Source organism: Pagrus major, chromosome 9 (assembly GCF_040436345.1).
Source record: "Pagrus major chromosome 9, Pma_NU_1.0".
In the NCBI taxonomy this organism is placed as follows: Eukaryota; Metazoa; Chordata; class Actinopteri; order Spariformes; family Sparidae; genus Pagrus; species Pagrus major.
This window is the reverse complement of record NC_133223.1, coordinates 14,819,703-14,963,881: the sequence shown is the minus strand read 5'-3', so window position 1 is coordinate 14,963,881 and position 144,179 is coordinate 14,819,703. Positions and strand designations below refer to the sequence as shown.

General features: G+C 41.3%; 1 protein-coding gene across 1 annotated transcript; it reads right to left on the bottom strand.

Moving 5' to 3' along the window:
• Positions 1 to 41,266: 41,266 nt before the first annotated feature.
• Positions 41,267 to 125,516, bottom strand: nalf1b (NALCN channel auxiliary factor 1b). Its single transcript, XM_073474029.1, has 3 exons — positions 124,785 to 125,516; positions 45,313 to 45,484; positions 41,267 to 41,568 (listed from the first exon to the last, which is right to left on the bottom strand). The coding sequence occupies exons 1-3, from the start codon at positions 125,514 to 125,516 to the stop codon at positions 41,267 to 41,269; spliced, it is 1,206 nt and encodes a 401-aa protein (XP_073330130.1).
• Positions 125,517 to 144,179: the final 18,663 nt, after the last annotated feature.

The following is a 144,179-nucleotide window of genomic DNA, read 5'->3' as shown; positions in this document are numbered from 1 at the left end:
AGTGCTCTTAATGGAATCAAAAGGGAAACTTAATGTTGGCTCGTAGCTACTCTTCACATAGTTCCTGTATAGCCTCTCAAAACACGAACACCACATAAAATGTAAATAAATCTATATTGTGTACTTAGAAATAACCACTTGGCCTTAATGGACGGTAAAACATAAAAATAAAATAAAAAAAGTGTGACAAGCATTCCATCACACAGCAATGAAAGACATGAGAGCTAAGCGATTAAAAAATTTATTGAATTATCAATATTAGCTTGACCGTCCCTTTCAGTTGGCACCTTGTACAGCCTAATAGATACCAGTGTGCGTGAAGAGGTAATCACTGCCAACCGAAAATGGTATAAATTGCAAGGTTCTGTGTGTAATGGATGACTATTGATGAAAAGAGTACTTGTAATGCAGTGACTCTGACAAGGATGAGTGCTGCCTGGCTAATTTATGAATGGACAAGCTTTCAGCCCTGAAATCAATGTGGAGTTAGCAAAACTGCCTGAACACTCTCCTCTACAGTAGGTGGGGGTTGCTGTCAATGCACAGAGACGTACATAATAATAATATATTAATATAACAGCTACTTATATACTTATCATATGTTTTCAAAGGAAAAAAACACGTACAAATAGTGATCAGTAAAACTAAGTATTTGAATTGAGTAATACAAACTTCAGATCAAGTCCTACAAATATACATGTTACACATTTACACACACAAGAAGCTTCCAATAAAAATGTGTTTTCAAAAGTGATTTAAAGGTGTCATACGTAAGAATTTTAGTCGAAAACTTTAGATTATAAAAATAATTTGAAGAAATGACAGCTTTTACATTATGATGTTGATGTATATCATATGATATCTACTGACGTTAGCATGCTAACCAGCTAACAACAGCCCGTTCCAGTTCCAACATTCCATAGCTGACGGTGTGAACACCAACATTCTCCTGGTTGCTCCGAGCTCCCAGTCTGGACCACTAGAGGCACGGCTAATTGAGCTAACAAGCTAATGGCCTCCACAATTAGCAACCGTTAGCGGTTGCTCTGGTGATATGTTCGTTTTGAGTAAGAATTCGACAGGTGGCCAGTTCTTACATATTGCACCTTTTTTACAAATCTGACTTTGTTATTAAATATAATCTTGGAAATCTGGGGTAATAAATACAATATTAAAGTTGATTCTTTACCAACCTGTTAGCCATCAAGACATTAAAAGAGGAGTAATATGAACTCTTTTCTTTTTTATTAGTTTGGCTGCTGCGGCCTCCTGAGAATCGTGCTTTGTCCAACTCTTTGGACTATAACCATTTCAATCACATACAGTTAGGTAATATTCCCACAAATCTTCCATACATTTACTTTTAAATCAGCATTTTTATGACTGAAAAAGCAGCTACCGGTTTATCCATCAGTCAAGATCATTACTTTCAGAAAAAAAACATTTTCAAGTTACTGTGCTGACAGATTGCTTTGGTAAGAGATGCATTCATTACTGCTGTTGTTACGTCATCAGATATTCTTATATGTGACCTGTTCCCAAATGAAATGCCAAAAGAAAGTAATGATCTGGCTCTGCCTGGCACAGACATGTTCTAACACCAGCGTGAGTTATGTTTCGTGTAGAAATGATCTCCCCTGAGTGCCAGCTTCTACTAGCTGGGTAAGAAAAAAGAAGAACTGTGGGTCTGTAGTATAGCCTACAGGTTTTCTGTGAGGTGAGGGCTCACTCCTAAATTCTGGATTTAGTCCCATGCAGTATGAGAAGATCGATACTGATGTTGACGCCTTACACACAAAATGTTCTAGCCACACAAACAAGGAAGAAACTATCCGGACATCCAGGATGTTTTCACACATTGGGCAAAATATCATGATGTAACATTGGTGTTCATTTAGCCAATGAAGACACCGCTGCTCCAGTCGAGAGGAAACGTCATGTTCATAAGCATTCAGAGATGGCACCAAAGCCCTGATCATTTTTCAGATATGTTCAATCCTGCCTCAAAGGAGTACCAAGACAGTGTCCTTGGGTCTGATAAGCCTTTATCTGGGTTTGCATTTTATTCTCTACCCTCTGGAAACACGACCACACCAACGCAGACTTGACCTTGCGGTGACTTTGTCAAAGGACTACTTTCCGACTGATCGAGGCCTTAGTCGGGTAATTCAGATATAGAAGAGCTGAACTGTCCATTATTCTGTGTGAAAAGGGGGCTGATGAGCAATCTTGTTCATCCTTGACCCTGTGTGTCCCACAGGCATGTCATGGGACAGAAATAATCCCTCCCGCTAGCCTTCCTTCTTGCACTCTCGGCATATTGTATACTGTGCATGGGTGAGAATTCAGGCTTTGTGTTTCTGGAAGGAAGAAAACCTGCACAGCGGCAGGATGAACTAAACAGTAAATGAGGGCTGCAGACACATATGGGGAAAACAGGGTGTGAACTCTGTATTAGCAGGCTGTATTGATGGAGGTTGTAATGCTAGCCCTTTAGCACAAAGCTACATATAACACGTGATATATGTACATCACTGACATGCAATGAAAACATCTTGCTATACTGTGTCCATACAGTGAATGTGAAGCCTATAAAAACTTGATCTCACATTGCCTGACGCAAAGCAACATCTGTTGGCTTATACATGAAGCTTGCTTTAAACTATGAGTTCGACCTTTTTTTTCTTCTTAAAAACGTGCCCAAATGCAAGTTGAGAGATTTATTAGTCCCTGCAATTATGTTGATGAAGCAATCCCATGCACATTTCCACTGTCAGATATAACGGTCCCTAGTGCTACTAGAAGTTAATTTGAGGATTCAGCAGTCTGAGTTAGTGATGTCAAACACAAGGGCGGATACTTAATTTCACTGTTGGGGGCGAAATAAACAGAAAAAATTCTCAAGAGCAACTCCTGAAGGGGGCACCAAAGGTGTTGCCAAAACTACTGTTGTATTAAGAAATGCTGATGACTACTATTAAACCCTACTGGGTAGTTTAAAAATAAATAACTTCAGGGTCGTACCAGCATGTTTAAATATTTCTAGTATTTCTAAGTACCAATATTGTGGCCACTTTGACAGACACGATTCAACTGTGAGGTAATGGACTGAACGAAATGCAGTCTGGTTATAACTGTAAATGTGTTTTGTTTTATTGAGTGCTGCTCCACGGACACTGATATCTAGCACTAGTGGGGGTGTAGGTTGGTATAGTGGACCAAACCACTGTGTGGCATAAGAAGGGGGGACCCAATCTTTAAAACTTAAAAACGCATTGTTTTTTGTCCGTAATTAAGTGTTTTCGATGCATTTTATTAATTAGAATTATACTAGTGCAGAAGCCATTCAGAACACGTTGTTCAGCACAGATTATCCAGTAATGTGAGGGGTTTACAGATCCAGTCTTAAGCCTCCTGAACTGGTCACAGACTCATCAGGATCATACCCGATAATATCAAACATGTTTGATATCTTCGATTTGAAATCTGGATGATTACATCCAAACTTTTTGAGCCAGACCACAACAACCAATAAGAGAGGTATTCTGGAGCAGCTGATGGTGCTGCCAACCTACTAAACATTGTAGCCTCTGAGGCTAACCTTAGCTAGCATACTACTGTTGACAGAAACTTAAACGCTCACCTCCAATTCTCGCTAAAGAACAGAAAACCTGCATTGACTGCCCCACTCATTCAGACTCCTTTAACCTTTTGCCTTTGTTTTTTCTGGAACTGCAAAGTTGTTGCACAACGCTATTTTCCATTTTGTTTACGTCTGCTTCTCCATGAGATCACATCAGAGGGATCACGTATGAGCCATGCTTCAGTCTGCAGAGCCAACAAGCCAGAGTGCTGAAGCCGCGCACAGAGTGCTGTTTGCTGTTTATTCAGAATTCATTAATATTTAACATGTGGCATGTTCAAACTGCACCAAATCTGACACTGCACCCCCTTGGGTCCTCAGTAACAAACCTGCCAACTGTGACGAAGATCAGATGAAGGATTCTTGAGCTATGTGGATAACATAAAGATTCCTTGCTTTATAGTTTACAATGATAGGTGAGGGGGACAAATCTCTGTTTTCCCATGAAGTGTGGGTCTAGGCCCCCTGTTCTCCCCTGTAACTTCTGCGTATGATCAAACAGGTACTTTTGGCTACCAGGATGAAGATACCGACTTGTTTTCGGCTAACTCAGTCTGCTGAGCTTCATATTAGCTTCGACTGAACTCAAAAATGGAATTCTGCACAGAACAAGAACCCAATTTTATATAGTTACATTAGGAAGGGATCTCTTCATGGCAATAAGATATAAGACACTGTCACTGTAGTCATACAACAAAATTTTGTTCGATAGCTCCCACAGACCAGCAGCAATGAAGAACAAAAAAGAAAGATAAGAAAACGAGCACAAGTTAAAAAACGATGAATAAACGAGAAGAATAAACAAAATAAATAAGCAGGATGAATAAAATGTGGTAGCATCCTCTTTTCACTGTATGTATTAAATATTAAAAAGCATAGATCAGATGGATGGTTTATTACATGTGTTTATCCAGTGTGAGTGTCATTTATCCAGCATAGACAGGATGAATGATTTTACAGAGGAGAGGAGAACATCAACTTTTTTGTAGCCTTGGCTGCATTTGATTAATATTACACCGAGATGCTGCTGCTGTGGTGAATTTGGATTTATTCACTGTGGTCTCAAAGGTAAACTTAAATATACTGCATTAAATCTGTTCTCATCTGCTTGCCTTCAATCTCACACTCATCCTTACATCATCACATTCTTCCTCCCAGGGGTTTTTCATCAGCACCCCTGGGACATTTTTTGTGTAATCATAAGCAAATTGCTGCTCGTTCTCAGGAATGATACATCGTTTTTACAGTAGGAGCCACATTGGCAGAGGTTTTGTTATAACGCAGTCAGACATGATTGCCATATACAACAGTCCAGTCATCAGGATAAAATGTTGGCCATTTACTTTCTGTATTCCACTGATGCACTCCTGTTTGTATGCACCATACGCCACATACCATATTGACATTTCTGCAAAACAGGACATGGAGGGGATGTTGGTGGAGTTTCAGGCGAGAAGGCTGCCAGGCCAGTGACCACAGCTTGAGATAGCATGTCAACATTTGTAAGCATGACACCAGTGGATATTTCTAAGGACAACTCAGGACACTTTCCAGCCGTGTTTGTGGCAACAAAAACAGGCATTTCAAGCCAAAACATGATCTTTTCCTAACCATAACCAAGTGGTTTTTGTGCCTAAACCTAACCAGAGGGACCATGACAACCTTCCAGAGTGTTTAAATCATTTGTGAGAGTATTACAAACCATTGTGCAGTCTTTTGGCATCTGATAACCCTTAAAACATATCTGTTACCCAAACTGTACTTCCTGAATCATAGTTATTTTCATGGTTTGGGTTGAAGTAACTATTTCGTTAAGATAAGGGAACAATCGTGGTTTATCTTTACAGGAGACACATTATGATCATTCTCTGGTATTCTTTTGTGTTACTACTAGAATAAGTTTGCATCCTTTAGTACACATCAGTTTTCTCATACTGTCCAGTGCTGCAGCACCGAATTCCCCCTCTACACTCTGTTTTAGTGCCTGTCTCTTTGAGCTCTCCCCTCCTTCTTTGATTGGTCAGCTCATACACTCCTGACCCAGCACTGCTAACAACAACAGAGCAGTTGTGCTAAATCAATTCTTATGTGGCTTATATGTTAACTAGCTGCTAGGCATAAATTATGCAAATGTGTGACATGGTGACACAGTGTGATGTCACAAAGTGACAGAATTAAAGGCGGGACTACAAACAAAGCGTTTCAGGAACAGATTTTTCAATTTTACTGAATTAAATAATTGTCTCCTGTACTGATCCAGAGAACAGAGCAAACACTACAGAATGAGGTCAAGAGTTTATATTCTTAGAGAAAATGTCAAGACCCTTGTGTACCGAACCAAAGGCAGTAGACAAAAAGACCACAGTCCCACTCGTTCTTGCTGTGAAGTGACATTTTAGCTCAGAAATCACTTGAGGTCCTTTGAAAATGTTTTGACAAATTGTTGAGACTTTGTGGCCCTGGGCACTTCTGAGTAACCATGATATTATCATCTATCTGGCTGGCCTGTGGTTGGCAATGTTGTTCATGACCTTAATATTGTAAATAATAAAAGCTGCTTATGAGAATGATGCAAGGAAATGAGGAATTTGAAAAACATATAATATCATATTACGGTGTATTAAAGGTTAACAGTGACAACAAAACAAAATATTACCTTTATTTTAATCCCATGATAAAGCAACACCATCTGATCCATGCTGGCGCAGAAAGCACATTTAAACCAATTTTTTGTGCATTAACTGAACTGAACTGAACTTTTGTATGTCTATTGTGTACCCAAGGATTCAGTTTCAGTGATGTTGATATTGGCTGCTGGGCTTTAAAAAACCAGTCGCTTAAAATGAGATATGACAAACTGGCCGATATGGAAAAATGCAGGCAGGCAGTCATGCTGATGGACACATACTGTAGCGCGCTAACAGGCATGCAAGAAGAAAGACTCACATGAAAAGTGACGTATCGACTTACATGACTGTGACACAGCATCCTGCAGTGTACAGAGGTAAGGACAACAAGACCCCACAGAGAACAAATACAAAAAGGCAACACAAAGCATTTTGGGGAGTCTTTCTTTCTGTTGACTTGTAGTTGAATGAAGCATTTCATTTGTCGATCTCAGTAACTTAGCAACTAACTGTGTGATAAAAAGAGGGAAATTACATCTTTTGTTTGTGTCACTGTGGTGGTATGCAGGCTTCGTATCAGGCATAGAAAATGATTTGACAGCTTGGACCATTAATAGCACATGTGTATGATTATGTCTGCCATTGATTTTAAAAATATAACTGTATAAAAAAAACAGTATTGGATATAAACCAAGTGTCCATAAACACTGCTATTGATATCGACTCATGCAGGGACACATTTAAGAGCTTTATTTGAGCAGCTGGGAGCATGTTTACAAAGGTAATACGTTAGCAAAAGTAGGTAAGTATGCTATCTGTCCAGGTCTGGCATAAAGGTGAGGACCCAAATGTAGACACAGGTTAAGAAACAAAAGGTGAGCTTCAAATAAAAAACTGAAATCCCAGGTGACAAAAACGGCCAGTAACAAAAAGACAGGCAAAAGAAAATCCAAGAAAACAAAAACAATACAAAACAGAGAACAAATCAGAAAGTGAGGTGGGACAAAAGCTGGAACACAGGACACGTGAGGAGCACAAACGAACCAACACCGGGGGAAAACAGACAAACTCTATAAATGAAACACAGGTGTACACAGAAAAAGGACAGGAAAAAGACAAAGACAGGAAGAGGAAAGTCACAACAAGACACATGAGGACGAATGCACAAAATCAAACTGGAAACTTCTAAACTGAAAACCAAAACCATGAGAGGTATCTGTGACATGATGAACAGAAAAATATTGATAACAATTGAATAATAATTCATCTTCACAACATTGTGTATAGTTTATATTTATAACTAAGGCGATCCTTAGTGATGCATTCCACTTTCACTGTGATGTATTTAACAACATGTAGAAACATTCTGGAGAGCGAAGGATTAAATAAAGTCATAACTACGAGCTATAGTAAACAACAGGAACAGGTAGTCTTACCACAGCTTTTGCCTCTCTGCCTGCCTCTATTTAAATCATTCTCTTTGTTAATTTGCTCTGTTTGATGCTACAAGTTACTCTCTGATGAGGTGCTTCTCAAACAATATATCTTATAAATCTCGTTGATGAGTTTGGATTTGATCTTTTGAAAATTTAATACACATTTTAACAAGGTGAACACTGGCAAACCGTTGTTGCCGTTGCTGTGAGACAGGAAATAACTCAAGGAGGTAAAGGAATGGTGAGATGCTTTCATTGAATAAATGTAGTGACTGAATCATTTGATTTGTTGCAAGACAAAATGACTTAAATTGGGAGAGACTTTGATGTATAATAAGTATTTTCATCAGGTGAATGAAGTGAAGATAATGTTTATGACTGCAGGGGATATGATAAAGTATTCGCCGTGTAGACCTAACAGAGAGATTTTACAATCAAGGGGTGTCTGCCCTGGACAACCTCTCTGTGGACTCCAGACATCGGTGGCCGGTGACTCTTCTTAGACCGTCAGGCTGATAAAATGATGAAGCTGGTGAATCTGTGAGAGTTGCTTCATGAACATGAATTAACATAGAGAGAATTCTATTAAGACAGCAGCAATGTCGGTGTGTTGCTGTGCTGTTGGATAGATGTGACTGGCTGATATCAATTGTCAGCTTCAGATAATGACGGCAGGAAATTATGAGTGAGCCTGTGAGAGAGCAGTGAATGGTGGTGGTATGAAAAATAAAAAGAAAGGCCTAAGCTTGCTAAAGTCTTCCTGACTGAATTTCCTCTAGAGCTTCGTCTTTCAGATCATTTTTGTTTCATTTAAATATGTGAAATGGGACTGACATGTCCATCATACTGAGAAATTCAGGTGGGGAAGAACAGACAAGAAGAAAAAAGTGAGAGGGAGCTAAAACCTCCAAAGAGACAGCAGAGCTGTAAAAGGGAAAGTGGGGCAAAAAAGGGATGATTGGTCAGTGACTCGACACTGACGTCTTCTATTTTTTACAAGACAGGATGGAAAAATGGACAGAGCGCTCTGGACAGACATAGAAATGGAGAAAGAGTCTTTCACACATGGCAAAAAGAGACTATTATTTTCAAACCTACTACTACTTCAAAATCCATTACTAAGCCCTCACATTTCCTGGAAATAAACTCCAAAGACTGTTTGAGGAGTTTGACATTTTGTCTCTTAAATGAATGCAGCAACAAATGCAAAGCGACTCTGAGGTCTCATAGACTCTCTAAAATAAAAGAACGTCGATCCACAATTTTTACGAGTAACTAAGGGACATTTTCTTTACCTCTGAAAATCAGATAGAAAAATCATCTGTGATTTAATATAGCAGAACAGAAGACAGTAGAACAGATATCACGGTACGACTGTGCTGTGTTACGTTTTTAGGTTATTCTAGTTGACAAAGAAGTCACTCAGAGATGGAGGGCAGGGCTCACCCCACAGGTCTCGGTGGTTTGATTTAGGAAAAATAGGGTAGTCTCAAAAGTCACAATACTTCACTACCCCTTCCATTCATGCTTTGTCTAGTGGCACCCTATGGGTTGCACAACATGGAAGATCTGGGTATTTTCATACCTGGGAAGTCAAGCTTCTTTGGCTTCAATATTTAAATGGCGCTTCACCTCCGACGCTGTGTCAAGATTTAATATAACATCCGTGACTACCACAGTGTGTGGCTTCCACTCCCACACAAAATCATGTCATGATGATAGATATGCGATAATATCATTATCATTAAGCTCTTGTCCATGATAATCGTGTTGTGAAAATCTAATAATAATAAGAACAAGAACAAGAACAAGAAGAACAAGAAGAAGAATGATGATGATGATGATGATAATATTAACAATATTAATAACAATAATAACAATAATAATAATAATAATAATAATAATAATAATAATAATAGTTTTATTTATATAGCACTTTTCAAAAATAAGTTACAAAGTGACGAAGCCAAAAGCCTCCACGCTGGAGTGCGGGCTGAAGTTGATGAAGCGTCCTGCTTTTACTGTAGATGCCTTACCTCGTAATTGTTGTTTGGTGGACAGGCCGGTTTGTTGGTAGTCAATCTCTTTTTTCTTTTCCACCTAGCACATATAAGTTTAACAGGAAACAGGAAACTTGACCGACGTTTATCCAGTTTCCAAGCTTGCTCAACTGTTATTGGAGCACAGAATGAAAATGAGCGGGACTTGGGAAGGTTCCAAGTGTGATCTCAAACCTTGTTTATACAGCTACTGAATTTGATGAATAAAACACAGCAGCTTGTAGCACCTCAGTAACAATAAATTATTATCTCTTCTTGTCAAGGATAGCGGCAGCACAAACAGCCTGACAAATATATAATCACTAACCTGAGCTGGATCAATACATCTGACTATAATGGATGGTAGGATAGTAAAGTGACTTAACACTTAGCAGTAAGTCCTCAGTGTTTCTAATTATAGCTGCCAACATATTGTCCTCCTCAGCAACAAACATTCAGTTGTCAGTAAATGCAAATACAGTCAAAGCTATTTGTTGGTGGTAATTACACCTCCTAATTCAAGATCTATAAATGTAGATTTGCCTGTTCAGGATAACCGGACATATTGATCGTGCTTGAGCTGCTCTGCTAAGTGTTAGATTCCTTCTGTTGGCCTTGTGGGAGTTGTAGTTGTTTTGTATTTGTAGTTGTTGTATTATTGTTAAAGCCTTGTTGAAAAGACAAGGCAGGGTTGTAAAATGTCACTATAGCAAGCTGTTGGTGTGAATGACAAGTGAGTTTGAAAAAAAATTGCAGCTTCACCAATAAATTCTTATAGGACCAATTTGTAAGAAAATAGATTTTTGTGTCTGATGAACAACTGGTGAAAAGTCAACTTTCTTAAAAGGGGACTTTTTACATATGCTGTTCCCTGCAGAGCTATTAAGAATGTGCACAACACAGAAGTAGTGTTTATGGCCACAATCATCATTTCTCCAAAATGTGTCATATCATATTCACATTGCATGTTTATGACCGCACAGTCATATTGGGATTGGAATGGGATGGTGGAGGAGTTACAAGCCTTCAACCGCAGTTGGAGACTGCATTTCAAAAATTTGAAACAACTGGATCTTTTATGGCATTTCAACATTTGTGAGCATTACACCACAGGATATTTTTAATGAGACCTCAGGACATTTCCAGCTGTGTTTCTGGTGATCAAAACAAGTATTTTAAGCCGAAATGATGTTTTCCTAACCTATACCAAGTGGATTTTGTGCCGAAACCTAACCAGACCATGGGCACATCATTGTCACAATATAAAATTGGATAGTGAAACCAAGGGAAATGTTATGTTTAACATATCAAAGCAGTTTGCAAAAGCATACTTTGCCAGCATTTATTCTGGTGATTAGGTTGATAGAACAATGCATGAGAATTTTCTGTGAACACTGTGACATGGCTTGAAATGTTGGGATCACACTGAAATCCATTATAACTTATGATTACTGTCACTGACAAGGAGCAGAGCACAAATGTTTACACCTCTCACACCTTCAGAGGATCAGTATTTGATAGTGAAAAGATAGCATTTCTTTGATTTATGAGTTCATTTTAATGTTTGAATGCAAGATTTCCAGATCAGCTGTCATATCGCCTAAAAGGAAACATATTGGCAGTGGCAGCTGTCTTATTCAGGGAGTGGGTGATGAGCTGCTTCAGGGATTGGAGGCTTTATGCAGAGCTGCCAGTGAGACCGACGGGTGACCTTTAGGCTGTTTCATCATGCTAACAGGATATCTCCACAGGGAAAAAGGTAGTGCATTAGAGTCATGGCTGCCATCATCAATTATGTGATGTGATAGAAAAGCTGATAATTGGGACAATCAATTGGGCAATTAATAATTTTGAGGTCACTAGATCCATGGATGTTGACACAGGATCTCAGCCCTCATTACAGTGTTAATATGATTTTCACATGTTCAAGTCACTGTTAAATAAATATCTACCAAACAAATAATGATATATTGTGTTTGAATTGCAATCACATTTTGAAAATCTGTGTTTTTGCATTGATTTGAATGAATAATTTAAATAAGCATACTGCATTTATTGTCACTACGGTATTACCACTATGGATAACTTAGAAATTATTGTGTGGGTTTAGTCTCTCTTATAAACTTTTCAGCTGATTCTGTAATGTATATGTCAGTTATAGTATACGCGGCCTGCGCATGTTACAGTACAATACATGACCAGTTTCTACTTGAAGAAACATATTTTTCAGAGATATGGTTTTGCTAACATTTAGATAGATCATCTGACGTATCATAGTTATTACAGTTTTTTTCTAGTTCTTTTCTGATAACTGTGGAACACCAGATAATTTAGTGGTGAGATGTTTTTGTCCACTTGCATACCCTTTGACTGAAGATTGCTATAGGTCCTATGTGAATATTTTCTATAATTAGGTTACATATGCCATAACGTAAGATATTGAATCTTTACTGGGGAAATTCACCTGTTACAGCAGCTCAAGAGTCAGAAGCAGAGGGGAAAAGGGATTGAATGATAAATAAAAATGAAACAAGACAAAGCAAGACAAAAAATAATTATATCAGAATCAGAATCAGAAATACTTTATTGATCCCCGAGGGATGAAAGAAACTGAAACAAGTCCAGTTGCCTACGAGACAGCACGTAGAATGATCTGGATGACTAAGAACCTTCATGAACATACGTATGTGACAACTATTTCTGTATTTACATATATTAATAGAATTGCTAGGAGAAATAGAGATGTAAGATATCTGCCTATTACCACACTTTAACTACAGTGTATATTATATTGACTAATATTGCAGCACTTTATTGTTGACAGTCGTTAACGATATAAATAAATAAGAAAAATGCTTCATAAATGCTACAAGAAACAGTAAAATATGCACCTTATATTGCATGGATGATTTGATTGAAAACTGGTGTATTGAGATATTTGGTAGTTAACAGTTTTAACAGTATATAAATGCTACAAACAACAGAGGAATATTGCACATAAAACATTTTGCAATACACAGTTTTATTATTAAAAATGTAGATGAATTATGGAGTTAAGGCTGTTAACAGGGTGTAATAAGTCCAGGGGCAAGTCTACTGACTCTGAGAGTGTGACACTCTGAGGGAGGAGAAATGATAATAACAGGTTTATATACAATCTATTAAACTATTACATACAGATATGATGAAGAAGGACAATTGCACAGGGAGAAATGCACTAATTATTTAAAATCACACATACTGTAGGTTACAAGGTAAATTTATGGTGTTTTTTAAAAAAAACACAAGGTTTTAAAGAACGAAACTATGTTTGAGTGTATATTAAAATCTATTTTGATATCTCACAACTTGTGTGGTGATAGGCTAAAAAAGTAGAGATATGCACAGAGACAGTTGAATTGCACCGGATAATCACAATGTGTAACTATGAGGGATATACTGTATGAATGTAGTCATGAATCAACCAATGGTGTGACATGAGCGAAAAACCTCTTAATGCATCTCTTTTTACAGGTAAACAAAGCTTCCTGAAAGGGAAATGACCATCTGGCTGCATACTTGACACCATAAAATATTTGGCTAATACTTCTATACATGACAGACAGATCATATAGACAACTGCCCTGAGAAAAAAATGTGTATTGTAAAGAAAATCGGAGCATACAAGGAGGTCTGACCTCACTTAGCACAGATGTATCGTATCATAGACATATCGTATCAGGTTGCTCATAATTAGCTGCTTGATCATGCATGACTCTGCCTGAGCATATAGTTTGTTTTAAGGTACCTGTACGGCACAGACATTTCATGAGAAACATTCAGATTAGATTTGTTTTGGGCAAAGTAAAGTCCTATGGAAGGCAAACATCTCCTACTATGCAGACTGAGGCACATTAAGTTGCTTTGAATGTTGCACCAGCTCCAAACAACATTAGGCTGATTTCATTTCCCATGTCTGCTTCAGACCATTTACGAGGAGGACAAACTCCTTATTGGATGAGTCAGACTTTAAGGTTAAAAGATGATAAATAAAACTTTGACTCTCTCATCTAGTTTATTCAATTATGACGAATACCGGCCGGTTAAATTGACATTGAATTAATTAGTGTCCAGAGGGGCATGCTCACACGCACATGCTCACAAAAATGGCTACATGCCAGCTATACACACTCTCTCTCTCTCTCTCACACACACACACACACACACTGAATCCTCATCTTAGTAAGGAATTCAGCTCATCAAAATAGTTAAAGGTGATTACTGATGTCACCTGCACCTCATTCCCTAATGATGACTGATGGGAGGGAAGGAAATGAGGAGGCAGGGATGAGCAAGTGCAATATTGTTGCATGTGTTCAGGATCATCTCTGGCTGCCTGTGGGATGTTGGCAGACGGCAATGACGGAGCTGAATTCTAACATGTTAATCTGAGAGCGAGACGGTCTCTACCAAAGGGAAATCAGCAATTAATTTAGGACTGAGCAAAACATGCACACACATCATGAACTCTGGTAATAACTAGCAGATGCTGGAATGTATAAAAACAGAGGGAACAGTTTCTAACACAAGTTGCACTTATGATAAGGCCAAAAGGGTTGTGTTCAGTGCATAAAAAAGGGCTTATAATGCTTTATCAACGAGCAATGACCATTAACTCTGTAGTTACAGCCAAGACCAGCCTTGAATGTCACTGGCATGAGGGCTGAGCCGAGGTATTTTGTTTTAATTAAACATTAATATGTGCTTTCCGCCTCAGGCATGAAAGATCTCATAAACCTGCAATTAACCTTGCGGCTCTTTATCTCCTCCGCCCCTTCCCTCTTGCATTTACGGATGTGGCTGACCGGAGGCTGTTTTTACAGTAGCACTGCAGGTTGGTAATTCAGGTAATCAAATCTATCAGCACTAATTGCTGTCTTGCCACCAGTGCCTCTCACTCGAGGTAGAATCAGTGCTCCACTTGAGGTGACGTCTTTATTTTTAATCTTTCTGCCTTCCCTTTGTACCTTTATGAGACAACATTTTTCCTTTCTGACCTATTCGACCTCACTTCCTTGATTTGATTTCACTGCTGCAAGTTTTCATTTTATTCCACTTTTCAATTGTCCTGCTCAGCTGCTCAGATGACTCCATTCTCCAGCCTCTATTTGAAGGACGCTTTAAAGGCCAGCTTCGACCAAAGTCTGAATACTTAGACATTTTCTGTATGGTTTTAGCACTATTGTAATCAAAATGTGATGATAATTGAATGATTTAGAGAAAAAAAACTCTCTTAATACCCACCAATGTATTGGTAAACCTTTTTTGAGACCATGCATGTTTACAGGCGCTTTAAGTGGCTCATAAAATGAATACTTTAGATCCTTGCAGCATTAAGTGACTCCAGTCTGATCACCAGTTTAATTTTTTTACACCTAAAATGAATATTCTTAAGAAAGATAGATAGATAGATAGATAGATAGATAGATAGATAGATGGATAGATAGATAGATAGATAGATAGATAGATAGATAGATAGATAGATAGATAGATAGATAGATAGATAGATAGATAGATAGATAGATAACTTTATTAATCCCCAAGGGGAAATTAGGTTACCATAGCAGCTGGTACATTCAAGTACAGATACAGTCAAAATACAAGGGCTAATCAATGATCTGTCTGAAAAGTGAATGAGCATATTTTTGTTTTCAACATATTTTAAAAACGCTACAGGTGATAAATATGTGAATGTGGTCCTGTCTACCACTTAAGACAAGATTTTGATTGCATTTCGACTGCCATTCAGTTTGGTAGGAGTTAGGGTTAGGGGTCACAGGAATAGTCATTTTAAAGTATGCTACACAACCTCTTTTGATCATTTTACATAAAAATGTTATTTGAATGTCTTAATTGATTATGAGCTAAGTTTGTCTGTAGGAAAAAGCTCCTCCTACTCATTATTGGAGTCAAAGGTTGGTTCAGTTCAGGTGCAGACGTGCTAGAAGCATGCTATTAGCTGTGCTCCTGGTGCAACCTTTCTTTTATTGTCTACTAGATTTTCTCATGTTCTTTTGAAAAGTTTAGTTAAGTTTTTTTTTGTTGTTTTTAATCTTATATAGCTTTCTTTCCACAAGCTCACCAAAACCAGCCTGAGCTGAACATGAATAAAACACACACTGTGTGAAGATTACTCCGGCCTCTGTGTGTCCTCCCTCCACCACTCTGCCAATTCTTCATGAAAGAAAAAACAAGAAAAGACATGGACAGCAAATGAGTAACAGGCAATGCCATTTTGTTAATTTAGTTAATTAATTTAGACTTTAGTTTGAAATAATTTTGAATGTAAAATTGCGTGCACATCAATCGAGGCAAATAAAGCAAATTGAACAAATAATATGAATGCGTATAAATGCTGCTTCAGTGGTTTTTCCTTCCTCTTGTGGAAAAAAGTGTTTTTTTAAATAGGTGGAATAATTATTGTTAACATTTAGTCAAATAGTAGTCAAGTAGCTGTCTATTTTGAAGTGTTCAGGTTTTCAAGGACATGAATATCGAGGTGTCCCAGGTGATGTGGACACCTGCCATGGAGACTGGAGCCCAGCCTTTGTCTGCTGTCCCACACAAGACAAAAGCCCGGCCTTGAGACCTCTCATCGGCCTCTATGATGGAAAACACTGATAGTACGACTGCGGTCTTTGATAAGGACTGAATAAGTGATAAAGTTTCTGCATGTGGGTGGAAAGTGCGTGACACAGGCGACGCTCAGCCTTGATGAGCAGTCGCCGCCCACGACAGCTTAAATGTCTGGAATCCCCTGTTGATGCACTGATCTGACAGGGCTTAACTGTTGGCTCAATACAGCAAGTTGAAGAAACAGGAGCATGTCCAGGAGGGCCCTGTGCCTTATATCCACAATCAAACACATCATATAGTGTATAAATTCATGTGTGTGCCCATACACACATAATGCAGATGTTGACAAAGAAAGAGAATGAGTGACTCAGAGACAGAAAAACAGTGAATGATTCACCATTATTTTCCAATAAAAGAATGAGACAGAGAAGGACAGAGCTGGAGAGGGTCAATTATCGTATCAAGCTAAAAAAAAAGTTCTCTCTCAGATTCTCAATATCTAAACTTACTCAAATAGATGACATCAGGTCAACCTGACCACAGCTCTTGGATTCATGATGTGCTTAGATTCACCTGACTGGAAACTGACCGCAGCTGGTATGATTAATACAAATGTAAATGTAAAGCTATTAAGGGGATTTATTTGTCGAGATCTTGTCAAGATAGAGATGCATAACAGAATAAAAGTTTATAACTCCTTCATGCTACACAAACATAGAACGTGTATACAGTGACTTCGGCTGTAAAGATGTTTATATATACATAAGCATGTATACACCCAGGAAATAATTCTCAAGTGCATTTTTGGAATTTACGTCTGGGTAAATATAAACAGCGGCACCAAGATGGTGATGATGATACAGTCAGCATCTTCATATTAAAAGTTTGACATCTGGGAAACACTTGAGCATCGAGCATCAGTGACGTACTGTAAACACAGAGTCCACCTCTCCCTGTCCTGCCGGAGTTGGCTCAGAACATGGACCGCCTGTTGAGTGCAACAGTTTGATCCAGGATGTTGTGTTGGAGACAGGTGTCTGTAAAAATTTGTCCATTTCAAAAAGTTGACTTTATTTAGATTAAATTATACTGTATATAAACTCTATACTTTATACTGTATGGTATCACAATCCAGGTGATTTAGGTATCTGAAATCTATAGCAGTGAAGCAATGAACTGAATATTTGCTGTGAATGAGAACAGGAGGAGTGTTGCCAAAACTGATATTAAGAAGGTCTGGGATGGCGGGCACTGCGCTTTGAGCACAGTAGGGGTCAAAGCAAATGCATCTGTGGCTATTTTTATACACCAAGCCGCTTAAGAGTATTTCATAACATCAGTTCATATTTTTACACCACTGATTCATCTGTTTTACTTCAGTCATCCTCCTTTCAAATTCAATTGGTTCAAAGGATGAGCTATGTTCTAGATTGAGGGGTCAAATGGTCATCTGCAAAAATGTTTCTCTCAGGTTTTTCCTTGATCATCTGCTCTTGTGAAGAAACATTTCAAAAATGCGCTTCGCAAATTATAAAGAGGAAATGCAGCCAATGTGTTCTTAGTCGTGTCTATGACCACTCAAAAATACTGTATCTTTGTATCAAGTCTGCACAGCTAAGTTTTGGCAAACAGTGCCTCTTACCCGTTCAGGAGAAACAGGCCAACATGAATATGCACCATCAGCCAGAACATTGAAAGGGCAAGGTGAAGTAAATAACATTGATTACCTCGTTACAGTGCAACATCCTGCTGGGAAACCTTTGGTTCTGGCTTTTATGTGGATGACACTTGACATGCACCATCCACAAAAACACTGCTGCCGACCAAGTACCCCCCATCATGACAATGGCAGGGGAGCACCACACCACAACAGCTGCTCAGTCAGTAATGGCCTGAGGAACGTGACAAAGAGCCAAAGGCGTCGAACTGGCCACCAAATTTCTCAGATCTCAGTCCAATCAACCATCTGTGGGTCTTACCGGGACAAGTTTTCTCGGACTGAGATCTGGGGAATTTTGAGGCAACATTGACGCCTTGAACTCTTTATCACGTTCCTTGGGCTGTTCCTGAGCTGTTTTGACAGTATGATAGGACGCATTGTCCTGCTGGGGCAGCAACTGCCATCAGGAGTGCTGTTGCCATGAGGGGTTGTACTCGGTATACAGCAGTGATTCAGTAGGGGAAGCCGATCAAGTGGCATCCACATGAATTCCAAGACCCAAGGTTTCCCAAGTTCCACTTCCTATTGTCAGTCATCTTTCTTACTACCTGTTGAAGGAAAGCATTCATAACTCTGGTTTACACACATCTCCTGAGGGAAATACTTATCTTATTCAATGTTAAACTTTCTTTTGCCACTACTTTACTTTACTTGAGCTTGGTGTAACTTTGTACCAGACAGGCAGCGTATTATTAAGTCAGTAGGTCAGCCACTCAAGCAACAAAACGCTGTTAAGGGGAGATTGATTGTCAGTGGATTATTGTTATTTCAGCAGAGATCTGAGTCAGGATTAATTAACCTTAAGTTAACCTTCATTTGAGAAAAAATTACCTAATTTGAGCGGTGACATTTAGTGTTAGCGAACTACACACTAAATCTTGAACACATGGTTATTATTATACCCACCATGATGAAATTCCTTCATGAACATTAACACAAGGTATTGTAACCAAAACCACCAATGTTTCCCTAACAACACCTTACAAAGGTCCTTGTTTATACCCAAGCCATGATTTTCATAATATCACTGTTAAAAGACTGAAGGCACTGACTGATGTAACTTGAGGACATCCAATCTTCTTTCTCTGTGAAAAAAGATTCTCAATGAAATGAGAAACTGATTCTCTCTGTTGTGTTTAGTGTCCATTGCTATTTGACAACAATCTTATCACCTAGTGGGGTTTAATACCCAGACTTAAGGCCTATTGGTGGCTAAATAAAAGACAGCTCACAAGCTTTTTGGCATTCTGAGCCTGTACTGAGGGGTCCTCTGCACTGCCGAGCTGATGAAAACACCAAATTAATCCCTGCACTGCCATTCTGGTCTTTCAGTCTGAAAGCCTCCAAAATCCTCTTTTACAATCACATCAGTTCATCCAGCAGAGCAGACTGCAGATTGAACAAGCAGAGGTTTGTAAAGTATCCAGTGTGAACCCAAATATTTGCTTTGTACAGAGGCTTTGTCAGCATTCTACTAGATTAAGTGATTTAATAGATTTTTAGGGGTTAATCTTCACTGTGTTTCATGGTCTGGAAGTTTGGGTGCATTCATTCACAATGCTGATCCTATATAACTCATTTTAATGGGTGTATAATACATGTATATTGTCTTGGTTCTAACACATGTATAAGGATCTTTGACTTTGACACATCATTCCTAAATGTCTCTCTTCACCCTTTAATACTCGTCAAACATTAGACACTGATCTTGCATTTGTTCCAGTCGTCTGGTGGGATGAGCTGATGTCATCACACTCTGGATTGAGTCTTAAAAGAAGTCTCATGAAACCGTGCCAATGCACCATAGAGTTATAAACTGTGAGGATAAAACGTTATAAACCGTATTTTGACTGCAAAGTCACCAGATTTTAAGCATGTTTTTATCAGATTTGATCAGTAATTCTATACGTGCGGTTTTTATGTCCCAGTGACCATTGAAAGGGAAATTATGGCTCTCGCTGCAGAGTGGCAAGACTTGCCTAAAAGTCATCGATCGTCTTTAAAGTGGATCAACTTTTCTAATTTTCGAGCAAGCCATTTCTTCATCATCACTTGCTGCTGTTCTCCACCAGACTTAGCTATCACAGAGAGATGCTGGGACTGGCTCTGCTACACTACGTCATGAATACACGACCTGCAAATAGCTCAGTATCTGAGTCAGATCAAACGGCTGTGGATGCTCCAGACTCTGCTGGAATTCAAAATTAATTCACCAGATTTACAAAGTGTAAAAGGGTTTATTGTGAGTGCTTAATACACTCTTGGTAACCCCTGCTAGGTTTGAATGAGATTTTAACTATTTCTAATGACTCTAAAATTAATTCAGTTTTGGGGCTTTGGTAATTGTCTCTTGTTAATTGTTGATATGGTTTTCTATCTGCAAAACCCTGAGAGTGATTAACTGCATGCACCCACGTCTGTTCTTTATACCACTGAAGCTAAAGTACTTTATGTTCACAGAGTGCAGTACTGTAGCTTTCAGTGGTGTGATTTGCAATGTTATTCTCCAGTCCTTCATCACACATCATTGATTTTTTTTTTCCTACTAACTTTGTTGGGGCCTGACATATATGTGCAGCATATCAACAGCAGCTGTGTCACATAAGTAATCAGCAGGCCTGCATGTAATCAATAAGAAATCATGTCTTGGCAGAGTCACATTGACACAGTGTAATGCATGTTGTCAAGGCAAGCCTAAATGTATCGATAAAAATAGTGTAAGCATATTGGTGGCCTCTCTCTGAAGACACCGTATTCGGTGTAATCTAATATCGCTCCTCTGATTACCGATGCAGTTGCTATCTGGTAATGCCAGTTACACAACAATGTCAAAACATCGTATCGGGGAAAACAATCCAACCATCTCTTGCCTGCCAAGGTGATGAATGGGCAGAAAAAAAACACAATCGAGCTGATTGAACCAAACATACAGGCTTTGTTTTTGCTCCCGACTTCAGTACGTTCTCTGTATTAGATTTACTTTGCATTAAGAAAACAGTAATCCTGCACTACCATCCCACGTGAGTTAAGGGACCAAAGCGCAGCAGAAAAACTGTTTACAGTTTCTGTCTTTGGGATGGCATTTATTTGTTTGTCCTTACAGCAGCAGTTAGTTTCAGTTAAAAATTATGTTGCTAGTAGCAACCACCTCTAGCAGTTTAACTGACATTGTAACATCTTCCATTTAGTCAAATCTGTGACCAAACAAATAACAAATATCTCTCATCCACCCTCTGAGAAATCCTTGACTGTTAGCTGTATGTACTCAGTTTATTTTAGCCGTTTGTAATTTGAGACATTAAACTAGTTTTTTTTTGTGATCATTTAGTTCTACCTGAGCTAGTTAGCCATTAACTAGCTCAACTGGATTTGGCAGCCTGACTTGAGAGTGACCATGGGTAGACAACGAACCGGGACTGACCACCGACTGAGGTTAGTTTGACAACAGGGGATACAGTATGGAGACGATTTACAGCGGCTCTGACCAATACTATTAGACTATCGCCACTTGCCGGTACAGAGTGGTATTAGAAAACAGGACTGGTTGGGGCTAGCAGGTTAGCATGCTATTTTCATTAGACATCTCTGCAACACAATACGTAGATATCTTTGACATAATGTCAACACTGTTGTTTAAACTAAAATTATGGCCATATCTTACAAATTGCTCCTGTAATGTAGATGTTAACTTGATTTATTAATCTAATGTATACACACGTTAATTCATCAATATTGTACTCCCTGTAAGTACTAAATGGTGTTCTTTCACTGTCAATAATTTCATTGTTCCTAGCCTAAGGGACAATATAATTAATTTGACAGTAGGTCTAAACTTTTATGAATCCATTTGGGTTATTATCCGATAATGCTTTCACCGTTTCATATTTGCTGAAGGCCACCTACTGTCCTCAGTTTTAATTGAAGGTGTGTTTTGCTCACTGCACAGCTGTGCACCTACATGGTGAAGGTAGAGGATGCATAAAAAAAAGCAAAAGGTAACAATACTGTAATCAAATGGAGCAAACTGGAAATATATATTTTACAATGTATCCGTCTCAGGGACAAGGGCGATCTACATCAGTGTTGTATCACAGCAGTAGTGCTTCATCCTCCTCTTATCAGGTAATCAGGGTTCAAATTATGTGGGAGATAAATCAAACATCTGTGGGGGACGCTAATACGCTACCAATGACCATATTTTTAATCATAAATAACGCATTTTTCAATACAATGAGTTTTATGTATGTTAATGATACAAATAGGAAACATGTTTTCCAAACTAATTGCGCTTCGCTGCCACACCTGATGTTTCTAAATGTGGTAAGTAAGACTATGTAATCAGGATACAAAAAAAACCCCCAAAAAACACAACTATATTCTGTGGTCTGTATATAAAGATGTAATTAGATTACTGATACATTTAGTAAAAAGGGGGAATGCTAACAGGATTACAATTTAAAAATAAAGAATGATCTGTAACCATGCACATGCACACACATGACAACACTTCACAAGTCAAGTGTGTACTCTTACAAAAGACACATTCATTATTAAGATTAAATAAAAGTAATCTCATTCATATTTCTTTTCTCTTTTTGTGTTTGGTATTAAGGTAATCCAAAAGTAAGTAAAAGTCAGCAAGTAACATTACCTTAATATTGTGATACTTGGATTGCACACTTTTTTAGTAAGTAATTAGTCACTGTATTAGAATACATTTTATTTTCAAAGTATCCCTCCCAACCCGGTGTGGGACCAACACACATACAAACAAATACAAACTGCAGCACAGCCCTGTCCTCATATGAACAGTACCTACTTGTCAAATTCTACTTTTGCGATGTTGTTCAAGCTCCATCATGCATGAAACTATCCAGAGTACCTTAAACTGTAGAAGGAAATGTCTTTGCTCTACACATTGTATCATATTCATCGTCATGCGCCCTCTTTCCTGCTCACCTTTCATAACTCAATTGAAGGTGAAGGTTCAACCTATGCTAATGAATTAATCAGGATCAGTCGTGCCACCCCTATGATTAGGTTAATATCCTGTCATCAACTGTGTGAAGTCTGAAAAGTGCGTACGTTTGTTGTGTATGCGTTCGGGGTTTAAGGGGGAGGATTATGCTGAAGGGATGACAGGACGGATAAAATGTAAACATCATCATTCTAAACGTTCATGACAGAGCAAGCGTTAGATTCATGACTGATTGTCTCATTTCCCATCATGATGGTTGCTTACACTCCTGGTGTGGTATGTTATTTACAGTATGTGATTCATTGTTAGAAGCGGTTCCCCTGAGGCCACAGATGCTGATTACTTCGGAGGCGGCCGTCCCTTAGGTGTGTTCCTGGGCAGACACAGTGTGTAGCCTACACAGTGGTAGAGCTGTGGCTTGTCTAATGAACACCAGGCATGCAGTCAAGCTCTCAGCTATTGGTCACACGTACGGACCAGTGGGTTTAAATGAAACTGATTTTTTTCGCAAAATTGAAAAAAGGACTTGATGAACATTGTTCACGTCAAGCTCATTAATCTGACTGTTTTGCCCATCTTAAAGGAGTAATTTGTAAGAATCTTTGTTGAAAACATAAAAAATATTTCATATTACACCTTTAAACACGTTTATTGCACAATTTTCATTTTCACTGAAAGAAATATATTCAAACCATGATGATATGACTTTTGTTGGGGTCTGTACAAAACAAATGTTTTATTAAATCTGGAGAACAAGATTGTGTAGGCTAGGGCATCTCTGCAGCACTACAGTACTTCATTATAATGTTGTTTTGTCACATTTTTTACCTTTAGTTTGCCAAACAACAGAAATACAGCTAAGCATATAGACAAACGCTTTAAATACAGTGTATAGTCATTCCATATGTGATTAGAAAGCTTAGATTTATTGTGATTCTATTCATGCAAACCACTTCATGATATTCAGTAGGGTACAATCACAAAACAAACAAACAAGTTAACAAACTGACATGTACAAAGTTTTGCCAACTCACTAATAAAGTATCTGGGTGTTTCAGTACTGCATCAAACTCCAACAAAAACTGTCTTTTCTTATTTCTAAATGTCAACTAGATCCATTTCAATAACATATTTAGTCTAAAACACAATGTTCCGAGATTAAATGGTGACAAAATGGCAAAAATAAATCTATAACATAAATAAATAAATGCTGTTTCATGCTTTTATCTGTAAAAAGATTCTCATTACACAGCAGACCCCATTATCCCTCTACACAGGAGATACTGAGATCGCAACCTGTTTGATTAACAGCCCATTTGATCAAATATGAACTTCTATGCCCGCCATAGAGCCTACAACAGCAAATGAAAGATCGTAAAGATCAGTGACCCAGGATATGATAATTTTACATACATTTCCAGGATTAATATGAAGTTGACTAAACAATTACTATCAGGTATTAAACACTCTTGCTTGTGTGTATTTCTTAAAACAAATCAAAATCATCTTTCAACTTGGTGCAGAGCCCAGCATGCAGCAACAGCACCCCTGCAAAGTATTGTCAGGGAGGGACTTGTTTACTGGAACATCTGCATGTGGGGAGGCAAGCCTTGGCATTAAAATGACTAAAGATAACAGCTGCTCGCTTGTTTACATTCGTACAGTTCTTAACTTGCCATTTTCAGCATGTTGTTGCTGTTTTTCCCATAAAGGTGATTTTGAAAATGATGACACACAGATGGAGGAAAGGGAGGAAAATGCAGAATGAGAAAGTTGGCTAATGGCAGGCTTATACCCACAATCTACATCGGGTGATTTAGACTCATGTCAAGGCATAAAATCAGCAAACTGATCGGATCACTAGTCTCAAATAGCTTATTATGTGAACCCTGTATTTGAAGGAATTTTTGCTCCTTTGGATACTGAACTTTTCCAATGACCCATGTCTTTTGATTTGTTACAATCAGCTCGCCATGTTGATCCCCCGCACTGCAGAAACAATGTTAAGCAAGTCTCACCATGAATGCTCCCGCTGTATTTATTGTCAACGTAGTCAGCCCATCAGCGGCTGATGTCTGCAACAGATGGCATTAAAAACAGATGCTATCAGTAACGGTTGGATCTAATCGCTGATGCTCTATGTGACCTGTGTATGCGTGTGCATGTGTTGATGTGTGCATACGTGTGTGAGAGAGAGACAGTAAAGTACTATGTTTCAGTGTGTCAGTCAGTTTAATCCTTCTACTCCTGTTAAAACAACTAAAAACTGTTTGCTACATCGGCATGGAAGTATGCGTCTCTTTGTCAGCGTATCTATCGCATGTGTGTGTGTGTGTGTGTGTGTGTGTGTGTACGGGATTAGTGTGTTTTTAAACTAGCCACCCCGCAGCAGAGAGCTAGACAGACGACAGTATTTTACCCCATTACCCTCTAACTTTTAAATCTTCATCCATCCCATCTGTGTAGCCTGTGACCTCTACAGTCACTCTGATACAGCCTCCACACGAGCTTAGCCATACCAGTAATCACAAAATTAACTGCTGCTGGACGTCGATGTTAAAGGTCTTGTACACTAACAAACACTGTAGTCAGTAAAATGTCAAAAGATGCTTCAAAGAGCAAACAGAATTTGATTCAGTGGTCTCGCTCTCTGATTTTTCACATATTCGTGTATCATTTGTGACCAAAAAATGACAAAGCGTAAGAGAACTCATTCTCTAGATTGGACGTCTACAACATCACAGTAATTGGACAGAGCTTTTCATCCAAGCTTTGAAAACTGTATCTCTCGAGAGGCACACAGTCTTATTGGGGAGAAGAATTTGAAGACATGTGACTTCCTCCCTACATTATGCCACAATGACATGCAGACTTTTGTAAAGGCAGCATAAACACTCAGCTCTGCACTGCTAAAATGTAAAGGTCCAGCATGTGGGATTTAGCGGCATGTAGCAGTGAGGTTTCCAGATTGTATCCTTTGTATTCCCCTCAACTCATCCTCCTGTGGCCACTAAAAAACATGAACGGCCTTTTATGTAGAGTGGTGTAGTAATGAGTCCTAAGTCCTAAAAACTTCTGCTTCCCTCATCTCAAAGTCAATGGGTTTTTTGAATGGGTTTCCGGTTAAATGTCTGAAATAAGGTCTGTGGTTACCACAGGCTTAAGCTATTTACATGTTTTGTTCGACGACATAAAATGCATAATTGAATGCCCCACAATTGAATTGTATAGCTTACGTGTCTGAAAAACAGCGGTTGCTAAATGCCAATTCTAAAACTGGCTAAATATCACTACAGAAGCTGTCGGGGACATTAAACATCATCACGCCTTCACAGGCCAACCTTAGTTACAAACTATTCTAACTCTAAATTTACAACTTGTACATTGATCAATTAACAGAAAACGTGAATAGGAATTGTGATGATTAGTAGTGGTAACGTTTAAGTCATGTGACCACAATGTAGTCTGTATCATAAACTATTATACATTTGTGTATCAATAAACCAATTCAAAATTCCATGGGCTTTTGGGGGGAACCTGGGCAATGCTAACTTTCAGGCTAGCCTACAAAAAATACACCATCCCTACAGCGTCTGGTTTCTCCATTTTGGTCAGCCTGTTCTGGTCTACTGTCGATACATGGCAGTGCAACATGGCAGACTCCATGGACACACCCAGAAAGTATGCCAGGCTTTGAAGCCAATTTTACATACTGGCCAAACTGTGTAATTATAACATTATGTGATGCCTGGGGCCCAAAACAAAAAACTAACCTGTTTTACTATCATAATTTGATCCATTCGGTCCGCTAACATTTTGGAAGTCGAGAAGAACAGCATGGTTTAATAATTGTATCCCTATTCAAGTTAGCTGGAGGCTAAACTGGTCGTGGAAGTCACTCGTGGGCGTGCTCTGTGCGGAGGATCAGGGTAATTCTATACTCGTGAAGTCAGTTTGTTTTGGCTTCATGCACACCTGAGTAACTTTCATAGAAATAAACAGGGCCTCACCTCCAATGCAGTATTCAGCTTTTTGCCTTTTTAGATCCATGCATGGAAGAGGACCTGCTCCCTCTGCAGATATAAAAGGCTCAATCCAAGGTAACAAAAACAACAATTCTTAGTTTCAGGTGAATTTACACCAATGAGAACATGTAACAGATGCATTAGAAGACCTGTCACAGCTGATTTTTCCAGTCATTATCCATTATTTTTTGAGCCACTTGATCTCACTTCAGAGTTGCAGTGCAGGGTGAGCTTTTTTCCCAAGGAACCTTCTCAAGTTCACTTCCACACTGGCTCAGAGACGCACAGTATAATCCTGTCTGAGGTCTGGGTCTCTTCCCATCAGTTTCCAAACTGAGCAGGGTGGAAGCATGGGATCTGATATGAGCAGAGTCCATTCACTTGTGTACATAATCTTGTTTCTGCTCCAAAATAAGAAAGATTTCAGATCTGATACAAAGCATGCAAATATGTACTGTGTGTGTTCAGTCTGTTGGTGTCAGTGTGACCCTTTCTCCAAGAAGGGTCTCTAAGAAGCTCTTATGGCACATCAGAGCTTCAGACCAGCTCTTTGAAGTGCTACTATGGTGATGAGATGATGGGGATAAGGAATGGCCTCAAGATTGTGCTGGATGTGTGTGTGCATTCCTGTGTGCAGGTGTGTGTATGGTAGGTGATAGAGATGTTTGGATCACACTGTTTCCTCATCTGGGCGACATGCACAGAGACTTCACCACATTTTGTCTGTGTGTGAGAAAAAGTATAACTTACTTCTGATGAGAATTTGCATGTAATTTTGCAAACATGTGGTCTACAGGGAGGATTGTTTTTGTGTATAAACATGTGCACAGTCATAATTTTGACATTTCCAGGAATACGTCTGATGAGAGTTCTTTCCGTACGTATACATTTCTGAGTATTTGCTCTACTCAGTTACATCTTCAGCTGCTTACTCTACATTTATGATGTATGATGTATCTCCTAGCTATTTATCAGTGGAGTCCCTGAATGACATGCTGGTTTATTAATAATGCCACCACCTCTCAATGGCTCCATGTCATCCTTTGATAATCCCATCAAATCAACTGAACTATCCAGTTATGAAACAGATACCCAGCCCATACACCAGCTGATGCCTGACAATAAATAGGACACAACGGTAAGCTCTTTATGATTCCATGTTCCTGCTGTGTTTCCTGTTGTGATAGATGTGAAGAACAAAAGACTTTTGCATAAGATGGACTCAGTGTGTATGCTAACTGCTCCCTAAACTACAACGGTGGCTTTTAAAAATGATTGATTTATGTGCGCGATACAAAAGATTAAATACAGGCTCCTTCTGACACAGCTGTGAGTTTCCTCCTCTTCATTTGCACATCCTGGACCTTTAATGCACAGACATGAAATTGATCATAAAGACTGGTAAAACAGAAAAGAAGCATATTTTCTAACATGATGTAGGGTTTCATTATAGTTGCTATTTGTCACAGCAACAGTAGTCATGGGAAACGAGAACCGTGAAGGGAAAATTGTTCCATTTATCTAACCGCTTGTAAATATGAGCCTACCTGCTTGAATACTGAATGAGCCCCTTTAATAATCTCTCTAACAATGCAAAGAAACAAATAATAGGCAAGACTGTGTGTGTGTGTGTGTGTGTGTGTGTCACACAGTGTGTTCTCCCAGACTTTCTGGCTACATTATGTACAATGGATGTTGCCAACATTGCATCAGGCCTATAGACATGTACCATAAGAGATTAGCCTTGGATTATGATTTAGTGTATCTACAAGAGCTTATTTTCCATGTAAAGGCCCATCTGTTTAAATAGATTTAATAATGTGAAGTTGGACTTAAACTAGCCACTGGGATGTTGTAGAATTGAAGGCGTTTTTGTTAATAATCCACAAGTAATCACATGTGAGTTCTAAAGGTCACATGACTCTCGTGTGAGGGCTGACGTTTAGGCTGAAAACAAACAATTTTAACAGAAATTCTGTTTTTTAAAAATCGAGGATCTGGGCTGGTGTTGAAGCATAATAATACTATGGGACAGGATTTTTTACAAAGTTATCACATCGACAGTCTTTTACCTCTGCATGGTTGTGCATCGGCCAAAGCAGCGTGTACTCAGTACACACTGAGTTGCAGCTAGGTTAAAACGTTTTGCCTAAAGACTTTTCATTTTCACAGCTGAAGACGATGAAGATGTCTGGTTGCTTCCGCTTACATAAATGCCATCCATGGCAACTTGAGGGTCATATGAGGGTCTTGAGAGGTTGTCTCATGTCACAGGTGAAGATTTCAACCACTACCCCTTGGTATTCTGTTCTGAAGGGCTAGGGGGCACTCGACAGCGTGGGGGGTAAACATTGGAAATAGGATTGAGCCTTAGAGTCTCTTTATGTCTAAGAGTCTCTTTATGCTCGGATGTGAGAGGAGACTTTATGTCTCCTTCCACATCCGAGCAAACTCTCAGTGGCTAAAGAAGAGGCTTAAAAGGCTCAAATCAGTGAGCATGAGCACAGCACGCACGTCCACACACAGATATGAAACCACACACCTCAACACCATCCATGCAAGCATCCTCTTTGATGTCAAAGTAAGCTCGAGATAAATGCAACCCTGTTGAAAACAGCATTATATGGCATCACGGAGTGACTAAATAGGATGCCTGCTCCGTCCAGGTTGACAGTTCTCATGGGTAGGGTATATTGATTGATTGGGGATATTGTTTATTCCTTTAATTTAAAAAAGGAATAATTAAATGTTATTTGACAGAGTGTAAAATAGAAACATTGAGGACATATGAGAGGAGTCTTGGGTGAATTGTGGAGATGAAGGGCTGAAGAGCAATAGTGGAAGATCTGGATGGATGTGGAGTGGGACTTCCAAGGACCCGCAGGTGCCGAATGTGATGAAAATTGAATGGATGGGAGGAGAGTTGCATCGATCTGGCCCTGAAATGTCAGCTGACAGCAGCAGAGAAAGGAACAGTTTTAAAGTTTGACAGCAACAAGATGATTGGCTCCCAGAGGTCGTGGCAAAACTGAAAGAGTGAATGTCCTCACGCAGTTGATCGAGTCTGAGAGCGGGAAAAGGCAGAGAGAGAGAGAGAGACAGAAAGAGAATGTAAATATAGAGTAGCTTGATGATAGGCTTATGTTCTCATTATGTGATTCATAATCACAGGCTTCATTCAAAGGTCACAGATCCACTTCCAAAACCAATTTAACATTCACATAACAATGGCTGATCTGGCTGTTATAATGTTCTCTCCACATTTCTTTGCCATGTCCTTTTTTAGTTTGAAACAAAATGATCCTGTTTCCAGATTTTGCCATCGAGAGAAAGAGCCCTCAGCTATGTGTTTTGATATGAGTGACTGGCTGTGCTGGCACTGATCCTATACATACATGTACGGGTCCAGATGGAGACAGATGACTAGGACGGAGCAGGAGTGGGAAAAAATGTGTGAGGGAACGAGAGTCAGAGCGAGAAAGACAGAAAACCAGAGTGTTCTAAAGCTCTAACCGGGTTCTTCCTCTGATTATGTTTTCTCATACATCAGATGATGTGAGGTGAGTGGGGGGTATGAATACAGCAGGCACATGTGAAGTGTGAGGTATCGCACACAGAGTGATGCATGCTGGACAGAGTGCTTCTGCCTGGCAGCCATACATAATCCACTCTGAGTTTTTAATGGACTATATGTTTGAAGTATTTTAATCAACTGCATGACCCAACTGCAAGAACCCCTGAACTGTCTACAGTTCGAGGGCTCACAGCAGCTCTACTGAGGATAAGAGATGTCAGGGTTGTGTTGTACAACATTGAGTGATGTTGCTGTTGAGTTATGCAGGAGAAATGCAAGGGATTTAACATGTAAATGTCACCTGCATTATATTACCTTTTGACAGCCTAGGATCCTAGAAAACTGTATAGTGCATGCCGTGCTGCTGCCTATCAAGACTGTTACAGGCTGCTGCACCCACAGTGTAAGAAGGAGCGCTACCACAGGTCCTCCTCTATTCCACCAGCAGTCAGACTCAAACACAGACACAACATAATGTAACACTGTCAAGCTGTTGTCTCTCTCTTTCTCTGTCACCATAACCCACCACTTTAACATCCAAGCTACTTTGCACTGCTTATCTCAGGGATATATCCTATTGACTCATATGTACTGTATAACACTGTACTGTATTATACATACACACTGTGATGGTTTGCAAAAACGGTGACATTGAGGCAGGAAAGAAGATGTGGGTGGAAAAAAAGAGTCCAAAATGCAAACAACAAAAGGTCCAAGGAAAAACTAAAGAGAAATACAAAACTGAAGACCAACCTGAAGCCACGGAGAACAAAGTGAGAGCACAGAGGACATACGAGGACCAGGGAACAGGCACAAAATACAGTCTTAAGTTGCAAAAACAGGGTTCAGTATACAAGAAGGCAGTCACTGAAGGCAAACAAAGCCAATAAGGAGAATGACAAAACCAATCAAAACTATAATACACTGAACAAAAATATAAACGCAACACTTTTGTTTTTGCTCCCATTTTTCATGAGCTGAACTCAAAGATCTAAAACATTTTCTATATACACAAAAGACCATTTCTCTCAAATATTGTTCACAAATCTATCTAAATCTGTGTTAGTGAGCACTTCTCCTTTGCCGAGATAATCCATCCCACCTCACAGGTGTGGCATATCAAGATGCTGATTAGACAGCATGATTATTGCACAGGTGTGCCTTAGGCTGGCCACAATCATGAGTGAATGAAGAACAGAATAGACCCCATTAACGATTGGTGTGGCTCCAGATAAAGGGACTGATCCAGGATTTTTTTTTAGATAGGGATAGATAGGGCATTTTTGACATTTTTTGTTCATTTCTCAGGGGATAATGTGTGGATCTTGCTGAAAAAAGGGGAATTTAGGTACAATTTGATGTGGATCCAAAAAATCTAGCAAAATAAATATGATTTATTTGATATTACTGGATTAGATTTGATTGAATTAAAGGGGGCTGTTGGGCTTCGGTGAAGGTATGCTGTCTACTGAGTGACATTCTAGTTATAATTATTATTCAACTTTGTTTATTATTCTTTGTTGCATATTTTTCTTTTGTCTTGCTGTTTTTTGTTTTATCTATCACTCAACCACTTTTTTCCCATCTGCTTGACTCTTGAGCTGCAAGTGAATTTCCCCTGTGAGGGATCAATAGAGTCTGATCTTATCAAAATGCGCATCTGTCATTTCACATTAATTAATGCATTGCATGCAATCACAGAGAGAAACAGTGAGCTGGTGAACTTAAGGCAAGGCTTCTAAAGGTAGCTCCTTGGACTGTTTTTCATTAAGGCCATTATATTTAGCTGCCGGTGGTGACTTCCCTATCCTTCCTGAGTAAAATCCAGGGAGACCTGCTGATTGGATGCACTTCATCAGTAACCAAGGGACGATAAGAAACAATTAGCGTGTAATGGGGCCTCTCTGGCTGTGACTGACACAATGCCACTCACGCTGTCGTAAGCAACATTTACAACCCGGCGCCCAACTCTGCTTATCTAATCAACTATGCTTAAGCATCTGTTTAATTATGCCTCACCCATTAAGCCCTTAACAGTGACCCAAACTGATGCTCGTGGGTCAGAAACAGAGCAGCACAATCGAGTCCCCTTTTTTTTTTTTTTGTATGTGAATGACACTGCTGCGTCTGACGTGTGTGAATTTCCACTGTGGCAGATGATCTTCTTAAATCCCTGCAGTCCTAATGTTGCTTTCCTCCCCTCCCTCTTGTTATAAAACCTGAACACACACACACTGCATAAACAAGTGAGAAAAAAACAGGAGGATGCGCCAGAGACTTGGCTTAAAAAATGTTACGAGGGACCGTTACATAAGACCTTCTGAGGCTTTTACTATGTGAAACATTAAACCAGGCTGACATGTCTTCTCACAAGAAACATATAAGGAGCAACATCTCCTTGAGACATGCAGAAAGTAATTGATCCTAATTCAACATTAGCCGGGTGGTGAGAAAGTGATTTGAAGCCTGTGTAAAAAATGTTTATTCGTTTCTGTTATTCATCATCCAGAAGAGCCGCCAGCAGAACTGACAAATGGCTGTTCTGTGAAGAATTAGCTGTGAACGAATCAGAAGCATGCAGGAGCAAGAAACAATGTGTTTCCAGTGGCCATCTTGTCTGTAAATTACATTTTTCTTTTGAATTATAACTGAGGCCAATCTACATGTCTATGTGATGTGGTATCCTTTAAGGCCTGCACTGTACTGACATCTGTTGGTGGGTTTAGGGCAACACAGAGTTGATCCACAGCATTCAAGTTATCATAAATCATAAACATACATTTCTACAAGTAAAAATACCGTTAATGTAATGTGAATCAACCTCAGCGGCCTTTTAATAGCACATATGTACACCCTTGCAGTGGAATATCGGATGCTCACTATTGGCAGGCTGGTTGAGGATTAGTCAGCTGAGCACATCACCCCCCCCCCCCACCCCACCCCCCACCCCCCCCACCCTTGTCCTCCACACAGGCTGAAATAGAAATGAGGGCTTTAATCCAAAGTAGACGGGCCACTGGCACAGAGTGCAAGGAGAATATGCAATTTGGTATTGTTCTTCAGTTTTGTAATCCAACACGGCACTTTCCCTGAGTGATACTGAGCCTGTCTGCACGCAATATAGTAAAAAAAACAAACAAACAAAAAAAGCTCAGCCTATCTCACTGACCCACAATAATTTAATTCTCGCAGGGTGACACAAAAAGTATGAATGAAAACAGCTTTACTCTTCACAAATGCCAACTCAGGAATCACTCCACAACGTCAGCAGTGCTCCATAAACAGCTGAATAAATGCATGTGGCTGACATTAAATATTTACAGGTGAATGCAATTCACCCTACTCACCTCAGCAGTTCCTGGTCAGCAGTTTCATAAAATGTGACTGGAAGATATCTCCATTCCTCTGGTTTACCTCTCAGCCAAGAGTGTATTTAAAGAGTGTGGTATATATTTAATGAACTAAATACTTAACAGCAATAACAGCCAGCGTATATTGTGTAAATTAATCCCTCAGCTGATGCGAAGATGAACTCAGTGCTCAGCACAAAAATTGTAGGATTCATTCATTCATGATCCCTGTGACTATTCTGTCCACTTTTTTTTCATGATCTTTTTTGTACTCTTGGATTCATGCAACCAGTCCTTTTAAATATACTGATACTGCCATCTAATGGTTGTATCTGGAAACACATTCTATGTATAGGCTACAGCCTACACACAGATGGATAATACCAGTGGTGGAAAGTACATTTACTCATTACTCATTTACATTTACAATAGGATGGATCAGAGGTGAAATTTGACAAAGTGTCAGGGGCAAAATTGTTCAATTTTTCCTCCAGGGGGTGTTTAGGAGCATGTTTCGGGTCATTTGGAGTCACTTGGTGCCTATTTGTACAGACACTTTTGTGGATCTGGGGTTAGGGTTTGGTAAGAGGCAGGCTTGCAAAGTGTTAGTTTTTTCTTTTACTTTTTTCTCTTGTGCTCAGACAGGTGATACATGATATCAATGATGTCCACCAGCAGAATGAATCATTAGCAGTTGTCAGATGTTGGATCAATATCACAGCATAGAAAAACACAACAGAGGAACAGATTATATGTCTGTATTTATTTTCATCAGAACACAATTTTAATCATTGTAGCAGTAGTTTTCATACTTTTCGAAAAGATCATGACTTGTGAGACTGTTTTAAAAATCATTTCATCAAAGTTGTTTGTAAAAAAATTAAAGAAGTTACTTGAACTAAAGCATCTATAATATTACAATATACTGGTAGTATAATAGTAATCATAATAATCATAATCGCAATGGTACTTCTATATGACTTTGAACCTTTTTCATTCCTATAATCATAAATCTTTCGCTTTCACACACACAGAACCACAACCTTTCACAATAAGGTTGCGAAGCTGAGGACAAGTCTATTGGTTAAACCTCACCACATTCTCTTTTAAACATCAATGATTTTAGACGCTTAAAATAAAAAAAAAGATAAGAAGAAGAAGAAGAAGGAAGTAACAGCATGACATCAACTCAAAATACACAAGGAAACCTGGACGCAAAGACATACATTGTTCAGCATACTAGGGAACGTATTTACAACCAAAAAAGGAATGGGCTTCTGCATAGATCCACGGGATAGAGAACGGAACTATTGTGAAAACAGAGAGAGGCTGATAGGGAATGAAGGAGGGAAATATATGTGTACATAACATTTGGTGCTGGGTGCACAGGGTTCGGGGCAATAGGCATACATAGTCTATATGTGCAGGGGCAAAACACGAAATTAGTTTTTGTAGGTTGGTATGTTATGGAATGTGACAGACCATACCCTACGACTGCTACAGACCATTGTCGGGGATCTAGACTTAATCTATAGGACCCTACACAATTTCTTCTCAGTATTATGCAGTAAAAAACTGACAAACCTAAAAAAAAAAAAGAAAACCCACAAGAAAATAAAAATATCACAGCAGAGTAATTGTTGCGTGCATGCCTGCATTACCAACAAAAGTCAAATCAGAAATTTACATCAGTCAAATCTAATTCTAGTGTTGTTTGGGAAGAACCTTGCACACAAATATGTCCATCCTTGGTGCAAGTGTGTCTGAAGGGGCGTGAAGGACGACACATATGCGCAGCATTCGCACCCATGCGACCACAGCGAGGATGCAGACATGGCCTCTGCATGACTCTCGAATGCAGGTTTACTGTATGGATACATGTCCGATGGTAGGTTTGTGATAGCTGTTGCATCGCAGCGCCACCGCTGACATGATAGGCAGAATGAAATCACATGTGTATCTGCAAGAGATCCCTTACATGTGTTTATGGTGAGGCGTGTGTGAGGCTTATGAGGTGCAATCCATATATTGCTAACATGGCACATTTCTATGACACTGACGGACCCTGTTTTCCTCCTGTTTCCCCTTTACGTTTGATCATGAAAAGCAGCGTGTCCTATTAGATTTTAAAGGAGATATATTATGCTCATTTTCAGATTCATAATTTTGTTTTGAGTTACTACTGGAGTGGGTTTACATGCTTTAGTGCTCAAAAAACACATCAGTTTTGCAGCACTGTATTCTCCCTCTGTCTGAAACGCTCTGTTTTAGCTGCTGTCTCTTTAAGGCCCCTCCTCCTGAATACCCAGTCTGCCCTGATTGGTCAGCTCACACATGCCTGACCTAGCATTGCTAACAACAACAGAGCAGCTGTGCCAAATTGATTCTTAAATAAATTATGTAAATGTATTACATGGTGACGTAGTGTGATGTCACAAAGGTACAGACTTAAAGGCTTGGCTACTGACGAGACGTTTCAGGAGCAGTGTTTTCTGTGGGAGATCTGAGCTTCTGTTGGTGCAGACTTTGGTCTTTTTAAGTTTCAAGATCTTGCTCAAGAACCTATATGAAACACTGAAGGAAAGGAGAAATGAAAAAAAGCATAATAAGTCTCCTTTAACCTGGTTGATTTACTCAATACAAGGTTTGCTTTGGCACCAGTTTACTTCTGTACACTGCCTGTGACATCTTCTATCTCATCCCAGACAGGGGTTAGGGGAATATTCTATTAGACAGGTGCTAGGTCCTTACCCTAGTCTGTTTGGAGTCTCCGGGCACTGACACAGTTATCACACATTGTACAGTACAATGGTTTCACACTACAGTCCATGCAGCTTTAGGGCTGCAGTGAATAATGAGACCACTAATGTAGAAGGTCCCTGTGGGGGTTAAAGACAGTGGTGGTTTGCCACACCTGTCCTGCAAGGCCCCAAGGTCGTGGTAACGCTAATGAGCTCTCCAGAGAACACACGGCTATTAGCGACAGACACAAACACACATCTCTGCGTACCCACTTACGCACACGCACGCACACAGCAGCACACTTTTACCCACAGGCCCGTCATTTCCTCATCTTTCCTGATTCCTGTGTATATGACAGTCCTTGTGTGGTAGGTCTTCAGCAGCAGTAGCAATGTAAAAGAATAAAAATATCTCCATCTACTGGTGGCCAGTCGAATAGCAGCATTTTTCTATCACTGGATGCGGTCATCCAAGATGGGCATGGGTGTGCGGGGCTGAATGACAATGAGCAGTTATGTATTTCATGCAAGCAGGAATGGTGAAGTCTAAAGATAGAGAGGGGCGGGGTCTAAACAGCAAAAGAAGCCAACATACTGGTTATATAAACATTATGTGATTAAAGATGAATTTTAAATCCTCATATAAGCTGTATAATAAAATTCTTGACATCAGATATCGGATTGGACATCTCATTTAAGTAATCAACACACTCGAGAGTGGAAAAAAAATAATGCATTCAGCGACATTATCTTCGAATACCTGATCTCACAGCCTTGTTCATCAAAGAGACCAAAGGAAATCTAGAAACTAAAAGAAGAAGTCAGCCCTTAAGGTCACGCCATTCCTTTCTGTTCATACGCTGGTCAACATTTGTAAAAAATAAACACAAGTGTCAGCTGACTTAGACGATTATCAGGTTATGCCATTAGTGCTTACACAAACGAGGACATGCTCCTCTCTCTGGATTTGTTTCTGTTCCTGCTCTCCAGTTAACAGCCGGTGGAACGCCTCTGTGTCGCAGGTATTTAAAAAGAAACAGGAAATGAGCCACTTGTTGTTGTTTTTTTTTTCAAACCATTTGTCCGCTAACAATTTGGATGTGCAAGTTGATAAGTGTGTGTGACTGTGTTGATGATAATGTTTGAACTGTATATCTTAATAAGCCCTTTACTTAATGAGACATTAGTTTGATGTTTTGAAGAGAAAAGTACAAGACAGTGGGCATGCTACAGGAGCTGGTTTGGGATCAGATGTGGTGCGGATGTGGGGCTGAGGACAAAACTCAACGAAAGAGGCTGTCACAGAGCCTCCACATGAGGTTCATGGAGAGGGATTACACATTTTGAACAAACCGTGTCTGTGTTGGCGATACGTAGAATGTCATTCTATACTTTGTATTGTATGGCCAGTGTGGTAGTGGTCAGGGGATTTTCCTTCATGCTACTTTTCCTAGCTTCATTATAACTGCATGAGAATCACAGCTCACCAATCATTGCAAACAGTCCTTAAGGGTAACATCCAGTCATCATGTTTCCTGTGAATAAAAAGGCCTGAGGTTAAAATGACACCACTCATCTAGACGTCAGTATTGGTTCCAGGGCAAACAGTACATTGCTGGTCAGATTTGATTATTTATCAACTGTGACCAGCAGGGAGAAGGAAAAGAACTGAGGCTCTTGAGGCAGATGAGACAGAGAAAACCTTCAGTATCCATCGTTTCTATGCTGTTTTGACTGGATAGTACCTTTAAAATCTGAACTAACAAAAGCTTCCTCGTCTGGAGCAACAGTGAATACTCAAATCCTGATGTCAGTTAACTTTGCAGAGGAGTGTCGCTGAAAAGTGACCAGAATCTGAATGGGGTTTTGGTAAAATGCCTGAAATTACATCTTTGGTTAAGACAAGCTTAACACAGTTTCATGTTTTGTTCTGTGAGATAAAATTATTCTGTGTGCTTTTTTTTTTTAGCTTCCTGTGCACTCATCAACGACGTTTTGTCTTTAGAAACTGAGCAACAGAAGAAGAACCTTGTCGATTGACTGATGCTTTTTACAGGATGTGAAAGGTAATGAACCAAAACTGTGCCAACTTTAAGATTCACTGACCATCCAATCATGTGCCTCTGCCTCATCTCTTGTTAGTTCAAGGAGGAGTGAGCGGTGCTTATCCTTATGCATTAGTTTAGCAGCTTTAAAGGTGCAATATGTAAGAAATTTAGTTTAAAAAAAACATTTTTTGAAATTAATTACAATTATAAACAGGATGTGGAGAAATAAGAGTTTTAACATTGTGTCAAAAATGTCTACGCTAACCAGCCCAAGGCCCAGAAAGACCCCATTCTCCTAATAGTCAGTGGTGCTAGTGGTGTAAATACCAACTCTCCGGCTAGCTACACGGCTAACTGAGCTAACAAGCTAACAGTAGCTACAGTCGTAAACAGAATACAGCTAGAAACAGTTAGCTACTCTGGACAGCTGGACAATTCTTACATATTGCACCTTTAAACCATCATCATTTAACATATAATATACAGACTTGTCAGAAAATCTAGATGGCAAACATTTTGCATTCTATTTTTTATTTTTTATTCATGTCAGTTTGTTATTATGTAAAATCATTTTGGTTCAGATTTTGTTCACATGAGTCGACCCTGTCATAGTTTTAGCCTGACGCTTGAAGGATCATTCTGGTTTATTACAGTTTAGGTCTTCTTTTTGCAATTGTGCCTTTCAGTTCTATTTGTTATGATAACGTTTTACTCAACACATGAAAGCAGCAACGACCGGTTGAATAATCACATATTTGACTGAATGAAAATTAGTTGCCAACTATTTTGACAATCAATTAATTGTTAGTCATTTATTAAGCAAAAATGTCAAACATTTGCTGGTTCCAGCTTTTAAAATTTGAGGATCTTTGAAATTTATGATGGTAAATGAACAGTCTTTGGGTTTTCTTTTGTTTTTTTTCCACATTTTTAGACTAAACAATTAATCAATTAATTGAGAAAATAAGATTTAGAAAAAATAAACAGGGAATCTGACAAATTGTTGTCATTTTACAGCTTCCCAATTGATTGGCAACTGAAAAGATGATGAATGGTGAAAATCTGAAGGCACATTCGGCCACATTTGCTAACTCGTTGGCTGATGTCCCTCCGGATTAAACTATCTGTTGTTTTTACAGTTGCTAATCAATCAGGAAACAGTGAAATGAAAACAATATTTCATTGCCCCTGAGAACAGAGCAGTACGACATTCGTGCACCCCGAGTGGAGCGTCAGAGGAAAATGGCCGACATGTGAATATGGTCTATTGCAAAGGAAAACTCAGCATTAATTTAACCTTACAAATATGATTGGCTAACAAGGGGTTTGTTCAAACTGTGACAGCTTGTGTCTCTTCCCCTGTCAGACATCATTTTACCACATGGTAAACACAGTGCCGTGACAGGAACCATGGTCAAAAGTATGAAAAGAAGACCCAAGTTGTAATAAAACTGAGATATCGTTTAAGACTTTCAACTTTGGTGGTGTTGGAGTAACACATCCTGTTTGTTCCAGATGTTTTTTTAACAGTGTAGCCAGATGTTATCTTTCACTGATGCTAATTATGATCCTTTAAACAGTGTTAATAGAGGAATATTATCTCACAAAACAAAGTGAGGGAAAACCATAAACCTGTGTTAAACACAGTGCTTATCATGGACATCAGAACCACATTCAAAACCCAGTAGAGATTTGACGGGATTGTGGCCAACAAACCAGCGTGGCAGAGCTAAGTGACATCTGAGGGGGGGCCTCCATAAAAACATTATCGCTGCACCAGCCTGTTAGGTAGACTTCTAGGGTACGTGTCAGGAACACACACTTATCCTCTCTCTCTCACATACACACACACACACACTCGCACATACACACATGTAAAGACATGCACGCGAGCACACACACGCCCACGCATGCTCGCACACGCAGTAAATCTCGAAACACAAACCATCGCACACCCACAAACTTGCAGCTAATTATTATTATTATTTTTTTTTTTACACATTATCTGTCTTATTTAGAGAACACATTATCTTCCTGCATTAGAGACCCAGAAACAAACACAAAGGATGAACATTAGAAAGAGAATATGATTGTGTTATTCCATAGTCAGCCAGTGCAACAGAAACCAATAATTGGAACACAGTGTAAAAAAGCGTAGTGAGAGAAACTCAGCCATGAGGAAGCCGACCTTCCCACTCAACAAAGGCTGTGGCATTGTCCCCTTTCTATCCAAAGGACTGCTCGAGTCCCTTAGTATGTCTGTTTGTCTACTTATTTATTTGTTTTGATTGATTTGTGTGTCTTTCGTCTCAAAGCGTCCCACATTTTCCGTTTGCCAGAACGCGCTGCAGAATGTCCACAGGCACACAGCTCCATCCGCTCGCACAACTGTGGCTGTATTTTTCCACACCGGTTGCCATGGCGAGGGAATCCCCCACCCCAACAACCTCACCTCCTCCTGGCAGCTCTATCACTCCTCATTGGCGGGGCTCTCCTCCAGAGGCGCGATGGCGGGGAGGCCCAGTCCTGTTGCATTGTGGGATGCAGTGAGGCTGGCGACAGTGTGTAGGAGGACGAGGACCAGCAGGCAGAGTTTGAGCCGGCTGTTACACAGTCTGCAGGCTGCCGAGGAGCTGAGGGAGGTACGGTGCTGGCATGGCGGGTGAGTTCTTTTCAGTGTCCCCCGGGAACGGTTGTCCACTTTCAAGTCCCACCGCACGTCACAGCACTCTGCATCCGGGTCCACACCTGATGGATAGTCCTCCAGCAGCCCTGGGGTTTGTTTCAGGGAAGGGGGGTGGAGGTGGAGATATAAACAGTTAGCTCACAGTCCAAATGTTGTCTTAAAGATGCTAAATCTTTTTTCTTTTTTTTTCTAAAAACCTGAACTTGCTTTCTGTCAAAAAAAGAGTATTGCTAGCTTGCCAAGCTTCAGACAAAGAAGAGAAAATAACAACAGACTACAGTGGAAATGAATTCTTATGAACTTGATTATTCTTGAGCGAGGCATCCAAGACAGGTCAGTGCACTGCAGTGTGAGAAAACACAAGCAACTGGCAAAAAATCCACAAGAAATGAAGAAAGACACTCACATGCACAGCAAATACAGACACCACTGTCAAACTGAACAAATGAAACTGTGTTACAACAAAAAAGATGTTTTCAGAGGGACAAGAAAATAGAAAATAGAAAAATATGGTACAAAAAGTCTGACACTGTATATCTGATGTCTCTGATAACGTCATATCATGCTATCAGAATGTTATGTAAACATTGCAACCATGTGTCACACATGTTCAGTTTCCCCTGAAAATGTTTAACCCAGATGTTTTACTGTGATAGATTTGCCATGTTTCTTGATTGGCTTGTTATCTATGTATTTGCAGCTAGAGCTGAAAAAGTTATTCGAAAAGTCAGTCAACAAAACAATTAATTGACGGTCATCAGTGATCAATTTCTCAACCACAGATGCACATTTCAATGGTTAAACCTTCTCAAATATCAATATATGCTGATTTTTATGGGTTTATTATGGTATATGAATGTTTAGGGGGATTTGGACTGCTGTTCAGACAAAACGAGCTGCATGAATATGTCATATTGGGCTTTATTCTGTTCAACAGACAAAATTATTAATCGATTGATGAATTATTAAAATATTTTTCACATTTTTCAAGGTTCAGGGTCTATTTATTTGTCATTCCAAAACACAGAGATGTACAACAGATGTGCAGCAGATACTTCTATATCTTTTGTGAACAGACTGTGGCTGGGGTGGGTGTTGTCTTTTAGTATCCTTTGGGCCCTGTGCAGACATCTCACTGATATCACTGATGCTCTGTAGATGGGTACCAATGGTGTTTTGGGCAGTTTTAATCACCTGCTGCAGAGCCGTCCTGTCCTGGGCCATGCACTTTCTATTGCTCCTCTGTAAAAGTTGACCAGAATTTGACTCCAGAATTTAGCCGTCTTAAGTTTCCTTAAGAAGTAGAGCCTTTTCTGTGCTTATTTTATTTCTTTTTACCAGGGTGGTGATGTGTGAAGAGCCATGACAGGTTCTCTGCAGAGCTGATTCCTTGGAACCAATTTGCAGCCTTCTTTTCTAAAATGTGATGCATGAGATTTTTTTTGAAAGGGTTAAGATGTTTTCTTCATATGTTTAGGCATTTCACGTGTTGCGTCTAAAGCTGTAGTGCACTGAGCCGTCTTACAACCAGATTGTAATGAATCTTTTTATTGTGCATGCTGCACCTCTAATGTCTCTTTGCTGCTCCACTCAGCAATTCAATGTAATTACTGAAATGACCCTAGGATACACTATAAAAGTGCTTTTGATGTATGGAGTCCAAAAATGTAGTGTTGTGTGCTTTTTTGGACACAAACTGTATGCTAAAGATAAACTGTACACTACATAGACACAAGGACTGAAGTCACAAACAGCAGTCTGACACAGTCTCCACTGACATTATGCAAAGAGGGTTTGTCAGGGCCAGTGTGCATGCTAATGTGAGGAGTGAGATTTGAAGAAGTGTGTGCCCACTCAGCACAGTTTGACTGTCAACAGCTTAACTGTGACAGCAGGAACCGTGTAATTACTGCAAGTTTCTGACAAATCTGCGTTTCGGGGAAACAGAATTATTGACAAAATATACACATGTGCCTACCTGTGGAAGTGAAAGACGCAGCCTGAGGAGCTGCAAGGTAGTCTGACTCGCTTACTTATTCACGCAAATATGTGATGATTAGTTGTGCTCAGCATCCACAAAGCAGACTGTACATTTAGAACTGATTGTCACATGGTAGGACCTTTCTATTGCATAAAAAGTGCCAACAAAGGCTCACATTCTGTATTTTCTTACTGCCTGCCCATGAAAAGACTAAATACACTTAAGTGACGCTGATAGTTTACTCTTATGTGTCATAGACCTCCATACAACTATTTAAAACACATCAATGAGTCACATTGTTGCATTGAGTGACATGGGCACTGTAGTTTATTTTGACTCCCACATTTAACACTCTTTTTTATGAATACTAATTAGTGCAGCAAATATGTATTCATCCACAGCTGAAAATAGTCCAAAACAAATTTACAATTTACTTCTGTTTGCGTAACATTTGGTGAAATCTACAATGCCCATCTGTTGGGCATAATTAATCTAGCCTTTGTAAGAAAATGTAGGTATATATCTGTGACATATTACTAAAGAATTCTTCAGTTGGAATAGATGGAGACGCTGGAGAGATCAGAAACTATTGGTTTTGGTCTTTCCAAAAGACTTACAATAAGAAAAGTATAAAACACTGCCAATATAATAGGCAAAGCTTTGTTTGATATTCTTAATGAATATATTTATATTTATTAATTTATATATTTATTATGTTAGCTGGGCCAATATTCATCCTGGTATCAGAGTTTTATTTGTATCTGATTGCTGTGAAAGTAAATTAATTTTAAAATGTGGTACTTTGGCTGTGATGCAGCATCCTCTCACTATCTGTAGTCACCACTCTGTGGTTTCACTGAATGTCCCACCCACAACACCATCTAATCGGTTACATGTCACAATTAATAGCCTCTAATCACTGAATAATCTGAATAAGTGGTGTGGAAATACTGAAGTAAAGCACAGCACTTGAGTAAATTGTACTTGGTTACAGCCCGTCACTTGTTATTCTGAATTTATTTTCATTTTTACTGCATATCGGTTCCAAATATCAGTTACTCTTCTCCTTCAATACTTATAATCGCTATTTGTATCAAAAAAAACATAAACGTAGATCTCTAATATAAATAAGTACAATTGAGCTGTACAAAAACGTAAACAAATAAGAAACGCAAACACTGTTTTGAATGTCTTCTTTCATACTGTACATGAATGTAACTTGATGCTCCACATGACCACCAGAGGGCAGCATCAACATGTGATATAAGTGTCTTCGTATTAATCGTGCTGTGGGGACAAAAAAACTGCTCACAGAGTATTACTGTGGGCGACTCACCTTCTATGTACAGTATGTGGTCGCGACAAAGTTAACCATTTATTTCACTAACACTGGACCACAGAGCGCTATATGCCGTTCAGTACAGAGAGAGCATACAGACTTGTTGTCACTGTGCCTCTTCGTTCTGTGAATAATGGGCAACACTTTGCTGTTCTGGTGCATCACCCTGTTAGTCCGGTGATTAGACAGAACATCCTGTATCTGTAAAGTGCTCACAGTGTGACAGTGTGTCCATCAGAGGTTGTGCATCCTGTCTTAAGCATCACTGAGCAAGACTCTACGCTCCTTACGTACTAACTATGTGTCTGCTCATTGTACAGAGAGTTACTTAGGCCAAGAGCATCATCTACAGGACATTACATGAGGTGTCAAAGAGTCAGCAGAGCACTCTAAAGCTACACTTGGCAGCTTCATGTACTGTTTTGATGCTAATCTTTAAAATAAGAAAACAAACACATCGGCTAAAAACAAACAGAAGAATGCACAAACACCAGGTTCATTTTTTTGTACCTGTGCATATAAAACTGGGGCTGCCTCCATGAATGAGATCATCATTGTCGGGCAGGACGAAGGGGCACCGCTGCTGCACCTCCAGGCAGTACTGACCACAGGGGATTCGCTTACTGCAGTGCATCTGGGTGGTCTGGAAGTACTGAGAACACAGCCAGGGCTTATAAACCATCTAGGTGGGAGACAGAGAGGTGAGGGCAGGGGGGGAGAGAGAGAGAGGATATTGATGAGTTTCACTGGATAATAGGCAGACACACATGCACACTCTCACATGTATGTGCATCATTCATGACCTCCACAGCTATTGATTCACACAAGGCTGAGCAGGTATCTTGGTGATCCTTATATCCACTGTTTAATGAATCTGGCTGTTGCTGGGAAGTCATCACTTTATCAGTCAATATACAGTGTTACCAAACCTTCTCTCAGAAAACCTTTGTGTTACTGTGAACTGTGTGGCTACATTTCAGGAGGATAATTATTGTTTTATATGCAATGATCATTAATGGTTGACTATATACAGCTGGAGTAAAATGTAATGCACCACAGGACATTGTTTAAACTTGTTTAACAAGCATTTAAAGTCTCAATCTACGGCATAATCATAATGTAAACACCCACCAGAAAAATCATAACAAGAGATTAGGATTTGTTATCACTCTCAAATGAATACAGGGACTCACTTTAGACAACAGCTAATGTTTTCTGAAGCTAATTCATTTTGTTTGTTTACATCAGTAATGTCAACTGGGCCTACGGTATAATAATCAATCACAGTCAGGAGAATCAAACATTAACCGTCTGACAGCTGAGCAAACACGATCTGCTGAGAGAGACACTGAGGAGTGTTTGAAGGATCCAGAAAAGGCCAGTCAGTGAGCTTATAGTCAATAGACTGTAACTCTTTATGATACCTTTCATTAATAAATGGTAAATTCATAGTTAATTAAACTTTAGTTAATAGTTATTTGACTGGTAACAAACAATGAAATGCTTTATTAACATTTATTCTGCAATTGTTGTTTACAGTCAACAGTTGCTTGATAAATGGTTTATAAAGCTTTTTGATGTTTTATTAATGGTGAAAATAACTATTTACTAAAGTGAAATTGACTATAAATTTACCATTTATTAATGATGGTTATTATAAATTCTTACCTAATAATGTTTTCTTGAACAACAGGAAAAAATACTATAAAACAAAGTTTTAAAAAATGGGTGAGATACAACACTGCAAAAACTCAATCTCTCTCTTATACTGACATTCAGATTTAGTTGGTCTTCTTTGAGTATAAATGGACTTACTATAATTCAAGCCTTGTCTTGACAAGCAAATTTGTATTTATTTAAGTTCTTTATGGGGGTTTAAATGCTGGTTTGGCCAGTTGCTGCTCTTATTTTAAGATGTTAGGTTTGAGATTGTGCTAAAATTAGGAATGAAAATAAAAAACTATGAATAAATTATTAATATCCAGTGTATTTTACTCATAACGTGCTGTCACGTAATATGATCTGAAAAAACAACCTTTAATACTTATTTCAAACCTTTGAACACTTTTCAGAGCTGCTTATTTCTAGACTGGAACCTTTCTAGATTACCATAAAAGGCACAATCAGAGATCTAAATGAAATAAGTGCATCAGATCAATAAAAATCAAAAGCAGAACTGGATGACTTATCAATAATCAACAATCAGGTTATTAATGGTATCTGATACTGTTAGCTTTGTTTACATCAGTAATGTTTGTAAACACAGCAGATTAACAAGCATATATTGTGAATTATCATGAAACATTTAATAATACAAACACTGCTGTTTACAATTATTAGTTAAAATAGCCGATAATACATAAAATTGATGTCTGTTGGAGGTAATTTGGTAATCTTTTCTCACCCATTTCCTCAACTCTACAGGTGCACAAGTGGGGACAAATGATTTACTTGGCACCTTATTTTCTTTTCTCATGCGATAAGGTGGTCGCCTCATTGTGTGGCATTATCACCTGCAGCAATTAGCTGGTATTTCCTGTGAAACACCCCGTGGACTGTGAGGCAAGCTAGCACCTGCTGTGAGCTAATCATCACGCCTAAAAACAGTGCAGCAAACCAGAGATTGTATCACTCATTCATAGATACTAACGTGTGTGTGTGTGTGTGTGTGTGTGTGTGTGTTTGTGTGTGGACTTCTGTTTACACAGTCACATTGTGAGGACGAAACACAAGTCCTCATAACGTGAATCATAAAATTTAAGAGTGAGGACTTAAGGTTTAAGGCTAGGTTAAGGTCAGGGTGAGGAAAGCAGCAGTTATGGTTATGGGAAGGCCCCGGGAAATGAATGTAAGTCTATGCAAGGTGTAAGACAGACAAGAGCAAGATAGAGTGTGTGTGTTGACGTGATGTATTTTTGAATGACACACATTAATACCAATATAATCCCTGAAAACATCAAAGAAGAAGCATACACATGCACACAAATGTAATGATGATTGATAAACAGTCAGTCCGAAATACACTCATCAAAAATGTGCAGGGAAATTGACAGTGTAAGTACCAAAGTCTGCTCTCTGAAATGAATTATAACTGGACAGTTGCAGTCAAGCCAAGATGTAAGTGGTGTAAAGCAGAGGAGAGGACAAGAAAAATACTGAGGGTACAAAATGATTAACAGACAATACAGGTTATGTTTGGGATAACAGAGCTAATGATGATAATATGCTGACTTAATCAGATACTGGTAATGGGCTTATTATTAAATGCACAATATGTAATTTCTGTAGCTAGGGGTCTCTCTATTAAAACCAGACATTTGGCGAGTGTTGTGCCAGCCAGCTCAAGAGGAGAGAATCAGGTAATAAATCATGTAAACAGGCGACCAAATGAAACGCATGGTTACCTTGAGTAAGCTTGTGGATTTCTCTTGTTTGATTGTTGGCAAATCCACAATTCAACAAAATATATAACAAAGGTCTAGTTGTTTTTAGACATTTTAATACAGAACTCTTACATATAATATCTTATGAGCATTGTGGCTTTTTTCAATGAATAGATGTTTGTCATTATCCTTGACTGCTCTGTAATATGGCATAAGTGCAGTACAAGTTGGAGTTTCATTTACAAATTAGTCTGCAATATGTGATTCAACAGAGGAAAAAAAATAATGCAGTGCATTAGGGAACTATTCTTAGAGACTGTCTGTCTTGGATTCATGTTTGCAAATTATTCAGACTTTGAGTTCAGACTTTGAGTGGTGAATACTGCAGTTAAAAAGGTTAAAATGTTGCTGGAATAACAAAGAGGAGTTTAACAATCGTCTTTACTGTGACAAGTACCCTATTGTCTGGTACTCAAATATCCTTTGTGCTTGTGATGGCCGCACTGAGATGTTAGTCTGTAGCATCTGAAATTTATCATATCATTAAATCGTTACATAAATATTGATTGAAAATAACACAGTAGCTGTTGGGTTGAATCATCCATCATGCATATTGTCGACTGAGAGGAATGTACCCAACAGTGGACACGGCTGAATAGTGCACATACAGACATTCTGCACACATGCACAGATGTTGTGCGGTAAATTGCTGCGCGCTGATAATTAGATTTCACGTTGAAGTCTCACACACACAAACACACACACACACACACACACACACACACACACACTCAGGCACTGCCCTTCTCTCTAATCGATCCCTGTGTGAATGTCACCAATTAAAATGTGGTCACAAGACCTAATGTCACATCTTGTATACATCAGATTAATATTTCTAAATGATTAGCATACTGTGCGTCTGTGTATGTGTGTGAGCGAGTACACGCTTGTTGTTTGCATTTTGTCAGTGCGACACATTTTCCATTTCATGCCCTCCTGCTCATCCTGTAGCTGTCAGCACGGGGAGATAAAGACAAACTGAGCGAAATTCAGCAACGTATCACATTACACTAAAAATGTCTTTGGCAATGAGCGTCGAGTGGTGTCAAGGGTTTCGGTGTTTATCCGTTCACGTTCGCCCGACTCAGCAGAATCTGAGAAAAACAATGTTAAAGTCAAGGTCTGTCTGGTCATTTGCGCCGAGGCTCGGACACGAATCAGAAGATCAAAAGCTGAATAATCAATAACATCACAAATGAAGAGATTATCTTTAAACACCGCCTGAAGCAGCCCCTCAGCTTCCACTTGAGCTTAGAAGACAAGGTCTCATACAGGTAGAAACCAGTCAGCAGAACAGCTGTCTGAAGTGCAACAGATGTGGAGAGAAACTCCGCCTCCTTTCGGCCCTTTGCCACACAGCCGTGTCCCCTTTGCACTCAGTCCCAGTTAGTGGGGCCGCTGCTACATGCGAGCTCCCCACTCCCTCAATCATCAGTCTACTGTAGAGCCACGACTGGTACTTTATCATCCTGCTGTCAAATCTCAGAGAGGGAGAAAGAGACAGAGAGTGGGAGAGATAGGGAGAGGAGTGTCATGATAGAGATAGTGGTAGGATGGACTCTTTCTCTCCTTTATATAACTTTTTTTTCCAATCTGCTGTGTTCTCACAATCCCCGAGGGGAGAGAGTAAAATACTGCCTTCTCCTCAATCACCAGCTCAGTGAGTTAGAGGTCAGCCAGCTGGCTTTCAAATTTTTACTCTCCTTTTTTTCTGTCACCTCTCACTTCCTTTAAAGTCTTCCATTCGCCTCTGCGTTAACTGCTGTCACTGTGTCGTCGTTCCCATTGAGGGTGCAGCTGCAATACAGTCTCAGATGCTTTGACTTGCAAGTGATGTGTTTACTGTAAATGCTCTAATAGGCGCACACATGAAGAGCCTACGAAATGTATTTTCAAATAAGACTGAGTTAGCAGTTACAGTAGAATTGATCTTTTTATGATAATTCTTGTTCTCCCTCACTTATTAGTTACATTTGCTTCTACTCTGCGGTTCTTTCCATTATTAAAGGTGATGTTAATAACATTTTGATGTAGACATGCTTGTAGAAAGGTGCAGAATAAAAGCATAAGCTTAAAAACATTATTATGATTGTGAATCTAACAAGGTTTGTGAGCCAATAGTATAACACCGATAGTCTAATGGGATAGTTGTAAGTGCTGAAAACAAATGTTTTAATCAAAAATTAAATTTAATGTTACTACATATATGTACTGTCCTCCCGGAGATAAAGAAAACATAAAATAAATATAAACTTGTTTGGATGAAACCCCATTCTCCCCAGCACATGCTTCAGTTCAGCTGCAATGTCTTCGCACAATGCAAAGAAATATGTATAGGCTGTGTCAATGCAATAAAAGTCAATGGAAAAAAGACAGTAGATATGAACAGATGGAGATGTGCTCTAGGCAATGTGGATTTAAGAGAAACCACATTTGCTAAAGTTGAACATGACAACAACAACTTGAGCAAAGTATGGCTCTATTTCTGTAGCATGACTCTGAGTATACAGAGACCATTGACTGTATAAGGAGATATATAAGAAGGTAAGAGAGGGTCTCAAAAAGGGCTTCAATCAATGATTACTTACATTGTCAATCAAAGTAACATTATGTCACTTTTTCTTTCTTAAAATAGCAGCTTCACAATCATGTCGATGGTACAGTGTCTTGTAACGGGGTGAATGGTGTCTCTGTCACTTGTTTCTGTACTTCAGTGAGAGGGTAGGATCACAGCGTTACAAACATGTTTACTTCAACATACAAGTTTAACTGATCGATTAATTGAATAGCCCACAAAATGTCAAAAACTGTGAAAAAAAAGAAATAATACATTTTCAGGTATCCCTGCTCACTTTATCCAATCAGGACAGAGAACTCCATAAAGAGGCGGTCCTGTCTGCTCCAGGATCCTCCTGCTTGCTGCTATGTCTGGCGAATATCGCTGCATATTCACGTGTTAGCTAAAACGCTGACAACGCTTACAGCCGCTCTAATCGATAATCAAAGTCGCTTGCAATTAATTTTCTGGCAACAGGTAAATTGAGAGAATCTGCGGCTCCTGGTTTATTGGAGAAATTGTCTGTCTGCTTTAAGTAAATAAACATAGAGGTAATGCTTGTTGTCACTGCAAACGTCCGGCTGGAAACTTGTTCATTGTGTCTGAAAGGCGAAAAACACCCCCCGTGGTCAAAACAAGATGGTTTGCTCTTGAAATCTGAAAATATGCCATTTAAAAAGATTGATCTGCTCCAACAATCCCATCTTCACCTCTAAAACGCATGTCATTTTGTCAGTCGCAAGTTTGTTACGCCTCATTCCCTCCCTGCTCTGCACTGGTTTGCTTGCCTGCTGGTGATCTGCAGAGTTGAGACTCAGCTGTCTCCTGGATTGGATTATTTCATAATGATTAGGCTAATAAGGTTGTAATTGATGGAGGGCCTTACCCTGCCCTGTGGTATTGGTTTTAAGTGGCCCCGGATGGCCCTGCCTTGTCAGTGCCTCGTCTTTAATGTTTTATCTGGACTTGTGGTTGCGGCTAAACTGCTGACGGAGGCCGAGGGAGCTGGTGAACACGCAGTCCAGTACGGCAGCGCTACACAGAGCCACAGACTCACATAAACACATCGCAGAGTCTCATGAGCTGCCTTGTCAATTACAACTAACACAGCCATTCACTGCTTCACTGCACGCAGGCTATCCTCTTTTTCTTTGATCCTCTTTTCTGCTCTGTTTATTTGAATGATCCTCGGTTTAAATAATGAACCAGGACAAGTGTGCAGAACAATAGCTTGGTATTAGCATAATTTTGACTTGTGTCAGTTCGGGGCAAGAGAGTAGAACAACAAAAGGGAATGATGGCAACTGAGTGAATTCAAGTTAAGCCTCATCGTCTCTGCTTCTTTGTTACCAATTTTCACCAGAAAATACGCTGATTTTCTTCTGACTTTTTGAATTTTACACTGCTTTAAAGGTGCACTATGTAGTTTTGGGGAAGAAATTTTAATCAGAAGAGAAAGATCATCTTGATTTTTTTATGCTTAAACAAACTGAATAAACAAACTGACCTTAAAAACGGTTTTACTTTGTTTATATGTGGCGGACCCTGCCACCTTTCTAGCTTCAAATAGTATTCTGGGTACCTTATTTTCCCCTGAGAACAGCTTGTTTATTCAGTAATGGTAAAAAAAAAATACAAGTTTGAGTTATTACCTCATTAATATTATAAAAATCAGAGTTTCTTCTCCAAAACTCCATAGTGCTTCTTTATACTAATTGTTATCCAGATTTTGTCTCCATGCACCAAAATTGTTCTGTCTCCTTCTGCAAAACGTACTTTAGAGAGAACAAGCACAGCAACACTTTTATGAAAGACAACAGAAATGCACCAGTATGTAAAATAACTAAAACTTGTCACACTAGAGAATGTTTTAGGACAGTGGTTTTCAAACTTTTTGTGGCCAAGGCATACTAAAGAAGAAGACAAAAATCTCAAGGCACACCTGCATTAAAATCCATGCAAAATAGCCTCTATAACAGTGTTTCTCAACAGGAGCAGTGCTGGCGCTGGAATACTTTTAAAAGGGGGTCGCTGAAGTGTTCTTGTGGGGCGTTTGCGAGTTTACACCAGATTTTTATGACAAGCGTTGAGTTGACCAGATGAGACGGTGCATCATTTCATAGAAAAACAACTCTTTTATTTAGTGTTTCTGTCAGCTTTCTGCAGCGCAGCTTAATGCTGACTTCACGGGAACGGGACGTCAGAGTATCATCTGTAAAATTTCACCAACATGGCCTTTATCATGTCACATCTTTCTTGGTATCCACCGAGGAGGAAATAAAGAGTTTCTTCCTCTTGAATGCATGAAATTTTTCCCAATGATAAACTGTGAACACCATGCTATCGCCATGGTTACAAATTAACAAGTGGAATATTCTGCTGTCGGACTTCCAGTGAAAGCAACAAAGCGTCTAGCATCCAGAATCACACTTTATTTTCTATGACTGCATTCAGTACGAATGCTTCTTGTTCAGCATTTCTGATTGGCTGCTGTTTTTGATGCCTAATTAAAGTTTAAATGTCAAATTTCCAACCTTTGCATTTGTTTAACACTCATACATATAATTCATATTCACATGGCCTTTTTGCTCCCTGCGAAACTAATGATAATGATATTCCAACTGTCCAGTTGAATCAAATCTTAACTTATTTGGCATTCAGTGACATGCTTTTTAAGGCTTTCTAATGATATAACACAGAATGATAACAAGGCAATATGAATATAGATAAATGAATACCCTAAATAATATAATAAGAAAAGATAGACTTAGTGACTTAAAGGACTGTTTTTAGATATAGAATTTGCCTCTGTGTTATGAAATGAATGTGAACAAAGGACTGATATAGTAAAAACACGTTCATTACTTGTTGTATGTTTGTATATTAATAATTCATGGTTGTAACAAAATCCCACGGCACACCAGTGTGCTGCATCACACCATTTGGGAACCACTGCTTTAGGATGTGTCTCTGACTTTTTCTGGTGAAGTTAACACATTTTCTAAAGTATTCTGAATGAAGTGATGCATTTTGAGATAGTTTAATTAATGCTGAAATGAATTAACAGACCCTACTGTATAATGTCTACTGACGTAAATGTAATTTTCTATATATATACCCTGTCCACAGAAGCACAGATTAACATTCTGCCTGCTCTCCACAGAGTTGGATGTAATGAGCTGTCCATTCAAACGGTGACACTAAGGCAGCCTGAGATGTAAGAGGTCAAATAGAGGGTGTTCTTTAGTAGCAACCAGCATGTAAACTATCATTTTAATTCCTACAGCAGCAGCGGCAGCAGCAGCAGCAGCAGCAATGCCCCATGGGAACTCCGCTTCAGGATGGAGTTGAAGGGTCGAATAGCAAAGGTTACACCGCCCAACTGTAATCTGAAAACCCACATCCACAATACGCAAACAAACGGGTGTGCATGGCTAAACAAAAGTAAGTCGATGAGCGTAATCAAGCGTGAACTCAAACACAAAGACAAAACAAACCTCCGGTCCCTGCGAGGAAAGCGCATGTATAATTAGTTCAATATCACTGCAGAGCTACCCCGCTAATTTAAGCAGATAACATTTAATTGGCTGGGATGTACTTATGTGCATTTCCTTGTGTGTTCAGCTAAAAAATGCATGTGTGTATGTTGACTAGCCCGGGGCGCCAGCACCTGGCAGGCACACAGAGAGTGTCAACAGCGGTTACACAGAGAAAATGTAACGTAGCTAATGATGTGAACAACAAGACAGACATGAAATAAACAGGCAGGTTTAGCCAAGACGGTTAGAGGAGCCGATGAGAATGTAATAGTAAGACAAAAGGACGAGCGAGGCTGCCTGTTGAAGCCACGGCACAATACACTGATTGAAAGTGAAGTGACGCAGAAAGCTCTCATGCAACTCCCTGAGAGGCACCTATTCAATTACATTCATGTTACATTTGAATAACTGTGTGGACACGTACAGGCCCGCGCTTCTCAGTAACGACCCACCTGCTGTTCGTGTCGGATGCACCACAAAAATAAAACACACACACACACACACACACACACACACACACAGCTACACACCACCTCGTATCTTTTAATGTGGGCTGCTCATTTGGTAAACAAAAGCCATGCTAATGTAATTACCACACTGCAATATACTGAGTAAGGTTATTAAAAAGAGAATATAGAGAGACACAGTTGGGGGATGTGTGTAAAAATAGAATAACCTCCGGGAAAGTTCACCAGACTGTTTGACTGTTTGACAGTTTCAATGTGATGCTCAGTCGTAAAGGAAAAAAAAAAAAAAACACAACAAGCATTATGAGGGCTGAATTGCAAAACAGCAGCGGTACAGGGTTACATGAAAAATGAATGAATGAAAGATACGGTCATGGCAGTGCATGAATTAATAATGGAGGAATGGATTTCCTCCATGCAGGAGGTGTTCGCTGCCTACAAGAGTGTGTAACTTGCTCTCGGAGCCTGCAAGACGATCCGTTTCAGGCGTCCTGTCAGGATGTCACTCTGTCTGGAACACTTGATAATGTTATCACCCAGCTCGAATCACACACACACATTAATAAACATGGAGTCTGTGAGAAAAACGGTGCCGTTTTTGAACAAAGGGCCTTTCACTGCAAAAGTTACCACTTTCCCATCAGCCTCTGCTGAGCTGTGTGTCTTGTGCACGTTAGCATGTTGACATTATACTTAGCATTTAACTCAAAGCACAGCTGTGTACAAGTGCAGCTTCACAGAGCAGCTAGCGTGGCTGCATCTAGTTTGGGTTACTGCTATCACTGATACTCCTGAACAATACATTATTCTATTATGGCTCAAAGTGGAACTAACTCATTTTGATTTCATCATGATTTAGCTAAGGAAAAGGCTGATGTGTCTGGAAACACTAATGATCGATGAGAGTGAACCAATCAAAAGAAACGACCTAGAAGACTCTATAAAGCCCTGTAGCACTGAATACAACTTCATTGTTAATATAATGATATTGATTATAGTGACTTTAAGTTCACAATAAATGTAATTATTTATTTGTCCCTTACTCCAGGGTATTTGGTGACATTCATGCTTTGGTTTTATGCCAGGGCAAGTGATGGATTTACCAGCATGACTGAAAAAACAAAACAAAGCTGAGCAAAAACAGAACAAATTGGCCTTAAAATCATATCAAGATTTAAAAAAAAGAAAAACAAAGGTGTCAGAAAGTAAAGTCAACAGATTACGAACTGTATCTCATCCTTCAGTATGTGTCTCATGAGGAGAATATCACGCTGTCCAGTCAAGCATAAGGCGAGAAGGAGGAGGAGGAAAAATAAATGACAGAATAAAAATGAATAGAAATGTGTGGATGCTGTACCACTCTATCCTGGCCATGTGCCGCTTCCCCCTACTGCAGACAGACTGCTTTGCTTTCAGACTGAGAAGATAAGAGGGGGAAAAAAACCTCTTCTATGAGGGTACAGAAAGGAGAGACAGAGAGCGTGTCGGAGAAAGATACGACGACGAGAAATGATGGATGTAAGGATGGAGATGAATAAAGAAGACATGAGACATTCTCTAAAGGGAGCACATCCATATGCACAAAACATTTGCCCTGAAACTCATTTTGTTGATTAATCAAGGTTATCTGGATGTAATTCATCGGTACTGTCACGCTGACACTTACACTGATAATTAATTTGACAAAGATAATTATCAGCAAGATGGGCCTACTGTGAGTGAGAGTGATGAATCAACACCCACTGCAGTCGCACAGCCTGCTGTTAGCTCTACCATGCCGTGCTTGTACTGTATGCATGTGCATGCACCTGCAGCTCAGTTACTGAACTCTCTGCGCCCTTGTGGGGTCCCAGTCCTGCATCTCCGGCCATGCAAACCTGTTAAGTAATGTAAGTCATCCCACCAAGAGACAACTGCTCACCAGTATCACCGCAAAATCCCTTTCTCTTCTTCGCTGAACTGCTATCTCTCCTGCCGCTATCCATGACACCCCCCACCCCCCCACCCCCCAACCCCGCCATGCTTGTCTCCCTCTGCAGTGTGTACTGCAGCAGTTGGATGAAAAATGGCCTGGAAGTGGGGGCTGGCGCAAGGTTGCCAGCAGAGACATAACAGATATACACACTCACCTTCAGACACACGCTGTGCTCTCTTTCTAGCTTTGCCGTGCCATTTCTCTAGCCTGCTCTCCTTCTGTCTCTTTTACAGGTGAGGCAAGCACACACGAGACACAAAGACACATAAGTGTGTAGAACAAGAGTGAATAAGACAAAGAGTTTGAAACAGACAAGGAGGGACAGTGTTGTCTGGAGGATTTTTACAGTATTAATAACCTTGCAGTTGTCAGTAGGTTGTTCTCAGGGGGTTTTCCTCCCATGGGTGCCACTGACCCAGCCTGGTCAGCCATGTCAGGCCACTCCAAATTGAGCCACAAGCACATAAATCAAATGGGCACAGTGTGTTTATCAGTGTTAGCATCTACAGTTCTGAGATGTGAAATCCACACCGCAGCCGATCGATTAAAAATGTATACATTTCCATTTGACACATTCACAAACATGCACACTGTGGATGCACATTCGCGACACCTTTCCTTCAGCAACTTCCCTCAGATGTTTTGCCGTTCGCAGCTTCATGGGAAAAAAAAAAAAGAAAAATCCATCCATCCGTGTTTATCCATCACAGGCATGAAAGATTAAGTCAGAGAGAAAGGAGGGAGGAAATCTACAAAGGGTGTCACTGAAGTTTATCTCTGCATTTGGGAGGGGGAGGGGAATCAAAGCTGTCTTCAAACCAACACAGGAGGGGGAACAGCTGCATCTTTTAATTAAAAGCTAATGTAAAGGTGAGAGTCATGGACAGCAGAGGGAGAGGGGAGAGGGGCAGGTAAGTGAAAGAGCTAATTGAAAGGCTTCCAGGAAGTTCTGGCCCTCAGATATTTGTAATGATTCCAAAAACTAGAAGAAAGCTCATTCCTGCCCTCAGTATTTAGTGGTAAATACTCCAGAAGACGTCCTGCTTCATGTTTCAGTAAACACAACATCTGTTCGCTCAGCTCGTGAGCGCATTACAAAGTTTTCCATTCTGTATCAAACACACGTTGTGCACGGATCGCTGATACAAGTTGGTCACTTTTTGAAGTCCAGCATTTGCAAGTAAAACAAACACCCATGTGAAATGAGCCAGCGTGTTATCTGTCAGTGTAACAGGGAAGAGGATGATCTCATTCGCACACAGAAATATACTTGATTTGTCACCGAACTATGTCGCCGTGACCCAACCACACTTGGTCTTTATCACTGCAGGTACTGTGTTCTGTGTTTTACTGAACATCCAAAATGTAACTGCTGGTTAAAGAGTTGAAGCTGAAAATACAGAGAAATACTTCATGTTTGATCATTCTTACAAAACAAGCTCCTATAACGACTTTGTGCCAGGTGTGTGGGCATTTGGATATTAATTACAAAAAAGAGCTGGTGCAGGCACAGCCTAATAACATTTACCATTAGTGCTTTACTTGAATGTGCTCAAGGCTGTTCATTACCTGAACCTCAAATAAATGTAAATAATCATCCATCCCGTCAATGTGTGACCGAGGATTTTGCCCTAGTGTTTAGAGGTCACATGACACAGCAAGTCAAAGCAGAGAGTTATAGGGGAATAAAAGCCCACGCCTTGTCTATAAATGAACATATCCTGCTCTTGCTGTTAAATATGCCTATAATAGCACACTGCTCCCGTTGGACCTACAAAGCTACACACAGCAGAGGCTGCGAAAGACAAACAGGCTGTCGGCTCTGCTCACCTGTGAGTGCAGAAAAGAACATTGGTCCATTTGGTGTTTGATGCAGTAAATACTGTAAAACTCTTATCACCAGTAAGTGAAAGTTACTTTTTCAGAGAGAGCCAAAACTTTAATACATAGCAAAGATAAATTAAGGTTTCTTGTTAGCTCACTTTTTTTCCATGCCCCTAATTGGGTGTGCTTCTGTTTGTAAAGTTTTTACTGCAGCAGACACATAATGATGATAGTGTATCAGTCACTGACCCTGATGATCTTACAATGTGTAACAGCAAAGAAGTGAAAGCTAATTTGGGAGTAGTAAAAAAAAGTGCCAAAAAGAAGAATGGGTGCAGAACAAGGAGGGAAAAAAACAGCAAACATTTTTTGCCCTTTTTTTTTAATTAGTAAAACTTCATAAACTGTATAATCTGTTGTGAGATTCTTTAATGTGGTTGAATGACAGCATGTCTACATGTTAAACATTTGTTGTCTGCGCCCAATATCTAATATTCAGTAAATAATACTTTGTTTCTGTGAACAGTTTGAGACTGAACTCAGCATTTAGATTCTTGTATTTCCAAAGTCATGCAGTAGCTGCTTGTCAGCTTTTGTCAGCATATCTGCCACATGTTATGTTACATTACTGTTACTGCTACATCACAAGTCATCATCTGAACAGTTTTAACCACATTTTGCAGCATAAATATATTATAATACCAATGGTTCCTGTTGCTAACAAAGTTCAGCAGTGAAGTAAACCAACTTTTGAACACATTTGCTACGCTACACTGCATTTAAATGTCATTAGGGTCCAAATACTGCTGTGTTAATGTGGATGATTCAAGAAAATGTGTCTATTCTTATTGTCTTTATTCTGACTGCACCATTACTAATCTGACCTTTAAAAGTCACCCTCTCACCCAGTGTCCCAAATCACGATTAGGCTAATAAAGTAGAAGAAAATCGTCCTGAGTGAAATCAATTCAGTCATAAATTCTAAGATCATATAAATATTTCACCTGTTTTCTTTGGCATTTTGTGTCTGCAATGACAACCATGTCTAATCTACATTATATGCTAAACGGCTTTACTCGAGTAAATGTCCATCGTCCTCAGCATTTATAAACAATATTATTCAATATGTGTTTATTGAAGCGGAACAAACAGCATTGCATAATATCCTGAATAGATTTCGTTTCACATGAATACAGATAAGATGCTGTCAACATGAAGCCTGGAACATGTGAGATATAAAAACAAATGGCGAACATCCTCAGTACAAACACACACACACACACACACGGACAAGCACAATCTCTTGGTACACAGCAGAAAATCAGCACTATCAGCTGTTTAATTATCAGATGAACCAGAGCTAAGGAGGTATCGATAATGGAGGTCCTGTCTGGGCTGGTCCAGCCGCAGGCAGCTGTGAACCCAACACTAGCTGCTAAAGTACATTACACACATACAGTAACACACACACAGTCCCACTGACAATAGTTTTGACTGTGAACCTTATCAACTCTGCACCTCTCAGATAATACAACCAGCTGTATTAAGTATCTCTGTACGTTCAAATGCAATCATATACAACAATCCTAAATTGAGTTCTGTCTCTGTGATGCTCAAAATGTCCAGTTTTGTTGATACTTGTCATAGCGGTGGTGGTGTTGCATTGCACTATATTTTGGTAAAAAGTGTCTCAGATGTCCCTTTGTTACTGAAAGACAGTTATGCTTTAAGACAAAGTACTGAAAGTACTGTTTGTAAATTCACATGTGCCTACAACATGCACAGAGGGGGTGATTTTGGGAGCCATCCATTCGGCATTTAGACCCTGGTGACATTATGCATAACTTCAAATTGTAGTAAGTAGTAAATATGGAACAAATATTATCATTAAAAGATGATAACTGAAGTGAAAACAGCGTACAGATTTGGAGATAAATGTGACGTCACACGTGTCCTCAGACTTGGAGGTCACAAAAATGACTAATTAAAAACTAGCTCAATTATAAAGTTAAACGGTGAACTGAAAAATATGATCATATTAAATGTTGAATCAAATTAAGTGCAATTCCATTAAAGACTGAAGTGCTACAACCAATTATCCAAATTACATGATTTCACCATGATCAGATGAAATTGTCAGCCAATCATTTAATGACTATATTTGATCAGCCTGACATTTGTATTTATAAACACAAAATTTAAACAAGTTGTTTAGGGCAATTTTACTTTCCACTGATTTGTAAAACTCACTGAGACACTTGATTTGATTCTGCTTTCAACGGCACCTCATTTGATTCAACATCAGTTGAACTGCGTGTCATTCAAGCTGACATCTCACGCCCAGTCGATGTGATGTCTGAATGTATTTGATAATGAACATATATTGCTACTGATAATGTCTTTAAAGTGGGACTGTGCACCCACGGATTGTGATGATCCCTAACAGAAACGACGGAATCAGTGAAAAGTCTCTCTTTTGTATCTTCAGCGAGTTAGATGACAAAACCGTTGGACAAACACCTGCAACACATCATTTATTTTGTGTCAGGCTGTTTCGGTTGGAAGAACAGAAATTTCACTGAAATGTGATGGAGGTGCTGTTAAGATAAGTTAAATAATGTGACCTTAAAAGCAGCTGTTAATTAAAGGTGGCAGTGATAGCAAAAATCAAATTAACAATGAACGCACCATATAATTTGATAGCTATCGATTGTATCCCTTATATCAGATTATAGGTTACTATGGTGCACAGTATATACAGTGGCTGTGAACAAGAGTACAGAACCTGCTCTGACATTTTTATGCAGCCAGTTGTAAATCAAGGTAAAGTCAGGACAGCCCTGTCTGATCAAACCAGGTTAAAAAGCGGTGTGTCCACATTAATTAATACGTATTTGTGGGAGTGTCCACTGGGTGTTGATCTACTAAGCAGCAGACCCTGGAGACAAACAATGAAGTCAGTGCAAGAGTACAGAAATGGTAGTTCCTTGAATGCCACCTGAGGCTGGCTCCAAAAGTGAGTCAATCCCCAGAAGAGCCCATGATAAAATGCCCAACTACAAAATATGGTTTTGGTCTCTACAGCTTATTTCCCCGCCAGTGACAACTGTACGGGGGTGAATTTTTACATAACTCAGTCGTTTCAATTATATTAAGGCTTAGAATTATGCATAACCCAGCGCGTGGTTGCTTTGAGTGACAGCTAGCTGCAAGCTGTCTGCTCAACTTCACCTGAGTCACTGATCTTCACCTCTCGGCTGTGTTTTTGGTGTTTTGGTGGAGAATTTTTTATGCAAATATTGGGTAAATAATCTGGCTTGCTGTGCAGTTAATTGGACTGACAGATTGGAGCGGAGCGACAGACTCAAGTGTTTTGGATTAACGAGCGACCCTGTTAGCATTAACCAGCAGGCAGCTGCTGGAGCTGGAGAGCTCTGGAGGAGACAGCAGTGGGCAGAGCCTGGAGCTTCTAAAGGAATAAACACCGGTGGAGTCGAGGAGAGCACAGAGATTGTATTTTAAACTTTTTTACTTTTATTTTCAGTCTCCCTTCTCAAACTGTCTTCAGCAATGAGCCGCAGAGATGTCAAAATCCACAGTAATGTACTGCCGAGATGGCAGATGAGCTTCATTTTAGCTCTTCAGAAACCTATGGGTGATGTGACAGTGGCTCTGTCCACTATGTTTTACAGTCAATGTGGAAAGGGACTGTGATTTATTGCTAGACAATGACACAGCAGACGAATGGCTTTACGAGTTGGGATGATGCACATATATGTTTCTACATATTTAGTCTCATATTTAGTCTCATATCCACATAGAGGGGTTTTTTTTATCCCACCGGTCCCACATTAATATACACACTGGAAATGCTTTACGAGTTTAGTGAGTTGGTTTTGCATTCTTCACAGAGGCTGTGAAGAGGTGTTTATGACAGTTTAGGTGAAACATTTCCTGATTAAAGGTAAAGTGAGAAGCTGCCGCTACACAACTGGTGTCTGGGAAGCTGCTCTTCGAACCAAGCTTTCAGTAGCAGTCTGAGGCTTAAGATGGATGAGACAGGACAAGTCAAAGACAAACACAACAATGAGGGATTTGTCGGTCGATTTTTTGAAGTCACATTGTCAGATTTGACAGTGTATCCATTATTTTGTAAGAAAAATCCTGCATAATAAACCTAAGAACAGATATTTACTGACAGGAAACGCATGTGTATTTTAGGTATTTCTTTGAACAGCTCAGGACGAACTAAACATGCTTCGTCAGCAGTGCTTTGGAGAAGATTAATTTCTAATATCATTAGCCCACAAAGAAGGAGCAAACTGAAGGGCATTGCTCCATGATATGTTTATGTGCTTATGTATGCACACACAAAACACTATGTGGAAAATGGTACTGCAATGAACTAAATCTCTCTGCTCTGCAGCTCTTGGAGTTTGAATCATCACATAACCTGGAGCTTTCAGAGCATTACACTAATCAAAATGAGCTTTCCATTCCCACAGAGGAAGATTGTCCCTATGGGAATCTTCATTGTTGCTGAAGGGTCTCCAAAGAGCCTGAGAGGTCAGCAGTGCCCGCTTTGACCTCAGCGAATCATTAACCAGAGTCAGACCCGCCTCTATTCCTGTCACCCTCACATTGTCATCTTAACTGGTTTCTCTGGTAACACGGTGGCAACGGCTCTTCTCTTTTAAACATTCATCTTCGTTTGTCCACAGGCACTACATTTTTGACTCTTTCCAGCAACAGCACCATAGCACACTGCTAGTGTTTCATCTCCATTATTTTTACCCGACTCTCTCTCTCTATCGCAGATTTCCTTCTTTTCATGCTCTGCTCTGAAGTTCTCCCTTTTTTATTTTTTTATCACACATATGGACAGGAAAGTGGGCCAGGATTGGCCAGTGTTTGAAATGCGGGACAAAATTAGAAGGGAATGGTAGAATCCGATGGGGTCACATCGTCTGGGCCAAGCCTGAGACATAGCCGTCGTTGCTGCTCCCAATTAGACTAAAAACTACGGGCAGAAAGTCTGATGTATTCAACCAGGCCACATTCCGCCCCTGTGCTTCTATCTGTCAGAGAAAGAAAGGAAGTGGGAGAGAGCAAGAGAGAAATGGGGAGATGCAAACATTAGAAGAGGAGGAAGGAGAGACTGAAGCTAAATTGGTCAGCCCTCCCCCCACCTCTCTCCCTCCCTCTCTCCCTCCCTCCCTTTGCCTCCCTCTCGGGACTGCTGTGTGCAAGACTGCAGATAGATTCTGATGTTCTCATTTATGTCTTAATGATTGGGTTAGTATGCAGCTTGTGCTCTGCAATGCTGCGCTTAGACAGAAAGCAAGATCACAGAGGCACACAAGCATACATGGGCGCTCACACACGCATACACTGCAAGATGAAAGGATTAAGACTGAGATCTGATGCATGCAGCGGCACATACGTACATGTATGTTTATGGGGGGGGACAACAGGAATGACATATTTTGCAGAGCACACTCAGTGTGTGCATTTGATCAGCATTGAGTCATGCATTTGTCATTATTCTGCAGCGCAACACCACAACTGACGGGAAAGTGCATTCATGTTACACAGACAGCCTCGGAGCGCACTCGTATGCAAAGGGGGGGATGAGGTGTGAGAGGGAGGGAGGCAGAGAGAGAGAGAGATGGTACTTGTAATGACATGCCATATCATCATGGGTGGTTAATGCCTGAAATTCCAGGATGAGTATCCTTTTAGTAAACAGCCGTATCATTTGAATATTTCATTGAGGACAATTACTAGCTTGTTTACTTATTAATCTGATTGCTGCTGCCAGAATAAGCTGCAGCTCTGTATCATGGAGAGAATGAGAGTTTGTTCAAGCAAGCAGAGGAGAGCAGAGCCGAGCAGCCCCCACACTGCTAGTAGGCCTACTGCAGGGAGAAAGCATCGAGTTTACACTGAATTATAATGATAGCTCGGAGAATATTATCATGGTCGAGTTAAGCATTCAAGGTCCTAGACGAAAAGCAGCCAAGTATATCCAGGACCACCATACGTCTGTCAGGCCAGGATGAGAACAGTACTGCAATGAATGAAAACATTTTAGGTTTACATTAAGTAACAGAATGTTTGCTAAAGCCCTCCCCCAAACAGTGATTATCCATTCATAGCTTAGTAATGGTAGCTCGGCACAGGAGCGTAGGACTAGGGAGAAAAAGGGGACCTAGTATGCAGGGCTCTCGTATGAAGAGGGCCCACAAAGATACCAGAATAAATAGCAATGGATGTGATGATGGGCCCACAGAGGACGCACGAGGTCCAGAATTTTGTGCTAGGACCCTGTGCAGTAGACCTGTGGGGCGACTTGTTTGTATTTTTTTGAGCTAATCACGGTTGTCTTGGGCAGCGCAAAGGCCTGAATGCAGCGACAGGCCCCCACAAAATAGTATTGTGGATGTGCGCTCGCTTTGGTGGAACGTTTGCAAATAGGGAGGTGGGTCCTGGCTTCAAAATGGCGAGCAGAAGAAATGGTAACAACTGCTAGCTTGTTTACCATTAGTGACCAGGTCAGGGCAGGGTAGTTAACTAAGCTTAGTGTGTAGGTTGCTAGCGTGGAAGCTGTTGTTGTTTCCTGTAGCGACAGATTTTGAAATTGGTAACACACAGTTAGCAAAAGTTAATCCACCTCCTTTTCTCACGTAAATATGAATCATACTGTCAGAAATACAGTATAAAGTATAAATCTAACCCCTGTATCTTGCTTGTTCTAGTAACTTAGTAACATTTCTGCCATATCCAAACAACATATTTCATTAATAATGTAGCTACTCAGGCTAACAAGGCGAACAATGCTCTGCTTCTTTAATTCCATGTCTTACACGTGCATCGAACAACCTGATTACATGGGGCACTAACAGTGGCGCCAACTTGGGTTAAACAGCGTAGAGACAAAAACGTAAGTCATGTTTTATACTGACTACTTTGAGGACACTGCTGTTCCACCTGAGTTTGAGCTGTTTAGGGTGTTTTAGCTATAATAGCCTGCAGGTGCAGTGAAGGTTTCCTGTGTTTCTGGAGGTAATCTTTTGTACCGCGAGCAAAATAAAATCACAAAAGAAAACAGAACATTCTGCATTGAGGGTGGTTTATCTGATCCACTGATTCGAGTGATTGTTACCTGCATCTGCAAACCGTGTATGCTATTGTAATTTTCTTCAGCCTGGTTCGTAGATGGCAACTAGCTTTTCACAGTCCAGACCAACTCTGCTGTGAAGAACGCATCCGTTGAGTAACTATTAGGCAGTGTATCTACACACTAAAGTAATAACAGCACACACTTTTTTGTGACTACACTGACTCTCTCACACACCAGGACTGACTCACATACCACAACAAATCAGCTAGATTTGTCAGGCCACTGTCTTTAATGGGGGTAACGCGTGCAAGTAGGCCCATGTTAGACAACATCATCTTAGACATTATTGCTGAAGTAGGCGCCAACATAATACCTGGCTTAGATGTTACCACTTTGTACGTACCATAGCACCTGAAAGTGGGCTCTATTCTGGCACTAGTGGCCCTTCAGCTTTAGACAAAAAACAAGATGTTAAATACTGATTAATGCTTCCACACATCTGCAGAAAATTATAAAAACCAAAACATCGGACTGATGCTGGAGATGTATTTTGCTTAGCAGCTGAAAAATAGATTTGAACCATACATGCACTAAAATTCAATGTTTGTTGCTCAGGTGAATGTGGACCATACGTTCAGGCCAAGCAATGACAGGTCCATTAATCTAAGCTATATATCCCATTACAAGAGGCTATGTAGGAACATTACCTGCTGGCCTATTACAACTCAAGGGCCCACTCGAACCACCTCGCCTGTCATCATATATCATCGATCTACACCGCGCTATCACATGTACCAGAATACAGACAAAGATAATGGAGGGTGACAGAGAAAGGTGCACTAAGGTGTATTCTTTCCAGGCTGCCTTTCTCACATCCAATATTTATCCGAACAGGAACATGGCTGTAATTCCATTGGGCTGTGATGACAAAATGGACCATCTAATAGCGTCATTGGCTGGAAGAGAGCTCGCCTCGGGCCCTGGCTCACCACTGCTTAGGGGAGTTGATATATGAGAGGATGAGAGAGGAGAGCAGGAGGGAGGAGAGCAGCTTAGGGGCAGCAGCAGTTTCCCATAATAGTAACACTGCAATACCTGCAATACCCATGATCATTATGTTGTGTGTAAAGCGCAGGTGCACAGGCATAGCAGAGTTTTACATAAATGGGGTGAGTGGACCATGTGTGTGGCAGTGTGTATGTGTGCGTGTGCATGTCCCTGGGTCAGGCTCTTCATAATCCAGAGATTTTCCACTCTGCTGCCTCCATTGTGAGGAGGAGAGAACACAGGAACTCTTGGTGCACTCTGCTCCACTTGCAAACACGCGCTCCATGTAACAAAGGCTAATACTACACTTCAGCCTCATCAAGTATATGTGTTCTCTTCAGCACTAATCACTGTCACCCACTCATGGAGGGCTTACTTAATGAGAAACAGTCTCACAAACTGTCTGCTGTGATGAAAGTGCAATACTCTTTTTCTGCGAGCAGCAATAATAGATAACCCATATCTCACTTCAATAATTGATAGCCTGTATCTGCCTGCAGTTCAGAGCTCAGGGCCCTTCCACAAGAATCGTCCAATAATGGGAGTTCATGCCGAGCTGCAGTAGGACTACAAGTCAGGTCACATGACACATCACATGTTCATTTTTCAGGAGTGCCTTGGTAAACAGGAGCATCAAACCAATGTCCATGTTTTGATGATTGGGAAAATAGAGTACCTGGAGGAAACCCAGACAAGCACAGGGAGAACATGCAAACTGAAAGGCCCTGCCCCAATGAGATTCCAACCTAGGACCTTCTTGCTATGAGGCAACAGTGCTAACCACTGTGTCACCATCTGCACTGGTGCCCAAAAGAAACAAACATAACCAACAATGCATTAGTTTGTCTCATTGACAGTTTGTGTTTGACTCCTAGCCCCATCCATCCATCCATCCATCCATCCATCCATTATTCTGCGTATCCGTGGTCAGGTAGTGGTGGCAGCAGGTCAAGCAGGGTATTCCATTTGTCCCTGTCCACAGCTCTTCCTGGGGGATCCTGAGGCATTCCCAGGCCAGATGAGATATGTAATCCCTCCAGCATGTTCTGGGTCTGCCCCGGGGTCTCCTCCCAGTTGGTTGTTCCTGAAAAACCACCAAAGGGAGGTGCCCATGAGGCATCCTAATTAGATGCCTGAATCACCTCAGTTGGCTCCTTTCGACACGAAGGAGCAGTGGCTTTATTCCGAGCTGCCTCCAGATGTCCAAGCTCCTCACCCTATGTCTAAAGCTGAGCCCAGCCACCCCACCCAATGGAGGAAACTCATTTCAGAGGCTTATATCCACAATCTCATTCCTCCCGTCATTACTCAAAGCTCATGACCACAGGCGAGAGTTGGATTGTTGATCAAGTCAACCACAATAACAGGCTTCAGCTATAAAGGCAATACTACTTAAACTAACTGACAATGACAAAAACATGGAACTGATCGATTTACAGTAAGTGCCTGTCTGCCTGCCACAATTTGTATATGTTCAAGCTATTGTAAGATAGTTGATTTTTAAAGTCTCATTCCCAACTCGTCAAATACTGACTCTTTCAGATGGCGACCCGACCTGCAACCCAAGTGCCAGTATTTGAGGAGTTGGGAAACCCAACCTTCAATATTACTATCTTACGAACAGGATGTTCAATCACAGAGACCTGGCCGATAGGTCAGTGGACAAAATGTGTTTGAATAAGCATCTTTTTAAAAAAAAAACTCAAGCCAACCATCTACAAAACACATGCAGCTGAATTTGGAAGAAATTATGCAGACAACATCAAGAACAATCCTACAAATAAGTAATGAGCGCCTGCATTGAACAAATGCTTGTGTTGCTTTTAAAAAAAACATACTCGAGATTTGATTAATTCTTTATGGACGCTGTAAGGGTTTGCCTACCTTTAATGCTTTAGAAAGTCAGCATCAAGTTTGACCACAACGGTGTGCTACCTGTGAGGCTGTGATTATTCACTGTATTGTTCCAGTGAAACTCCACTGAGATCTGTAGCTGACAGACTGTACTGGCACCTAACTTACCATTATAAATCTCTGTTATTCCATTGATCTCCCCGTGTTGCACTCACCAGCATGTGTTTTTCTTTTCTTTCTGCTTTCTTTTCCCTATTTCACTTCAGTTTTTCCCATCATTTCCATCTCCTTACTCATGTTTTCTTTGCCCATTCGCTCCCTGTAATTTGCTACTCGTTGCAATCCCACAAATAACGAGGTGCATAAGTGTGATAGATTCCGTGTGGCAGAGTAGTATCTGAGCATGGAGATCGCACGGCTTGCTGAGCTACGACAATGTGTTTCATGAAATTGAAAATTTGGAGCATATTTCTGCAGAGTCACTATCCCCAATGAGTCTGTTCTATTCCATTATGTAAATGAGTCTGTAAGAGTTTCTCCTGGGAATTTATGAAAGCAGGGCAGACATTTATAAGAGCTCACATATGCTGTGTCCTCCACTGGACTGGCTGCAGAGGCCAGACCTGTAGCTGACAAAGTCGAACGTGACATTATGAATGAACAGTACAACAGCTTCTGTAAATGTGACCAATCTGCACATGCTGATGCTGGTGCAGAGAGTGTGCTGACCTTCTTCAGGTCATTCCCTCGCAGCTATAATGATCCCAGCAGGTCCTGCCCTCGGAGATCTTCGCTCACAACAACCAATCATGGATGATACACTTATGCCTCTAAACATCCCTGCACACACACATATTGTATGAAGCCCACTCCTGGTGTCTCTGCACTCTTCCAGGGGCTCACATTCCCAACATTTGCATTGAAATTGGAAACAGAGTGAGTAACTCCTTAATTCCCTGAGCATCCACGGTCCCACATGACCCCACTCCACAGTGTCCTCCCACACACATCTACAAGAACAGAACAATCTTTTCCTGGATACCACTGTGTGCTTGACACCTCCTCCTCCTCCCCCACATACTATGCACAAGAGGGTGTGTGTACACGTGCTCGCATGCACATACATGAATAAACCTCATACACACACCTCATACACACACAAAGCCATGTCAGTGGTGCCAGAGGAGGATTTATGTTGTCATTAGGGGGAACACAATGACTTCTGCACTGCTGTGTGAGCTCGTTCTTAGTGCCGAGTCTATAATGTGGGCAGTAGCTGTGGACTGAGGACGCCCTTTGTATGCTGCAGGGAAATGATGCTCAGGAGAAGACAATTAACTGACACAAAATGCAGGGAGTCCCTTTCAACCACACTGAATGGACACTGGCAGGCTGGTGCTGAAACTCTTCTATCTGTTTCACCCCTGCTTGTACTCATCTGAACTCCTCTATAAACAGCTTGCCCTTGTCTAGGCTTCATACCTGTTTGCAGATTGCAAAGCCCTCCGGGGGTGATGTAAAAAATGGATTTTGAATTTATGAAACTGACCCCAAAGGACCACTGGAAGCGGTGCTTTTTTGTGAATGTGTCATTTTAAATATGGTGCACTGCAGACAGGAGATTTGAGATGTCAGCAGTGCTGCCACCTGCGTTTCAACCCTGTGGTGTGCGGGAATAACTTTTCAAGTTCACTGGTCTGTTCTGCAATCTGTCTCTCACATATGGTGACTAATTTGAGGTGTAGATAAGTATTGCGTATATTGTTCACAGCTCGCATTGAAAAGAATGTGAAAGTAGATTGTAAGCAGTATTAATGTTTGCCGTCTACGCTCTGACCTTGTGGCTCTTCACAAGGAAACATGAAACTCAGCACACCAGGAGTTGGGGAGTAACAATATTAACCTCCCCCCAAGGGAAAGGTAGACTCAGAGCCTACAGGTGGAATGCTGGGTTGGAGGTAGGGGTGCGGGGAAAAAATGGAAAATCAGACGCATTGCGATTCTCTCTTGAAAGATTGCATTGATGCAGACGTAAGGTAACATATTTCTGAGACATATAATGTTCATTTTCAGGTTCATAATTTTATTTTGGGTTACTACTTGAATAGGTTTACATGCTGTAAAGTTAAAAGAAAACCCTTTTTTGTTTTTTCCAAATGCTGTATGACCAGCAGCAGTAGCGGAGACAGCAATAGCAGCTTTCAAGTGAACACACATGCAGCAAAAGAGCGAGCAGAGCACCAACAAGTTAAGTACACTGCCATAATTGGAAGTATGCTGGTGCTGATGACATTACAGTTAAATTCTCTCATCCGTCTTGGAGACTGTAAGTCAAGGTCGGCTTTGCTTTGTTTGTATTTCTGTTGTTTCTGAGTGTATCTCTGACTGACATGCCGGAGATTTGGGGGTATAACCATGCAGGATTGTGACACTTGCAGTATATGGTGTTGCTCAGGCGAAGAGCAACCACGCCATGCCTTCACTTGACACGTGACATGATACTTCCCCTTCTCATCGGGCCACCAAAAAACATTTAGGGTGTTTAAAAACACGTGCATCTGCTGCCTCAGGTGCAGCGTGGCCTTAAATGTTCCACAGTGTTCGAGCAGTTACATAACACTGAGATGCCAGGATGTGTATCGCCTGCCTTCTCGCTGGTCTTTCTCAGTGGCAGCTTTGTGGCATCACAGCGGATTGTGTCATCTGTACGTGACTGGCTCCCCACGACCACAGCTGTCTGCCTGCCTGCCTGGCAGCTCTGACCTGCAAGACCTGCTGAACAGCACGCTGGAGCAAAAACACCAGCGGGCTCCACTTCTGCACTCATTAAAATCCAAGATCACATCACACCTCATCCTCTGAATCACTGTAATTTTCACTTTTGAAAAATATATGTCACTTAACAGCTTACGACACATCAAGCAAATCTGTAAAAGGTGTCCTAGAAACCCTCCAAACTCTTTCAACCTGTCTGACATAACACAAGCAGTATAATAAATACAGGCAGGATGTGAAATCCCTCTTTCATCTCCTTGTAATAAAATAACACACAACAGGTACTGGTGTGGAGTTATTTTCCTCTTAACTGGAGCTTATTCCTGTGACTACATCTGTAAAAGATGCAGTGATGACAAATGTGTATGATAATAGAGCAAACAAGCACGTCTCTTGGGGATTCACTCCACTTCTCCACATTATTCGGTTTGATATTATGACTTTGGTCTGCCAGCTTACAGCCACGTCTTAATGTCTCTATCATCTAAATAAGGTCCCCTGACTCCCTGCTCAGCTAAATGTCATCAGCATGCGAATGCAGTAGCCCACAAACCTCCCATAAGTGGCTTCTGCCTCTAAGCCTTGAAGGAAAAGGTTCCTGCCTTAATATGCTAAGTAAAGATGAGCGCCCCTGTGCTCTCCTGGCCCGTATCAATTATTAATAAAAGAGCTAAGAGGTCCGCTCTCTGGGGTTCTGATCAATGCTGAATCGCTTAATGTAGTTTAGTGGTCCTGTGTGTACGTGAGCATGTGTGTGTCTGCGTGTGTGTGCATGTCAACATGTGTAAACACTGTATAAATGGCTGTTTATGTGGTTCAGATTTGTTCTTAGATGAACTTGAGAGGTGAGTGCTTGACCTTTGATTAAGAGTGTGACATGCAAATTGAGATGCTGAATTAACAGCCCAGTCGTCAGGATACAATGTTAGCAGTTAAAGCCACTATATGTAACTTTTTTTAACCTTAAAATAACAGCTTCCAAATCATGTTGATGGTTCAGTGTTTTGTAACAGGGTGAATGGTGTCTCTGTCTCAGCGCCCCTTCAGTGAGAGGGTCGGATCACAGCATTACACACATGTTTACTGCAACATACAAGTTTTCAACACATAACATTGTTGTGACGTAATGGGTTTTGTTTGTAGTTAGCACCTACATTAGTCTTAAAAATTATTACAGACTTGGGATTTGTATTTACCACAGTGGTGTTGCACTCAACTGTGAGTCCAAAGCATCTGTGCTAGCGGCGTAAACAACATCACTCCCCTGGTGCACTGAGCCTAGTCTGAACCGCGAGATGCACAGCTAACCGAGCTAACAGCTACAGAAAGCAGCAGTTACCCTGGTGATATTCTGCCCCTTTATTGTTTGAAGGAGAAATTAGACAGCTGGCCAGTTCTTACATGTTGCATCTTTAACCTAAAGAAACGTAAAGTTGCAACGTAAAGAAAATAAGTCATATTCTGGGTGATTTAGGGATATTTTGGGTGTGTAGCAGCCTGGCGGTGCCAATCTCCAACATTTTTTAAATTATTTTCAACCATTGATTCTAGTAGTTGTTGCTGTTGTGTGTGTGTGTGTGTGTGTGTGTGTGTGTGTGTGTGTGTGTGTTTGTTTGCATATTTACATTGGCTCATCTGACTTCTTTGGCAGTGACTAATCATCAGCTGACAGTTCAATTATTGATTATTGACATAAGACTAACTGTACTTCATCCCCCTTTTACAGGTTTCTGCACAATTGAGTTATGTCTCCAGCTATCTTGTGTCTTCCCTTTAAAATGTCCTCCTATTGCTCTTTTCTATCCTTTTCCCCCAAAGCCAAGGTTCAACTCCTGGCCCTCTCTTTTGGCTTTCTTTGGATGCAAGCGCTTGAATGTAAAAAAGTCACACCTGGGCACCTAGTTTCATACAGTTAGAAAACTTTACAAAACATGGACAAAAACTTAAGAAAAATGCCCTCGATTGGGGCCATTTTGGTATCAGTAGCGCATTTCAAATAGTAGATCAATTTTCACTTCAGTTCTACATAGTACCAACCAAACAAATATGTAGTAGCAAGGGAGAGGAGTCCTGAGGTGGTATGATGTTAGAACAGTTCAAAAGAAAAGACACCACATCGCTTCACCAATATCTGAGAGATACGAACATTTGACAGCTGTTGAGAGGTACCATGTGGAACAGAAGAGGATAAAGATACGGCGTGGTCAAAATATATAAACCCATGGGTGTATTTAGCTGACAAAGAGACTGTCTCAAAGACATCTCTCCGCCAAACAGCCCAACTGAAACCTGCCCATTCATTTCCTCAGCTGCTGCTGCCGGCGCTGTTTAGAAATATTAGCTACAGTAGCAGGTTATCACTCCCTTGGCACACATAAACAAACCAACATCACAGGCCAGCATGATGCCAGTAAGCTACATCGCTTCCAGCTCCTGAAGGTGTGCAAACGTGTTTGTGTGTTTGTGTTTGCAAACTAGGTCTGTTGATATGATAAAGTGTGTGTAATGCTGATGAGTCCTACTTTCTATTTCAATCCTCTCCAATTCAGATTTGCGATGTATTCATATTTTTCAGTTTTGTTTTTCCACATTTCCACTTTTTCATTGGACAAAATACATAATTAAGAATTGTGTTGAGGACCCACTCCCATGATGTAATATATTTATAAATGTACCTGTGTGTCTTGCCTTACAGCACCTGTTGTACTGAGTTAAACAAACACCACATGAGCCACGACTGCTCATCTGAGACATAAACAAGCAAACACACAGAGATCACAGTTCCTGGACTGTTATGTATTATCTGTTCAGCTGTGTTTCTCTGTTGTCTTGGTCTGTCCCAAAGTTTGTGTTTCATTGTTGGACACAGCTTCACAGACTATGAGAATGATTGCAGTGTTTACCTTAGTTGGTAAAGCATTTGTTTACATCAGTACACTAGCACCTGAGGTCAACAAGATTGTTATATACATTGAAAAGTCCTTGTTTTTCTTCGTTGGTTTTGGCAACACCTTTGGTGATAACAGGCCCCTGCTTTGATCTATTGCATAGCACTTCCAAGTGATCACTCTTAGGCCCTGGCATACTAGGCCAGCGGTCGGCTGTCGGCCAACATCGTGGCTGTAGTTGTTCTGATGTGTCCAGCACTGTGGCACTCGCTGAGCATGTTGAAGCGACGCTGAGCCCGTCAGCTCACAATGATTGGCTGTTAGGTTGATCAGTGCATGATAAGAGAAAGGAAACAAGAGAGGGAAAGCCCCTTGAGCCTGTCACTTTAGTTTTCATGTGTTCAACTTTTTAGTGCAGTTTCTCCTTATTATTCCCCTCCACCTCTTTGCCAGTGGCATGTACAACTTTTTATTGGACAAATTCTCTATTAAAAGTGGAAGCAGATTTATCATTACAACGGTTCGCAGTCCAGTCTTTCAGTTTCCCTTTTTGAATAGGGACTTGAAGCAGTGATGGTAGAGGCACAGCTACGGCGCCCGCCAAATATTCCCATGGGTTGCCATGGTAGTGGAAAATGAATATCACTCAGCAACATTTTACTCTTACAACGGCTACTTCTATAAATGCCTTCTGACAGTTTTTGACATACTCCATTCTCCCGTAGTTGACTGTTGGGCTACAACGTCAGGCAGTTTTGAGTGTGGAGCTTTTCCTTCTCGAATGCTGTAGCTGTCCCTTCAAGTGCTGCTGAAAGTCCCTAATGACTAATACAGACTATCCCTTCCCGCTCATGTGCAGAGTTATTTCCTCTCATGCAGGCGCAGAACGTACAACTAGTTGGATGAGACACTGGCAACGTGAGGCGATGCAATAGTCTGCTTTTTTGCCACCAGTTTTTTCATGTCAGTTTGGTGTGTTTGGGCCCTTTGTTTCTAAAGTGCATTTACACGAGTAAAAGCAGCTCCCTATCCAGTCTTAGATTTTGAATATCATTATATCATATGACGTATTTGTTGTCTTTTCCTGGTTTTAAAGTCTGCATTACAGTAAAGTGATGTCATTTTCTAACCAGACTGTTTGACTTGTTCTAATACTTGCCTTCCATATAAACGACTATTTATCTAACATCTCACTGTGTTAATACAAAGAAACAAAACTAATGTCAGAATGTGTCCAAATGTTACAGTAACAGCAAACTATCAGTACTTGATATTTTTATCCAAGCTAGCAGCACAGCTCCCAGAACCTCAGTCTTGATCGGTCCACCACTTTGCCCCAGCCTGAAATATCTTTCCAGCTATCGGATGGATGGCCATGAAATGTCCAAAACTTTGGTTTGAGAGCCTCAGCTGTGTGATGTGTTTAATGCTAATCATCAGAGGTTAGCATGCTAATGTAACAGGTGTAATCTTGTGTTCATTTAAATAAACGCCACAGGCCAGGATTCCTGATTGATTTACTCTGTTCATAGACAAACAATGCAGTCACTAACATGTATCTTCAGCAATGATGATACGCTCACACGGGTAAGTTAGACTGGGAAGAATTTAAGGTGTGTCATTCCCTTAAAGGCGACCGCATACACATTCAAGGTGACAGGACACTGGACCAACATGCACATATCAGCTAAAGAGGCAAGTAGAAGCATTCTTAATCATGTTAACACGCTAAGCTAAGATGGTGGCCATGGTACACATTATATCTGCTTAAAGGTGCAATATGTCAAAATTTTAGTTGAAAACATTTTTTTGAATGATGTAAAATTATCAACAAAATGTGAAGAAACAAGGGTTTTCACATTATGACGTGTAGGCTATTGTGTTGCAGAGATATCTACTTAAGTTAGCACCTTTAACATCAACATGTTAGCATTGTCGCTGTGTACATGTTAGCATACTGACATTAGCATTTAGCTCAAAGCACAGCCCTCACAATGCCGCTAGCATGACTGTACACTCAATCACTATGCTTCAGTTCTGTCGGGGGGGGGGCTGACATCATGAATAACGGTTGTATTGACAAATCAGCAAACTGCTCACATTAATTGGGTCAGGAAATCGATTTATCTTTCAAATATTGTCTGTGTACAGTAACCACTGTTTGTGTGCGCCTGTTTTGATGTATGCCTTGTCTTGCTGTTCTCCAAAGCTGAGTGTGAGAGGGGATAATAAGTCTGATGCTCTGTGAGTGAATGAGAGTGAGAGAGAGAGAGAGAGAGAGAGAGAGAGAGAGAGAGAGAGAGAGAGATGGGGGGGGTTGGCTCTCACAGAATGCACAATGGAGCAAGCAATGAGACAGGAATGTCAATATACCCTGTGAGCGCTGCCTGGAATACCTAAACATGGTGCCAAGTAGAGACACAGTAGGACAGTCTCAGCCTTGAGGTGTGTGTGTGTGTGTGTGTGTGTGTGTGTGTGTGTGTGTGTGTGTGTGTGTGTGTGTGTGTGCCTGTATTGCAGCAGCATATCCTCTCTGCGTGTACGTCAACAGCTACCAGCCCTGACGGCACTTCCCAGATGCACAGACACTCCTGAAATCACCTGCACACACAAGACGGAGCGACACCCGAGACTCTCCCAGTGTGTTGCAAGGTCAACCCATAATTCTGTTGTCATTCGAAATGTGATTCAAACCGCAAGACATCAGTAGGACAAAAAACAGTCACAAACACACACACACACACTCACACACACAAAACACGCATGTGCAGCGCTTGCGTAATGACTGAGTGAGGGAGACAGATGGTGACTCATACCCCACTTTAGATTGCCAAGCACTACATTTCCCATGAGGCCACTCGTAACGCCTGCTGTCAGAGGCAATGTTCTTCCTGTTTTTCTGTGATTGGAGTGCAGCCTCATGGGAAAAGGTCAGATGTCGGAGCAAGAGAGGGCGACCAGAAGAGCTACGTCACAGAGGAAGATTACAGATAGCATCAATTAGTTATGTTCAGAATGGAGTGATCTTATTTATTCTTTGTTTGGTTCACCTGCTGTACTTTAATTTCTTACATTTCCCAGACTGACTTCAGGTCACCTCTAGAGAGAATAGGGAAACTTGTTCCACTTTCCTCTGTGTGACTCATATTTTCGGTACAGTAACGACATCTGTAACAATTGATTGTTTTACTGTGTTTACAAAGTAGTCATAATTAAGATTTGCCTCATCCCATACAGGCATTATGTGTTAGGGAGTTGATAATAGCATTGCCAGTCCAGACTAAGTGAAGGTCGCGGCCCTTATTTAAAAGTACGTAGTGTTGATGTGTCCTCTGAGGCAGCTGTCAGCGGAGAGATCAGTATCACGTCCTCTTTTATGATGTGTTTGTCCCTGTGAGTCGAGAAAGAAGTCTTAATTTTCAGGGGCAACAACAAATTATTATTTTCATTAAGAATGAATCTGTTGATTGTCATTTTGATTAACTGATGAATTGCTAAGACCATGAAATGTCAGCAAAAAGCAAAAATTGCCCAATGTGAATTATTCATATTGCATTTTCTTTTTGCTATCCAAAATTTAAAAAATAATAATAATAACTCTTCCATTTAAAATCTACCAGTGAAAAATAAACCAGTGAAAAGCACATTTAAGAAGCTAGAGCCAGCAAATGACTAAATTGAAATATACAACCTTAAATGATTAAGCAAAATAGATGCAGATTCCTTTTTTATGTCAATCAAACAACCTGATTATCAACTGTTTGTGTCAGCACTACTGTAACTAACACTGAACGCTGACGGCGACTTCAAATAACTTGAATTCAAGTTAGAATCTCGACCTATTAAACTCTGAGCAGATGTTTATTTGGGGGGTTTTAACTTCCAATATTTGATGACATTTAGCTGGAGGTCATTGAGTTCCTGTGTTTGAAAGCATTCATTATAAGTCATTTTGAACAAAGATATATTGTAATAACAGTCAATATAAATTACTGTGACCCTGCTTGCTCTCTGACTGTACACAGACTGCCGTCCTATCAGAAGTCATGGACATGTTCAACATTAGCAATGTGTTTCTGTCCTCTAACTCCTCCGTTTCCTCTCCATTTCACTACAGTGTGAGGGATCCTCCTTACAAATATTAGCAGACTAAATTCATCATATTGTTTTTATTTTGTTTACTGAAATACGTCAACAGGGAAGAGGAAGTTGGCAATTATCTGAAAGGATCGTCTATAAAACTGGCACCACCTTTTAGGTGGTTTAAAGCAACATTATGTACAAAATGTCATTTTGTGTGATTTGGCACCCCCCACAGTTTCTGGGTGTAACACCACTGTGGTAAATACAAATCCCAGGTCTGTAACAATTTGTCAGACATAATGTAGGTGCTAACTACAAACAAAACTCACTGTGTTATCACTTGAAAATCAATTTTAAAACTTTTTTTTCATCTACATTTTCTCAGGTATGCATGAGAAACAAAGTTCTTTGCATTTTAAGCAAAGAAGAATTTTGCTTGTGACTGTTTCTTTAGCAGTTCAGGTCAAATTTATTTATAAAGCCCAGATTCACAAATCACACTGCCTCAATGTTTTTTATTGATTATTTTATGCAAATTTATCCTTTTAAATAATTTATGCCTCCATATGTTAGCTGATGGTGTCCTGCTGCGTTGTTGGGAGGAGGTTAAGGCAGGCTGAAAGGTCTTTCTAGCCACCTTGTAAAGCCCTGAGGCTATCGCTTAGAGCTTTAGAGTCGGATTGATGCACCAGGAGCGTGTGGAAAGTGTGTGTGTGTGTGTGTGTGTGTGTGTGTGTGTGTGTGTGTGTGTGTGTGTGTGTGTGTGTGTGTACATGTGTCAAAAATGTCTACAGGGACAGACAGGTCCTCACCTTCAGAGCTGAGAGATGACAGCTGCTGGTCAGATACTGCTAGTGCTGAAGAAGACATCAGTCTACCTCCGTAAAGGAAAGTGAGTCAGCTGTAGCAAAGAGAAACTGTGTCTACAATAACACTGTCAGAGGCAGAGCAACGCATCTACAACATATCCAAATGTTGATGCCCTCCAGAGCTGCAGGAAGAACAGCAAGAAAAAAAGGGGGGAAAAATACATATATAATATGTGTTGTTGTTTTAAAGTTAGTGCACGCTGACGGACTTGATTCATATTTTCATATTTGGCCTGTTTCCAGGCGATTTAGCTGCATTGTCCGAGGGGAGAGCAAACAGGAAGCAATCGTACATCACCCGGCACAAATAGAGCCGTTTCTGTGACAACAGCAGACCTAGTTCCTCCGGGAGGACTCATTAGGAAGTATCACTGGTGAAACGTGTAGCCATGTTTCAGTGGTTACACTTTTCTGTGAAATGCTACATTTAAAATCTATTAGAGTGCATATTATTATCGATGGAGACTAAATGGAGACATGAATAGAGCACAATTTTCAGTTCCATTGTAATGAACTTTAGTCTGCATAAACCTATGCAGAGCTTAGGGCTGTGATACTCATTTATTATAATTTTTTTCATTTAGTTGTGAGTTTAAATCAGCCCATAACATAGAAAAGATTAAAAGATTCACAAGGTAGCTCTTGTATGTATTACATAACAGTGTAAGAAGCTCCAGTAGACCAAGTGTTGGTGTGGAGTAATGAGCTGTGATATGACTTTACATTGTAAGTATTACATTTTTTTTAAAAGCAACTATAAAAATTGATATTTTAATAATAACAATGGCGTAAATGTCAATTTAAAACAATATGTTACGATGTGAAAGGGGTCTCTGATTGTGTTCAACCTAAGGAGCCAGAACCACTTTGAGCCTAATAAGGAGTTTATCCTCATTTTTGACTTGTCTGTCATGCAACTTAACATCTTTTGGTTAACTCTCACCGCTCTCATAACGTCAAAAGCTACCTGCTCAGCACCAAACAGCAGCAGACACAGTTAGTGACTTAATGGTGAACACCAGTGCAACATGGCCAATAAAGCTGATTCTAACTTGGCTGCTGAAGAGCCAGATATCACCCTCAAAAGTTAGTATAGCTGCCAAAAACAGAGCTAAAAAGAGAGTGAATGGTGGCCAGAAACACAAGTCCAAATAAATTACAGTATAATGGTGCTCTGCATCTGCTGTATGTGTAAGTAAGCAACAGTTCCTTGTGCTGCTAAAAAGTTCATCACTCTACACAGGATTTGTAGGTTGCTGTTTATAAACACACCATTCAAAGTTGACCCCTCATTCTCGGCTCAACGGGCTAGATAGAAATAAAGCGGCGGTGGTCGAGCTAGCTACAGAGTAAATGAAGAGAGGGAGCGGCTTAAGCAAGAACAAAGCAGTGAATCAGAGAAACAAAGCATAAATCAACACGGCCACACATATGGCCAATCCTCCAGATATTGGTGTTATTGCAGCTGAAGTGCACGCTTCGTCCTGCTTGCTTTTTCCCTCTCTGCTCTGTGTGTATATGTGTGCATCTCAGCCCCACCCTCGGTCAAAAATACACATAGACCTGCAGCTATTGTCTGACTGACAGCAGAGGAGAGACAGAGACAGTGATGTCACCTGGTTGCTATGTTCTGGTAGAGCGTTCCCAATCTGTTTCTGCTTGCCCCCATGTGGCCAAAAGATCTGTTATTGCAGGCTTAGAAATTTAAAGTTAAAGAAACTTCCCCCTAAAAATATATTGTACACTGTTCAATTCAGACTCAGCAAACATTTGCTGGTTGTGTGGTAGACTCAGCATATCCCAGCTAGCATATTCAGGTTTTTCATATTTGTGATACGGGCTTATCCCACATATTGTAAACACAATATGGTGTTACATGTGCCAAGTTCAATTCAGAACATGTGAATACACAGAAAGTAAAAGGGTGTGCAAACACTCAATGGCAGGCAGGCGACTAGATCTTCCGGCAATCTGCAATCGAAGTTTGGAGAAGATTAGGACAAGAGAGGCTCCACTTGGCCCATTCCTAAAAACAAACAACTACATTACAACTGAGGATTTTCTAACAGATTCACAAAAAAAACAGAACTGATTCCCAACTATATCTTTTCTTTGTCCTGTTAATCAGACGTAGCCAGCCATGTGCCATGGAGAGTCATCAGTGTGCAGGCTTTCATTCCAACTCAGCAGGTGATTTTTCTGACGAGTTCTTGTCCTAGACTTGAAACAGCACTAATCAGTACGTTGAGTTTTGTGTTGGAATAAAAACCTTCAGACGTCTGGCTCTCCATGGCGTACCCACAGCCACCCCTGCTTTATATTAATTAAGAGTTGAAAGAACATGATTTCTGAAAAAACTTACAACAATCAGGCTCTCTCAGAAATATGAATGAAACTGTGTAATAAAATAAGAATAATTACTGGTTGAATAGGACACTACAGGCCTGTGGGTTTTGAACTGAATCAAGACACAAATAGTCCAATGGACTGTGTAAAGAACATGGATATAGCGTCAGTGCCGACAGTCAAACACATCTGAGAAGAAATCTGTAACCTGGTTTATTTCTTGCCAGTGTTTGGCAGTTGTTGAAGAGAGTAAATCCAAATAAGGGGTTCCTTTCCAAAAAACAAATATCTCTGTTTGTATTTATCATCTGAAATTATGTTTTTTTGTGAGTGTGTGAGTATCAATCAAACAGGTGTTGGGTTGTTATGATAAGACATCTCAATTTCCTTAATTTTCCTAAATCATGTATTTTTGTTGTGCACTTCAGGGAATATCAATCAAACTGGTGTTTGTTTATTCATCTTCAGACTGGCTTGTATCTGTTTTTGCAAATAAACTCTTCAAATGTGGTCAAAGTGGTAGGGAGGAACTGAAGTGGGTGAGCAAGTGTCAGCCACAATGGATGACTGCCAAGCAAGCAGGCAAGAAAAAACAAACCCTTAAAAATGACATTTTTGATTTGTATCTCATTCTTTGCGTGCATGCAGGGTTACAAAAACACACATTCTAGTCCACTGCAGAGGTTATGCAAAGTGTATACAACTATATAACAACGGTGATGGTTAACAAATCCGGTTACCTTGAACATTAGCCATATTACAAGGCGGCTAATGTCACTGATCAAGTGATGTTGATAGAAATGCTCCAAGAAACTTAGAAATGCACCGGCAAAAAGCAAAGAGAGAGCACTGCTAGGCGGCGTACACCAGGTTGTTAAAGGTGCAATGTGTAAGAATTGTCTACCCCTTGAGCTTTTACTCCAAACAGAAGGGCAGCAGCATATCACCATGGTAAAACCGCTAGCTGTACGGCTAACTGAGCGAACTAGCTAACGGCAGCTACAGTTAGAAGCAGTTAGAGGTCAGGACTGGGAGCTCATAGTGGTATTATGAGACATCACAGGCTGGGGCTAGCTGGTTAGCATGCTAACTTAAGTAAATATCTCTGCAGGACAATACATAGATGTCTTTGACATATTCTGACATGGAGCTCTGTAAAAACATTTTCTGTTGGTAATTTTTAGTTATTTCTTGATTTTTTTAAACCAAAATTCTTACATGTTGCACCTTTAACAATGCAGGTGTCAAAATATAGGTGTTAATATATTTTTTTTGAGGAATCGAAAGGCATCCAGAATCAGAATCAGAATCAGAAATCCTTTATTTGTCCCGTAAATGGGGAAATTCCTTAGTCACAGCAGCCAAAGGACAGTATCACACTTAAACAATAATAAAAAGTAAAAAATAAACAATATAATAAGAGATAATCCAACATGCTTGTTAGTCATGCTAGTCAACCTGTTGACAATCAGTGTGCTACAGGCCCACATGGGTCTGACTCTGCTGCAGCTCTCACTGATAAACGAGCAGAGGGATACTTATGAACATGTGATCAATCAGCTTATTAGGCTTATCAGATAACATTGTTCCTCTGAAAAACGAGTACACACACACACACACACAGACACGTAATGCTGGTCATGGTCTTTCCAGCAATCTCCTCTTAGATCAGTCTTGATTCTTGTACTGCAGTCTCTTTTAATGCCAGTTAACAAACTGAACCCAAACAAATGCACCATACCATTATCTCATTCTCCCCTTGTGTGTGTGTGTGTGTATGTGTGTGTGTGTGTGTATGTGTGTGTGTGTGTGTGTGTGTATGTGTATGTGGGTGAAGACAGGGAGAGAGAGAGGAAAATAGACTCATGCTTGTGTGCTGACATAAAACAACCATTTCCACACCATGTATATACGGCTACAGAAATGGAAAGGGATATGGGATGTTTATCTTATTTTTTCTGGACCAGGGTTAGCCCCCCTGTATTAAATCCTATATTTAACGTTTTTTTACATGCTATATGACAGAAGATAGCTAATATTGCCACTTGATTGGTGTCTACTCCTGTCTTTATTCAAAATGTATGCAGTGACTATGGTCCACTGAAAGTTAATGATTCATGTAAATACTTTGTTTTAGACCCATTTCAATAACGTTTATACTGCATTTGACCATATAATTATTTAGGGAGAGGAAACAAGGAAAGAAAGACAGATATATTGGCAGTGGTTAGGGTGTAGGGTGTAAAGACAAGGTCCCTGGTCAGAATCAGAATCAGGTCTGTAGCAGGAGAAACTAAAGTTTTCTTGTCATAACATTGGATACAATGACGTGTAATATGAAAGGGGTCACATGTAGCTATGCAACCACAGCGATTTACCGCAAGACTTTGCAGGTCCCCTCATCTCTCCAGAGATTCATCATGTCTATAGTTACATTGTTGTGGTTTTACTGCCGGTACACAGCACCAAACGACAGAGAGAAAAGTTAACACAAACTGGTGAGTACTTAGGAACATTTAGCTGCAAAGAGAATTTTTTAGGAGTTGGTGGAGACAAAACCAGAACGAAAAAGGAAAGTGACTTACATTTGCCAGATGGACAAAAATACAATTCCAAATAAATGCTAATGTTGCTATGTGTCTGTTGGATGTGTGGATAGGAAACTGTCATTTCAACTTTCAACAAGATTATATGTCAGTTTTGCAGCCGAAGTGCACGCTTCATCCTGCCCGCTGCATGTGCCTCTACTCTGCTCTGCTCTGCTCTGCTCTGCGTGTGTGTGCATCTCAGCCCCACCCACAGTCAAACATACACAAAGACCTGCAGCTCTATATACATTCATAACAAACCAACAGCAGAGAGGAGATGGAGAGAGTGATGTAACCTGGTGGCTACGTTTTTATTGAGTCCTGACCCCTTTTCAGAAATATCCTACAATGTATACTTTTAATCATGAATGTTCACAGCCTGTTCCCGATGCCACCAAGTGGCCAATAAATCTGATTAAAAAATTCAGATTTATATTCGAGTAAAAATTCTATCACCACAATCTATCTGTAGGCCACACACACACACACACACACACACAGGACAATGTTGTATTACCTAAGAAATCCCCCCTCCATCAGAAACAGACCAATATAAGTAGTTGTGCTACACATTTTTGATTGTTTCACCACTAATATACTTCAGCTAAAACTAAATGCTGTACAGTTTCAGACTCTCAGATGAGTCTCAGTGGGACCCGCAGTAAAAGCAACTCTGTCAAATTAACAGGTGCTGTTTGATTCAATATGTTCATAAAATTACAGCCTAATTTAACTATAATTAAAAGAAAAACAAGTTTTCTAGCAAAGGAATGTGGGGAGACAGCGACTGAAAACACCACAATCACACTTCTACATTTTTAACACTGTAAGACTCACTGCATGATTGAATTACATCAGAAAATCATTAGTTTACTTAGTGCAAAAATACACAAACACACACACACCAATAAGCTGCACACACAAACACATACTTGCCCAAGTGCACACAGGTGCTCTAACCGGTAACTGATTGAATTTACGGAGCCTAAGCCTGGTGAGTGGAGCCCAGAGAGCATCCATGGCGTGTGTTTAGAGGTCCCCCGGGTCTATTAAATCAGCCCAGAGTGGAACAGGACATCATTGCCATAGCGACGGGGAAAAGAAGGGACCTGATTTACAGTGGCCAAACCAAATGCTGTAAACACATCCTACTATCATTATTCATCACACATACTACTGTCACATGCACACAAAAAGACCAGCTCTTCCTGCTCTCCTCTCTCTTAGCATTTAATCTTGGGGTTGATGGTTCAAAGCTGGGTGCTGTTCCCCCAGGTAGAGCTCATGAACAGTGGTCAGTAGCCTATCATGGCTCAGCAGCTGAGGAGCGCACAGTCAACCTGACCTGACGCCAGGCCAAAGACTCTGTTACAGAGGAAGCTGACTAACATTGTGGTGCTACAGTTCGTCCTGTTTAACAAAAGATGTTGTTGGACCTACTTCATTTCCTGGGCCTTCTCCAATGCAGGAACTTAACGACCCGTAACTTGACAGACAAGGAGCCACTGTCACAGCTTCTGCCATTGTTTCAACTGTACTCCCGGGCTTTTGGGAACTACATTTCTGCCACTGCTCAGGAGATGATACTGACATTAAATTCCCTCCCAGGGGAATGGAATCCAACAGCTATTGCAACACAGGCATTAAAAGACTTGTTTTAAAACGTTAAAGGGGCTCTGTGGATCTTCTGCGCTTTGCTGGAAGCCGGTCGTTAGTTTATGTTAGCAGACTCCATTTCTGAACTAATGTTAGCTACTGCTGCTTTCTGCTAGCGGAGCAGAGAGAGGCACTCAAGAACGTGCATAAAGTCACATCGTTTGGACTGTTGCGGAAAATCCAGCAGCATTAAACAACTTAAACAAATTGGCCACTGGCTTGTATAGGCAACCAATAAAAACAAGGAAGGTCACAGTACAATTCACTCACATATGGCCAGTAAAATAGTGATTAATACATGTAAAATGCTACAAATTGTTACATAGAAGCGAGACGACATTTCACCTGACTTTCCAACCGCATATGGGTGAGTAGATAATGACTGAATTTTCCCTTTTTGAGTGAACTTATCCTTTAATAACTCGAGACATATGCTTAGCCTGATTTTGAATATCCAATATTTTTGTCCATGTCAGCTGGTGATTGTGTACATGAGTACACTATGGCCTCTGTCTCTGCATGTAGAAGTGCCCTTGAGCAAAACACTGAGCCCAAGTTTGCTCTGCATGGGCAGATCAGTGTTGTGCGAGAATAAAGAGACAGAGAAACGGAGCAGCCAACCTGCTCCGAAGGACACACTTGGCAAGTGGACAGCTGGTCAGCGGGATGGGAGCTGGTTTAGCCAATTCTATGGACATCTTACTGCTGGTGGGGCTCTTCCATTAATTTAATGATAGTGGCATTTAAAAGTCATTAAGTTTAAATATGAACAAAGAACAAGATTATTCCACTGTCGTCTGTCCAACAACTGCTCTCATCTACCAAACAGTACATAAAAATGACGACCCTTGTTGTACTGTTGCACTTTGGGTCAGTTAAAGGGTAACTCCACCGATTTTACACATTGAAATGTGTTTACAGGTCTTGGGGAGTACTACTGCATATGTGAAAATAGTAGTATAAAGCCTTTTGTGGCTCCAGAGGAAGTTACACATAATCGGATAAATGACCTAAGTTGCATTGTGGGTAATGTAGGCGCCAGGTTTTGAAAATGCAGAAGAATGCGTGGAAATAACAAGGTGATATCTCTTGTGTTCACTCCACAATGACTCCAACAGTGTCATAGGACTGCTTTTCACAACCTGGCACCTTCATTACCCACAATGCAACTTAGCCACTGAGTGACATCACTGGAGGCAATTTATCAGATTACACGCAGCTTCCTCTGGAGCCACGAAAGGCTTTAAACCTGTTTTTTCTTTTTCACATATGCAGCAGTACTCCCCAAGACCTGTAAAAACACTTTAATGTGTAAAATTGGTGGAGTTATCCTTTAAGTTGTTATGCTGAGACTTCAGTTGTAATCTTTAAGATGTTTGTGTATTTAGATCTTGTTTTTGACCATTTGTTTTAGCAATAGTCATCCTATGTATGACCTTTTTCTAAGGCAATCTTCATTGTTAGTCGTCTGGGCTTCACATGTAACTGTGCAGTACGTAATCCGATGTTACTGTTTTTATTTTCACCTCACTGACATCAGCCTGACTGTTTGCTGCTCACTCTCCTGCTAATGTAAACTGATAAAACACTGCGCGGCTATTTTTTATTTTATTTTTTGGTAAAACAGTCACGGGAGGTTAGCACAGGTCTTTTCGGAGCTGATCACTTTCAAACATTGGATCCTGTGTTTGTTTGGCTGCACTGTAAAAGGATACACCATCTGTTGTTTATCTGATGATGTCGCTGCTCAACTAGTGTTTGCAGGAGTTTTAAACCTCACTTACCAGTAACCACGCATGTCTTACAACTTTTATGGCTTGCCTAAAGTGCCTTCACCTTTCCACTGACATTTATCCGAAACATTTTGCTTTTTAAACACAGTAAAAAAACAAAAAGATGAGGCGGAGAAAAGAACTGAAAAAGCTTACAGGGTCAATGGAAGTTTTTGGGGAAAGCTGCACATGAAGGGTCATTGTGTTCCTGCAGTAGACGTCTGTATTTCAGAATCGTTGCTACTGTAACAGGAGGATTAGGAGCCCACACCTGAGCACACGTGAATGAAACCCTGCAGTGTTTACCGAGAGAGAGGGAGAGATAAAGGGACAGAGGGAGGGAGGCGAGAGAACTCTGTAGGACAGGAGGAGATGTTAAGTTGGAGGTGAGAAATAACTGGTGCAATGCAGGTGAGTGAAGAAGAGGTTTAGCGGGGGGGGAGTTGGGGGGTAGAGGGGAGAGTGTCGGGCCTCTGCAGTGCTTTGCTGTAGGAGAACATCAATCCAGAGCCCACTTAGCTGCCATCTCTGCCATCAGACTCCAATGGGACCCCATACTGAGAGAACAGGAAGGACATGAGGCGGCCTTGCGCCATTGTACACCGCTGACTGCACTGTGCAGCATTATTCACTCTTATAATTGACCCCATGTGTGCATTGCAGTAAATACAATTATCTTGTATTCAGTCCCGTAATCACCCTCCAGTTTTATGTAAGCACTATTAAATCTGCTCTACTGTGACAAGGGTATGAAAAAAAGATGAAGCTCCATTTTTCTTTCAATATGTCACTGTGCAGTTTTTAAATCATCCCGCTGTTTGCTTTTGTTCTTGAAGACATTTTGTTTATTCTTTTTACTGTAATGACCCTCTAAATCCTGCCCTCCTCCTGCGGCCCAGCTGCAGCATTCATAACCACATTACAATCGATGCAGCCTCTTAACATCGAAGCCAAAACGCTGACATCCGACACAAGGAAGAGTCCACTCCAGCTGTCCGGCGCAGATCGTCTCAAACAGGATCCATCATCAGCATAATTCACAATCTGTGAAACACTGGCCCCGGTTTCCATTTATCTCTGTGTAGTTTGTGTATATATTCTTGTCCCCTTCCCTCTGTGTTGTTTGGTTTGCCTCCCATTAGAGTGTTGACAGACAGTGGATGCTTCATGCTGTGGAGATGCAGAGAGCGTGGGAGTTGATGGCCAGGATTATGCCACACAGCGCAGTACATGCTTGCTTCCACACATTCAACCATTATCGAGCATGCATCTGAAAGAATCAGTGTGAGGAAAGATGTGCTTTCTTTCAATAGTATGCCTTATTTATGCAAATATGAGTTGATTTGAAGGCACTCCTATTACCTGAACGTATAGCAAGTGAAGAAAGGCTTCCTTTAATCCTGTTTTATGTCTTTTTATGTGAGTGTTTTTCTGGGATAATGATGCATTTTAATTTAAATGTTATGTTTAAAGGTGCAATACGTAAGATTTAAGTTGAAAATATACAAAAATTAGCTAAAATTATCAACAGAATGTGAAGAAATAACAGTTTTGACGTTATGATGTCTATGTATTGTGTTGCCGAGATATCTACTGAAGTTAGCATGCTAACCAGCTAGCCCATCGACACTCCCTCAGTGCTCCAAGCTCCGGTTCGGTACGGCTAGCTGCACAGCTAACTGAGCTAACTAGTTAGCAGCAGCTACATATAGCAGCTATTGGCTGGTTACTCTACCACTGTGCTGCCCCCTTTTTGTTTGAGTTTGAGTTCGACAGGCGGACAGTTCTTGCACATTGCACCTTTAAAATAAAGTACAGTTTTCATTTTCACATTCCCTCACCTGCAGTATGATATAATGCAGAAATCTTTCTGCCAAAAACATCTGTGTCTTAATGCCTCTCTCACCTTAGCCTTACACCTACAGTGCATCTCTCTTTATCTCCCACTCTGCAGATTAACTGAAGCTGTCTCTCTTCACCTATCCATCTGCTCTCCTTTGCCTCCTTTCTGTTTCCATTCTCCTTTTCTTCTCTTCTCTCCTCTCTCAAAATCTCTTTTCTGTTTGTTATCTGCCTCTCTATACAAAACTCAGCAAATACATCATATCATACAATATATCAAGCTGTTGATAAATCGCATATTTTTTTATCAAAAGTCGCTGAACCACAAAAAAATGGCCTTCAGTGATGCAGACTTTTTTCACACCCTCACAAAGAATGTAACCCATTATAACATTGATGACTTGATTTGTTAAAGTAATCACTTTTTCACTTTCAGACAGAGGTCTCTGTGGTGTAAATGCGTCTCTATTCAAATGTGACAACAGACAGAGCTAGAATGCCCGTAGAGTATTTCAGGTGAGTGAGCGGTAGTGGTAGCGCTGCTGTAAAGCAGACAGCTAGAAAGTAATTATATAAAGAATGGTGACAGAGTTTCACTGCCTCTTCAGTTAAAAGTTTGTCTCTGTTGCTAAAATGTAGTCTGGGGTGTTTCTGAAGACTGCAAGCTAGCAAGCATAGCAGAGCTGATGCAGAAACACAGTGGGCGGTGCCTGCTCAGGCCTGTGACAGCTGACCAATCATAGCAGACTGGGCTTTTCAGGTGGGGGCCTTAAAGGGACAGGCACTAAAACGGAGCGTTCAGGCAGAGGGTGAACAGAGGTGCTGGAGCAGTGCACAGTAAGAGCAGAATGTAAACATTTTCATAAATAACGCAAAAGCAGCAAATCTTCACATTTTAGAAGCTGGAACCAGCAAACATTATACATTTTGCTTGAAAAAAATGACTGAAACAATCAGTGATCAATATATTTAGCTTTCAATCAACTAGCTCTGTTCCCATCCCAACATTTATGGAAAGGTAACATGGACACTTATTCAAACATGAGACTAACATTGCACTAATGTGACAAGGTTCATATCTGAAAGATAGTTTTCAGAATACAGTGTGCTTTCTATCCTTCCTGCCTCAGCAGCCCTGTAAGGAGATAGCTCATCTGATTGATGCCATCTCCTCCTCATTGCCAAAACAGGGGCAGTTTTCCTTCTTCTAACTGGATTATCAGTAATCAATAGTGATTATGGGGTGGAGCTGCCCTGGCCTATAGCTGGGGTGTGTGTGCCAGGAGTCAGGAGTCAGTAATCAGTACAGCAGAGGATTGGAGAGGGCCAGAGTCTTTTCTCAGCCAAATAACACTACTGCCAGGTCATCACTATCTACTCCAACAGCAGGAATCATCCTAGTTACACTGCTGCATTCACCAATGATAAATCACTTCTTTGACCAGGAGACATACTGAGTCTACCTCAAGAATATCTGCACACACACACACCTACAGTATGCACACACATACTGGAGATCACATGACATACCTGGAAGCAAAGGACTGATCTAAAAAAGTATGAACGTGAGTTATCACTCAGTTATTTCCTGATACCCCCGAGGGTTCCTTCATGCCATGAAGACAATTAGTAGTCCTGAGTCATAACTGGCTAGAACCAGGAATGTAGGAGTGAAAGCTGCTAAAAACAGCAGCACCAACACCCTGATGTGAGGGTGAAAGCTTCTGTTGAATGCTAATTTTCCAACGTGAAATAGATTCTGCTCACTGGAACATTTCAGGGAGAGACAGCAAACTTTGCCAGTCTAAATCTGAGTAGAAATTCATTTGAAGTGCAAAAGGGGGGTCCAAGCTCATACAGTTGCAGCCGTTTAAAACGTGTGATGCATATGAAAGTGTTGCCTTGGATACTGTAACAGTACGGCGGCTTGGTTGCATAATGCCCTCGAAGTTCTCACAGGAACCGTGCCATGCATTTTCCTTGACTGAAGCTACGCTTTAGGCTCACATCAAATAAAAAATGAAAAATTCACATGACAAACAGAACATGGCTGGAGGCCAGTCAGACGCTTACTCACACACATATAAAAGCCATGGTCGGTTATGAAAAGTCATTCACTCGATGGGAATGTGAACACTACTGATTCTGTTAAACTATGAAAGACTGAAACCTGCTATCTTTGTTACGCTATTTATCCATCTATATTGTTTTAGTGTGAGTTTTGACGGAAGGAAGAATGCATTCTCTCATCTCTTGTGACAGCATCCTCCTCGGTTGAGCTAGCTTAATTAGCTTAATAAGCTAGCCTCTCGTCCCTGAGTAGATGCACTCTTCCCTCTGTGTGATGATATGGTTGGCAGTGTAGTTTGGTAGAAAGAACATAGTTCCTGAATGAAACCAGTCACAACAAGGTCTGTGGATTATCTTGAGTAACCGGGTCATGATCTCTGGAAAGAGACAATGCTGTTGCTGTTGTTGTATCTCTAAAACTTTGCAACTCATAACAATACAATCTAGAAGGACAAAGTAGCACTACAGGCAAGAGGAAAAATATGTATTTTTGATCTGTCCCTTTAAATTGGAAGAAGAAAATGCAGTTAAAGATACTAACCAACCAACCAACCAACATGAAGTGTCTTAGTAAGGTGTTTGGCAACCAGGTGCTCCCAGAACAGCATCAATGTGACTCTTCTGGAGTGATGGGACACCATTCGTCCAAAAGATATTCACTCATTTGGTGTTTTGATGATGGTGGCGAGCGTAACTGAGCCACTGTTTACATTTCTGCACTCAAATTTGTCACCTGTCTGTACTTCTATTATATTAACATCTTATAATGTGCTTTCTTCAGTGGTCATTTCCTTATTTTGACTTAGAGAGACCGATCTTAGAGAGAGAGCTAATTTCAACAATGCCGTCTGTACACTGTGGTAAACAATAAATCCATTACGATGCATTACTGCTGATTCTTTTAAACTGCAAGACCTTTCATGATGAGACCTTTTATTTTGAATCAGTGCCGGATTGGCAATACGGGCAAACCGGGCATTGTCCCGGTGGCCTGCGAGGCTTTCTGGCCTACTGGCCTGCGTTATTTTTATTTATTTTATTTATTTTACGACGTGAAATATAATAACAATTTAACATACCGTTGTAGGCGAATGACGGTATATAAGCCCTCCTATTGGTGCATAAACTGGTAGCTCGGCCCATTGTTCATGACTGATGTAGCTGCTGGACCAATGAGCTGAGGGCAGGGTCTGCCCGGCAGGTCCCCTCCCTTTCGGGCTACAAGGTGCCTGTAAAAACAGCTAAGACGAGCGTGATAAAAAGTAGTTTAGCTTATCTGACCATGGATGGCAAAAAGAGAAAGGGTGGCGCTGAAAGAGCTAGGGACCAGAAGAGAATGGCCCTCCAGGTGGATGCTGCAAAATGTAGAAAAAGATTCGATATGTTTGCATCTTCTGGACGCGGAGATTCAACATCTGCGGCAGCTTCAAGTGGCGGAGAAGGTCAACAGGTGGACCCGGGGAGCACTACGGCCATGATCACTGTGAGTATAATTGATAAACTGCAACCTAACTGGTTCATAAATCAGATATCTGTGTAAGACAGAGATGGACATCTGTCACACCTGTCTCTGTCATCACTCAGATATGTATTATAATTGGATATTAATTTCATTGGTGCTAACTCTGCCAGTCATGTAACCTAGCCATTAAGCAATGCAACCTGGGCAAATGGTGTGCATGCTAGCTAGCAGGCAGGTTGTTTCATCATGGCTAGTTGGACTGGCAGTTTGATGGATTTATTTCGCCTCTGACCTGAAATTAAGTTCTCTCGCACATCTGTCATTAAGAGGGGGTGAAGTGTCGTCTACCGGGGTCACTCATACATCTGTCATTAAGATGGCAGAGGTGGGGGTGTTGGAATATTTGTACTTATGGGTGTGAAGTACTGTGTACTCATATCATTACTACTGTCTATAGTGAACATACCTACCATAGTACTATACTGTAAATACCCCAGTGTACTCATATCATTACTACTGTCTATACTGTACATACCTACCATAGTACTATACTGTAAATACCCCAGTGTACTCATATCATTACTACTGTCTATACTGTACATACCTACCATAGTACTATACTGTAAATACCCCAGTGTACTCATATCATTACTACTGTCTATAGTGAACATACCGTTTTTGTGTATTGCAGTATCAAATTTCCACCTTTTGTATCGAGCCATTTCTTGTTTTATGATGAATTGGATTGCAATTATATATCATTTATGGTATACAGTATTTATATATAACCAATGTTATTATATAATTTCTATTTATTCTTAGATGTAAGTATCGAAGCTGAATGAAATTACCCACCCCGAATAAATGAATGAAATAAATAAATAAATACCCCCCCCCCCCCCCAAAAAAAAACAAACAAAAAAAAAAACAAAAAACAGGTGGTGGCCTGGCCTAAGTAAAAAATGCCCGGCCTAAAAAAATGGCCCAGTCCAGCCCTGTTTTGAATGAATGACTTCCTGCGGCTTCAAGCCTCTAATTCTTCTCGAATTGGTGCTAATTATCGAGTGTACACACACACACATGCACACGCACATGCGTGCACACACAATGCACTTGGGTTTATCTTATACACTTGTAATTAACATGCAGACCTTGGTCCCTGCTCTCTTTGTTTTTTCCTCTGGTCTTGCTGTGAGAAGAGAAGAGTTGGTGAATTGGGTTTTCTGTTCCCCTCTGGGTTGATAAGCTCAATAAACCATCAATCACAGCTCATGTGCATCAGTCTCTCCCCGCTCCGCTCTCTGCGGAAAACTTTATTCATGGGCTGGCAAGACGTTTTTGCACGGGGGACTCGCTCAACAAGGCAAAGCTTTTCATGTGCATTCCTGTATATGTGTGTGTGGTAATTATAGTATCCCGAATGTTTCACAGCCAAATCTGCAGATCCTAACGCTCTCCACCTGTAGAGAGACCTGGTCAGGATTTCCTGTCTCTGTAGACCTGCTCTCACAAAACCAAGAGCTATTTATCTCTTCAGCACTCACACTCCCTCAATTGAGAGATCTATGACTCATCATTAATACATCTGGATCTTTTTTGGTCACAGAGTGACATTCTCACATCACAACAAGCGTGTTAATAAGAAAAGACACATTCTCACCTCTCTCTTAACATCTAGGCCTGAAATAGCAGTGAGACTTAATTAAGAATTGGCAAACAGAGGAGAGACGTTTCTACTTTTTCAGCCACTGTGTGTCAAAAGCTAAATCTCTTTTCTCCAAATGTTCCTCTCTGTCCGTCTCTCTCACACACATACAACACGCACTTCCACTGTCTTCTCTCTCAGTGCTGCTCCCCAAGAGCCTGAGGTAACTCGTGGCATTTCCATGGTTTCTCTCTGAGGAAACCAACGCCTCCCACTGCTTTCCTCAGTGCTGCCCTTCTGTCCTTGATTGTCCTTAACTCATGCCCTCACTTTGCCTCTCTTTGAGTCTCTAAGGCCATTTTTTTGTGCAGCATTTGGCAAAAAAAAAAGATTCAACATAACTTTAACTTTTCTTTATTTTCGAGACTAAGCCATGCACCAAGGTGGGATAACAGCTGCGGTAGCGGTTGTATCATTGGCAATTCAGTGGTGCACTGCGTTTCTGGTGTAAGGTATGACTGCACCACCCACCTGCTCAGAACAGGGGCCTCATTACAGAAAGTCTGAAATCCTGTCTTAGTTTAGGGTGACGTTTATGATTTTTAATATTATAGAAACATGTTTCCTAACTGAACTTAGAGAAAAAATCCTATCTCATCTCAGGATATGAATGTGTCTCTTAGCTATACAGAACCTTCCTGAAGAATTTCAGTTAAAAAGTTAGGAATCCGAGGTTGAGTACACCCTGTCCTGAATTCAAAATAGCTGCCAAAAATGACAGCACCACTGTTGTTAAATGTGAAAACAACAGGAACACCAAAATATTATGACTGAAAAGCTACTCAAACCTTAAGTGTTGGAGAAGCTAACACTGAGGTTAAATTAATAGCAGTACAATTTCCCAGACCATGTATTAAATTGATAGTTGTAGGTCTTTTGATGTGGGGTTGTATGAGTTAATTATCCCTAGTCAGTGTATTAGCTCCAGCAGATGACCGTCAGCTTGCCCCATGTACAGAAGCAGCACGTAGCACCAACAGGGAAGCAGAGCACTGTACTGCTAAACGGCACCGACAGCAAGACGTATTTTAAGCACCTAAAAGAAGGCAGACCTAAAAAAATAAATCCCTTTAAGTGCACGCTATATTTTTAACGTCTTTGGTGCTTCACATTGCCGTCAGACAGCTGTGTAATACAGTGTGTTGCAGGCACAGCTGTGCTTCTGCGTAGGAATACGGATCTTGTACAGTTGAGGGAATGTAGTCCCAAAGGAAAGGGCTGTCTGACGGCAATGTAAAGCACCAGTGTGTTCAAAATATAGCATAAACTTGAACAGACTGCCTTCTTTTAGGTGTGCCTTCTTTCGTGGCTGAAATATGTCTTGCCGTTTAGCCGCACAATGCTCTGCTTCCCTGTTGGTGACTTCTGTGCCGTGCTGGAAACGGGTCATTAGTTTATGTCTAGACTAACGTTGGCTACTGTTGCTGTCTGTTAGCATAGCGAAGAGAGGCCCTGAGATGAGGAACATCCTTTGGACTGTCACGGAAAATCCAACCCAAGTCCTTAATAAAGAAATCCACACAACTTATACAAATTGTCCACAGGCTTGTATGCGTCTAATTTTTCATGCCACGTTATGATCCACTCACATATGGCCTCTCTTGCATGTCCTCTGACAATGTTTAATAATGACTTGCATCATATACCACTATAACCAAGTTTATCTGGATGCATGAGATGCCTCCGGCCACAAAGAAACCGGAACACCACTGCTACACCCCCTGTGGCCTGCACAGTATTTGCTTTACTGTACATTAATGTTAAAAACCATTATCTTTTCTTTTCCTTTAACTTTCTGCATGTACTTTCCTTTGTGGAAAAGAACTAGTCCCGGTACTGTATTTGTTGTAAAGTGGAGGCCATCGGAAATGGGCTTGTACAGTAAGTGATGACTGTGCTGGCCACAGTGACAGGAGCCTAGAGCTACAGCACACTCACTCAGAACGTAGCACAGTCTCTAATTAACTAATGAAATATTAACCACCTCTTCTTTCTCCTTCTATTCTGTCTGCCTCCTCCTGCACTTTTTTCCCCGTGTTTCTCATTACCCATCCTCTTTACCCTCATTTTTCACAGAGTTCTCATGTTCGAATATGCTCCATAGATGAAGTCAAGCCCCTGTAACACGGGGAAAAGATATAAGATGTTCACCTTCGTGCCCTGTTCTCATTCTCCGTAATTTGATTCAACATCGCAATAATGCCATTATTTAGATGGAATAAATCATGACATTTAAACACGAGAGGCAGCAGTGTAAATAAAAAGCGATGGGGTCAGAGCAAAAAATAACCAAACGACTTACACTCTCTTTCAATAAAAATACATCACTACATGGCCAGCTGCTTTCAAATGCAGATCGGTCCCATGCTAGGCTCAGATTGTACAGGTTAGTATGCTCCTGTGTGTGTATATGTGTGTGTGTGTGTGTGTGTGTGCAGACAAGGCTGTTTGGATGTACGAACCCATTTTTCTTACATGTCAATACACAACTAAACGAGCAAAGATGGAAAACACAAAAGGAAAAAAGTCGACACACACACACAATCACACACTAAACAACAGCCACCAGGTCCATGTGCTGCTGTGATATTGGCAGCTTGGCTCGGTGCCTATCAATAAAGCCCTGGAACAGGCCAGAGGGCCGGGACCCCACGCTGCTCTCCCAGGTGCCTGATCTATATTAAGGTGGGTTTCCAGACCAGCTGAGGCAGCAGGGGGTGCACAGGGAGGGGAGATGAGGCGGCCTGAACAGTAGTCGGCTACCTCCTGCCACGACTCTTTCAAAGAGAAGCACTTATTAAACACACAGACACCAAAAAAGCAAGCAGGTTAACATACACAGGCTTAAAAGAAATTCATTTCATGTGACAAAGGTTTGGGAGAGGGTGGTGGTAGAAGCACAAAGGTACGTGGACCGATTGTAAAGGAAAGCGCTGTAATTTTGTTTCTTGGATTTACTGATGATTGTTAGCTAATTTGAATTTCGAATTTTTTCGATCATTGAATTGTGCTTTTTGTAAGTTTCCTTTGGCCGCTGAATTTTTTCACTTATTGACGAGGGACAGGCTGCTGTCAACAAGGGATCAATATTTTTCCGGGTGATTCCTCACTCGCTGTTTTCATGTAATTAGAAACAGCCAATCTGATACAGATCAGTGATTAGTTCCTGCTGTCGAATATATTTACAAAGACAAACGGCCACCATCTTGGCTAATGTCTGCTAGTTCCTCACATTCTCAAATAGCAGCTGTTTTTCATTTCAACATCTTCCTGCCCTTCTTGGATTACTGATATATCGTTGTGTATTTCTTCCCCTTACTGCATCTATGCGTGATCTTGAACGATACCGATTAGAGATACGATAAGAGACACACACACAAGCTCTCTGCTACCTTTCAGGACACTGAGTTTATACGAGGTGACAAAGCTCACCATTCTCTGTCCTCAAATGCAGAGAGAGCAAGGCATTAAGATGAAACAGGTTAAGATATGAGAGAAAGGTCTTCATGTTCTCTGTGTCATAAGTACCTTTTATATTCTCCATTTCATTTGGTGTTGAGCTGCTATGAAACTCAATCTCTCCAGCACGGATACTATATCTGCAGGATGTGTTAAGTCTCACTGACAGTAGCTTCACACTGATTGAAAGAATGGCAAGGCAAAGATATTAGAATATGTTTGTGCTTAATATTAGTATTTGTATTAAACAGGGAAACTCATAGCAGGATATTGGTGACTATGACATGACTGTGGTACAGATGGAATTAAAGGTGCAGTATGTGAGAATCGGCCACCTGTTGAATACATACTCATACAGTGACACAGGGGGAAGCGTATCCAAAGAATAACCGCTAACTATAGCTGCCATCAGCCGCTAGTTAGCCGTGCATGTAGTGGTCCAGACAGGGAGCACAGATCACCAGAGGTGTGTTGTTGTTTTCACCACTAGCTGGACCTGGGACGAGCCAGGACTAGCTGTTAGCATGCTGACTTCAGTAGATATTTCTGCTATACAATACATGTAACTCATAACACAAAACTGTTATTTTTTCACATTCTGTTGATCATTTGAAATAATTATTTAGTGTTTTTAACTGAAATATACCTTACATATTGCACCTTTAATGTTATGTGCATGGCAGGAGGAGGGGCCTTAAAGAGACAGGAGCTAAAACAGCGTTTCAGACAGAGCTGCAGCACTGCACAGGATGAGAAAACTGATGTGTTTTTTGAGCATTAAAGCATCTACACCTATTCTAGTAGTAACCCAAAATAAAATCACAAACCTGAAAATGAACATAATATGTCTCCATTAAGAAAATAACTCTAAAATAGTCACTAGGAGCCTAAAGGTACAGTTAGCTGCCTATATCTTGAGTCCCATTGTGGTTGGTGTTGGACTGCACAACAAGAAGCACTGGTGGAATTACATTTTGCCTTTTTTATTATTGTTTTTATCACTGGTTAATTTTAAGACCCCTAACCTGTAGGCAAATGTGTGCTCAATAAAGCCAACACTCAGGCCAGACCTTAGTAAAACATAAATGTATTTTTCACCGTCTGGACGACTGAATACAAAATGAAAAACAGAACGTAAACAAAGATGAACAAACTATTTAACATGGAAAAAAAGACTTGTGTTTGTTGACAAACAAACTACACACTGGCACTCAAGCACTACACACTTACATATGCTCCTTTTCTTCCTTACAGCTCTCTCATTTCAAGAATTATCCTTCTTAGCAGCAAGGCAGTATGACTGAAATATTCAGCTGGGGCTTTGTTACCTAATATAAACCCAGTGTCCTGAAAGGCAGCATCAGAAAGCCCTTGTATTGTGTTGTTTCCTGGCCTGGCCTGAAGTATTCAACGTCACAGCTAGATGCAGCAGATGTGGAAGAAATAATCAAACATGGAGGTTTTCTGAGGATAGAAAGGGATGGGAAGATGTTGAAGAGCTAGAATCTTCTCAGTAAGGTCACCAGCTTTACTTTGTCCTGTGGTTGCATGGAAAACTACAGAAGCCCTAAAGGGCCATGCATTCATACATTTTATTTCCTCCGTTTTCCCGTTATAACAAGTTAATTTCATTTGTTTTCTCAAGATCTCGAGTTATTATCTCGAAATAACAACTGCCATTTTCCCGAGATAACGGGATAATTTTCTCGAGATAACGGGATAATTTTCTCGAGATCTCGAGATAACGAAACTTTGTTTTCCCGAGATAACGATATAATTAATTCGAGATCTCCAGATAATGACTGTGATATGATAGGCCTGAGATTACGGAGACGCCCGGGACCTCGTAACTGGTCAGCTATGTAGTTAACGACGACATCAGGCTCACTTAGATTGCGCGAAGCAAGTCAAACTATCATTGAATTGTATCCCATCGATCCCAAAGAAAAGATTTTCCTTCATTATACTCAAATATGTTCCCATCCTATTATATCGATGGAAACACATTTTTAAATGACCGCAAACTAAAGCAAATAATGCCCATGAACGGAGATTAAAACATTATGACCTTCATGATGGCAGGATCTTTTTAGTGCAGAGCAGTTGTAGTAGACTACCTTGGGTTTAGCTTGGCATACCTAATAAAGTGGCAACTGAGTGTATGTTCCACATGTTCCACCATATAAGCCGTAATTAGACAGTCATTGTACAATTTCAAAAGGTTGAAAGAAATGCTATTTAGCCAATTAAGACTACATTACTCAATCTTCAGGCACAAGGTGCTTCATTATCATGGTGACTGTTCAAGGCACTTAGCCCTGTGAGAGATTATACAAAAGGATGATAATAAATCCAAAGGGATTTAAGCTTTGATTCAGACCCATGCCTAGACTTGAAACTCAACTCACATTAGCATGAAATAGCTTAATAACAACTCAGTCATTAATGTCCAGCAAGGCCCGCGGAGGACTTGCAGAAACCACTTCCACTCTCTCCTCCTCCTCCTCCTCCTCCTCCTCCTCCTCCTCCTCCTCCTAACCAACCAGCAGGGACACCTGGAGAGGACAAAATCTGCCTTTCATCACCAGAGGTTGATAACATCAGGCTTCAGAGAGGCCACACTGACACAGGACATAACATACACAGGTGCACGGCTGACACTGACTCAATCTCTCTTCCTCTCTCTTGCCCTCTCTCTCTCTCTCTCTCTCTCTCTCTCTCTCTCTCTCTGTGTGTGTGTATGTGTTTGTGAGTGATGCAAAGCCACACACACATAAACACAGGCAAATCTCTGACAGCTAAGGGGAGAACCTTACAGCAGCTGCAGGTGTGCTACGTTATAACACAGCTGCTTTAATGTCATCTTTCACAGAAATCGCTGCATATACTGGTGAAGAGTTTGACATTCAATATGGGTTAAAGAATTTTTATAATAGCTCTGAAATATTCTCAGGGCCAATTTAAAAACCAAATCTGAGATGTCTAGGCCTCAGCATGTCCGGACAGACAGGTTATTGTTGAAGAGACTGTTGAACTGAGCAATTTTGCAGATTACCAGAAAATATGCCACCCTAACGACTAGGATACAATTTGATTCCTAATCTTGTGTCATCGTCTCATAATTCTTTGTTCCTAGTCAATAGTTTGAGTATCAAGGTGAACTATAGTGAAAAGTGAACCAAATCTATGTCTGACAAGACTGCATATAAATGAAGCTGGCGACGGTTCAAACAGGGTAATGCAAATTGAGATGAGGACACATTTGCGTAAGCTGAAAATGTTTCAAATTGAGTGAAAAATGTCTTTTCTGAGTTATGACTCACATCATGAAGTGCAGACACAAGAGTAAAAGATGAGAAGGTCAGGAGGGATGGAAGAGGAAGGGCTTTTTTCTGCTAAGTTTTAAAAAGCTGTCATAGCCAAGGCTGTATCACACGGGTACAAAGACGCACACTCTGTTGTCTACTGCAAACAAAGGTTAAATGATCAAATTGGTGCAAAGAAAGTTGGCAAAGAAATCCCTCTGCATTCAATCTGACACCAACTTTACCTGTAGAGATGCAAATACTGTTGCTGACAATATGATGCATGAATGAGTTTTGATCAAGCTTCCTGCCTCTTGATGCAGTGGCAAATAATAAAAAAAAAAACTGACTACATACAGTAGCCTTGAAATTTCCCCTGGTGGAGCATGCAACCCATCGGAGGCTGAGTCCTTGGCAGAGTACCAGGTCCGACTCCGTCCTTGCTGCATGTCATCTCCCCTCTCTCTCTCTTCCCCATTACATGTCAAACTCAAATAAAATTATAGAAGTATAAGTGCACAGTCACGTCACATCATTATATGTAGAAACGAGACACTCAGTAGAGTGCATACCTCTGCCAAGGCCCAACAGTGCCTTTTAATTCAATCAATCCTAATCCAATATCAAATAAAACACATTTAAATTCACTTTGAATTTTATTTGGATAATTGTACTCATACTCATATACACCAGCCACATAAAAACGTTCATTGCCAACATGTATTCTAGCAATTGGGTTTGCAATAACAGTTTACACACAATAAGCCATAGTAGAAGTCCTCATTGAGCCCCTATCAGTGTAATATAATCATATAAAAAAAATCAATTTACATTCCAGTTTAAGTAGTCTCTGATTTACACTAAACCTCCACATGGTCTTGATATTTCTTTGATGACCAGCTTCTTGAAAATGTCTTGAAACAAAAGATGGATGACATACGGTTGCTCTGCTAGTTTTTTACAATCCCTCTAATAAAGTAAATGGGGTGCTATGTGTTTAACAAACATGCTACAGTGCAGAAAGGCTCAGATTGAATGAATAAATCCACTTAATAAAACACAGTATGTACATTTTTAACCAGCACAAACATACAGCACACCGCCAAGGACAAGGACAAACAGCAGCAATTGTTCACACACAAGCAAACCGATCTGGAAAAACATCACAGAAACAAGGTATTCAGTCAGATGTAAGAGTGCAAGTGCCACCAGCTTTGACACTTTTACTGCAGATACGGCAAAACAGCACGACTATTTATAGTGTAGTGTAGTTTGAATACCCCTCAGCTAGGATGATCATTGGTTGATGCATACTGTAGGAGAGCCCTTCAACATTCCCCCGGTGGGTTTGTTGGAAAATTAATGAGAAGCTGAGACCCGGTGTGATGAGGAAATGAGAATGATAATTATCTTCCTGTCTGAACTTACACTAAGAGCTACATTGAATAAATGCGTAAATGGGATGCACAGGTAAGTTGTTCAAGTTGAGAAAGAATCACATATAATGAACAATTACACGCACAAGAGCACAAGCATCTCAGACCAAAACAAATGCACGCATCATACACTGATCACGTAACTCAGACTCTGACTCTAAAATGAAGCAGCGCTGATCAAATATGAATCAAGATTCTGTAACTGCATTGCCTATTTCTCTCCCCGAACATTTTCAGAAACACATTTTAACTCCTTATTGCAACTTTATAAATCCACTGTTCCTCATTCAAGTTGCGCTTTCAACACGAGCAACAGGAATGAAAATAGAAACCGGGCGTCTGGCTAGAAAGGTGCACCGTCGCACTGCGTTGCTCGCGGCTAGTTAGGACGCTCCAACAGGTGACAATGAAATCAAGCTGATGCAGTTATACAGTCCTCATTGAGGCCAGTTTTCCAGTATTGTGAAGCTGTTTTATCTATTTCATTTTTTTAATACAAAGATGTACTCATGTAAACCTTCCTTGATGCTACAGTTCTGAAACTGTGTTTCAGACAGCAGCTCCAGACCTGTGTTACCAACTACATTTTGTTTTCTTTGTGGTAATGGACTTTCACTGCCAACACAGAGACCATGATGGGATTCCTCGCTGGTTTCCAGAGTTAATAAGACCATGTCAAACTTTTATTGGGATGTTGGCCAGTCACAACTGACAGCCTCGTGGAGAAATACTGTTGAATAAGAGAGCCGTTTTCCCACTTTCAACCACTGTGCTCATACTGAGGAAGCTCTGCGCAAACATCTGTCACATTCTCTTAAACAGTAGATTTGTTAAAGGCCCGGAAAGACCATTTAAAACTTTACTTCGTTTTCTGCAATAAATATTGATGAAACTGATATCAAACATACTGAAAGTGAATGTTCGACCAAAGGCCATGCATTGAAGGATTAAGTGTTCCATCTTGAATGCATTAACCTTTATTAATTAAGCCAAAGTTTTCAGTGGTCCATTTATAGAACCACTCTGACTGGATTAGCTTAAAGAGGGCTGGTTAAAATTTAAAAAGGCAGAGAAAAAGCATATGTTTAATGAAAATGAACTCAGTCCAGACTTTATGTAAAACATCGTCTTTCGTATGGTAATAACACGCTTCATAGTGAGACTTACTTAAGTATTACAAAGACGATGCTTCACTCAAATTCAGTTTTTCTACCTACGTGTATACTGTAGGTGTGTCTGACCACTTCCTCTACCATTTATCAAAAGTCTCCCAACTTTTTTTCTGCTTTCTGTCCTCTCCACCTTCTATTACAAGAACCACAGGGGGGGGATGTGAAGCTATGAGGCCACATTGAGATGTTCCCAATGCCTTTTTCTATCATCAAATCCATTTACCCCCCAATTCATCCCCTCATACTTGACCCTCCTTTTTATCCCAGCAATCGATCCCTCTCATCTCTCCATCCCAAACCTTTATCGCCCCACTGGTTGCTGCGGTGTAGAAGTTTTCCCACCAACTGATAAGCTCATGACAACACCACTGTTAGCCAGTACACCAGCATTTAACATGAAAGGACGCTCAGTTTATTAAAAGCAATTAACTGGCAAAGCATAAGTTGACTCTTATTTGGACATAGCCGAATCACAGGAAATGCAATGTGTTCAGTAATTTAGCGCCTACTGCTATAATAGATCAAAAAAAGAGTCTAAAGAGTAAAACAATGGTAATTTTTAGCTTTTTTTTTTCTTTCCTTTTCTTTTGTTTTTTACAGCAGATCAGTTTGAAATATGTCAGCGATTAGTTTTATACAGTCTGTGGAAGGAACAAGAAGCTTTAGTTAGCTGTCAGATGAAGAGCTGCACGTGACAGGCTGCACACCTCCAACTTCTCAGTGAGGTAACCAGCTCCTTCTCCTCCATTAACATTCTCAGGTTACCTATAAGCATTGGGTTTAAATTTGAAAAACTGGCAAACAGGTGCTTTTACTTCTTGCTTTCACAACAAACATGCTGTGTTATTTGCAATTCAAAGCTCATATCTTGTGTTTAAACAACAATTATATTATTAAAATATATGATATTGATATCATTGATCCTAGCCCTGGTGTTACTGTGCATCGGATATAGACCAAATTTTGTGGTCACCCACCCTTGACACATTATGTTACAGAGATCCTGCATATTTAGTATTTAAGCTACTGTTTTCCGTTGTGCAGTAAAAATATTCAATTAAATAAAACAATTGAAATGAAAATTCGAGGTATGCGAGTCTGGGTTGTCAGTAAAATTGAGTCAGAAATGCTGAAGTCAACCTGTATACATAACTGAAGTGGTAATGTGCTGCTGTAACAAGAGCACCACTCAGCAGGTGAGCATAGTACAAAAAAAAACACTTTGGTTGTCATCAAGCTAACTCTGCATGACTAAGTGAACCTGCTTGCCCCCTCATTTACCTCTACACCAGGAGATTACTATCATTTCATGTCATTAAGCTGCCTGTGAGTAAGAACTCTCTCTCCATTTGGTGGCTGCGTAGGGTTGTTTTTGTTTCATTTCATTTCAACATCAGAAGACATCTGCACATAAAGTTGAAGGAGTCCAATACTTCTACATTATTCTTCAATCTGCAGTCCCTAGCTTCATACCCTCCATATATACACACCATTAACGACTAAAAACAACAAGGCTTCGGCCCGAAGGCCAAAGAAGAAATCAATCTATTTCAGCACCAAGTCAAGCCCAGCCACTGGAAATAAAGCTGATATTTCTGAACTTTGTAGTTGAGCTGGCCTTGCAGCTTGGATGCTGCATAATGCAAATCAGAGACCCCATTTCCTCCTGAAAAAAATCAACTACTGTAGCAGCCAAGTCCCACTGCAGGTGCCGAGTGTTCGCTCCCTGAGCTCGTTCCCTGTTTGTCTCAGCCCCTGACCCTCCAAATGTACTCTCTATCTCTCTGTCTCTCTCCCTCTCTGTTGTTCCTACTGCAGAAAAACTGCAGATCTGCGTCACCAAGGACACAAGAGACAAGTCTGATGGATCTGCTATCACTCTCTCCACTCTTCTCTTGCTCTCACTTTTTGCTGCCTTTTTCACTACACCTGCCTCTTTCAAGAAAAACACATTCATTCAGGGGAAACCGGCACTAAAATCTTGTGTGTTTCAAATCAAATGTGCAGCTGACGACAGAGAAACCTTGGCTGACTCGTCTGTACGGTAGCAACACCATGCTGGATTGCCTTAAAACAGGATGTTGTCTCTGTGCACAGCAGAGTTGGTTAGCTCTCTGTTAGCCTGTTAGCCCTCAAGAACAACTGGTACTTCAGCTTGCTTGCGCGTTAGCATTCAAGAGAGAGCGAGGATGCTAAGTGTTAGAGGCTGATTAGCCGGGATGTGTGAAATCAGACAGAACCGGCCTGAGTGCAGACGCCCATATCCTCCCCTGACCCACTTCTCTCACTCGCTCTGGTTCTTTTACTTAATATGCTTGCTGCAAACAACTCAGACTAACTTGGTGCAGGGCGCTCACAGTCATGCTTATTCAGACGGCATCCAGAGGTGGGTCAGGAGGATCGGGATGGGGACGGGGATGGGATGGGTGAGAGAGAAGAGAGAAAAAGAAATTCATGCAGCTACACAGCTAGCATGTGTGGGTAAGGCAGCAGCGGTAGACCTGGTATTGTTGTGGTTTTACACCCAGTGCAACAGTCTATACCACATCTTTCATTCAATTCAAGCCCGTTTCCTGTTACCATGGTAACCTATCTCTTCCTTCTTTCCCAGCTATCCCTTCTTTCCACCTCTTCTCTCTCATTCATCCTGCCTTACTTCAGCATAAGCTACATCAAACAGCGTGTGTGTCTGTAAAGATAACTGCTAAGTTATTCAATGAAAATGTGGCGCAACAAGACACGATTCATCAACGTTTTTTATCATCCCTCAACTTTTTAACAGTGCATGCTGTTACACTGAGCACTCACGGACTGTTTTATCTAATTTTTGCCTACGTGAGTGACAAAAATGGCAGCACGTTGAGGAGAATGGGTGCAAGATATCATTCGAACTGTTAGCTTAAGAAGCTTTTACTCTTTCTCACACACACACACACACACAGAGACATGGTGGGTAGACTTTGCTGCAGTGGATGTGTCGTTGGTTTCTTCACAGTGACATTGGTGCTGAGTTACAGTGCTAATGAGAACTTTAATGTCACCCACACACAGACTCCTGGCAGACAGATTAGAGCTGTGATTACACTGAGCCCCATGAAAACGCAGGAACACAATGATACACACACGCGCGCATTACACAGCACACGCATGCCCAGATCACTCTCACACATGTCGACAAACAAACACAAATAGGGTTGAGGTTTCGCAAGGAAAGACTTGCAAAAGCATCATGTGCTCCACTCACAATCTCCCTCTTTCTGCTGTGGCACTTTGATGCAGCTTCAAGGGCGAGAGACACATACAGAGAGAGAGAGAGAGAGATCCAGACAGGCAGTGGAGAAGAGGGGGTGCACCACTTGGAAGTTTTGGATCAGTTTTCGGCACTGACCTTTATAAATAAGATTGTGTATCGGCCAAACGTCACGACCCACATTTCTGTTCCACATGACTCACTCAGAGCGGTGAGCTAACGAATGTAAGGCTAAACCGGAAGTGTTGACATGTTTCCCACATGAAGACGTTTGATTCCATTTTAGCTTTTATTTAAAACCTTTTTTCCGACTATTTCTTTCTTGTCACAACCCTGTGCTTATGCTCTGCTTAGCTTTAGGCACAAAAAACACTTGGTTAAGGTTAGGAAAACATGTCGGTTTGGCTTAAAATACCTGTTTTGGTTGCCAAAAACACGGCTGGAAATATCCCCAGGTCTCCTTAAAAAAAGACCAGGCTTTGTCGCTGCGAAAACGCAGGGAGATGGTTCCACTTCCTGTGAAAAATAGCCGGTTTTGGTCAACAATAAAACAGCTGGAGATGTCCCCACTGACTCAAACCTGCAGTCGCCCGCTTGGCAGCCTTGTGGCTTGCAATAACGCAACCTCCTTCCCCTTCACCTCATGATATGAAAGCCTGCTAAGGACATATTATGTGAACCTGATATGCCACGTCTGGCACAAATCTCACATCAACCTCAGACGTATCTGTGGTTTGCAGAAACGTGAACTGTTAACATTACATTGCAGTGACTGGGATGCCTGTAAACGTACTGATTGTGTATTTAATGTAGGCCTACTTATGTCGCTGTTGATTTTTGAAGCTCATTCTCACTGGCACTGGGTTTGTTGCTGCCATCATAAGACCCACCACAGGTTAACAATCATTCTGTGGGAAACACTGTTACATTTTTGTCTTGGAGTGGTTGGAAACTGTGCAAGGATTTAATGCACACTTGACTCGATAAAGGAAAAACAAAAACTGAATAAAGTCACATCCTATTAACACTAAACTTTTAGCAACAGCGGCTAAAAACCCCCAATCGAGGAGCTACATTCTTCAGCATGTCAGTTTTGGTCTAGGAGAGAAGAAAAAATCACAGCCACTCGCAGGTGAAGTGGTTTGTTGAAAAGATGTAGAAGCTGTAATTATGTAATTACACCGAGGGAAGCCTTTTCTGTGTGGACACTGAAGACACTGAGTGTTGCACCTGCTCTGATCCCCGCTGCTCACAGCAGCAGTTCCTCTACAGCATGAACTGTGTGTGCGTGTTAGACGAGAACTTGATGGTATCTCGGCTTTTTTAAATTACCTTCCCAAAACACAAGAGCAGAAGTGTAAGGAACGGATTGAGCTGTGTGTGTTTATCTGCTCTAAATTATGGCACGCTCAGATAACTGGCTTACAGGACTAACATAACATTCTTTCCAAAGGCAAGCGAACTATATCTGTATTTTATTTGGAAAAATACTTGTTCAAGACTGGAACATCCAACCTGTGAGAGCCGAGGTGCTAGTTTATCAGAGTTTAATGTAACCTTAGCAGCTGTGTCCGGGTCTTCTTTTCAGCATCATATCATGCAGGAGGCCATCAAGTGCATCTGTGAAAGACCCTTTCACAGGATTTTAGTTTTAAATTGAATCAGCTAGAAACATTAAAGCCACAATATGCTGTTAAAATAACAGCTTCTGAATTATTTTTGATGGTATATAGTCTGGTGTCTCCGTCAGTGCCTCAATCACTTGTATTGTAACTTGGATGGGCAGGTAGGATCTCCCTGAAAGAGTGCATAATGTTTTGCAGCACTATGTTGCCCAATATCAAATATGTCGGTTAAACTGAATCATATTTTATGGAGAAAATGTTTTCAGGTGTTTCCTCTGATGTTCTCCAGCTGCTCTGCCTCGGCTGACCTGTTATCCGGTGTTGCTGCTAAGCTGGCGATCTGGGCTCGAGTTGATTTTATGTTTTCGCGGTTTATATGCTTATTCCTATTCTTTTTTAACCTCTCAGTAATATTCTAATATCTGCAATATTTGAGTCTATACAACTCAGTACTGTGTTTTGGGTACGACTGTCTTGCCTCGTCAGTGACATAATTGTTTTAAAAGGTACAATATGTAAGACTTGGCGAATGCTGAGTTTATCAGCTACACACAGAGAGGTTTTCACAACAAAAAGACTGTTGATATTACTGCAGATGGTTCAAAATCCACAGATAACCTAAACTTGCGTCACAGCGTCTGTAGCAAGGGAGAAGAAAACAGCAAGAGAGAAAAGAGACAGAGAAAGAGGCTGACTTGATACATCATGCAGGAAGGCAGAGATGATGTTATTGTGGGTTGGGGGAGGTGAACAGAGGACTGATGGAGACAGAGGAAGAGATAAAAGAGAGAAAGAGAGAGGCGAAGTAATTCAGTCAGTAACTGTCCTGCTGTCCTCTGCACAGGATATGACCCTCATCGTCCCCTATCAATCAATCATCATCATTTCCTATGCCAGAGTTGTGCTACCAGCATCTGTGTGCCTTGACTGAAAGCATCAATCTCTGATGGGAGGAAGGGGGGATGTAAGGCCAAGCCTCTACACACCCAATCACCAGCCCTCCCCCCTGTTTGTCCACTCTCATTCTACATGTGTCCAGCCTCTCTTTCCAAGCATCATCAATATTAGTCAGCTGTCAGTCTCGGACCCACCCCCCCTCTGCTTTTGTCTTTTCTTTCCACCTCATGTCTTCCTTTTTTCTCTGACAACTCCACCTCCCAATCTCTCCCGTCCGAAAACTCACCCCTGCTTTCAAATGGGAAATCAATACGTCCGTTTGTGAAAGTCGCCCTCGTTCTCTCTCGCTCACTCTTTCTGCTTACTCACACACACAGTCACACACACACAGACGCACACATACAGACGCAGCCACATATACAGTAATGTGCCCTCCATCAGATCCCACCAACACTGCCAAGAACACAAAAACAAATCATTAAATCCTGAATGTTAGATATTTGAAAAATCTCTCTGACGAATTCTGACTCCTTTTCACTCTGTCCTCTCAAAGACACTGCACTGCGGGACTGAAGTAACGCACACACATATACTGTATTATACTGTAGGGATGACAGCACATTAACCTCAGGTGCTGCAATGCATACCAGAACTACCAGACACCAAGGACAAGAGGATACTGAACAAAACGTTGAGCACAAACATGTATTTAACAGCTGAAAGTGAAGACAACCACATTTAAAAATGGATGGATGTTGAAAATGGAGCATCAGGGAAGCGGCTCTGCACTTTAAACGGAGGTGAGGTAGTTAACTAGACGTGGATTTGCAAAACCGGCTGCTTAGCCCTGATCCTTAAAGTCCTTTTTCTTGTAAAGGTATCGTTTAAAAACACATTTCACCTTTGTGTTGCTTTGTCGAGTCTGTTTACGAGTGCACCGTCTTCTTTGCCTTGTTAGAACCAATTTCGACGAGCAAGACAAATGCGAAAATAACTACTTTATCGTAGGTGTTTTCAAGTAGTATTTTTCAGTTCAACAAGAGAAAAGTGGTCGCTTTGGTGAATGAACATCTGGTCAAATTCCCCACCTCCACTGAAGAGCTGCACAGAGCCGCTTCCCTGAGCTTCTCTGTGGGATAAAGTGGGTGAGACAGTCCTGAACGAGGCGAGGGAAGCCCCATGACTCACTGTGAGATGGACAAATTCTAGTAATAGAGAGGTCTTCACTTCACAGCTGGTCAAAACGTAAATGTACAACAGTCTGTCGCAAAGCCAGTTTAGAAACAAAGCGCCTCCATTTTCATACATATGCTCAACGCTAGATGGTAAATGTAGCTTTTCGAAACTGTCTTGCAAAAGATGTGTACGTCTTCACTAGGTTGGGGAAAAATCATGGTTTGGGTTAAAATCATCATTCGCACAAGATCTTTTGCGGGTTCGATGTTACCATCTAAACACGACCCTATTCAAGATTTCTTTCAGTTACACATATATTCAAATATATTTAACCCTTTCAATTCATGGGTAGTTTGTCAGAGACCCTCTGGTTCCTTCAGGGATTTCCTTCCGTTGGGCAACTGAATTTTATGCTCTCCAGAGAGCACGGCCCTATAAGAGAGGAAGCTACCGTAAGAGTGCTAAAAGGGGGATATGAAAGGGTACTGCTGTAAATCCTGCCATAAAGAGAAAGGATGGGAGACAGCTTTATCCAGCTAAGAGCCAGCACAGGAGGATTAGGGCTACAGGGAGCAAGATAGGGAGAGGAGGAGGAGGAGGATGTGACGAACAGGGGCAGCGATTGTGTGACGGGTAACAACCTTGATAAAAATGGAAAAGAGGAATGGAAGGGATGCAAAAAGGAAACGGGAAGGGGGGCGGGAGGGAAACAGGGAAACAGGGAAACAGGGAAAGGACCGTGTGGAGAAAATGTCAGTGCCGAGGTCAGACTCCGTGGGATTTCAGCAGGGAGACAATATCTGCATCGAAACACATTCGTGCCCCCCAGGTTAGCGCGAAGCAAACACAGATGTACAGTGGCTGTCTGGACACCATAAAAAGCTTAATTTTATGTAAAGCTCATCCCTGCTGTCTAAATGCTCAACGACTGCTGTCTCTGCTGTGCTCTGTAGGATTCTGAGCTCTGACTTCTGTCGCATAAAACACATAAATGACTCGATCAGATGAAATAAAGAAGTTTCTGTTTTCAGTACAAAGTCAATCTTGCTTGACGTGTAACATTTGTGTGTTTGAGTCATGAGTACTCGTGTGTACCTGTGACATTTGTTGAAATTGGAGGAAGGCAATCTGATGATTTTAGCCAGCAATAGATTTCAAGCCATAGATTGAAGTATTCAACGTCCTCTTACTTCTGAGTTCATATAACCTCATTGACTATCAGATCCTCGTTATGTGAATAGACCAGTAGAGTAATGTACTACATGGACTGGACTAGTCACTTCCTCGACTATGACATGGCGGATGAGGAAAAGCTATTTTATTCGCTAAAAATTTTCGTGGATCGCTATTGTAATAAAAAAAGATCCTCACATTATTTTTAGGACAGAATGTCCATCCATAAAAGAAATGTTGAGAAACCTGTTGCCAAAGTTGATTTCCAAACTGATTTTTCTGCTTTAGTATGTGACTACAAAGAAACAATTTAGTGTCTTTGTCCGCACTGGTCAGCAATGTTACCTGATGATCAGCATTCAAAGAAATTCCCATCCCAAGTGCTAATATTGATTTGTACGTGCTTTAGTGTGTGCATGTGTGCCTTTGTTTTAAAAAGAAAAGCGAGGTGCAGCGGTGTCACAGGGGTGTGGGATCAAGGGAGAGGAGTTCCAGTTCCTCCTCAGTGCTTTTGAAAAGTCAATGACAGATGAATTATTTACAGAGAATCAGTCAGGGCCCGTCGTTGCCACTGTAAAGAAAAACTGCAATAAAAGAGACAAAGCGGGACAGGACTGGAGCACCATCCTCCATGTTGTACAGGTAGTTTCCAAGTGGGCAACAGACGGAAGAAATTGAGTAAATAGAAGGATGAAGCTTAACAGTGTGAAAGATGGAGTAAAAAGGATGAAGAAAGAGCGACACAGCTGCAGTTGACAAATGGCAGATGGGGGCTGAGGACAAATGGACAAAAGGGTTTTAGACAAAGAGGGAAGATTCAGCAGGTGAAAACCCCACTAACCCTTCCACCATCCATCCCCTTCACCATCCATCCCCTTCACACACACACACACACACACACATGGCAGGTGAAAAACCATTACGAAGAGGTGCCGATAAGACCCTCATCATCAGGTCAAGCTCCCCTCCATTCCTCTTCTGTCTTGCTTTGTTCCTCTTCCATGTTCTATCTGTACCCATCAATAACCCCTCTCTCTCCGCCCCTCCCCGCCCCCTCCACAATCAAATTACTGTGGCAGACCGGTGGTGGGCCGAGGATACTACTAGCCAACTCGCAGAATCCTTAATCGGACCGCCAAACGCACCGCAGGTCGCACATACTTTGAGCCTGCATCACGCACCAGGAACAGCTCCTCGGCGGTGAGGTGGTTGCTAGGTGCCACTGGAGTAATGATGTGAATAATCAGCCTCTTTGGCTTCATAATGAGGCCTGTGAGGAGGACAGCACAAACTCATTTACATCAGTTTGAATGGAGGCATTTAGTCTAAACGCTCATTTGGAGGTTTTTCCACCACACCTGGAAAATACCTTTTTAAGGAGAAACACAGGTAGTCACACACATAAACAAACAACTAAAAACAAAGATTATTTTGAGAGTTTCAAATATCACACGTGAATGGTGAGTGCAACCTTCAATCAGGTGCCCCGGAAACAGCCAGGAAACATCCAATGTTTCTAAAATAACCAGACAAATATCCATCATGACTGAAAACATTTAGATCTTCCAAACAAAGTGCATATTTTTCACACGTATAATAAAACAAGAAAAAAAACCCTGTGCTCTTATTTGTGAGTGCCACCATTGTACGACTGAATATCAGGCAGTTGCAGCTGGTGCTGAAACAATTATTTGATCATTCGATGAGGCAATGGACAGAAAATGTATCGCATAATCAAGCAAAAATGCTAAACATTCTGTGTTTCCAGCTCCTCAAGTGTGATCATTTGCTGCTTTTCTTTGTCATATAAAGTATAACTGAATAGCTTGGCTCGAATAAAACAGGCTATATAAATACATCACCCGGGGCTCAGGGTAATTATATGGGAATTTTATTTTCTGACATTTTATTGACAAAATCGGTTTAGAAGAAAAATAATTGTTACTTGCAACCTACGTATCTTGCATAGCCAGACAAACATGAGTGATAGGTCTGGCTGCACCCATTATCATTCTGCTATAGGGAAAAAACACAAAAATAGTGGAACATTTCCATTTATTCCATTTTGGAGAGGCGGATATTGGCTTTAAATTTGCTATTCATCCCGTAAAAGAAAAGGTAGGTTACAAACTGCTAGCTTTTTTACATTCATAGCATTAGCGACCAGGTTAGGGATAGGCTAACTTGCTGTTGTCAGTGTGTAAGTTGCTAGCTCGGAGGTTATTGTTATTGTCTCCTGTAGCAATGCGGATTTTGAAAACTGTTACATGCAGCTTGCCACTGGCCACCTGAAATAGGTACCGTCAGCCACTTAGCCTAGCTTCATGGCTTAAACCCACAGTCTACATTTGGCATTCGTACCATTAACGACCAGGTTAGGTTTAGGCTAACTCGCCGTTGTCAGCGTGTAGGTTGCTAGCTCGGAGGCTGTAGGCTAGTTGTGGCTTCCCGTAGTGACAGGGACTTTTAAATTATTAATAATACTTCGATAGCTGAAGAGGACAATACCCACATTCAACATCTGGTGACTAGTTGCAACCTATAAATTGAAAATGTTTTCCACTGATGGAAAAACATGCTCAAAACAAAAACATGCTTGCTTTCTGGCTGAGGGTTAGATGAGAAGATCAATACCACGCTCATGTTTGTACTGTAAATATTAAGCTCACACCATCAGCCACTTAGCCTAGCTTAGCCTGGCTCCATCCAAAGGTAACAAAAACCCACCTACCAGCACCTCTAAAGCTTACAAACTGACACGCTATGTCTTGTTGGTTTAACCAGTACAAAAGTCAAACTAGAAAAAATGACTTAGCCCCATGCTTTCAGTCTGTTTGTTAAGCTAGGCTAACTGTCTGCTGTAGCTGTAGCTTCATGTTAACTGACACGAGAGTGGAGTCGAAAGTCTCATCGAACTCTGAGCAGGAAAGCGTTTAATGAATCCCCCAAATGTCAAACTATTCCTTTCCTTTCACTCTTCATACTAAATTCATGACAGAAAACAACAACATCCCACTATGTGATGCACTCATGCATGCAAACATGCGCCCTCACTCAACACACACACACATACACCCACACACACACACACACTCATCCATTGACAGAAACACTAGCCTGATTAAAATGGAAAGGATTAGGACCAGGTGCTCAAATAATTGTTTGTACAAAACCCAGAGAAAATACAGTATGTCAGGGGATCTGCTGCACACATCACTGGTTATTTCCTCTAATCTAACCATTCATTTGTCATTCTCTCTCCCTCTTCTGTTAGCTTCCTACACCTGGTGGCTGTCAGCCTCTCTCCTATGTGTGAGGTGTTGTTGGTTATGCTATAATGTGCCATGTATACATACAGTATGCGTGAGTTTAGAGACTGCATGTACGTGTGTCTATCTTCCCTCGCTGTTCTGCTCAGCTCTCTCTGAATCAGGACATGCTGTGAGCGGCTGATGACGATGATGACTCAGTAATGTGAGAATGTCACCAGAGTCTGGGAACTGTGACTGGTTTCTGTTTCTCTGCCAGTGATGCTCAGACTGTAGCTTTTCTCAGCGCTACTGCTGCTGTCACTTTCTTTTTGTTCTTGTCGCTTTTATTCCCATTTCAAGTGTCTTTTCTGCAGGTGAAATCCAGATGCAATTTTAACTGACTGTCTCTGTTCGCCAGATCCTACATTTGTTTGCAATCCCTGGTTTTCCCAGACTACATGCTTAAATGGTCAGCAATACTTCAGTAAATTCAAAGGAGGCAATGCATCTGAAGCTACTTGGCTAAAAAAAAAAAAACACCAGGAGAAGAATAACTTAGCATGCTAGCTAGGTAGCTAACAACGATCCATTAGCTAGCACCAACACATGGATGACTCACTTGGACTTCGACAAAGGTTTTGCTCGTCATTACAGGCTCTCACTCCCACCGCTTCCTCACCAATAACAGATCAATGCTCTTTCACCCACGCAGATCATTCAGTGGGTACATTGATCGGGTTCAGATAAAGGCCACGACAGCATGTTACATATGCTGGAATTGCTTTCCTGCTTTCATCCTGGAATAATAACAGCTAATGCCATGTCCCATGTCATTTTTGTGAAATGTCCACATGGGATAGGCTCTGTGAGCAGGCAGCTTACTGACATAGCGTCTTAGAGAGATGACGCATTGTTACCTTTTCAATATCTGGCTAGAACGCTGCTCATTTCAATCTTTTTGGCCACAATGAATTTTTTATGCCATCTGATAGTATCCTTCGTTATCAAATCCATCCTGCTTTCCATACCACATTTTCACTGCAACCACGCACACCGGCAGATTGTCACATAGCGAGCATACACCTACGCACGATCCCGTGGCTAACGTTAGCTGGTCACTGATGCCCGCCATTATTTAAAGTTAAGTTGTCTCTATCAACATCCATAAAAAACTAAAAAGACCATGAGTCTTGAGCATTCCCAAACCTTCACCTATTAAAGTGACGAGGCTCCATGAGATGAGAGGAAGTGCTGCCTCATAAGTCGAGCTCTGGGGAATAAAGCACCCTGCGATTCATGCATGTTAAGCAGGCAGTGGATAGGTTTTGATAGAATAGGCTTGTTTAAGATGAAACCCTTCTCGCCTGGTGGCTGCAGACGGGGGAGGTGACAAAAAGCTACAGTCAACTTGGACAGTTTCCAGCAGCATCACCAGTATATACAGGAAGTCACATCCACATTTATCAGATCCTGATTATTTTTCACCAAATCTATTTGCTTAATCACCAGTGATGCTCATGTTCTGCGTAATAGACCACAGGAGCAAAACCGTTTGATTGGAGATTCTGGTGTGTTATGCTAGTAGCAGTAGTTTGTGTGAGCTTAAAAAACATGCACAGAGACATATGATCTGGATCACTGACCCAAACAACCTGAGACAACCTGAGAATAAGACTCAGCTAGGGTTGGGCGATGTCAGCCAAATTGGCATACACTAACAGCCCCACCGCAAACAAACGGCACTGCCACAAATTCAACCGAGCGTTCTGGGTTTGCCTACCTGAGCTGGTTCAATAGGAAAGTAATAAACAGGACGTGGAGATATTAACTTAAGTGCACTGAGCAGCAACAAACTTATTTTATTTTCTCTCTCACGTCACAAACGGCAACAACTCCTGCCTTACACCAAGACACACTGCCTTACTGTGCTGTCTGGAGGGGCGCCTTTAAAATCACGGTACAGGGCGCAGAAGTTGTTGACTGTCATTGTTCATCGGCCTATCCCTCAAATTACAATGGTCAACTAAGCTGACGTCTTTCTAACTCATCACCCTCAGATTTTTCTTAAATGCAGTCCTACCAGAACCTGTAAACACACCATGATAATCGTGACAGTTCCATTATTTAACCCTTGTTCATTCATCTATTCTACACTGAAGTTTCACATCAAGACCCCGTTCACCTCGAATTCATTCATAATTCAGAGGCCTTTACCTCCAGAGGAGGTTTTGAATGCGACGTTCTGTTCTATTCACTTTATCGTCCAATATGAACACCATTAAACAGCTTACAGATCATACTCTAAAAATAGTGTCTAAATAGCACGTACTCGCACTCCCTGCTTTATAAATGGCTTCCAAAGAGCTGCTTCAATGAAGTTCTGATTAAATGGGTTCCATTTTTATCAATGATTCATCCCATTGACAGGCAGATTTCTATCCCTTTCAAACAACAAGTCGGTTTACGGATTAATGTCACGGTGAGGCGCGAGAACTGAATTAACCTGTGCATCTCAGCACAAAGGAGAATTCAGACCAGAGATATGGAGCAGGTTCTGGGCTGTCATGGTGGCACTGGTGTATCTCAGATGGTTTGTGTTTTTGCGTTCTCGTTTTGTTAATCCACATGTCACTTTCATTTCTTTAATACCAAATAGCCCTGCATAAAAACTGAAATAGCAGATATCATCGAACACACACAACTGGCTGTTAAACACCTTAAAATCGTCATTAGCTTAAACAAATTAATGCCCGATGTTTACCGATTTTACGTCTCCAGGGTTTAATGTCAGTAATCAGTTATCAATAGCAGCCATTTCCGCTCTCTCTAGCCCCTTCTCTCTCTCTCTCTCTCTTCACTTTGTCACAGAAAATCAAAGCTAACACATCACCCACTCATCAAATCATTCAACTAAGATGGAGGAGAGATGAGACAGAGAACAAGTGTGCATTTGTAAAAGTCATAATTTGTTTATGTCATAGATCTGATCGAATTGGACGCAGTAAAAGGACTCGATGCAACTTTTATCTTATTATCAGCAGAGATGAGTTATGGCCCGCGGCGATTGGCTGGATACGTGCGGCTTGTTCTTGCACACAGTTGCACACACATGCATGGACGAGCACACACTGTTGACCTAAACGGTACCCACGCTGCGCACCAGGCAAGCAGGACAGTTCGCCTCCATATGTATTAACTGAATGAGGGACGGAGCCTTTTTTCAGATCGGTGGCCTGCAGGAAAGAGGGAGGCAAATTATATGGAGAGAAAGAAATGACTGTGGATGTGTTGATTGGAGCCGAGGCCCAAGGCAGCGAAGGAGGGAGCTGTACGGTCTCATTGTGCTGCGTAGACAGGGAATAGAGGACGACGAGGAGGCGTTTCCATGGGAGTGCTGCTGTGTTCTTCTCGAACAGACACATTCCCTTATCTCCTGCCTGGGGAGAAACAAACACTGGCAGCTCATATGAAGGGGAGTTTCCCTGGATCTATTTGAGCTGCATCGAGAAGCAACAGAGCCCTAATTGAATTTGAGGGAGAGGGAGAGAGGACAGTGCAGGACTTGCAGCAGGGCCATGCGGTCGCCGTTGATAGCAGAGCAATCTGTACATTATGTGCCGCGTCGACGCCGACCTTCATCTAATTTACATAAAGTAAGCTGTCAGTTGCGGCGTAAAAGTGTAGTTTAGCACAACCTTTTGTAGTAAAGCAGAAGGTATTAACATATGCTGAGTCAGTATGTTTTTCATTGTGATACTACCTCTAAACTGTGAATGCTACGGATAAAAAATAGTGTATATTTTATCTTCTCTGTCAGTTCGAGCTGAAATACTAAATGTTATTTACATATACACTGTGTATATTAGCCATGCTAGCAACAGGTCTCTATGGAAATGTCAGCCTATTGATTAGAGCTGCAGCAATCACTCGATTAAACGATTAGTCGGTCAAAAAAGTCATAATTACCAACTATTTTGATGATTGAGTGATCATTTCAATCAAAAAATGTCAAAGATTTGTTGGTTCTAGCTTCTGCAATGTAAGGATCTGCTGCATTTCTTTGTCATCTATGATGGCAAATGAAGAGTCTTCTTGATTTTAAGCTGTTCGTTCAGCAAAACTTGAAGATGAGACGAGCATTTCTCACAGTTTTTTGACATTTTTTTATTAATCAGCAGATTAATCGATAATGAAAATAGTTGTTGGTTGCAGCCTACTGCTGGCTTTTAAGTTACGTATTTCTACGAATAGTGCGAAAATTGGGATTGGGATTGGCTTACAATATGGGCTCACAGCTCTTTCCAGGGTCAAGAATGAATTTTCACTCTTACCTGTCAATATTTAAAGGTGCAATATGTAAGATTTATTGTTCAAAACATTCAACAATTAACTAAAATTATCTCCAGAATGCGAAGAAACAACAGTGTTGACATTGTGTCAAAGACGTCTATGTAATGTAAACCTCTTTCTCCCATCGGTCCAAAGCTCGTGTGCTAGTGGTGTAAACACCAACACTCCCCTGGCTAACTGAGCTAACATGCTACATTATTTACAGTCGGGTAAATAAGCTTTTCTCCTCCTAGAGTTGCTAGCATGACTGTCTTGTTTCTACCTGCTGTATTTCTGTGCTCCTCCTCCCTTCATCTCTCTGACCATCTGCTTCTCGTGGTGTTTGTAATTCTGCTTTATTTAATGGAAAACACAATCAGCCTTTCCCCACTGCAGAGTTAAAACATAAAGCTGAACAACTAAATTAAATAGGGGCTCAAGTGAATAGTCTTGTAGGAATGGAGAGTGATCGAGGAGAAAGGTGATTGAATAAGCAGAGGGGCCAGGGAAGGCTGGGTGAAGGAGCACACAGTGGGATCTGTGTGGACAGGCCTGTAATTGAAGAGAAGGAAAGAGCCCTAACCTAGATCAGTATCTTTCACTCCAGCAGGCAGAGAGAGCTAAACACCTACATACAGAGAGACAGGGACAGAAACCAAGGCCCCTGATGGGAAGTAAGTCTATAAGGAGGAGGGCGAGGGGGGGCAGAGGTGATGTAGAGGCAAACAGTGGACACATGTGTACGTGTGATGTTGGTTCCTCAGAGCTGTGACACAGATGGGAGGAAGACGGAGAGAGAGGATGTGAAAGTAGGCGAGAGACAATGACAGAGAGAGGGAGAGAGAGGAGATCAACATGTTGAGATACAGCCCTGGAGACAGAGCCACCAGAGAAGCAGAGAATTATGGGAGTGCAAATTAAATTACACCGGAAGGGACAGTCAGGTCTGGACCTGCAGGAAACACTGCACATGGGGCTCCGTGTGTGTGTCTGTGTGTGTCTGTGTGGTGTAAACAGGTACATACAGAGATCAAAAGGTGAAGAACAGAAGAAGGAAGGAAAGAAAGAAAGAAAGAAAGAAAGAAAGAAAGAAAGATCCTTTACTTAAAGCCGTCTCACCAGACTCAGATCAAACTGTCTAAATTAAGCAGTGCCGATAAATTATAAACCAAAATTGTGTTACTACACTGCCTATTTCTCCCTAAAATGTTTTCAGAAATATATTTTATCATACTGTTTAGCTGAAGTGGCCGCCATATTGTTTATGTACTGTGAAAAGGGAGGCTGAAAAAACTCTGATCAAACTGTTAAACCAAATATTAGGCAAATATTAACCCCGATCCTGTTCATTGTCCATTTCTCACCAATACCACAGCAATTATTATGTTTTTTCTCTGTTCATGTAGCATTAATTTAAAAAAATAATTGCTTTTTCTTAGTGTATAGAGGCCATCTTTCCAGTTGTGAAATACATCTTTAAGTAAAAGTACTAATACAACTCTGAAAATACTCAGCATTCAAAACCGTACTTAAACTGCAATAGACACGTTTTCTGCTTCAAAGTATTATTACAAAGTAAATGTTTGATTGAACAAATTGGTATAGAATAATGAAACCGTCTGCGTTTGCATCGGGTCCCTATAAACATCGCTATCACTATACAGTTTTATCTGCCGCCAGGCATGCGGTCGCCGAGGAAGAGGAAGGTTAACTGGTGATCCATCTCTATTAGAGACTAAATGATTGAATGAACTCCTGTTTGGTCTTGTGTTATCAGCAAAGTGTGCTTAAAGTATCAACGGTTAAAGTACTTATTATTCAGAAAAAGTATCCCTGTCAGTAAACACAGTTCAGAAGTTAAGATTTTGTCTATATTAATATTTTATGCAGCGTTCCGACTTTTTGGGAATCAGGGTTGTACAACCTTAAAAGTACACTCGATAAGAAAGTTGATTTTTGAGTCGGTCTGGTCGGCCGCCATCCTCAAGTGCCAGTATTTGACGAGCTGGGAAGTCTTACAGATAGGACCTTTAACTAATCAATTGATATGGCCATAATGGAAACACTCAGTAGAACATAGGCCGACGTCATATTGACAGTGGATGGTAAACAAAGCACTTCCGAGCATTTCTGCGAAGTGACGATGGCAGGCCTCTCTTTGCATTTACTGTGTATCACACATGATGGAGGTTTGACTGTTGAAGCAGATCATGCATTGAATTCCTTATAATTTTCATCCAGACACTGTACTATAGATACAGCTCAGCTAGTGGGACCTAACTATCTCAAAAAATGTATCATCTTTATGACAATTTGCATATCAGGGTGTCCCACAGCCTTTCAAGTGTCCATTGAAAGACATCTAGCGGGCCTTCACAATCCCTTTTGTAATCCCATCATTCAGCTGACTCAAAGGGAGCTCCGGTCGTTTGGTTTGGTCATGTTTTTGCGTTAACTTTGCAAAATGTTGTTTGATTCTTTTCGTGTTTGTAACATTTGCTTCACTTACACCAACCAAATATCCAAATACATAAGTGTCTCGCTTGTTTTTCTAATGAATTTTGATTGATTTCCTCTTCTAGCTAAGCTAACTGGCAAACTCTAGTAACACGTCGTTCTCTGGCAATAAACAAGGCGGACTCGGTGCCATGCAGCATCCTGATGAAAACTAGCTGCTTTGAATGATGATGACACCTTCAGCTTACATCTGTCCATGAAGACTGGCTGGCTAGTCATGTCTTATTATGTGTGTTGTGTGTATGTGTTGATATAGCTGTCTCCATTCGACAGTTTCCCATCTTCAGCACCTCACTTTTTCCATCATTCCTTCTCCTTTTCTTCTCATCTCACTGCTGAACACACATCTACAGCACACACAACCACCATGTGATTTTTACATTTTCAATTCATTTGAACCATTTGAAAGGAGCCCTCAGCAGCTGTTTAAAATGTGGACCAAGAATTTACAAGAGCAAAAAGGGCTGAGATGAGAGAAATAAGAGAGATAAGAGCGAATAGCTGTAATTGTTGTTTCAAGCTGTCTAATGTCTTTTTATTGTCCAGCAGAGTGCTTCTTCAAGGAGTACTGGTTTGCGATGCAGGCCTGGGGTGATGTGCTCTCACAAAGGTCATACGAACACTGAAGCAGATTAGCAATTCAGATTGGGCTAAAGGGGCTAAAAGGCTGCTGTAGCACTGCCTGAGTCTGATTACATTAGCAAAGAGTAGGAGTGCAAATGCACACAACTGATTAGATGGAATAAGAAGGAGGCAACTATAAGATGTTATAGGAAGCGGATTCAAATGCACACACACAGTCTCCGACAAACAGGCAGGCATAACAATAAGGTATGACTCACAATAAACAAACATATAAACGGCACATGATTCCTTTGTGAAGGTTTATCCTCAGTATATCCTCCCACTAACTATCACACACACACGCACACACACACACATACACACACACATGGATTATCAGCACTCACAGCCCATCTGCCCTTGTACAACATCCATCTTGGAGAAATGAGTTTGGGCTGCAGGATCATTTGGAGGCGAGACTTCCTGCTTTTTGAGGTTCGCTCCCTCACCCCATCACCTGTTGTGGCGATGATGCAGCTGCCATTACAGTTCCTCAAAACCTTTAAAGGGGCACTATGTAGGTTTTTTGAGGACGAAATTTTAACTCAGAATTTTATTATTTACAATATTAATGACAAAAAAATTCCATAACTGAATAAACAAGCTGTTCTCAGAGGCAAATAACGTCCCGAGAACACTGTCTGAAGTTAGAAAGGTGGCAGGGTCCGCCTCATAAAAACAGGGTCCTTTAAGGTCAGTTTGTTTATTCAGTCATGAAAACGAAGAGAGTTTGTTTATTTAGTTTGTTTAGTTACTTTCTCTCCTGATTAAAATTTCTTCCCCGAAACTACATAATGCACCTTTAATGTTCAGGGGGAGGACATTGGTCAAGCAGCGGGGCATCGAACTTTTAAAATCTGCTGCAATGAAATGCATGTAGAAGCTAGACAAATGTCATATATCTCTGCACAAATCTCTCACATCCCCTGTGTAGTTAACCACAGCCAAGACCCCCGCACTGCATATCTTCCATCTATCAGGTGGGTTCATGAGCTCCTAATCAAGTATGCCAGGAGGTGGGAGAGACAGAGAACATTGGTCTTTGTGCCAATGAAGTCAACTACTTGACCATATTTCACTGCCAGCCAGACTCATTAAAACAGTGGATGTAAGCCAGAGAAACAAGCGTGTCCTCCTGAACTGAGAGGCCCTCTGCAGGGCCTCCTTTCAGCACCACGGACAGCGAGCACAGGAGGACACAGAGCTGAAGGAGAGACGGAGCCTCCTGCAACTGTCCAGCGCACAACAGATGAAACAGACTGAAGCGCAATCCACCCAACCTATCCCCGCCATGTTTCTATCTACAGGCAAGTAACACAACTCAGACTGAGTTTGTCTGTGTGTGTGCACGTGTAGGTGATGTAGATGCTGTTGACATGCACAACATGTACTCCACCAGCAGCCTGAGTGAGGTATGTGCTCTAAGACTGGCACGTTATTGGAACAACAAGCAAACTGGGGACAATACAAAGCCTGGGATTAGGTGCAGAAATCACTCGTGAGCTATTAACGATATTGAAATGAGCACCACTGGGCGGCCCTCTCTAACCCTCGCCTCACAGAGCTGGCCCGGGCCCTTACTCCAAATGTCAAACGTCACTTCTTCTTCCACAGGTCACAAAGTGGTCCACGTTGGAAAGATTAGGCTTGGAGGAAGAGGAGCAGGGGGGGAGTCTGTTGACCCCGTCCTCCACCCGTCCTCATGTGGTGCAACTGTGTGTTTGTGCAAAAAAACCCTGACGGGCCACTGCTGGCCCCAACTCTGCAAAAAATACAACATACCAATATACTCAAAGATAAGCCCAACGGTTGCCATGACGACTGTGAACCCACCCCCTTAAACGCACTCGCGCGCGTGCACGAGCCGGCCTCGTTAGTCCTACCTTGCATTCCTCCATGCACGTCCTAACCGAGTACGCATCCGTCTCGTATTTCTGAACCAGCAGCTCAAACTCCCGGTAGTTCTTCTCCGCCTCCCGGTCCAGACTCTGATAAGCCCGGACGCACTCTTTGCATCCATCCTGGTCGTCCCCCGCGGTCATACCCAGGGTGCAAGTCAAATTGCCCAGACTCGTAAACCCGTTAAACAAATCCAAAAGTGAGTAGGAATTACAAAAAGAAAGGTATAAATCGCTCAGATTCACGTACGCCGACTGTGTCCCCTCTCCCCCTCCACCGGAGAGGCCCGGGCACACGGTCTCCGCGTCCGTGAAAGTAAAGCAGTCTTTGAACAGGCTGTCAGGGTGACAGGTGTCCATTCGCCACAGAGTAGAATTCCCTATAAAAATAACATCTTGCTCTCTGGCGAGACGGCGGGGGTCAGGTGATGTTGTTGGGGTATGGTGTCGGTGGAGGGAGCTGGAGTACTCGCCCATGTCCGTAAATGCAAGCAGCCCCTCGTCCGACCGCTTGTCTCGGGTTCGCGTCAGTTTCGCCTCGGCGCAGAACCACAAGTGATCAGAGAGCAGGACGGTGATGAAGAGCAGAGAGGCCAGCGACAGTCGCCATCTCTGGGCCCGCTCCGACTCGGTAAATGGCTTCTCGTTCTCTCGGGGTGCAAACCAGAATTTTAAGCCTTCATCATGCTGCCGACGCATCCAAGCACCCCTGGTCATATTTTAGGAAAGTGCTGCCCTGGCCGACTCCACCGCGGGGGCTGCTCTGCCACAATACTCATTGACTTGAGGGGAGATGGGCTCCGGTTGGTTCTCCTCTGTAACGGTGGGGTGCCGTGCCTCCGCCGGTCCAGGGCGCTCCTCTATCGCGCCCGCAACAATCGGTGCTATTCCGATCCAATTAGCGCGCCCGCACAGATTAAGCTTCGCGCTGCCGCATCCCGGTTCTCCATGGCTCTCCGGGGGGAAACGGCGTCCTCTTTGACCGCATGCCCCCCTCTCCCTACCGTCCCTCCCCGGGTTTGTTCTCTCGTCGGGGGCGCAGGGAGACCAGCTGTTGCGAGCCTCTCGGTACTGATGCTGCGCGTCTGCCGCCGTTCGCTTTGCAGATTCACTTAAAGGAGAGCAACGAGCGCTTTCGATGCACGCAGGCTGGTGTCTCTGTCCCGTACCTGGGCGGAAAGCCTAGAATCATTTCTCCCGTTGGCCATTGTCATCTTGGACCGCGGTTAAGTTGCCGCCATGTTCGTCTTGAAACACTTTTTCGGAGAGCTGGGTCTGTTTGCGTCATCTCCATCGTTGCGATAGCTCCATCGTTGCGCAGTGGCGGAGCAGCTTATTACCTATGTGCACTGCACACACAAACACACACACACACACACACACACACACACAGGGAGGGAGAGAGAGGGGGAGCACAGGCACACATAAAGGTGGTTAAAGGTGTTTTGACTAGCCACTCTGCTCCTCATGAGGACTAGTCGCCAGGTGTTGTCTCCTCGGTGGGGCACAAACACACACTTTTAGCGACATCTTGCTTTTGGTGCAGGATAGACGCGATCTTCCATTCACAAGAACAACAATGCAGTTAAGACATCACTCACTGTTTCCATAATTCATTGATCTGAGCCATTTCGTGCACCTAATGCAGGCCGTTAATCCTCAAGTCACAGAGCTCTCTGTGTTTGGGTGACAGGGAAATTAAAGGGGCACTATGAAGAATTCAGAAACTCATCATTTTAATAGTGAAGTAATAATACAAACTCAGAAAGATTTATTTTTCCCATAGCTGAATAAACAAGCTGTTCTCAGAGGAAAATTAGGTCAGCAGAACACTGTTTGAAGCTAGAAAAGGTGGCAGGGTCCGCCACATACAAACAAAGTAAAACAGTATGAAGCTGTGTTGCCCTTTAAAGGTGCACTGTGTAGTTTTGGGGAGGAGATTTGAATCAGAAGAGTAAGATCTTCACAACTGAAGAAAAAAAATGACCTTAAAGGACAACACAGTTTCATACTGTTTTACTTTGTTTATATGTGGCGGACCCTGCCACCTTTCTAGCTTCAAACAGTGTTCTGGGGACCTTATTTTCCTCTGAGAACAGCTTGTTTATTCAGTTATGGAATAAATAATTATCTCTAAGTTTGTTTTATTACCTCATTAATATTGTAAATATTAAAATTCTGACTTTAAATTCTTCTCAAAAACTACATAGTGCTGCTTTAAGGTGTTGACAGCACCAGTGAAAACAAGTCAGGCTTGAATCTGTGAACATGTGACGCAGGACGCAGCTGAACAAGCACATGTGCCTGTTGGTTTAAACCATATCATGTACCTGCATCCTGTAGGGTCCAGTCTCATCAGTTGTGTTGTGTTTGGTCAGTGTGTTTAAAACAAACACATGTATAGTATGGCCCGATATGCAATGTGTAATGTTCCTGTGTGTGTGTGAGAGGGGGGGGGGGGGGATAGGTGGTTGCTCTAAGGGTGCTGAAAGTAAATTACAGTATTTATCCTCGTCCTTAAAACTACTAATCATTGTCAGCATTCATGGCTTGGAGTGCCACCAAACAGACTGTTGCTTAATGTTAATGGGCTGTATACTGGGGATAAGACAAGAGATGATTACCTGATTAATATGTGCTTAAGGCAGCTTATTCTACAATTTGTTGTTGAGAGGGAAAAGTGCTCATCTAACACCAATCCAATTAGTTTTAGTGCAGCCAGTGTCCCTCTGCCAAAAAAAAATAAAAAATGATGGAGCATCATATTGAACAGTAAGGGGAATTAAATGGAAACGTTCTGGATTCCAGCTCACCACTTTAGGAAACTGGAGTTTATCCTGTCACACAGGTTTACTTTGTACAGCTGCCCTCAAACACAACAAAAAGTGGTGTTTATTGCCTCTTACTGCGTTGATGATGGAACTGCACCTTCCCCTGAGTGCACTCCACAGTTGTTTGAAGTAAAAATAAAAATCAGAAAGTCAGTAATGTGGAGCCATTTCTGTTGTGTCATCTGAGAGGAGAGAACAAGTCTTGTCAATAACATAATTTGCCGATAAATGTCAGCAGGTGCTCACAAAAGGAGATTCAATTTGCCCGATGTTTTTGAACCTCCCCGTCCTGAGATTCACCCCTGATCCTGATGGTGACTGAAAGTTCACCAGCATGCAGGGCCTGGATTTTTTTTGGTGAGAGCATGAACAAAATTTGAAACCGTGGACTGTGCTGTGGCAAACATCTGTTGTGTCGGTGCTACGGCTGCTTGAATGCTCATCGTTCATCACTCATTCCTCTCACATATTATGTCACTGCAGGATGCTGTGATCAAGCCTCGCGGGGAAAGGTGTCCTACTTCGGCTGGGATTGTTTAGTTTGCCTTTGACTGAGGTGGCTCGATTTCATGCTCCGTCTTTGACCCCGCCTGCGGTGTGTTTCTGCATGTGTGTGCCTGAATCCCCCCCTCACCATGTTGGCAGACATATGGCTATAGGGACCTGGCCAGGAGTCTCTTAATACCATTTCCAAATCTGCAATTTTGATTGGTTCAAGCTGAACGCCTGACTTATGTCAGCTCCAGAGAGGTGGCCAATCAACAACATACGCAATGTGTGTGTTGGGTACGGCAGAGAGTTGTCGGTTTCACACCAACCCCAACACTTTCCTACCTTTATCTTATTGCATGTAAGTGTGTGTGTGTGTGTGTGTGTGTGTGTGTGTGTGAGGGAGAAAGAGAGAGAGGAGGAGTATGTCTGTGAGATGAATGTAGATTGCTGGCCCTTAAATCTGGAGCCATCACAGTAACAGTAAGGGCTGGCAGACATGACTCATCCTCGAGCCATGCAGGGGAACATGTGCATGTGTGTGTGTGTGTGTGTGTGTGTGCTCTCTGGACATAGAGTACATGTGTAGAGCTGATTGTGTTATCTCATTGCACTGATACAGTAGCTCTTGCTAAATCAAAGGCAATAAAAATGAAATCTAAAGCACAATGTAAGTGCGTCATTCAATATCACAACTCCTATTGTATCTATTTTTACATCCTTGTCCTGTCCGGCTTATCAAAGGCACTGGAAAGTACATTTGTGCAATTCAGATTAGACTCGACCATCTATTAATAAACGTCTATCTTAAAATGTTTTGTAAACAAATCAAAAATAAGCAACTGGAGGCCTCCTTTGCCCTTTCAGTCCTCTGACTGAAGCTTTTTAAGAGACTGATTCTGATTAAGTTCCAGCGATAAAAGTAATCACGATCTCTGTTGTTTCTCTTGTGCAAAACAAGAAGCTCAAACTGAAGCTGACAGTGTTGGCTCTGTAAAAAAAAAGTTTTTCTGCCAAAGTCTTTTTGTGCTTTGAATGTTCACTATCTCATCATTGAATGGAGAGAAGGTAATGGTTTAGTTTGGTGCCAAAAAGGGTGTTTTTTTTTTAAGGAGAGCTGCGGAAATATCCAGCGGTGTTTGTGGCAACTAAACCGGGTGTTTTTTTTAAAGAGCTGTGCACTTTTCCAGCGTTTTCTCACGAGAACCGAGCCAGAGTATAACCACAGCCTTGTGACAAAAAAGAAATAGAAAATGCAACAAAAGCAAAGCTGCAACATAAAGAAATGTCCGGTTTTAACTTATCTGTGGTTTTGCAGAAATGTACTTTGCTAATATTTATGCTGGCAATTGGGTTGCCATGCCAAACCACGGCCATATTTACATATTTGGGTGTGCTTTTTCTAATTTCTAATTCTATTGTCTTTTTCTATTTTCTGTGTGCAGGCGTTACCCTCACTTCATTCACATGATGCTTGATAGCCATGCACCTGTGTGATGTGCGTATAACCAGCCTCTCTTTCCACCATCTCATCATTGCAGTGTGTTACCCCAGCTGTCAGCATTCCTGATGGAGGGAGACAAGGAGGAGATTGGACCCACTGACAGTCAGAGGAAGAGGAGAATGGAGTGAAAGAAAGACAACACGTGACATCAGTCAACTGTGCATACTTGTGTCAAATCCACAATCTTCACACCTCCTCCGCACTGTGTCAGTTTGGAAATTAGCCCCTTTAGGTGCCTGTCACTTTATGTCTTAACATCTCTTGTACAGCTGGCTTTAAGATGCACGCTCTTCATCTTCCTTCTCTCCTCCTCTATTTTCACTTTTTTCCTCATTGCTGCTGCCACCATCTCTCTGCATCCTTCCTCTCCCACTCAGCTGACCCCGCGCGACTCTTCCGATGTGACTCTTCCTTAAGCTCTCACTCACCATCAGCCCGTCTTCCTCCGTCTCTCAGTCTCCTTCTGCGCTTTCATCCGTCTGACGTCAGCGAGGAGAAGGAGACAGGCTCAGCCGCCCTGATTGGTCAGGGAAGACAACACCCTCAGCCCGGGCTTACCGTCCCAAGTGGATGTGTGGTATAAGGTTAGTGCATTATCCCACTCAAGAACAACCTGCAAAGACATGTTTGTGTTCACACGTGTGTGCACAAGTGCGCATTCGTCTTGTGTTAGTCTTATGTGTGGTTATTCTGCTGCTCTGAGTGTGTGCCGCAGTGCTAATATCATTATTATTTGAAGGTGAAAGTTGATTTTTGACCTTTTTGACAAAAATACATTAATTCAAGGTCGACTAGCTTTCAAAGTCATCTCATCTCCAGACATCTCCATCAGCGAAATTAGTTTTCTCAGTTGTCATCATGTAACTTCAGTGTGGAAATCCAGTTGTAGTAATAGTTATATAATAGTTACTGTATAATGTAAAGACTGAGTCCGTTTGTTTGTTGGTTGGTTGGTTTGTCAGCAGGATTAAGCAACAACTACTGAGCAGATTTCCACGAAACTTGCATTGACCAGACCCCGTTAACTTTGGGTGCAAATCCGGATGAAAGGACGGAAACAGGAATTTTTTCCCACTTCCTTTAAAATTGCAAGATAGGACATTTTTCAACATATTTGTTACTGCCTTAAAACTGCATTCTTATAATGGCCAGCAGAGGGCGACTCCGCTGGTTTCAAAAAGAAGTTTGATTGAATGTAAGCCTATGAGAAAAAAATCTCATCAGCTGAGCAAACAGTTGACTAAACTCCTAATGAGTTTAGGGTCTCAATTGCAAATTTCATTCTTTAATACAGCATGCCGCATATTTTGTAAATCATGGGTCCCATTTAGAGTAAAAAATCAGTCAGAACCAATCAGGATAGAGGAGTAGCAATGCGTTTCCTCTCCAGCTCCACTCTCTTGTCCAAATATAGTAATTTCTGGCACCAAAAAAAAAAAAGAGATGGCGATGACTGTCATTTCAAGCTCTTAACTTTAAACATATAAACACATATATATTTTCAAACACAGATAAATGAATGAAAGCCAATGGCTGCCTGTGAGATAAAAAAAATAGATGTATGTATTGCATTTCTGTCTCGCTGCTGTATCACAAATACTCAGCAGCAATGTGATATATAATGTTCCATAAATTGCATTAAATATGCAGGCTCACTGGTACGGTCCTATGTGAAGCATTATAGGTTTAACAAATTGTTCGGACTGTTCAATTGGTCACTGCAATCGTGGGAGATTAGGCCAATGATGGAGATACTATCATGCAGTTCAACCCCTCACCCAGCACCACCTCTGCTCCGCCTCAGGCTTTTACTCCTCTGATCGATTGACTCAACCCATTTCCATTCCAGGAATCCCTCAGCGGCTTATCAACACAGCTCACTTTCCCAAGGACACTGCCTATTCCCACATCCATGATCCTGGATTCCTGGCCTATATTCCCACCATGCAGTCTGGATCTGTGCGTTCACCCAGCCTCCAGCTTCAAAGGAAAAGTGTCTGTCAGGGAAGGCAGCTTTCACCCTGACAAGGAGACATACAGAATACAAATACATAGCAGAGGAGACCTGTTTGTGTTAGACACAAATCTACTGATGTCAAGCCCCTTGTATTATGTTTATTATTAGCATTGTTTGACTAGTAACTTTAACAGTTTATTTGTACCCTCTCAGTGCCATCTTATGATGTACATCTAATTTTAGATATTGTACAAACCACCATATTTAAAGCAAGCAATATCTTCCAGTGATAAAACTATCGCAATATTTCACAAAACACTGTTGAATACATGCAAAACATGATTAAATGTGTTTGTGTATGTGTGAGGGTGTGTTTGTCTCCATCCCCTCTTACCCTGATGTTACATCACTATTGGCCTGAGACTGTATCTTAATGCTCTCACAGTCTCTACACCATCTCATGTACAGGGGATGGTTGCTCTCTCTGGGAAACGACCAGGAGGCTGGTGTAACAATAATCACATAGCGGGTTTAACTTTTCTTACTGTATTTCTAACAGCGTTAACAATTTAAAAAGATTTTGTCTCTTTGAGCAGCAAGCAAGATGCTTTTAGCGCAAGATTTGTAATGTGAAATTATCTTAAACGTTTGACTTAAAATCAGTTTTTAAATTGATTGTGATCAGCATTATTCTGTTGTTTCTTTACAATGTTTGTTGAACAAATGTCTTAATTTTTAGCCATGCTAGTAGCCTAGCTCCAGGGTAGCATTGTCAATCTGTCAGTCGGACTTGGTCTGGATTGATATCTCAACAACTATTGGCTGAATTCCAATGAAATTTTGTTCGGACAGTCATGCTTCCCAGATGATGAATGACTTTGATGATCCTCTGACTTTCATTCAGCGCCACCATCAGGTCAAAATTTCTAAACACTTTGGCTTGGTTAAACTCGAGACATTTCCATTTGCCTTTACTGCACTTTGTGTGTATCGCTAATTAGAATGTAAAGCATGCTAACATGCTAAACTAACATGGTGAACATGGTATCCTCGAGTTTCTGGGGAAGTCACTGGAGGCAATTTAGGCTGCAGAAGCGTGAGCTAATTGGGCTAATCAATAATCACAGTGTTGATAATATTCAGTGGATGAAGTTGCTAAACTAGATCATCATGAATGAATGATAAATGGTACCAATCACTCCAAGAAAGCAGACTAGCGGTGCCACAACACCCTATTTGGGAACCACTGGTCTACATGAAGTGGCTTTAACAAAAAAGCCATTTCCATTGCTACAACATGTCTAATCAAACCAGAGATATATTTGCACATTTCTGAGGAGATCTTGATTTTAAGGAGTGTCTTGCCAAAACCCTGTCCCTGCTTCCTCCAGATGGAAGGAGCAGGCTCCTTTAACATCAGCTTTAGGCCGAGTGTAAACAGCAGAAGGCTGGATTTACAGGAACTAAAGGGCTGAGAGTGACGCTCCGCACTCCAGCAGAGAGAGCTGAGGCCCAGCCCAAAGGGGTTTTTGTCACCAAGCATCCCTGCTGTCGACATCAACCTGAGCTGGACCGACAGTACCTCACTCCCTCCCATCTGTCCATCCACCCAGTCCTCTATCTTCACGTCAACTCCTGCTGCTGTTGGTATCACTTGAACTTAATATACCTCATGTGATGTGAGCTTACATAAAAATTTCATATGCTGAACTTAATGGAACAACAGACAGAAGACTCTGGATGAGCCATTTATTAATGCAAAGCATGGTAAAGGCTCAGTGTGTGAGCAAGGAAACGAGCCTGGCGTCTCTAAATGCATTTGCCTCTCTCTAATCTGTGCTGTCAGAGAAAAGCACCTCCTGATGAAAGGGATATGTCTGCCCCTGGATCCAGCAGGAAAGTGGGGAGAAAAAAATTTATATTGAAGCCTTTGAAGACCTGGGAGTGAAGTCAAATTCTGGCTAACGTGGAACCTGAGCAGCATCCAGCGCCGAGATCCAGTCACCGCACATCCTGTAGGAGTGGTGTGTTCACAGGAATAAAGAAACAGCAGCTACTACCCAGATTGTGCCTGGGATGGGGCTGGAAAAAGGCCAGGGTTGCTCTGCTCCAATCCCCCAGCCTCATCTTTCCCTCCCTCTCCTCCCCAATTCTGCTTGGAGTGTTAGTAGCTGAGCCTTAAAACAACACCGACCGGTCCCTGCCACTGTGTTAAAACACAGCTCACAGGGCTAATCACACAGGTCCATACCAATTTCTTCTCTTTAATCTGTCTCCCTCATGTCATCACTGTCTTACTGTGTAATTGTAAAAATGATGTACTGGGGAAATTGCTTAGATCAGATACTAAATATCAGCGAGTGACTTATTTTATAATAAATGTGCTATCGCTGCTTTTTTGGCAGCATTATTGCCTCTCGTTTGGTACATGACCAGCTAAGTTATTATTTACAGCCATGCCAGCTGCACCTGTCTGTATGGAGAGTGTCCCATGGCACCTTATTTTCATAAGGTGCCATGGGGCATCTGATGTTGGTCAATCTAAAAGATAATTTTGCAAGTCAAGAGTCACAGTTTGTTGAGAAGATAGTCAAGTACCATAAAGTTTTGTTTAAAACTGCTCAGAAAACTACATCGTCTTACCCAATATACATCACCAAACCAACATAACTGTGACTTCAGCACAGAGAAGGTATCAAAAGAGACATATTTTGCTCATTTTTAGGCTCATAATTTTATTTTGGGTTACTACTAGATTAGGTTTTACATGCTTTAATGCTCAAAAAACATATCAGTTCTCTCATAGTACCCAGTGCTGCAGCACTGTCTCCCCCTCTGTCTGTAATGATCTGTTTAAGTTCCTGTCTCTTTAAGCCTGAGCCGGCACCGCTAACAACAAAAGAGCAGCTGTGCTAAATCAATTCTTACGTGCCAACTAGCCACAAGGCATAAATTATGTAAATATGGGACATGGTGACGAAGTGTGATGTCACAAAGTCACGGAAAGAAAGAGGAGGCTACTGGTGAGGCGTTTCAGGAGCAGTGTTTTCTGTTGGAGAGAGGAGCTTCTGTTGGTGCAGACTGTGACCTTTTTTAACTTTAAAGAAGATCTTTTATGTACAAGGACAGCCGACCCGTCCTACAATCACAAAGCGAGTTGGGAATGAAATCAACAAAATTGTACTTTACAAATAGCACCTTTAATTATAATAAATTTGCTGACTACCTGACTTTTCAAAATGCCCTCACCTGGCCAAAGTTTCTATTTCTATCTCTAATGTTTCTGATGACATTCCCTGCAGCCTCAGCTGTACTCTTAGCATGCTAAAATGCTAAGGCTATGGTGAACATGGTTAAGATTTACCTGCTAATGTTAGCATTGTCATACTGAACATGTTGATATTCACCACAGTGTAAATGTGGTCAGAGCTAACGTTATCAACAGAGTCTGAAGAAACAACAGTGTTGTCTTATGTCAAATAGGTCTATGTATGTCATGAGTTAGCATGCCAACCAGCTAGCCCAGCTCGTCCTGTCTGGTAATACTACTTTTTTACCGTAGGAGGTGATAATCTGATAGTTTCAGCTGGGAGACGAGCGACGAGTTTGCTTCATTATTACACTGTTAGTGTAATAAATGAACAAAATAAACTCACAAAATGTCAAGAAAGGATTTAGTCTTACACTTATTTTCCCTTTCATACAGAAAAAATACGGATGACACCCTTGTCAGCCTCAGCTCTACTCTGTTTAGTGCTAATTAACAAATGTTAGCATGCTAACATGCTAAACAATAAATAAATATGGTGAAGATTCTACCTGCTAATACTATCATTGTCATTGTGAGCATGTTAGCATGTTGACATTTCCACCACCGTGCCCAAAACCACCCTCACAGAGTTGCTATTGGCCTGCGGACTCTTATTGTCATGCAGCTTAGTTCCTCATGCAACACTCCCCGTGTAGCTTCCTCGTTTGCAAACAAAGCCAAGGTTCAATCGCTATCTAATCTAATATGCAAGGTGGTGTGTTGTGTGTGTGAGAGCCCGGGCCTGTGGGCCACTGTGCTGTACTCGGCCTAAGCCCTTATACTCTGCGTCATCCATCTCATCACACAGACTGGCCGACCTCAGATGACTTTGCAGACACACTCTGCAGTCTAGCAGTCACGTGCAAATCTCTCCCTCTCTCCCTGTGGTGGCTTGCTCTACTTCTGATCACAGCACACATCTGTGCTTCTCCTGGCAATCTAAAATCTGCGCCTCAGTGAGACAATCAAAGGAGGAGTGACATCCATTAGCGACTGTTCACAAGTTGCTTTTTAGACGCGCCACTGTAAATTCAGTTAACCTGGGACCATGTTAAATGCAAAGATTGTGTCACTGTTAATTGTGTTATCCGCCTATTTGCAGCTCGGCTAACTGCTCTCTAAAAGCTGCTTAGATGTGGAGGAGGCTTGCATCACTCATGACCTCCTTCCTTCCTGAAAAACCATCCTCTTTTCTCTCTTGGACACTTATCCCCCTCTTTCTCTTTCCATCAGCCATGCCCCTCTCAGTGAGGCTCTGTAAATATCTGCCACAGACAGTGTAAAGTTCAGGAAAAGGTCAAAAGTGATAAATTCTGCACTGGGTCTCTCAGTGTAAAACCAGAGTTTGAGAAGCACACAGTGTTTCAGCTCAGTGTACCAGCGGTTTCATCAGCGGAGCTCACAAGACAGCGGCGACATGATCCGCCCTCATTTTTTCGAACACCTTTCTATCAAGCATGTAAACCATCGCTGCAACCATTAAGCAGACCCTCTCAGCAATGATCCGTGGAAAAACATCAATCCTCGCCGTGGTCCTCTGGGCTCGCTGGAGCTGTGATGCATTGCACCACGGAGATGCTCGATTTACAGGAAGGAGACTAGGGGAGAATAAATGATATGCTGAAATTATGGCTATAGTTAAATCAATCAGCCCTAGAGAAGATCGGCATCATGCGATTTTGCGAGCTCCCGTCATGCAGCGGGGGGGCTGCTTTATGGGGTCACAGTGGGGTCATGGCTGTATCTGCAGTGATACAGTGTAATCACGCCGTGGTCCACGGAGTCGAGGCCTGGGGAACATAAATCAACCTGCATGAACTGCCACTATATACTGCTGGGTGGTGAACTAACATGCACATGTGCACTGTTTCGCACACACACACATACACAGCAGCACGAATAAGCCATAACTCATTTATCCGGGTATCACACCCTGTCATCAGGATGCACACGTTCACACACAGATACAGAACACCCTGCTCGCTGCTAATTCCTCCCATTAACAGTGACATTTAAGGATATCTCCCCCAGTGCACAGCCGCCAGTGTAAAGTACCTTTTCATTAAGCTCTTATTGTGTGGGCCTCCGGGGTGAGGAGGGGAGGTGCCAGGGAGTGTGTGTGTCTCCCTGTGTGTGTGTGTGGGGAGAAAGAGAGAACAGACAATACAGAGAGAGAGAGAGAGAGAGACAGCTTGGAACAGACAACAACTAAGAGTGTGGAGATAAAGAGGGGGAGACGAGGAGGTGAGGCAGTGATATATTGTCCAGATTCACAGGTTGGAACGCTTGTCTTTAAATCACAAGGCTCCCTGAGCAATGGCTCTTACACTGACTTACTACAGGGTCATATGACCGAAAAGGGAGAGATATATGAAGCCGCCTACGTAGATCACCACATGGACTTGTACGTTGGCCCTTCCTCTCAATCATTCTTGTACCCTCTCTCTCACTCTGGTCCCTTATATGCAGCAGAGTCTACCTGGAGTTCTGTGCACGGCTGAATTCACAACAGGGCAATTTGTAGATAGATATATTTGTAAGATATATCCAGTATTTTGGTATCAAACAGTGAATCAACAGAATGCAAAGAAACAACAGTTTGATGTCAAAGATGCATGCTAACCAGCTAGCCCCGGCCCGTCCTGTCTAGTAATTACTCTGTCTGTCGTAGGAAGTGATAGTCTGATAGCCCCACGTAGTTTCAGCTGGGATGAGCGGCGAGTTCAATACATCTCACATTTTATTTGAATTCTTTTATTAAAGTTCTCGCAGCCATTAATGTGATGAAATGAAGAAAAATTAACTCACAAAAATGTCAAAAAGGAAAAACTATTACATTAATTTTCCTTGCCATCCATAAAAATAAGAGCATGCGCCTTCTGAATTCAAGTTTCTCTCTATTACTGAACAAAGACGAGCTTAACGACCTCGTTAACTCATCGTCAAACACTTTTTTTCGAACTCCACATAAACGATATAAAACTCACCAACACAGTCTCGGTTTGTCTTTCTAGAATCGCATCTAGTTTGGTCCAAATAAATCCTCAATTTACACAGTAAGATGGAAAATATTCCCGCGATGACTCCCCTCGTGATCCAGGGGTCTTGGTCCAGACAACTGTAGGGCCACTGGCTCCACAGCTACCTCAGACATAAGCTAAAAAGCTGGCTAGTTAATATTAGCAAGCTACAGCCGAGGATAGCTAGAAAAGAGCAGCAGGTGTTGTGTACTGGCGATATGTTGACCCCGGTATCTTTGGAGATACCTTGAATTTTTACAAATTTCACATTTGAAAATGACATGCAGTGCTATTATTACTCCCAGGTCATTTTACATCATCATCTGACATGCTGTGATGCACACAGAGCATGATTGGTATTGGTCTGTCGGTCCAGTGTGTTCAAAACCAGATTAATTGGATTGATAATTGCTACATCTTGAGCGCTCATGAAGCAATGTGTTGGTGTCAGGAGACCTATCTACCCCCAACTGGGCTATTAGCCTTTATTTGCAACACAATTTCAGTGAGATCTGTTTAGAGCATGACCTACTGACACAGATGAATAAGTGCCTTCCTCTCCCAGCTGCATCACATGAAGATAGTTAATGACAGTGTGTTTGTATATTGGGTATTTACATGAACCCTCATTCTTTGGCAGTGCATGTCTTGTCGAGCGTGAAGGCTTTTGGATGGTTAAAGGTGCGATATGTAAGAATTGGCCACCAGTCAAATTCATTCTCAAAACAACTACGGGGCTGCCTATCACCAGGGTATAGGTGAACTCTGCTTACTTTAGCTGCCCTTACCTAGTTAGCTTAGTTAGCCAGTGGGCCGGGCTCAGAGCACTGGGGGAATATTGGTGTTCACAGCACCTACGCAGGAGCTTTAGACCGAGACAGGCCGGCTCTAGCTGGTTAGCATGCTATCTTCTAGCTATATATCTGTGCAACACAATACATAGACGTCATAACGTCAAAACTGTTATTTCTTCACATTATGGTGGTAATTTTGGTTTACTTTTGAATGTTTTCAACTAAGATTCTTACATATTGCACCTTTAAATAATGAATTATTCTTTTCAATTTAAAGGTAAAGCTCCATTTTGTAAGTGTGTTCTAAATTTCTGAACTTCGGACACAACTTCTGTTTTATGAAAACAGTATTAATTGGCCTTAGTTATCTGGTTTTCATATCAAAAGTCAAAAGCCTACATCCGGGAGAAGATTCTTCAATCTTTTCTTTTAAACCTACCATTTTTGATCATCCACATACCCGTAGAAACCCACATTTGCGTGCACAAACATGCACACTTATGAAATGAGAAATGAAAGATGGCCTTTCCGTCCCCACAGGATGAAACAGTAACCTTTCATCTGGACCACAACCCTACCGGCGACCGGAGTCTACATGTCCTCTGGTATCAGCTCAGTCAGGACTGATCTCCCAAAACAACTCACAACAATCACTTATTACTGGTCCGACTGACCTTCACAAAGTGACTGAGCTTTCCCTAAATGGAGTGAATTTGCTATTTAAGTGGACGGCGATTACATATGCACTCAAATTCCTACAGTTTCCACCACCTTTACAAACCTCTTGACTTCACTCAGACAATGTGGCTGCATTTCTCAAGGACAGTGGGTACTACTTCTCTCTGCAGAGGCTGAAGTCTCCACAGGCTAAATTGAACACACTGTAATTACAGCATGCCCTTGATATTGCACTTTTTTCAAACACGGCTCGCTGCTGACACTATTTCATGGTTGCACCTCCTTTGGAAAAGAAAATGGCCTTCACAGAGAAACATGTTTTGGCTTATCCCAACATGAGGAGCTCTAGTTGTTACTGTATCACTAATAATGATGAGGATGAGGATGATGATTACTGCGGTGGTGGCAGCTGAGGTGATTATGCCTCACGGGAATAGTTTGACATTTCATGAAATATGATTATTCGCTTTCTCGCTAAGAGTGAGATGAGAAGATCGATACCGTCACTCATGCGGTAGCTGGAAACAGCAGGCTGGCTCTGTCCAAAGTTCTTGTAGAGCTCACTAATTAACACGTATCTGGTCGCAGTCCTTTGGTGTAAATATGTCTCGCAGAGAAGTGGTTGGTCGGAGTGAGTTGCTCGAGTTTTCCCGCCACAGTGAGGTTACCAAGCAACCAGCGGAGAATCCAGGAAGTCACTGTGCCTGGCCCAAGCCCCCAGGAAGCCAGTTTTCGTAGTGGCCAAACCATGTAAGTACATCGTATATACCGAGGGTGACCGGATGAGAATGGGTGAAATTCTGGACAGCGGGTTTGGGGATCTCTTGCATCTTGACATCTTACTCTTTCGTTCTTTTTTTAAAGCTTCGGCAGCTACAGTTAGCAGATACTTAAAGCTGTCCATCAGGAAACAACGTAAATCACCAAGCAATGAGGCCGAGCAGCTGGAGGACATCTGAGGGGAAACCAGAGAACACTTTTTTCAATATAATATGATCCAGTTTCTCCAAAATTACTGATATGCCGTAAAGTGTAATGCACTTTTCACAAGAGATCGTACCTGGCAGCCCAAGTTACACCAAGCAAACGCAGGAAATGAGAGAGGCACCATTCGCCCTAACACACGTCAGTGTACCACCAAAATGACTTTATGACTGTTATTTTAAAGTAAGATATTATGTTGCTTTAAAAGTGCAATATGTTGATAGCAGACAACCTGACTGACCAAAGCTTCAGTATTTGACGACTCGTTTCCTTCCACTTCCAGTCTATATGCTAAGCTGTGCTAATTGTCTCCTGTCTTTTGCTTCAAATTTAATGCACAGCCTTGGGATCGGTATCCACCTTCTCATTTAGTTCTCTGCAAGAAGGCAAATGAGCACATTTCCAAAAAATGTGGAATAATTTTTTTGTAACCATGTGGCAGCAAGGTCAGACACAAAGACTGCCAAAAACAAAAGATGGAATTTTTAGATGAACCGCATTAAAAAAAAGTTCAACTTCAAGGCTGTTTGATTAAGCAGCTCTGGGAAGTGATGTTACCACCGTGGCGGTTGTTCAAGTGTCTAAGGGTCCAAAGAAAGCCTTCTCTCAAAGTCATCTTTTCATCTTTATTTTTGGCACATTGTCCAAATGTGCTAATTATCTGTCTCCACCATCAGAGGAGGTTAGGCAAAGACCGGAAGATTAATGATGACTTAGATGAGATCATTCAAACTCGCACAAAGACGCTGCGGATATGCTCTGAGCATTTTCGGGAAAAGTGGTGTCACCCTTCCATCGTGGTGAGTAAACACAGTGGGATATGTCAAGAGAAAGAGCTACAAGCTCATCACCACACAAAACCCATCACCTCATTCAGATCCGGCGCATGTCCAGTCAACATGTATCTACTCCTTCATTACCTCACTGAACGGCTTTGCTTTGAAATAGTTCCTTTTTTAAACCTCAGTCTCCAAATCCTCACCACTCCCTGCACGTTTAACAAGACAGCGCCCACATTTCACACAGAAGCGCACACACACACACATAGACACATGTACGCACACGCCTATGTTTGCGGGTTAATTAGAGTGATAGATATCATCATAGGTGTGACAGAAGGTTTATTTGCAAAGGAAATGAGGGAAATGCAGCCTTTATTAAACGTCTGCCTCTTCCCCACAGGAGGCCTCCTAATTGCTGCCTGAGACATACAGCAGTTTCCACCCAATTTATTCCTCGCAGGCGCAGCGTATAGGGCACTCTTTGCTGCGTGTCCACAATGCCAGGTATGGCTGCCTATTTCGCCCAGCTGATTATGCAATCAATGTACAATGTACAAGCTCATTAAACCATGTTGATTGACACTATAATAGAGCCATAGGAGCTACAGCAGCTCTGACTTTGTTAATTATGAATCAGCATGAAAGGGGGAAAAAATGCAGCATCATTTTGTACTGCACTAATAGGTAACTTCTGGCTTTATTTGGCCCCCTCCTCTGCGATGTGTTTAAAATGAAGAGTTGCCATCGTGTAGCTGTCCCTCTATGACTCAAAGCGACGCTCCGTCTCCAAGGTGACAACACATTTACATTGTAGCCATGGACACCACATCTATCACCTTGTGCATGGCATTCAGTGACTTGCAAATCAAAGAGGCATCACTCACGATGATGTCAGACGAGCTCGACCACGTCTTTCACAAAGCCAGCAGAAATGCGATGATGGCGACTCTTGACCATGAAGGGGTGAAGTCACTGCAGCCAGTCATAAAAGATGCTGACTGACGGAAAAATCAATAGTGTATCAATAGCTCGGCCATTGGGCGCGTGGCGTGAGGTGAATGATAAGCATGTCCCTTGGCCTGATGATATGATATTCCCCAGCTAGGTCATCGCAGTCACTCCTAGTCCTGTTGCAGCTCTGACTTTGTATTATTGAGCTCGGGCCCTCCAGCTGTTTAAAGTGCCATATATCAAGTAATTGAGTCGTGGGAATAGAGGAGTGGAGCCAGAGTGTGTGGCTCTATAAGTGTGTATGAGAGCTTGAGTGTGTGTGTGTGTAATAGATGTTTTGACTGACATGTCAAAGGTAATTGGGTCGTAGGTAGGAGAGAGTGAACTTGCCAGCTGTCAGTCTCTTATAAGCTGAATCCATCAGCATGCAGCACTCCCAATAACCTAAAGAGACAAGTGTGTGTGTGTGTGTGTGTGTGTGTGTGTGTGTGTGTGCGTGCGTGCGCGCGCGCACGTGTGTGTGTGCATGTGCCCATGTGCACCATGTCGACACTGCACCTCCTACCTACCAGGCGGGGCTGTTATTAGCTTTTCCCTCTTCTTTCGACAGAGTCTGAATAATGAATAGAGTTTGAACATGGACATGATCTTAAAGTCGATCTGATCAAGTCGAAAATATACAGTTCCTCATCCTCATTCCTCACTCATGTAGTTCAAAGAAACCATTTTTCCTTTTAAGGTTGGGTTTTCAACGTAAAATGGAGTTCTGTGGGTGTTTTAGCAACAACAAAGGGCAAAGTACCATATAAAAACATCTGCACGTGTGTCAAAACCATTTGTGTGTTTCAAGCAGTGATAGAATGTAACTAACGGTGCGCTCACACTTGGCCCAGTTGCTCTGTAATGTACTGAAGCACAATTGTCCTCCCTAGTCCCCTGCTGACCTGCACTCACATTGCTCCGGCCCCAACCGGGCCTGAGTACCTCTTGTACATAAGTGTCCACGTTGTGTACCATTGCTGAGTACTGTACTTAGCTTAAGTACAATTTAAAGGTATTTTTACTTTACTTGAGTATTACCATTTTCTGCTACTTTACACTTCCACTCCTCTACATTTTGGAGGCAAATATTGTACTTATTACTCACTGCATGTATTTGAAAACCTTAGTTACTTTGCAGATTACATGGTGGCAAAGTAGCGCATTTTTCATTTTATTTTTAAAATGCTGAATATCAAATCCAGTAATCGCCCAGGCCAATTATTGGTTGACTATTGATATACTGCACATACAGTAAAGATATGTATAATTTACCTTTACTTGTACTTTTGATGTTTAAGTCATTTTAATATCAGCTACTCAAAGACTTGTACTCAAGAGCTATTCATAGGGAGGACTTCCACTTTTATCAAAGCAATATGTGACACAATATATTTACGTATGACAATCACAAGTGTTGGGCTGATGCAGGTTTAACAGCTGGAATTATAAGAAGGCGAGGCTTCTGGGGGTTGTCACCAATGTCAAAACGCAAACGGATATACCTTAAAGCAGCTCCAAGGAACCTTTTTGTGTTATTCTGGCGCTTCCTGTGGACAAAAGCCATCTGAGCACCACCGCCTCCTGTGGTAGAGCTTGATAGCACATGCATTTGTTTTGGAAGCGAGTGAAAGAAAGACTTAGATAGTTACAGATAAGGTTACTACAAGGAATAACAATTTCATAACATTTTGCCCGCCTTCCTACCATATATGGGCACGAATTACACAATATACAGCAATCACATCATCGTACGGTCACCTCATAACCACCTCTTCTAACGCAGCGCCCAGCAAACTTCTCCTCAACTGCATTTGTGCTGCAGCTTTAAGGCTCATTATTGTCGGTGTCAGCATTTCTGCCTCAACAATAATTACAACACATGCTGATTCAAGGTGTATACTGACCTAATTTTGGTAACCTATGACGCTTTCTATCGCACGGAACAGAAGCGCGCTCCGTCTATGGTTGTGATGCCGACTTCGACACCACCGAATCAGAGGAACTTCAAGGACAGAGCTGAGCGGCCAACAGCTGTGCC

Excerpts from the sequence above, each read along its gene's own strand:
- nalf1b (XM_073474029.1), bottom strand. The coding sequence starts at position 125,516 with ATGACCAGGGGTGCTTGGATGCGTCGGCAGCATGATGAAGGCTTAAAA. Across the intron at positions 45,485-124,784 it reads CGTGCATGGAGGAATGCAAG|ATGGTTTATAAGCCCTGGCT; the intron begins GTAGGACTAACG and ends TCTCCCACCTAG. Across the intron at positions 41,569-45,312 it reads CCCCAGTTTTATATGCACAG|GGCTGCTGGAGGACTATCCA; the intron begins GTACAAAAAAAT and ends AACAAACCCCAG.